This window comes from Salvelinus namaycush, chromosome 9, assembly GCF_016432855.1.
Source record: "Salvelinus namaycush isolate Seneca chromosome 9, SaNama_1.0, whole genome shotgun sequence".
In the NCBI taxonomy this organism is placed as follows: Eukaryota; Metazoa; Chordata; class Actinopteri; order Salmoniformes; family Salmonidae; genus Salvelinus; species Salvelinus namaycush.
In genome coordinates, this window is record NC_052315.1 from 21073066 (window position 1) to 21190034 (window position 116969).

General features: G+C 42.5%; 1 protein-coding gene across 4 annotated transcripts; it reads right to left on the minus strand.

The window, feature by feature from the left end:
• Window positions 1-717: 717 nt before the first annotated feature.
• LOC120053813 (kelch-like protein 25) lies at window positions 718-55064 on the minus strand. 4 transcript variants are annotated; one of them, XR_005477546.1, is made up of 4 exons: window positions 54958-55064; window positions 49060-50911; window positions 14635-14713; window positions 718-2205 (listed from the first exon to the last, which is right to left on the minus strand). XR_005477546.1 is itself a non-coding variant. In XM_039001073.1 (3 exons), the coding sequence occupies exon 2, from the start codon at window positions 50865-50867 to the stop codon at window positions 49098-49100; it is 1770 nt and encodes a 589-aa protein (XP_038857001.1). In that variant the 5' UTR covers window positions 50868-50911; window positions 54958-55064; the 3' UTR covers window positions 718-2205; window positions 49060-49097. The 4 variants fall into 4 exon arrangements, 1 of the variants encoding a protein (XP_038857001.1); XR_005477547.1 differs by lacking the exon at window positions 718-2205 and adding an exon at window positions 14138-14283 and having other exon boundaries at window positions 54962-55064; XR_005477545.1 differs by lacking the exon at window positions 718-2205 and adding an exon at window positions 14138-14283.
• Between the last annotated feature and the right edge of the window lie 61905 nt (window positions 55065-116969).

Genomic DNA, 116969 nt, shown 5'->3' on the forward strand with positions numbered 1-116969 from the left:
TTCCAAACCTGTCACTCCCAGCCTAATGGGTCATGCTAATATCTTCTCGCTGTAGCAGAGCAAACGTTACAGGAAAAGACCCTTGTATCCCAGGAAAGAGAGGATTGCAAGGCAAACAGTTATAAATAAAACTCTAAATAATTGATTTAGGCAGACAACATATTCAGCAGAGCAAGGTTTATTGTTACTGTTGCCTTCACTGGGCTAGCTTTAGGGTCTTTATATTGGTGCTCATGAAGGAGCGATTCTATATACAAGTGAAAATACAGAATAGGTCATTTGATGCAGCATGCTGCAAGAGTAAGTGTTTTGAATCCTATAGCAAAATAAAAAAATATAGACCGAACTGTGCTTCCAAAAAACCTTGCATTAAATAATGAATCTTAGCTTTCAAGAGAACATATTTATTGCATTGTTGTTGCTACAGCCAGTGAAGTGGACACCTCCTTCGACTACTTCTACTACTTGGCTAGCTTAGCTGTGCCTATTACCTCTTCTATTAACGTTCTCATCAGACTAACCACATCAGAAAAAGGATGAAATTCCGGAATAAATCCCTGGTCTTAATCTAACTCTAATTACGATCATAAGATGATTTTGTCTACTTCAAAGCCCTCTGGAATGTCTGCATTAGAGGTGTGACAAATCAGGACGGCAGGCTGAGGCACTCATTTAAGCCCCCGTCCTTGTACTTATGGAACCAACCAGTAGTCAATGTGAATTAAAAAGTCATTTATTCAAACACTTTAACAGAGTGAATTTATGACAAACCTTTCTACCAGTATTAGGCACAAGGAATTCAGTTCACAAGGAGACCTTATTACAGTCCTTGAAGGCACCCCCCACATGGAAAAGTAACTGTAGTTTAAAAGTGAGTCTTTATCATAAATAAAAATAAAAAAAACTCCTCCTACGGGGCTTCTGAAGAAAAAGGTTGTTGCTTCTGGGCGGCTATCATTCCACAAATAAACTGCAGAAATAAACCAAATTCACCCCCCCAAAAATCCCAGTATCAAAGCTTAGTACCCTCATTGACATATTATCAAATGTATAGTGCCAAGTGCAAATGTTGTATAACTAAAACACACATCAACCACAATGTACCCACTGGGTACAGATGCAATTTCAACATCTAGTTTTGATTTTACATTTGGTTGAGTTGTCAACAAATGTGAATTCAACATGAAATCAACAAGAAATGTCACCATGTCCATTGGATTTAGGTTAAAAGGTGGGTGAAAAAAAGAAAATTCCCTTACGTTGATTACTTTTTGCTAATCCAATCAGTTTTCCATGTTTTCAATGTAATCACATTTAATTTTGGGGGTGAAATGACATGGAAACAATCTTGATTAAACCAGTTTTTGACCAGTGAGTAATGGGTATTGTTTCATACCTTCAAGAAATGCTTCAATGATAAGAGGTCTACAATAGCAAATTGTGCTGTGGTGTTGACAGGATTCCCAGGCTGAATTGTTTCATAGATACGAAGTAAATACAGTACAACTGCTTATACTTTAACATGTATTTCCCCTGAAAGTTAGATGATACGTGTTGTGTTTCTTTGATATACAGTATCTCATTGTTTTAAAGAGTTGACTTGCAATGTAGTGTAGGGCTGCTTGTTGGATCTGAGTGTCTGCTGAGGCTCATTAATCGTGTGTGCTGACAGCCTACAGCAAAGAGCCAACAAACAGCACCACATTTTATGATGGAAGGGATAGTGTTCCTGCTTACTGTAGTTTATTAATTGTCATTTACAAAAACCAATCACCCCTTAAGACTACATCGCCTGGGTTCAAAGCTGGAATGATCTAATTCGGGATCCCTCAAATAATAAGACATTTAAAAATGGCCTCAGTTAGAAATACTGAGCAATAATACCCACATCGGTTGTCTGTCTATAAAGGGTCTGTTTCTCACCATGGTCATGAATAAGACTGTTAGGAAGCATGGTATGGATGTCTCCTTGTGCTGTGAGGGAGAAGAGCCAGCGAATGGCATCCCTCTTGGAGGACCTTGTGTTCTGGCGTTGGACCACACACCCCTCAGATAATCTGGAACAGTCTTTACCTCCGAGGGGGTGTTTGGCGTAACAGCTATAGCTGGGCGACCCTGGCGGAACCAACCCTTCGCTTGACACATCTCGTTGGTCTACAGGCAGTCAAGCCCCAGCTAGTCACTATGGCCGGAAACATGTGACATCTGTGAACAGAGAGGCGGATGGATACACAGTGAAACCAAAGTCTCATGTCTCAGAGGCAAAACACTGAAACAGACAAAACAGCGCCAACGAGGAATACAGACTCAAGAAATTAACACAACTTATTGGTTTATTCAGATCCCCATTAGATTTTGCCGAAGCAGCAGCTATTCTTCCACAGATACACTGATAGACAAGAACGGTCACACAAATGTAAAATACAACGATATACAAACAATACAACTAAAGAATGTGTAGACTGTTAGTGTGTGCATCATTTCAGTCCCTATTGTGCCATGAGATGTTTTCTACATCTTTAATGGTAATTTTGCTTGAGTAATTAGAGATGGAAGGGAGTTCTTTGCGATCATGGCTCTGTATAATAAATACTGTGTGTTGGCATGAATTCGTTTTGGACTTGGACTGTGAGGAGACCCCTGGTGGCATGTATTGTGGGGTCTATATGGGTGTTTGAGCTGTATGTTATTTGATTATGCAGACAATCTGGAATTTTCATCACAGTAATATTTCTCATAAAAACTAGGAGAAGCAGTTAATCTCTCGTCAACCCTCGGGGCTCACTGCATCTCAGTGCAAGAGGCGTCATTACGGTCCCTGGTTTGAATCCAGGCTGAATCACATCTGGCCGTGATAGGGAGTCCCATAGGGCGGCGCACAATTGGCCCAGCGTCGTCCAGGTTTGGCCAGGGTACGCCGTCATTGTAAATAAGAATTTGTTCTTAACTGACTTGCCTAGTTAAATAAAGGTTAAATAAACCAGGAATGACTGGCATGCATGTTGTTGATGTTAGTTCTGTATGTGCAATTAAACCCCCTGTAGGTTTAAGTCCTTAGATCACAATATCTACTAAGCTAATGTATGGAATTGTTATTAGTTGGTCATAAAATGTATAATTTAGCCATTTAATTTAGAATTTTTTAGGACCTATGTAGGTATAAAAAAATATGAAAAAACATTGAATATAGCCTTTACTGCTAGAGCCCATAGAAACGCATTGAATAATTCATAAATGGCAAAACACAGTAAAAAAAATAATAAGAAGAAACAAGGTTTTGAAGTGTCTCCTAAATCAGAGAGATATAATAAAACTCAGGTTTGGTCATATTATTTTGGGCTCATTACCCCATATGCACTTTTTGCAATTTTTACAGCCAGGTCCTGGGTTACCTTCAGATGACTCCCCTGAAGCCAGGTCCTGGGTTACCTTCAGATGACTCGCCTGAAGCCAGGTCCTGGGTTACCTTCAGATGACTCCCCTGAAGCCAGGTCCTGGATTACCTTCAGATGACTCCCCTGAAGCCAGGTCCTGGGTTACCTTCAGATGACTCCCCTGAAGCCAGGTCCTGGATTACCTTCAGATGACTCCCCTGAAGCCAGGTCCTGGGTTACCTTCAGATGACTCCCCTGAAGCCAGGTCCTGGGTTACCTTCAGATGACTCCCCTGAAGCCAGGTCCTGGGTTACCTTCAGATGACTCCCCTGAAGCCAGGTCCTGGGTTACCTTCAGATGACTCCCCTGAAGCCAGGTCCTGGGTTACCTTCAGATGACTCCCCTGAAGCCAGGTCCTGGGTTACCTTCAGATGACTCCCCTGAAGCCAGGTCCTGGGTTACCTTCAGATGACTCCCCTGAAGCCAGGTCCTGGGTTACCTTCAGATGACTCCCCTGAAGCCAGGTCCTGGGTTACCTTCAGATGACTCCCCTGAAGCCAGGTCCTGAATTACCTTCAGATGACTCCCCTGAAGCCAGGTCCTGGGTTACCTTCAGATGACTCCCCTGAAGCCAGGTCCTGGGTTACCTTCAGATGACTCCCCTGAAGCCAGGTCCTGGGTTACCTTCAGATGACTCCCCTGAAGCTTGTGTGCGTCGTAGAGCAGGTCAACCGACATCTTCATTCTCATGAGAGTCTCACTTGTCGATATTTGTAGCTCACACGGTTCGGGTTTTGCAGACTATATCATGACCAATTTCTTTGCCGGATCTTCTCATGTGTAAAAGAAAGTCCACTTTCACAAGTCCAATGTTTTGGAATGGGTGCAAACTTTATAACGGCGGAAAGAGGGGATTGAGCCACTAAAGAAATGTTAAATCTCTAGCATAAACACACGGAGCTATTCAATATTCAAAATGATGTTACCGTTTGACGCTGTGGAGCTTCAATTGACTTTAGGGGGTTAAATGAAAGGCATGCTGCTCTGTTTTAGTTCTGAATTGTGTAAGTGCAAGATTATTACTGTACATTCATGTCGTGCAAAGCATTTTTTCCAAGCAGATCCGCGTCATGTGAATCCCCCCAATGATGTACACAGTATTGAAAGAGGCACATTATTTTCCTGTCAAACGGGCTCACAGTTTGTACATCTGCTGTTGCATTCTTCTGGTTTTGGCTTTGAGGCAACCTCTTTCGCTCACTCCTCCACCCACCAACCAAACCCCTTTGTCAGCATTCCACATATTGTGTAGATGCACATGGAGCATGATCAGCGCTGGAATCAGAATTAACTGCAGCCCAGAGAACAATGGGCCAGTGAGCTCCACAGAAACACAGCCACACAATGTGAGAATGGCTGCTCACATTAAACAGGTACAGAGCCTTCATAGAGTATTCACACCTCTTGACTTGTTCTACATTTTGTTGTAACAACCTGAATTCAAAATGGATTCAATATATATTTTTTCTAACCCATCTACAAACAATACTCCATAATGACAAAGTGAAAACATGCTAGTTGACATGTTTTGCAAATTTATTGAAAATGAAATACAGAAATATCTCATTTACATAAGCATTCAATACCCCTGACTCCATTCATGTTACAATTACCTTTGGCAACGATTACAGCTGTGGGTCTTTCTGGGTAAGTCTCTAAGAGCTTTGCACACCAGGATTGTACAATATTATTTTTAACATTCTTCAAGTTCTGTCAAGTTGGTTGTTTATAAATTGTTAGACAGCCATTTAAGTCTTGCCGTAGATTTTCAAGCCGATTTAAGTCAAAACTGTAATTAAGCAACTCCAGTGTACATTTGGCCTTGTGTTTTAGGTTATTGTCCTAATGAAAAGTGAATGTCTCCCAGTGTCTGTTGGAAAGCACACAACCAGGTTTTCCTCTAGGATTTTACCTGTTTACCTCGATTTATATATATTAAAAAAAGCTTGCCGATGACAAGCATACCCATAACATGATGAAGCCACCACCATGCTTGGAAATATGAAAAGTTGTACTCAGTGATTTTACCCAAACATAAGGTTTTGTATTCAGAACATAAAATGAATTGCTTTGCCACATTTTTTGCATTTTTACTTTAGTGCCCTATTGCAAACAAGATGCATGTTTTGGAATATCTTTATTCTGTACAGGCTTCCTTTTCAGGCTGTCATTTCGGTTAGTATAGTTTAGAAATTACAATGTTGTTGATCCATCATCCATTTCGTCATATCACAGCCAATTTGACTCTAACTGTTCTAAGGTCCTCATTGGCCTCATGATGAAATCCCAGAGCGGTTTCCTTCCTCTTCGGCAACTGAGTTAGGAAGGACACCTGCATCTTTGTAGTGACTGGGTGTATTGATCCACCATCCAAAGTGTAATTAATAACTTCACCATGCTCAAAAGGGATATTCAATGTCTGCATTCATTTTTTTAGCTGCCCTTTCTGAGGCATTGGAAGACCTCCCTGGTCTTGTGGTTGAATCTGTGTTTGAAACTCACTGCTCGACTGAGGAACTCTACAGTTGAAGTCGGAAGTTTACATACACTTAGGTTGGAGTCATTAAAACTCGTTTTTCAACCACTCCACAAATTTCTTGTTAACAAACTATAGTTTTGGCAAGTCGGTTAGGACATCTACTTTGTGCATGACACAAGTAATTTTTCCAAGAATTGTTAACAGACAGATTATTTCACTTACAATTCACTGTATGACAATTCCAGTGGGTCAGAAGTTTACATGCACTAACTTGACTGTGCCTTTAAAAAGCTTGGAAAATTCCAGAAAATTATGCCATGGCTTTAGAAGCTTCTGATAGACTAATTGACTTCATTTGAGTCAATTTGAGTCAATAGGAGGTGTACCTTCAAACTCAGTGCCTCTTTGCTTGACATCATGGGAAAATCAAAAGAAATCAGCCAAGACCACAGAAAAAAAATTGTAGACCTCCACAAGTCTGGTTCATCCTTGGGAGCAATTTCCAAACACCTGAAGGTACCACGTTCATCTGTACAAACAATAGTACGCAAGTATAAAGACCATGGGACCACGCAGCCATCATACCGCTCAAGAAGGAGATGCGTTCTTTTTCCTAGCGATGAACGTACTTTGGTTATGAAAGGTGCAGATCAACCCCAGAACAACAGCAAAGGACCTTGTGAAGATGCTGGAGGAAATAGGTACAAAAGTATCTATATCCACAGTAAAACGAGTCCTATATCAACATAACCTGAAAGACCGCTCAGCAAGGAAGAAGCCACTGCTCCAAAACCGCCATAAAAAAACAGACTACGGTTTGCAACTGCATATGGGGACAAAGATCGTACTTTTTGGAGAAATGTCCTCTGGTCTGATGAAACAAAAATAGAACTGTATGGCCATAATGACCATTGTTATGTTTGGAGGAAAAAGGGGGAGGCTTGCAAGCCGAAGAACACCATCCCAACCATGAAGCACGGGGGTGGCAGCATCATCATGTGGGAGTGCTTAGCTGCAGGAGGGACTGGTGCACTTCACAAAATAGATGGCATCATGAGGAAAGACAATTATGTGGATATATTGAAGCAACATCTCAAGACATCAGTCAGGAAGTTACAGCTTGGTTGCAAATGGGTCTTCCAAATGGACAATGACCCCAAGCATACTTCCAAAGTTGTGGCAAAATGGCTTAAAGACAACAAAGTCAAGGTATTGAGTGGCCATTACAAAGCCCTGACCTCAATCCTATAGAAAATTTGTGGGCAGAACTGAAAAAGCGTGTGCGAGCAAGGAGGCCTACAAACCTAGCTCAGTTACACCAGCTCTGTCAGGAGGAATGGACCAACATTCACCCAACGTATTGGGGGAAGCTTGTGGAAGGCTACCCGAAACATTTGACCCAAGGTAAACAATTTAAAGGCAATGCTACCAAATACTAATTGAGTGTATGTAAACTTCTGACCCACTGGGAATGTGATGAAAGAAATAAAAGCTGAAATAAATCATTGTCTCTACTATTATTCTGACATTTCACATTCTTAAAATGAAGTGGTGATCCTAACTGACCTAAAACAGGGAATTTTTACTTGGATTAAATGTCAGGAATTGTGAAAAACTGAGTTTAAATGTATTTTGCTAAGGTGTATGTAAACTTCCGACTTCAACTGTAGATGAGGTAATCATTCAAATATCATGTTAAACACTATTATTGTACATAGAGTGAGTCCATGCAACTTATTATGTGACTTGTTAAGCAAAGATTTACTTCTGAACTTTTTTTAGGCTTGCCATAACAAGCCACATTCCACATTATTTTGATATTTTGGGATATTGTGTGTAGGCCAGTGACACAAAATCTCAATTTAAACAATTTGGTTGCTTACCAAGATGACATTGAAATTTCCTGGGTGGCCTGGCTACAGTTTTGACTTACACTGAACAAAAATATAAACAACATGTAAAGACTTGGTCCCATGTTTCATGAGATTAAATAAAATATTTTCCATACGCACAAAAAGCTAATTTCTATCAAATGTTGTGCACAAATTTGTATACATCCCTGTTAGTGAGCATTCCTCCTTTGCCAAGATAATTTATCCACTTGACATGTGTGGCATATGAAGAAGCTGTTTAAACGGCATGATCATTACACAGGTGCACCTTGTGCTGGGGAAAATAAAAGACCAGTCTAAAATGTGCAGTTGTGTCACACAACACAATGCCACAGATGTCTCAAGTTTTGAGGGGCGTGCAGTTGGCATGCTGACTGCAGGAATGTCTACCAGAGCTGTTGCCAAATAATTTAAATGTTCATTTCTCTACCATAGGCCGCCTCCAACGTAATTTTAGATAATTTGGCAGTACGTTCAACCGGCAGGCATAAGCTACGGACAACAAACACAATAGATACCGTGACAAGATGCGGATGCCCATTGTAGTGCCATTCATCCTCTGCCATCACCTCATGTTTCAGCATAATTCATGAATCCATTTTGCAAGGATCTGTACACAATTCCGGGAAGCTGAAAATGTCCCAGTTCTTCGAGGGCCTGAATAGTTACCAGACATGTCACCCATTGAGCATGTTTGAGATGCTCTCGATCAATGTGTATGACAGCGTGATCCAGTTCCCGCCAATATCCAGCAACTTCGCCCAGCCATTGCAGAGGAGTGGGACAACATTCCACAGGCCACAATCAACAGCCTGATCAACTTTGTGTGAAGATGTATCTCGCTGTACGAGGCAAATGGTAGTCACACCAGATACTGACTGGTTTTCTTATCCACGCCCCTACCTTTTTTTAAGGTATCTGTGAACAACAGTTGCTTAACTGTGTCCCCAATCATGTGAAATCCATAGATTAGGGCCTAATGAATTTATTTCAATTGACGCAGCTTTCCGAGCTAAGCACCGTTAATTCTCTCCACGTAACCTTGACATGTTTTCACTGCACTCCAACTGAATGCTAATCATTTCCCTTTGAGAGTGCAAAGGCATTAAAAGAAAGATTCAACCATTTGGAATGTTATATCGTTTTTGGGCATATCGATTCCCAGGATAATTTCATGTTTTCATGTGTTTCACAAGCTCTTCCCGTTCACGCAGGCCGGAATAAACCTGGTATGAGGTAGCATTGTGATGAAGCCACTCCCACTACTCTGCAAGTTAATAGTATGATTACTTTAAGATCTCAAAAATATCCATTATACATGTCAGATTTCAATACAGGCCAATGTCTTTTCTATAATGAGACATTGATTATATTTGTGTGATATTCCTACCTCGAAAAATCAGTGACATGGATGCCAAAGAAAGACAGGTTCACCCAAGAAATTGACCAAGAAAAAATAAATATTTTGTCTGTTTCATAATTTTCTTTCACCTGAACGTCTCACCGGTGAAAGCATCCAAGCAAGCGAAACAGCGCCCCTCTGACTCAGTATGTGTAGGCCACCTATCTGATGCTGTCAGGTCAAAAATAGTGACATTTATTGCGCACTTAGCACTGAATGCAAGTCAAGCCAGCAAGCATTTGGCCTCTCTTGATAAAAAAAGTATAAAATAATAGCCAATCAGTGTTGAGCTAAACTGAGAGAGCTCAACTATGTATGAATGATCCTGGTACACAAAAAAAATAAAAGTGTAATGGGAAACCAGTTTGGATTTGTCTTCACACCAATCGAATCACGTCAAAATACCAAACATCATTGACAGAAAATAAACGAGAATTGTTGAATCTCGTTGTCCCCAGGTGGTTAACTAGCTATCTAAAAATGGCCCTTTTCTAAACTAGCCATGGATGGGGATAGGGATTTGGAATTGTGGTTTTACTTAATTCTCCGTACTGGCCAATGATTATAAACGCAGTTCTTATCCAACCATAAATTCATACATTGTGCCCCTGGCTTGATAGGATGGGAGTTCAATATGTAGCTAGATGTAGTAGGCTAATGTTAACTAGTTGGCTCATTGTGCCCATGAAAGGAAGTTAGGATAGCAAGCAAGCATTTTAGCCAGGTAGCCTAGGACAAAAAATATATGACAGTCATAGACCATTTCGTCAACATGTTTTTTCTATTTGCGTGCATGCACATGCATATTTATCTTATGTTGATTGGACTAAATTGTTTTTGGTATCTTTCAGTTGGCACTGTATAAGACTTAGCATAGGTGATTTGATGTTGAAATGTTGCTGAAATAGTGGAGGCAGCTCTTGCTTTTGCTACTTGCAGTAATTCCGTGGTTCTAAATCAATAATTGTTTAGTAGTCTGAAAATGTCGGAAGAATGTACTTGCTTGACCATGCTGTAGGTCATGTAACTGTTTGTTACATGCAAAATGCTTTGAAGACTCGTTTTGTGATGAAACAAAATGTGTGGTTAATTTTATTCTGCCAATGTGTGGTCTTATTGTATCGGTCTTAAGCACAACCAGTCAAAAGTTTGGACACACCTACTCATTCAAGGGTTTTCTTTATTTTTACTATTTTCTACATTGTAGAATAATACTGAAGACATTGAAACTATGAAATAACACATGGACTCATGTAGTAACCAAACAAGTGTACCACAAATCAAAATATTTTATTTGAGATTCTTCAAAAGTAGCCACCCTTTGCCTTGATGACCGCTTTGCACCGTCTTGGCATTCTCTCAACCAGCTTCATGAGGAAGTCACCTGGAATGCATTTCAATTAACAGGTGTGCCTTGTTAAATGTTAATTTGTGGAATTTCTTTCCTTCTGAATGCGTTAGAGCCAATAAATTGTGTTGTGACAAGGCAGGGGTCATGTACAGATGGCCCTATTTGGTAAAATACCAAGTCCATATTATGGCAAGAACAGCTCAAATAAGGAAAGAGAAACAACAGTCCATCATTACTTTAAGACATAAAGGTCAGTCAATGCGGAAAGTTTCTTCAAGTGCAGTTGCAAAAACCATCAAGTGCTATGAAAAACTGGCTCTCATGAGCCGCCACAGGAAAGGAAGACCCAGAGTAAGTTAGATACCAGCCTCAGAAATTGCAGCCCATCTACATGCTTCAAAGTTCAAGTAACAGACATCTCAACATCAACTGTTTAGAGGAGACTGCGGGAATCAGGCCTTCACGGTCGAATTGCTGCAAAGAAACCACTACTAAAGGACACCAATAAGAAGAAGAGACTTGCTTGAGTCAAGAAACACAAGCAATGAACATTAGACTAGTGGAAATCTGTCCTTGGTCTGATGAGTCCAAATTTGAGATAATTTTTCTTATTTTATTTTTCTTTCACCTTTATTAACCAGGTAGGCCAGTTGAGAACAAGTTCTCATTTACCACTGCGACCTGGCCAAGATAAAGCAAAGCAGTGCAACACAAACAACACAGAGTTTCACATGGGATAAACAAACGTACAGTCAATAACACAATAGAAATATATATATACAGTGTGTGCAAATGTAGTAAGATTAGGGAGGTAAGGCAATAAATGGGCCATAGTGGCGAAATAATTACAATTTAGCATTAACACTGGAGTGATAGATGAGCAGAAGATGAATGTGCAAGCAGCGATAATGGTGTGGAAATTAGCAAAAAAATAATAATAATATGGGGAGGAGGTAGTTGGGTAGTCTATTTACAGATGGGCTGTGTACAGGTGCAATGATCGGTAAGCTGCTCTGACAGCTGATGCTTAAAGTTAGTGAGAGAGATATAAGACTCCAGCTTCAGTGATTTTTGCAATTCGTTCCAGTCACTGGCAGCAGAGAACTGTAAGGAAAGGCGGCCAAAGGAGGAGTTGGCTTTGGGGATGACAAGTGAAATATACCTGCTGGTTCCAACCGCTGTCTTTGTAAGATGCAAAGTAGGTGAACGGATGATCTCCGCATGTGTGGTTCCCACCGTGAAGCAGGAGGTGTGATGGTGCTTTGCTGGTGACACTGTCTGTGATTGATTTAGAATTCAAGGCACACTTAACCAGCATGGCTACCACAGCATTCTGTAGCGATCCGCCATCCCATCTGGTTTGCGGTCAGCGGCACTATTATTTGTTTTTCAACAGGTCATTTGATGCAGCACTCCATCACTCTCCTTCTTGGTCAAATAGCCCTTACACAGCCTGGAGGTGTGTTGGGTCATTGTCCTGGCCTCCACAATCACCCAACCTCAACCCAATTGAGATGGTTTGTGATGAATTGGACCGCAGAGTGAAGGAAAAGCAACCAACAACTGCTCAGCATATGTGGGAAGTCCTTCAAGACTGTTTGAAAAGCATTCCAGGCCAAGCTGATTAAGAGAATGCCAAGAGTGTGCAAAGCTGTCAACAAGGCAAAGGGTGGCTACTTTGAAGAATTTCAAATACAAAATATATTGATTTGTTTAACACTTTTTTGGTTACTACAATGTAGAAAATAGTAAAAATAAAGAAAAACCCTTGAATGAGTAGGTGTGTCCAAACTTTAAAACTGATTAAAATGTTTTTCCCACTTCAATCTACACACAATACCCCATAGCGACAAAGCAAAAACAGGTTTAGACATTTTTGGAAATATCAGATTTACATAGGTATTCAGACCCTTTACTCAGTACTTTGTTGAAGGACCTTTGGCAGCGATTACAGCCTAGAGTCTTCTTGGGTATGACACTATAAGCTTGGCACACCTGTATTTGGGGAGTTTCTCCCATTCTCCTCTGCAGATAAAGAAGCGCTGTCAGGTTGGATGGGGAGCGTTGCGGCACAGCTATTTTCAGGTCTCTTCAGAGATTTTCGATCAGGTTCAAGTCCGGGCTCTGGCTGGGCCACTCAAGGACATTCAGACTTGTCTCAAAGCCACTCCTGCATTGTCTTGGCTGTGTACTTAGGGTCGTTGTCCTGTTGGAAGGTGAACCTTCACCCAAGTCTGAGTGCTCTGGAGCAGGTTTTCATCAAGGATCTCTCTGTACTTTGCTCCGTTCATCTTTGCCTCGATCCTGACTAGTCTCCCAGTCCCAGGCCTCTGAACGCAAGGCACTACAGACTGTAGTGCGTACAGCCCAGTACATCACCGGGGCCAAGCTTCCTGCCACCCAGGACCTCTAGACCAGGCGGTGTCAGAGGAAGGCCCTAAAAATTGTCAAAGACTCCAGCCACCCTAGTCATAGACTGTTCTCTCTGCTACCGCACAGCTAGGTCTAGGTTCAAGGGCTTCTAAACAACTTCTACCCCCATGCCATTAGACTCCTGAACATCTAATAAAATGGCTACACAGACTTTTTGCATTGCCCCCCCCTCCTTCTACGCTGCTGCTACTCTGTTATTATCTATGCATAGTCACTTTAATAACTCTACCTACATGTACATATTACCTCAACTAACCGCACATTGACTCTGTACCGGTACCCCCTGTATATAGCCTCGCTATTGTTATTTTACTGCTGCTCTTTAAATATTTACCTTTTTTAAGGTATATTCTTCACTGCATTGTTGGCTAAGGGCTTGTACATAAGCATTTCACTGTAAGGTCTACATCTGTTGTATTCAGCACGTGACAAATAAAATTTGATTTGAAAACATCCCCACAGCATGATGCTGCCACCACCATGCTTCACCGTAGGGATGGTGCCATGTTTCTTCCAGACGTGTCGCTTGGCATTCAGGCCAAAGAGTTTAATCTTTGTTTCATCAGAGCAGAGAATCTTGTTTCTCGTGGTCTGAGAGTCTTTAGGTGCCTATTGGCAAACTCCAAGCGGGCTGTCGTGCCTTTTACTGAAGAGTGGCTTCCGTCTGGCCACTCTACCATAAAGGCCTGATTTTGGTGGAGTGCTGCAGAGATGGTTGTCCTTCTGGAAGGTTCTCCCATCTCCACAGAGGATCTCTGGCGCTCTGTCAGAGTGACCATTGGGTTCTTGGTCACCTCCCTGACCAAGACCCTTCTCCCCCAACTGCTCAGTTTGGCCAGGCGGACAGCTCTAGGAAGAGTCTTGGTGGTTCCAAACTTCTTCCATTTAAGAATGATGGAGGCCACTGTGTTCTTGGGGACCTTCAATTCTGCAGGCACTTTTTGGTACCCTTCCCCAGATCTGTGCCTCGACACAATCCTGTCTGAGCTCTAAGGACAATTCCTTCAACCTCATGGCTTGGTTTTTGCGCTGACATGCACTGTCAACTGTGGGACCTTACATACAGGTGTGTGCCTTTCCAAATCATGTCCAATCAATTCAATTAATCACAGGTGGACTCCAAGTTGTAGAAACATCAAGGACGATCAATAGAAACAGGATGCACCTGAGCTCAATTTCGAGTGTCATAGCAACGGGTCTGAATACTTTGTAAATACGGTATTGTCCTGGTGGCTGGGGGGTTCTCAAGTTCTTTACATCTGGCCAGGTGTCAGGGTGGGATCTCCTTCAACCTGGAGCAAGCACAGATAAGAGGGGAGAAATTAACCTCACTGCTCAAATTTCAGTGCTGGTTCAAGTTGCTGAAGCCACAACAACCTCTTAATGTGCAATTGTTTTGTTAAGTTTTGCATATTTATAGACTTGTTGTTTACATTAAGAGTAGTAAAATAACTTATCCTCTAATTTTAACTAGTAAAGCCAAACCCAATGGTACAACACAATATCGTAAGAGAAAGTCAGCAAACGTTAGGTAAACAGACTCAACAGAATGCACAAATAACTTGGCTGGCAAGCAAGCCTAGATTGAACAGAACACAACTGGCTGGATTTACATTTTTCAATCAGACGTTGAAATGTCTTACCTCCAAACGAGTCAAGCATGACTGTTTCCTCCTGCTAAGCCAAATGCGTGAAATGCCAATCAGGTGCCCTCTTTAGTCCCTGAAAACAAATGGGAAAACTAATTTGCCACATGTCTTTAGCTGGCTAGCAAATTAGCCAATTTATGATAGAAAATAATAATAATAACGTCTGGGTCTTCACAATTAACACTACGGAATCTACGATTAGTGTTCATTTCCGGTCACAACTTGTAGACTTGTTTACGTGCTGCTGTGCGGTTTGTTGCTCACCTTACTTTTCTACCTGCCAACTTCACAGTTAAATTTTTTTAATTACCGTTTATATTTTTATTTTATCCCCTTGCTCAACTTTTTTCATTCAATTTTTTTCACCCTTTTTCACTCAGGACCTCCACTAGCCGAAGCTAAATAGTAACATTAACATGATGCTTTCTTATTGCAGTCGCTGTACTCATAATATACAGGAGAACGATCACCTTATGGCGAGGAAAGATGTGCTGCAAGCCCAGCTTCAGATGCAATCGTTAGGCAAGGGTAATTTAAGTGTAGGAAAGGATGAAACAGCGTATACAGTATAAATCCCCTCGCACAGTCCCCACAGCCAGACAATGTTCTCATGGCTTCTGGAAGGAAATGCTGTAGGAATGCTCAACCGGTGTCGCTCATTCAGCCGACAGAAACTTTCAACGGGTCTCCCCATTAAGCAGCGGGTCGGAGTTAGAGGCCGAACCTTCTCTGGTCTCTGACTCCTCCCATTACGGGGTCTGAGACGCCGAAGCCTCCCACCATTAGCTCTGACAAATTGAAAACCCTAGTCATTGGCGACTCCATTACCCGCAGTATTAGACTTAAAACGAATCATCCAGCGATCATACACTGTTTACCAGGGGGCAGGGCTGCCGACGTTAAGGCTAATCTGAAGATGGTGCTGGCTAAAGCTAAAACTGGCGAGTGTAGAGTGTATAGGGATATTGTTATCCAAGTCGGCACCAACGATGTTAGGATGAAACCGTCAGAGGTCACCAAGCGCAACATAGTTTCAGCGTGTAAATCAGCTAGAAAGATGTGTCGGCATCGAGTAATTGTCTCTGGCCCCCTCCCAGTTAGGGGGAGTGACGAGCTCTACAGCAGAGTTTCACAACTCAATCGCTGGTTGAAAACTGTTTTCTGCCCCTCCCAAAAGATAGAATTTGTAGATAATTGGCCCTCGTTCTGGGACTCACCCACAAACAGGACCAAGCCTGACCTGCTGAGGAGTGACGGACTCCATCCTAGCTGGAGGGGTGTTTTCATCTTATCTACGAACATAGACAGGGCTCTAACTCCCCTAGCTCTACAATGAGATAGGGTGCAGGCCAGGCAGCAGGCTGTTAGCCAGCCTGCCAGCTTAGTGGAGTCTGCCACTAGCACAGTCAGTGTAGTCAGCTCAGCTATCCCCATTGAGAATATCTGTGCTTCGACCTAGGTTGGGCAAAACTAAACATGGCGGTGTTCGCCTTAGCAATCTCACTGGAATAAAGACCTTCTCCATTCCTGCCATTATTGAAAGAGATTGTGATACCTCACATCTCAAAATAGGGTTACTTAATGTTACATCCCTCACTTCCAAGGCAGTTATAGTCAATGAACTAAAGGCTGATCATAATCTTGATGTGATTGGCCTGACTGAAACATGGCTTAAGCCTGATGAATATACAGTGTTAAATGAGGCCTCACCTCCTGGTTACACTAGTGACCATATAGCCCACGCATCCCGGAAAGTCAGAGGTGTTGCTAACATTTACGATAGCAAATTTCAATTTACAAAAAACCCCTGATGTTTTCGTCTTTTGAGCTTCTAGTCATGAAATCTATGCAGCCTACTCAATCACTTTTTATAGCTACTGTTTACAGGCCTCCTGGGCCATATACAGCGTTCCTCACTGAGTTCCCTGAATTCCTACCGGACCTTGTAGTCATAGCAGATAATATTCACATTTTTGGTGACTTTAATATTCACATGGAAAAGTCCACAGACCCACTCCAAGGTTTTCGGGAGCCATCATTGACTCAGTGGGTTTTGTCCAACATGTCTCTGGACGTACTCACTGCCACAGTCATACTTTGGACCTAGTTTTGTCGCATGGAATAAATGTTTTGGATCTTAATGTTTTTTCTCATAATCCTGGACTATCGGACCACCATTTTATTATGTTTGTAATCGCAACAAATAATCTGCTCAGATCCCAACCAAGGATCATCAAAAGTCGTACTATAAATTCTCGGACAACCCAAAGATTCCTAGATGCCCTACCAGACCCCCGCCACCCACCCAAGGACGTCAAAGTACAAAAATCAGTTAACCACCTAACTGAGGAACTCAATTTCACCTTGCGCAATACCCTAGATGGAGTCGCACCCCTAAAAACATTTGTCATAAGAAACTAGCTTCCTGATATACAGAAAATACCCAAGCTCTGAAGCAAGCTTCCAGAAAATTGGAACGGAAATGGCTCTACACCAAATTGGAAGTCTTCCGACTAGCTTGGAAAGACAGTACCGTGCAGTACCAACTTAATTGAGGAAAATAAGAACAATCCAAAATGTATTTTTGATACTGTCGCAAAGCTAACTAAAAAGCAGCATTCCCCAAGAGGATGGCTTTCACTTCAACAGTGATAAATTCATGAACTTCTTTGATGAAAAGATCATGATCATTAGAAAGCAAATTACGGACTCCTCTTTAAATCTGGGTATGCATCCAAAGCTCAGTTGTCCTGAGTCTGCACAACTCTGCCAGGATCTAGGATCAAGGGAGACACTCAAGTTTTTATGTACTATATATCTTGACACATTGATGAAAATAATCATGGCCTCTAAACCTTCAAGCTGCATACTGGACCCTATTCCAACTAAACTACTGAAAGAACTGCTTCCTGTGCTTGGCCCTCCTATGTTGAACATAATAAATGGCTCTCTATCCACCGGATGTGTACCAAACTCACTAAAAGTGGCAGTAATAAAGCCTCTCTTGAAAAAGCCAAACCGTGACCCAGAAAATATAAAAAACTATTGGCCTATATCAAATCTCCCATTCCTCTCAAAACATTTTGAAAAAGCTGTTGCGCAGCAACTGACTGCCTTCCTGAAGACTAACAATGTATACGAAACGCTTCAGTCTGGTTTTAGACCCCATCATAGCACTGAGACGGCACTTCTGAAGGTGGTAAATTAGCTTTTAATGGTATCAGACCGAGGCTCTGCATCTGTCCTCGTGCTCCTAGACCTTAGTGCTGCTTTTGATACCATCGATCACCACATTCTTTTGGAGAGATTGGAAACCCAAATTGGTCTACACGGACAAGTTCTGGCCTGGTTTAGATCTTATCTGTTGGAAAGGTATCAGTTTGTCTCTGTGGATGGTTTGTCCTCTGACAAATCAACTGTACATTTCGGTGTTCCTCAAGGCTCCGTTTTAGGACCACTATTGTTTTCACTATATATTTTACCTATTGGTGATGTCATTTGGAAACATAATCTTAACTTTCACTGCTATGCGGATGACACACAGCTGTACATTTCAATGAAACATGGTGAAGCCCCAAAATTGCCCTCCCTGGAAACCTGTGTTTCAGACATAAGGAAGTGGATGGCGGAAAATGTTCTACTTTTAAACTCAGACAAAGCAGAGATGCTTGTTCTAGGTCCCAAGAAATACAGAGATCTTCTGTTGAATCTGACAATTAATCTTGATGGTTGTACAGTCGTCTCAAATAAAACTGTGAAGGACCTCGGCATTACTCTGAACCCTGATCTCTCTTTTGACGAACATATCAAGACTGTTTCAAGGACAGCTTTTTTCCATCTACGTAACATTGCAAAGAATCTGAAACTTTCTGTCCAAAAATGACGAGGAAAAACTTATCCATTCTTTTGTCACTTCTAGGTTAGACTCCTGAAATGCTCTACTCTCCGGCTACCCGGAAAAAGCACTAAATAAACTTCAGTTAGTGCTAAACATGGCTGCTAGAATCTTGACTAGAACCAAAAAATTTGATCATATTACTCCAGTGCTAGGCTCTCTACACCGGCTTCCTGTTAAGGCAAGGGCTGAGTTCAAGGTTTTACTGCTAACCTACAAAGCATTACATGGGCTTGCTCCTACCTATCTTTCTGATTTGGTCCTGCCGTACATACCTACACGTACGCTACGGTCACAAGACACAGGCCCCCTTACTGTCCCTAGAATTTCTAAGCAAACAGCTGGAGGCAGGGCTTTCTCCTATAGAGCTCCATTTTTATGTTATGGTCTGCCTACATATGGGAGAGACGCAGACTCGGTCTCAACCTTTAAGTCTTTATTGAAGACTCATCTCTTCAGTAGGTCCTGTGATTGAGTGTAGTCTGGCCCAGAAGTGTGAAGGTGAACGGAAAGGCACTGGAGCAAGGAAAGGCACTGGAGCAAGGAACCGCCCTTGCTGTCTCGCCTGGCCGGTCCCCCTCTCTCCACCCCTATTACAGGGGCTGAGTCACTGGCTTACTGGTGATCTTCCTGTCTGTGTTGGCGCCCCCCCCTTGGGTAGTGCCGTGGTGGAGATCTTTGTGGGCTATACTCGGCCTTGTCTCAGGATGCTAAGTTGGTGGTTGAAGATATCCCTCTAGTGCTGTGGGGGCTGTGCTTTAGCAAAGTGGGTGGGGTTATATCCTGCCTGTTTGGCCCTGTCCGGGGGTATCGTCGAACAGGGCCACAGAGTCTCCCGACCCCTCCTGTCTCAGCCTCCAGTATTTATGCTGCAGTAGTTTGTGTCGGGGGGCTAGTGTCAGTCTGTTATATCTGGAGTATTTCTCCTGTCTTAGCCAGTGTTCTGTGTGAATTTAAGTATGCTCTCTTTTTCTCTCTCGGAGGAACTGAGCCCTAGGACCATGCCTCAGGACTACCTGGCCTGATGACTCCTTGCTGTCCACAGTCCACCAGGCCGTGCTGCTGCTCCAGTTTAAACGGTTCTGCCTGCGGCTATGGAACCCTGACCAGTTCACCGGACGTGCTACCTGTCCCACACCTGCTGTTTTCAACTCTCTAGAGACAGCAGGAGCGGTAGAGATACTCTGAATGATCGGCTATGAAAAGCCAACTGACATTTACTCCTGAGGTGCTGACCTGTTGCACCCTCAACAGCCACTGTGATTATTATTATTTGTCCCTGCTGGTCATCTATGAACATTTGAACATCTTGGCCATGTTCTGTTATAATCTCCACCCAGCACAGCCAGAAGAGAACTGGCCACCCCTCATAGCCTGGTTCCTCTCTAGGTTTCTTCCTAGCCACCGTGCTTCTACACCTGCATTGCTTCTACATTGCTTGCTGTTTGGGGTTTTTGGCTGGGTTTCTGTACAGCACTTTGTGACATCAGCTGATGTAAGAAGGGCTTTATAAATACATTTGATTAAATTTGATTGATTAGTTAGTTTAGTTGTTCATCATAGCTTTCACGTCTGACACGTCCGAGATTCTTTTTAACGTGTAAATTCAGATGGCCACACTTGCTTCGCCCTCATGTTGGTGCTAGCAAGCAGGCTAGGTATAAGCCAATCCAGTAGAGTCTGGAAACTATATTGAGCTTCGATTGGTCAACAGCAAAAGGATGTCGGAGTATTTGCATAAATGTCAGCTTTCCCCCAACTATGGTCCCACACTGTTTATGTCCCTCTCCTATTTTCGCCGCTTGCGTCGCCCAACAGTCCCATCGCTCCAGTCATTAAAAATGGGCTTCTGTTATTTCATCGTCCCCAACGTGGATCTTGTGTTAGCTAGCTTGGCAACAGGCTGATAAACACCAGTGACTCAACATTGGAATTAATATGAAATAATTTGAACATTAACATAATTTGGTGAATAAATGTTTTAGTTAGAAGTGTTATTACTTATTCTTTTGGATTTCTCTCTCCCACAAGGGGACTTATGTCCGCCAGCACGCAGGAGGATGAATACAAACTCGACAATCCAACCATCAAATATACACGCCCTTATTAAGATAGAAGGGGTGAGGGTAGTCACTAGTTACCACAGGCACAAAGTAATAGTTTCAGCTAAACCCCACCTAGTTCTACAATAACTTTAGCTTTTCAATGCACTCACTGTTCCAAAATGTGACTGACCAGTTCAAATCGGTCTTATGTAGCAAAATTTGAATTTGAATAAAAGTAGAGGCTCAGAGCTACAAAATGGTATATCATACACTGCAATTAGGAACAATGGGAAAGTAATTCTGCTTTGAAAGTTGAACAAATTGTAAACTCACTTTTGAGAAAAGGACCAACTGGGAGCTCTCGCTTGTCTACACCCATTCAGCATTGTTCACACCCTCTTAAACCAGCCCCACCCATCTCTTTAAGGATTCACATGAGGTCATGTGCTAAACAGTGAGTAGTGTTTAGACAAAGACTAAAAAGGTAAAAGTAGTAGCCTACAATAAAGGAACAAATCCAGGTAAACAGTGTCCAGATAAATGTTATAGACACTTACCCAGACACACTTGTATAAATTGATGGGTTATGTGAAATAAATGCTATAACCCCCAGCCACATTCAGTGGTGGAAAAATATACTAAACTGTCAAGGAAATTGAAGTGACTTATGATTTTTATATTAAACCAGACGGCACAATTTATTGGAGTGTGCCCCTGGCTCTCGTCACCACTCAGACATAATTGACAAACAAAGCATTTGTGTTTAGTGAGTTGGCCAGAACAGAGGCAGTAGGGATGTTCTCTTGATAAGTGTGTGTGAATTGGACAATTTCTATCAAAATGTAACAAGTACTTTTAGGTGTCAAGGAAAATGTATTGAGTAAAAATAATTTTCTTTACAAATGTGAAGTAAAAGTAGCCCCCCAAAAATATAGAAAAAAGTAAAGTAGTGTACAGATACCAAACAAAATACTTCACACTACTGCCCAAATGCTTTCACACCAGTACATTCACATACTTTATAAACTGTTACACATGCACTTATCACAGTATTCCATAGATAAGTTAAGGCCATGCAACCTGAGTGAGGTACACATGTACAGTACATAAACAGATGCATACGCCAAATATTTCTGTAAATGACACTTGATACAGTCACACGATATTGTTGTGGTATGTTACAACCACACATACCAATATTTTGCTAAGTGAGTGGTCTCTACAGAATGTGTAAACGGTACAGCCAAATGGTTACTTGCATAGTAGCAATATCAGAAATAGATTTTTATATTAACACTAACTATCAGTGATTGATGAGGTAGTTATATGTTTACAATCAGGGGTAAAGTGGGTGAGCAGCAGGATACAAACATTTAATATTAGCAGCAACGTATGGTGTGTGTGTTAGTAGAGTCATGTGAATAGAGGCACTGCAGATAGAGCTGATGACTGGTCCGTCCAAACCACGCACGAACAAGGGAATCTATATTTTGGAGAGCCTGCTTCTGTCTTGCCCTTGGTGCAGGGCATGTGATTTTCATAGCTTCTTCGCAAAACTCCCTGACCGTGTCAAAAATATACATTTGTCTAGCTGTGTCCAGTCCAGGTGGTGATTTTACAGGCAGACTATCTATGGGAGGAAGGATGCGCAGAAGCTGAAACATGGTCCCGACATTCCGAAAGCTCCTTGGCGACAACACCAGGCACCAGAGCATCGAAGCTGTAAAACAGGGAATAACAAAATTCAGAAGACATTACAACCCTGCACAACATCAATTCACCTCCCAAGTATAGATAAGAATAACCTCAATGAAAATAATTTACCTGATGTGCTGGAACTGCTTGCTCTGTGGCAGCAGCTTGAAGTACAGAGTCAGGTGTTGTTGCCAGCCATAGCTTTCCACCAGCACCGTACCTTCCTCCAGTCCAACCAGCTGTGAGATGTTGACCTTTCACAGTGCTGTCCTTCACAACACTAGCAATCTCAGACAAAGTGTTCACTCTGGTCTTTCTGAAGCGCCGCTTGATGAGGCCGAAGCACCAGTCGGGGGCAAACTTGGTGAGTTTTGATAACTATTTCATTTTTTTTGGTGACTGACTGTGGATTAGAGTCAGGCGTATTCTACTGATTGAGGCTGGAAGACAAATTCCAGATAAATATTTTTGCCTTATTATATAATAGATGCGAAATGGCATTCTGAGGTATCACTACACAGTTCATACAGGGAATGTTAGCTACTGTAGCTAGCCAGCCATCTAACGTCAGCTGGCTAGCTAACAGCAAGCTTTAACTAGCAATACAAACCGATTGTCATAGCTAGCTAAAGTTATCCAATAGGTTCAATGTTAGCTAGCTAACATTTGGCTATAACTAGCAATGCGGAATGGCATTCTGAGAACTACACCAACGTTACACACACACGTTAATGTTAGCTAGCAAACAGCAAGCTTTAACTTCTTGAGAATACAGGGGGTGCTGTTTTCACATTAGCATAATTTCCTCTACAGATTAAACTGCCTCTTATTATATGCATATAATTAAATACCATTGGATAGAAAACAATCTATAGTTTCTAAAACCGTTTCAATTTTGTCTCTGAGTGAAACAGAAGTCATTTGACAGCACTTTCCCTGACCAAGAAGAAGAATGCAAGATGTGTATGCTCGCTTCAACGCTCTGCCTATATATGGTCACGCCACCTATGACCCGAAACACACTTCATTCGTCTTCCTCTGGGTGTCAAGAGGACGTCAGAGGAGAAATTTTTTGTTTATCTTGTACTGACGTGAAATAAGACCTATTTCTTTGGCGTGACCGACAACTTCCGGTTCTCTGAATCGCGCGATTTGTAGGTGCGATTGTCTACAGTTTTGCTGCCGTTACGGATGAAAACTATCTCCGTCTCGAAGTTTGTTTGATACATTTGACCATTTCATCTTAATATATATTTTTTCAATATAGTTTAATCATATTATTTGAATTTTTTCGGGAGTTTTGCCGTGTTCCGTTCTGTGACTTTTTTTTACTTTGGCCAGTCGACCAGTACGTATGCTAAATGAAGAGGGAAAGTTGCCATTATGAATGGATTGAACGACTCATCAGGACTAAGGACACCTTGATCAACATTCTGATGAAAGATCAGCAATAGTAAGACCCAATTTACGATGTTATTTCATATATCTGTCGTGCATGTGAACTGGTCGGGGGCGCCCAGCTGGTTCTGGCTGGCGTGGCTATGCTAATTTAGCGCTACATTTTGTTTTCGCTATAAAACATTTAATAAATCTGAAATATTGTTTGGATTCACCAGATGTTGGGCTTTCAATATCTGTACGCTGTGTATTTTTCTGAAATGTTTTAAGATAAGTAATTAGTTATATGACGTTGGTCTCTGTAATTGTTCTGGCTGCGTCGGCACTATTTCAGATTGCAGCTGCAATGTAGAACTGTGATTTATACCTGAAAAATGCACATTTTTCAAAAAAAAACTATGCTATACCATAAATATGTTATCAGACTGTCATCTTATGAAGTTGTTTCTTGGTTAGTGGCTATATATATTTTTATTTAGTCGAATTAGTGATAGCTACTGACGCAGGAAAAAACTGTTGGAGTAAAAAAATTGTGTCTTATGCTAACGTGGTTAGCTAATAGATTTACATATTGTGTCTTCCCTGTAAAACATTTTAAAAATCTGAAATGGTGGCTTTATTCACAAGATCTGTATCTTTCATCTGGTGTCTTGGACTTGTGATTTAATGATATTTAGATGCTACAATTTACTTGTGACGCTATGCTAGCTATGCTACTCAGTGGGGGGGGAGTGGGGGGTGATCCCGGATCCGGGTTGGTGACTCGTTAAAGGTTAACTTGGGGCATTTTGTTTAGACGTCACATTAAGTAGCTAAAATATGAAATATAATCCCAATCCATAGAGTAACGTTACCAGCAATACAAACCAATTGTCATAGCAAGCGAAGGTTCTTTTAACTTAACGTTATTTGGTTAGCAAGCCAGCCATCGAACTCCAGCTGGCTAGCTAACAGCAAGCTTTAGCTTGCAATTAAAATGTTAACAAAATTAGAAATGTATAATGTCTGAATCTGTAGCTAGATTCTTACCTGTATACATGGATGAAAGCTTCATGGCAGACTACAACCCCTGTGTTTCCGTTTAGTTCGCACAGCTTGTTTGGCCGGTTGTGTTCCACCGATTTCAAAACGTGTTATTTTCAGAGAGTTGCATGGCACGATCGTCATCCAGAAATTTGTCCATCACAACTTTTTCCCACTGACATTTGTCGATAGCATCTGATAAATTCAGGGCAGCAATGTTATTGAGAGCAGTAGCAACATATTTGCAGTTCTCCATAGTTAAAGTTATATCTTTCGAAAACTGCATTACGAGCAGCTCATTATATAGAAAAGATGCAACACTGCAGACCAATCCACACTCACATGTATGTCCAGCCCACTCGTTATCTCAGCCAATCATGGCTAGCGGGAAGGTTGCTGTCTTTCTGTGGCTAAACCAAATAGGCTCGTAATTCAACAATTTTATTCGTATTTAGAGGACAAAAAAGTTTGATATTAAAAAAGGCACATGAAAGTTCACATTCCAGGAGGCATTTTATGGCTGCTCTCACATTGCCTTTGTTTTCCTTAGAAATAATAACTTTGGACATGTCTGTTCCTATCAAAGTACATGCCTTATTTTCTGTATATCGTGTTGTTTCTACTGTAGCATAACCAAATGTATGCATGTATGGAGCATAATATATTTCGTTTTAAGTACTGGTGAAAAATCATGCGTTCCAATTCTTGCATAGATTGTAATGGACGTGTGTAAAATACTTGACAGTTGTACTAACCCTAAGCTGTTCGCCAGCTACGTGTGGCACCATGTTTGTTGACATTATACCATGCATTCTGGGTGTCACAAACATCTCAGACAGAAGATTGTTATCAAATTCATGTGAAGGGATGGTTCACTCATATTTGAATGAAGTGAAGTGAATGATTGTAGACACACCCCCTTCAACATGCATACTGCAAACAGACGAAACTCATGTCTCATCTTTAGTTGACACGGGAAAAAAACACCGTGAAATTTCAAATTTTTTGATCAATGGTGAGCTCACCCGTGATGTGATTAATTGTAAATAGTAATTGCTATTAGCCTATTCATATTATGGTTTGTCAGCCGAAAGTTAACACAAGCGGTCATATTTGGGTAAGTCAATCTTTCCTCAGATAACGCTAAGAATAATGTAGCATACATTTTCCGGTTTGGATGATTGTGTTATGCGGACACGGCTTGTGTAGATGTCTGAACATTGCATCCAAAAATAAACTGGTCACATTTAGGACATTACGTTTCGAAACAATGTTCTAAATAAGCGTTCTAATCACACCAGTTTGAGCGTATGCTGCAGGGACCACTGTATAATGAACACACTCGTGTTGGTACATTAGCGACATTGCTAACCTTAAATTAACCCCAAAAAGCAAATTGTTTTATGAATGTTTACGATATAGCCAATTTTGACTGTGGCAACCAGGGGTGAGAGAGCTGAATGTTGCGAGGCTTTCTGGTAAATGTAGGAAACTGCAGAGGAAGCTTGTGGAGAGGATTGCACAATCTTGGAGGGTAAGGGAAAATGCTGTTTTATAAAATAAACAGTAAGATATGTGATTTAGCGGGTGTATTTAGTGTATTGTCACTACAGTACATGTAACGATGCTCGTAATGTATATAAAAATAAAAAAAAATCTTATAAATATCAGCAATCAAACAATTTCAGAGCACACCGGTGTACTGGCTATCCAGGTATCTAGAGGAAGGATAAATCTACATGCTGTGCTTACACACCTTTGATAAATACTACAGACAAAGTATAGAGGGCTTATCACAGCCTATTATTTTCATGTCATTCAAATCTGTTCACACAGACTCAAGAATAAAGCAATAAGGTTTCCCTCATGTTGGCATATTTATTGGAAAACAGCAGCATGTTATGGATCTGACTTTTCTGCTGCAATTCTCATTACCGCAACGCGTCCAGCTCTGTCTGAACGTATGTTATGTTGTAATTTAAACAGAGCCAAATTAAATTAAAATATCCTGAAATAAATGTATGGATGTTCTAATAGATGTTTTCAAATGACAAATTATTAACTGAATATTCATGTCTAATAATGAAAAAAAGTGGAAAAATTAAGTGTCCATGACTGATGTTCTCATCCGCCGCAAAATTTGAAGGACTGTTTACACAGAGAATTAATAAAGTTTGATTTTGAATGAAGCAACACATCTGCCAGTACCTTCAAGATGGCTACCAGGTAAGGAGATCTTTATACACTGCTCAAAAAAATAAAGGGAACACTTAAACAACACAATGTAACTCCAAGTCAATCACACTTCTGTGAAATCAAACTGTCCACTTAGGAAGCAACACTGATTGACAATAAATTTCACATGCTGTTGTGCAAATGGAATAGACAAAAGGTGGAAATTATAGGCAATTAGCAAGACACCCCCAAAAAAGGAGTGATTCTGCAGGTGGTGATCACAGACCACTTCTCAGTTCCTATGCTTCCTGGCTGATGTTTTGGTCACTTTTGAATGCTGGCGGTGCTCTCACTCTAGTGGTAGCATGAGACGGAGTCTACAACCCACACAAGTGGCTCAGGTAGTGCAGTTCATCCAGGATGGCACATCAATGCGAGCTGTGGCAAAAAGGTTTGCTGTGTCTGTCAGCGTAGTGTCCAGAGCATGGAGGCGCTACCAGGAGACAGGCCAGTACATCAGGAGACGTGGAGGAGGCCCTAGGAAGGCAACAACCCAGCAGCAGGACCGCTACCTCCACCTTTGAGCAAGGAGGAGCAGGAGGAGCACTGCCAGAGCCCTGCAAAATGACCTCCAGCAGGCCACAAATGTGCATGTGTCTGCTCAAACGGTCAGAAACAGACTCCATGAGGGTGGTATGAGGGCCCGACGTCCACAGGTGGGGGTTGTGCTTACAGCCCAACACCGTGCAGGACGTTTGGCATTTGCCAGAGAACACCAAGATTGGCAAATTCGCCACTGGCGCCCTGTGCTCTTCACAGATGAAAGCAGGTTCACACTGAGCACATGAGCACATGTGACAGACGTGACAGAGTCTGGAGACGCCGTGGAGAATGTTCTGCTGCCTGCAACATCCTCCAGCATGACCGGTTTGGCGATGGGTCAGTCATGGTGTGGGGTGGCATTTCTTTGTGGGGCCGCACAGCCCTCCATGTGCTCGCCAGAGGTAGCCTGACTGCCATTATGTATCGAGATGAGATCCTCAGACCCCTTGTGAGACCATATGCTGACACATGCACATGTGGCCTGCTGGAGGTCATTTTGCAGGGCTCTGGCATTGCACCTCCTTGCACAAAGGCAGAGGTCCTGCTGCTGGGTTGTTGCCCTCCTACGGCCTCCTCCACGTCTCCTGATGTACTGGCCTGTCTCCTGGTAGCGCCTCCATGCTCTGGACACTACGCTGACAGACACAGCAAACCTTTTTGCCACAGCTCGCATTGATGTGCCATCCTGGATGAACTGCACTACCTGAGCCACTTGTGTGGGTTGTCGACTCCGTCTCATGCTACCACTAGAGTGAGAGCACCGCCAGCATTCAAAAGTGACCAAAACATCAGCCAGGAAGCATAGGAACTGAGAAGTGGTCTGTGGTCACCACCTGCAGAATCACTCCTTTTTTGGGGGTGTCTTGCTAATTGCCTATAATTTCCACCTTTTGTCTATTCCATTTGCACAACAGCACGTGAAATTTATTGTCAATCAGTGTTGCTTCCTAAGTGGACAGTTTGATTTCACAGAAGTGTGATTGACTTGGAGTTACATTGTGTTGTTTAAGTGTTCCCTTTATTTTTTTGAGCAGTGTATTTCTCCAGTTAAAAGTTAAACAATCTCGTCAGACTGCGTACACGACAGTATTGATTATCATTACCGATACAGGTAGTTTTCCAGATTTAGAAAAATGTTAAGTTTTTAAATCTATGAAAATATAAATTCATTGTCTAATTATGTACATTGAGGTAAAAAAAAAAAAAAAAAAAAAGTGCTTAGTCATCATGTCTTCTCCATTGTTAGCAAAACATGCTAAGGTTTCTCATCTCCGCAAAACCATTCTCACTGCAATTTAAGGCCAGTTGCGGTTGAGAGAACTTCTGTTTCGTTAATGAGAATTTAATCATACAGACTATTTAATATATATAATGAACTATTAATTTAAATATTATTTACTAACTGTTGATATTTTGCTTTATGTCCTGTTTAATTGCAGACAGTCAAGTCAGCAAGTGACAAAAAGAAAGCTTTAGCGAAGGCTGACAATTCCGAGAAAGTTTACACCAACCCAGAACTGCTGGAAGAGTACAGAAGGAAGGCAAGAGAGGTTAGGGGTTGGAGAAGTTACAACAAGAATAATTAGCATATATATGGTCTATAGGAAGCCGATGCCCTCATACATGCCCTATAAGAAGTCAAAACCCTACAGTGTTTAGAAGTCTACACAAGCGTGCGCACATCCACCAGGCACACTCACACACAGAATCAGTAAGCCATTTAGATTATACTATAGGATGTCCACAGTCTGTAAGCCATTCAGTCACTACTATAGGATGTACACACACACACACGTCAGTAAGCCATTCAGTCTTTACTATAAGATGACGTGTCCATAACAGTAAGATTTTTCCCATGTTTTGAGACATGCTCATTTCATGTCATGCTTCCTTTCCATTTCTAGATATCAAAAACCAAAATTTTAAAATCAAGAAAACTCAAGATGACAAAGCAACATGAAAAGAAAGCACAGTGGCGGGAAAACTCAAAAGGTATTACAGAAAAAATAAACATCTAAAAGCTGTATTGGACATAATACCATCAAGCGAGGAAGACGATACACTTCAACATGTTCAAGAAGCAAAATTAAGAAGTTATTCAAAATCTTCAAGAAGACACAGCCTCAAGAGAACAGCCATTCTCACCTCAGCAGGTATATGTCCCTGCCATCAACTCAACTCCTAAAAGAAGAGACACCAGGACCAATGAAGACATCTACCCCAAAGGACTCACCCAGAAAGAGGAACCGAAGAAAGAAAACAAATCAAAATTGAGGTCAAAGTTGCACTACACAGAAAAGCTGCTGGAGAAGACCAAAGAGATTGTCAACCTAAAGAAAAGACTCGAGATGATGGCCAAGAGGAAGCAGGTAATTGACAACATGGAAGACAGATAGGTCCAAAAGAAAACTACAAAGAGAGGTCATCAGAGAACATTATCCAGTAACAGCCAGAGAAGACTAACGTGCAAACTCATTAGCCACTTCCTTCATCAAGATGAAGTCTCCACTGTAATAAATGGTAAATCGGGAGAAATTCAGAAAAAGAGCCAGACATTCCATAAGAGAGCCCGGACGGACACTATGGAAGATTTGTCTGAGAATTCAAGGCACAACCTTTCAAAAGGCTCTACTTGCACATCATCATCTGCACATCCATCACTCCAGTGTTAATGCTAAATTGTAATTATTTCACCTCTATGGCCTATTTATTGCCTTACCTCCCTAATCTTCTACATTTGCACACACTGTACATAGATTTTTCTATTGTGTTATTGACTGTACGTTTGTTTGTGTAACTCTTGTTGTCTCACTGCTTTGCTTTATCTTGGCCAGGTTGCAGTTGTAAATGAGAACTTGTTCTCAACTGGCCTACCTGGTTAAATGAAGGTGCAATAAAAACATCTTTAAACTTAAGCCACTTTGGATTGGCCAGAAAAGAGTCAGACAGAAACATGTGCTTGCAAAACGCATGAAAACTTTGGCTGAAAGATAAAGCTGCACCAGAGCTTGGGGTCATAGACACATCATCAAGGGACACTGTACAGGCCAGTGTGTGTGTAGTGACAATCACATGTGCTCTAATGTTTTTGTATGCGTTTTGTTTTTAGCCTGTTTGTTATGTACTTTTGAAGCACTGCAAAATGTAATTGATTTAACTTAAATCCATGGTTGTGCCAATATGATCTCATTTTCTACATTAAAATGTCATGTTTTTAACCATACCTCAGTCTTAGTATCATTACCAAAATCAACCTCATTTCCTAACCTGTGTTCATTTAATGTTAATGAATGGAAAATAGTTTGCTTTTAAATGCATATGCAGAATCTAAAAGTTACATTCTTTCAGGCTTGCCACATTTTGAAAATATGTCAGGTTTCAATGAAATATCAAAAATATTAGGTTGAAGATGTTGCGGTAATGAGAGAAGTCAGTCAAAATCCAATAATTTTTAAATATATATTATTTCAGAGTTTCAAGTAACTTAAATCTATTGTTATTTATTTTTTAATGTGAAAATGTATTAGCTTTCCTAATGGTCTTGACGTTTTCAGACCGTTGCGGTAATGAGATTAAGGACTTGTTTTGGAAAATATGTTCAAAAAGGTGTTAAATTGCCAGTAAATGTTTTAAATTAATGCTCAAACACTTCAGACCTTGTTATTAATGCCTAAAAAGGAAATGTGTTGATGCATGTCTTTAAAGATTATGTTTGAAATCAAGATTGTGAGAATCACCCTAGCATACTCATTTAGCCTACTTAATTCTGTAATTATAATAAAATGTTGCATTGCTTACAAATCTTCCACGTTGCTTGCTCAAAATGGAGCCTCTGACAGAGCTGCTTTGACTAAGTGACAATTAGAGGTCGATCGATTAAATCGGCTTGGCCGATTAATTAGGGCCGATTTCAAGTTCTCTTAAACGGAAATCAGCATTTTTGGACGCCGATTACATTGCAATCCACGAGGAGACTGCGTGGCAGGCTGACCACCTGTTACGCGAGTGCAGCAAGGAGAAAAGGTAAGTTGCTAGCCAGCATTAAACTTATAAAAAACAATCTTAACATAATCACTAGTTAACTACACATGGTTGATGATATTACTAGTTTAACTAGCTTGTCCTGCATTGCAAATAATCAATGCGGTGCCTGTTAATTTAATCATCGAATCACAGCCTACTTCAACTTCACAAAAGCGCATTCGCGAAAAAAATCACAATCATTGCACCAATGTATCTAACCATAAACATCAATGCCTTTCTTAAAATCAATACACAAGTATATATTTTTTACACCTGCATATTTAGTAAAAGAAATGCATGTTAGCAGGCAATATTAACTAGGGAAATTGTGTCACTTCTCTTGCGTTCAGTGTAAGCAGAGTCAGGATATATGCAGCAGTTTGGGACAGAATGTTACATAATTATGACATAACACTGAAGGTTGTGCAATGTAACAGCAATATTTATACTTCTGGATGCCACCCGTTCGATAAAATACAGAACGGTTCCGTATTTCACTGAAAGAATAAACGTTTTGTTTTCTAAATGAGTTTCCGGATTTGACCATATTAATGACCTAAGGCTCGTATTTCTGTGTGTTTATTATATTATAATTAAGTCTATGATTTGACTGAGCGGTGGTAGGCAGCAGCAGGCTTGTAAGCTTTCATTCAAACAGCACTTTCCTGCGTTTCCCAGCATCTATTTGCAATGCTTGAAGCACAGCGCTGTTTATGACTTCAAGCCGATCAACTCCTGAGATTAGGCTGGCAATACTATAGTGCCTATAAGAACATCCAATAGTCAAAGGTATATGAAATACAAATGGTATAGAGAAAGTCCTATAATAACTATAACATAAAACTTCTTAACTGGGAATATTGAAGACTCATGTTAAAAGTAAATCAGCTTTCATATGTTCTCATGTTCTGAGCAAGGAACTTAAACTTTAGCTTATTTACATGGCACATATTGCACTTTTAATTTCTCCTCCAACACTGTTTTTGCATTATTTAAACCAAATTGAACATGATTCATTATTTATTTGAGACTATAGATTTTATTCAAGTATTAAAATAAGTGTTCATTCAGTATTGTTGTAATTGTCATTATACATTTATTTTATTTTTTAAAGTCTGATTAAATCGGAACCGTCTTTTTTTGGTTCTCCAATAATTCGGTATCGGTGTTAAAATCATAATCGGTCGACCTCTAGTGACAATAACAAGCTATTTAGAAACGCATAGTCCTTCCTTGTATGTAGCAATGTCACAGAATTTAATACAATTTTAGACAAAGCCTTTTAATTAAAATAGGCATTTATGTTCTCAAATTAGTCTCGCAAGTAAATCGAATACTAACGCCCATTTGGATATGCGAATAACTGTGCCCATCCCTACTTAAACAGCATCGAACAAGAAATTATACGATGAGTTTTGCTTTTTCTGTTGATGAAATGGGTTAAAGCACTTTAGAGGATAATATTTATGAATAATCCTGGAGATTTAACCTTCAAAGTTAGACTGTCAGAAGCTGGACTGCATTCCTTTACTATCAAAAGGAGTAAAAGGCAGAAGACAGTCAATTACCTTTTAACTTGTTCTGTATCAACCTACTATTGTGTATGGCTCTCAGACAATATGGAACATGCCCTGGAAGTTGAGACCAAGAAGGTTTCATTAACAAGTCTATCAATGCTTTGTATTTTTAACATCTCTGCACATCCTGCTTTCACACCCCACACAGAGTGTGGAAGAAAGGCAATTTTCTTTAAAGAAGAAACAATAGCGGATTTGGCATATCACCGGTTCATGGTAATTGTATGATGAAGGATCTCAGCCTCCTATTACAGTGTGCTGTGTAACGGCTCATGATATCCTTATCTGGACACCGGTCTAGACTGGAGCAGAATGAACATAGCTCTGCTACATAATGCGATAAGGTTTGAAATTTCAGGGCGGATAGGGATAGTAACGAGCCAGTGGATTCCAGGAAAGGGAAGTTCAGTGCAATGCCATGTCAGCCTGTTCAGATTACTGTCAATTTACATAGGGCAGGCTGAACAAGCAACGCCTAGATCCTCCTATTCTGGGGAGAGGAAGCTGTGTTTAATGTATGTAGACAGGGTTTGTGAGGGAGAGTCTAGTATGCTCTCTGTTCCCTGTGTCTAGCTACCAGCTGCATGGCGTTACAGTTGGAGCACCAGTACATTGGGCCAAAACACCATGTTTCCTGCGACAGTAACATGTGCCACAGAGAGATCAGATTAATATCCACAAAATATGATGTAGTGCCTCTGCAACAGCCACACAATTAGCTGGTTTAGTCTTTCTGGAAGCAGGGGGTACTGGTTGGCATGGTGTCACTACTGCTTGTTCTGGCAAATGAACTGGATTACTGATCTAGGCACAGTCACAATGCAGCTACCCAATACAACCCCTCTGGACTGGAGGTAAAAGAAGCAGTAACATAAGTGTACCATGCTTTCAAACAATGTCACGTGGTGGGACTGGGACACACATGGAGCTGCAATTTTGTTTTAAAAGCTGCAATATGCAACTTTTTGGGTGTCCCGACCAAATTCACATAGAAGTATGTGTTATAGATCTTTAATTCTCATTGAAAGCAACATAAGTACAATATCTATTGCCATTTCTATGCTTCCATTAAGTCTAGTTTGAGTCTTAACCTGGTTTAAAAAACTGAAAGTAAAAACAGCTGGAAAATATATTTCACAGCGGTTTACATGGTGCAATGACGCCACACCAGGGGTGTCCAACCCTGTTCCTGGAGAACTACCTTCCTGTTGGTTTTTGATCCAACCACAGTTGTAACTAACCAGGTTCAGCTTATCAACCAGCTAATTATTAGAGTCGGGTGTGCTAGACTCAGGTTGGAGTGAAAACCTACAGGAACGTAGCTCTCCAGGAACCGGCTCTACACTATACTTACTTTTTTAGTCAAACTGAAATTAGGTGAACTATTAGAATTTTAGCAACCAGGAAATGGCAGAGCAATTTCTGCATAGTGCATCTAACTAGCAAAGCTCCGCCAGTGCCATGTAAAGTGTTGGTCCCATGTTTTATGAACTGAAATAAACAATCCCAGAAATGTTCCATATGCCCAAAAATGTTATTCCTCTCAAATTTTGTGCACATTTGTCAAGATAATCCATCCCCATGACAGGTGTGGCATATCAAGAAGCTGATTAAACGGCATGATCATTACACAGGTGCCCATTGTGCTGGGGACCAGAGGCCACTTTAAAAATGTGCAGTTGTAACACAATGCCACAGATGTCAAGATGAGGGAGCGTGTAATTGGCATGCTGACAGCAGCAAAGTCCACCAGAAATGTTGCCAAAATTTCCCTACCATAAGCCTCCTCCAATGTCATTTTAGAAAATTAGGCAGTATGTCCAACCGGCCTCACAACCACATGTAACCACACCAGCTCAGGACCTCCACATCCAGCTTCTTGATCTGCGGGATCTTCTGAGTCCAGCCACCTGGACAGCTGATGAAACTGAAGAATGTTTGTCTGTAATAAAGCCCTTGTGTGGGCAAAGAAAAATAATTGATTGGCTGGGCTTGCTCCCCAGTGCGTAAGCCAGTCTCCCAATTGAAATGGACTGATATCCTTGCGATCAGCCATAACACACAAAGCTGAAAGTAATACCTTTCAAAAAAATAGCAACAACACTTTATTACGGATGGCTATGAGAACTGTCACAGTATGGTCAGACTTTACTGACCAAATGATTGATACTTGCAAAAACAGAGATTATACAGCTTTTAAAAAAGGAGAACTCACCCCAGTCATCATTCACTTAGTCAGTTTGTCAAAACCTTTCCACTTGGAAAAGTAGCATCCTATAATGGTGCCACATTGAGCTCTTCAGTACGGGCCATTCTACTTCCAATGTTTGTCTACGGAGAGTGGAAGGGCGTGTGCTCAATTTTATACACAGGTCAGCAACAGCTGGGGCTGAAATAGCTAAATCCACTAATTTGAAGGGGTGTTCACAATTTTGGCCATGCATCTCAGTGCTAGAGGCGTCACAATAGACCGGCTGTGATGCAGCCTGCATTCAAACCATGGACTGCAGTGACGCCTCTTGCACTGCAATGCAGTGCCTTAGACCGCTGCGCCACTCGGGAGCCCAAAATATATAAATCTATTGAGCTCACAAGCAACGAATGAATCGATTGTGGTGAGATATGGTTAAGCACCTCAATGGATCGTAAAGGAAATCACTCATGCACTTATGGAGATCACAAATATCATGGATACATTAGAACTAGTGGATATATGGAGGCTGAAAAACCCTGACCTTGTGAGATATACATGGGAGGCTTAACTTCTCTAGGATAGGGGGCAGCATTTAGAATGAAAAGCGTGCCCAAATTACACTGTCTGCTACTCATGCCCAGAAGCTAAGATATGCATATTATTAGATTTGGATAGAAAACACTGAAGTTTCTAAAAAAGTTTGAATCATGTCTGACTACCAGAACTTATTTGGCAGGCGAAACCCCGAAAACAAACCATTCAGATTTTTTTTTTTTTTTTTTGAGGTTACTCTTTTCAATGGGAATACAGATTTCTAAGGGACCATCTTGCAGTTCCTACCACTTCCACTGGATGTCAACAATTGGTTGAGGTTTTTCCTTTAAGAAATGAAGTAACACTGTTCAGAACGAGAGTAGAGGGAAGTGTACTCTGTTAGAGGCGCGTGACCTGAAAGCTAGCTACACTTTGTTTTCCTCCGGTATTGAACACAGTATATCCCGTCTTATATTTCATAGATTATTTACGTTAAGAAATACCTAAAGTTGTATTACAAAAGTAGTTTGAACTGTTTGGACAAAGCTTACAGGTCATTTTGTAGTCATGTTGGAACCGGTGTTTTTCTGGATCAAACGCGCCAAATAAATTGACATTTTGGATATACAGTGGGGAGAACAAGTATTTGATACACTGCCGATTTTGCAGGTTTTCCTACTTACAAAGCATGTAGAGGTCTGTAATTTTTAATCATAGGTACACTTCAACTGTGAGAGACGGAATCTAAAACAAAAATCCAGCAAATCACATTGTATGATTAAGTAATTCATTTATTCTATTGCATGACAAGTATTTGATCACCTACCAACCAGTAAGAATTCCGGCTCTCAGACCTGTTAGTTTTTATTTAATCAGCCCTCCTGTTCTCCACTCATTACCTGTATTAACTGCACCTGTTTGAACTCGTTACCTGTATAAAAGATACCTGTCCACACAATCAAACAGACTCCAACCTCTCCACAATGGCCAAGACCAGAGAGCTGTGTAAGGACATCAGGGTTACAATTGTAGACCTGCACAAGGCTGGGATGGGCTACAGGACAATAGGCAAGCAGCTTGGTGAGAAGGCAACAACTGTTGGCGCAATTATTAGAAAATGGAAGAAGTTCAAGATGACGGTCAATCACCCTCGGTCTGGGGCTCCATGCAAGATCTCACCTCGTGGGGCATCAATGATCATGAGGAAGGTGAGGGATCAGCCCAGAACTACACGGCAGGACCTGGTCAATGACCTGAAGAGAGCTGGGACCACAGTCTCAAAGAAATCCATTAGTAACACACTACGCCGTCACGGATTAAAATCCTGCAGCGCACGCAAGGTCCCCCTGCTCAAGCCAACGCATGTCCAGGCCCGTCTGAAGTTTGCCAATGACCATCTGGATGATCCAGAGGAGGAATGGGAGAAGGTCATGTGGTCTGATGACAAAAATAGAGCTTTTTGGTCTAAACTCCACTCGCCGTGTTTGGAGGAAGAAGAAGGATGAGTACAACCCCAAGAACACCATCCCAACCGTGAAGCATGGAGGTGGAAACATCATTCTTTGGGGATGCTTTTCTGCAAAGGGGACAGGACGACTGCACCGTATTGAGGGGAGCATGGATGGGGCCATGTATCGCGAGATCTTGGCCAACAACCTCCTTCCCTCAGTAAGAGCATTGAAGATGGGTCGTGGCTGGGTCTTCCAGCATGACAACGACCCGAAACACACAGCCAGGGCAACTAAGGAGTGGCTCCGTAAGAAGCATCTCAAGGTCCTGGAGTGGCCTAGCCAGTCTCCAGACCTGAACCCAATAGAAAATCTTTGGAGGGAGCTGAAAGTCCGTATTGCCCAGCGACAGCCCCGAAACCTGAAGGATCTGGAGAAGGTCTGTATGGAGGAGTGGGCCAAAATCCCTGCTGCAGTGTGTGCAAACCTGGTCAAGAACTACAGGAAACGTATGATCTCTGTAATTGCAAACAAAGGTTTCTGTACTAAATATTAAGTTCTGCTTTTCTGATGTATCAAATACTTATGTCATGCAATAAAATGCTAATTAATTACTTAAAAATCATACAATGCGATTTTCTGGATTTTTGTTTTAGATTCCGTCTCTCACAGTTGAAGTGTACCTATGATAAATTACAGACCTCTACATGCTTTGTAAGTAGGAAAACCTGCAAAAACGGCAGTGTATCAAATACTTGTTCTCCCCACTGTATATCGACGGAATTAATCGAACAAAAAAGGACAATTTGTGATGTTTATGGGACATAGTGCCAACAGAAGCTCGTCAAAGGTAAGGCATTAATTATATTTATATTTATGCACTTTGTGTCGCGCCTGCAGGGTTGAAATATGCTTTTCTCTCTTTGTTTACCATTGTGCTATCCTCAGATATTAGCATTGTTTGCTTTCGCCGAAAAGCCTATTTGAATTCTGAAATGTTGGCTGGATTCACAACCAGTGTAACTTTAAATTTGGTAACTTTCATGTGTGATCTCATGAAAGTTTGATTTTTACAGTAATTAATTTGAATTTGGTGCTCTGCATTTTCTCTGGCTTTTCGCCAAGTGAGACAGTAGCGTCCTGCCTAAACTCAGATTTTTTAATATAAATATGAACTTTACCTAACAAAACATACATGTATTGTGAAACATGAAGTCCTATGAGTGTCATCTGATGAAGATCAAAGGTTAGTGATTCATTTTCTCTATTTCTGCTTTTTGTTACTCCCCTCTTTGGCTGGAAAAATGTGTTTTCTGTGGCTATCTACTGACCCAACAAACGTTTGGTGTGCTGTTGCCGTAAATCCTTTTTGAAATCAGACATGTTGGCTGGATTCACAACAAGGGTAGCTTTAAAATGTGATTTCATGAAAGTTTGATTTTTATAGTAATATATTTGAATTGGGATCTCTGCATTTTTACTGGCTTTTTGGCCAAGTGGGACGGTAGCGTCCCACATATCCTAGAGAAGTTAAGGTACATGAAAGTTTACATGTTCTATAAGGCATTTCTGCCAAAAAACGCATTTTGATTTAAAAAAAGTTTACATTCAAACGGCTCTCCTGTGAAGTGGTGACCGGCAACATACGCCTAGTTTCCTGGAACGGGTCACAAATGTGGAAAAATTCAAGGGGTCTGAATACTTTCCGAAGGCACTGTATTATGCGACACTTGTCATGAGGTTTTAGTCCAGAGAGGCTAGAAAAGTGAGCAAGATATCCAAAGACTGTGCAGAATCACAGAATGCAGACTTAAGAGCTTTTGTTTTTAACCTTGGATTTCTAACACCTTGATGTTCTTGTTGCACTTAATTTTAATAGCTAGCATTTTGATGGCCATAATAGATATGGAGACAACTGACAGCCTTGTTTTACTCCTCTTAAAATACTTTGACAATTTACTATTTTACACCTGGGGTTGCTGTACATACAGTTGGTTAAAGTTATGAGAGTCACTGAAATTAAAGTAATCCAGGCATTTTTTAAATATAAATTCAGTCGTACTTTATCAAACGCCTTTTCGAAATCTTTCATAATGTTCCATTATTTCAAGTAATTGTCGTATATCTCGAATATGTCATCCATGTAAAACAAACCTGTCTACCAGATTGTTCATCTTGATCAATCTTTCTTTATTCTGTGCTATGCATTTTGCAGGATTTTCACATCACAACATTTTTATTTAATAAAATGGACTGGATTTTTACTTACCACCTGCATCCTGTTTCAGTAGTAATGAAATCAGACCTTCTTGAATACCTGAAAGGTCTACCATTTTCATAAGAGTAATAAAACATGTTAATAATAGATCTTTGAGTACATCAAAGGTCTGCTATACCGCTACTGGTATACCCTCAAGCCCTGGTTTTTCCCAGACTGAAAATATTTAATTGCCTCAAGTTCCTCCTGTAAGTTGGCCTTCACACAGGTCTTTCTGTAAATGGTGTTAATTTGACGTTTATTATTTTGAAAGAAATCCTTAGTTAACGAAGCTAAGTGGCTAAGGAGACTGAAAAGGAAACATGCTTCAAATATTTTGCTTCCTCTTTCAAAATATAATTTGTTGAATCATGGATGACTTATTTGTATCGATTCTGTAAATTATTTTTGGTAGCATTTCTATGTTGAAGATTAAAGAGATTGGTAAAATGCATATTTTCCATCCAATTTGCTTTATATTTTGTATTAAACTCAGCAATAAAAGAAACTTCCCTTTTTCAGGACCCTGTCTTTCAAAGACAATTCGTAAAAATCCAAATAAATTCACAGATCTCATTGTAAAGGGTTTAAACACCGTATACCATGCTTGTTCAACGAACCATAAACAATGAATGAACATGCACCTATGGAACGGTTGTTAAGACATGACACGCTTACAGACAATAGGCAATTAAGGTCAGTTATGAAAACTTAGGATAGTAAAGAGGCCTTTTTACTGACTCTGAAAAACAACCAAAAGAAAGATGCCCAGGGTCCCTGCTCATCTGCGTTAACGTGCCTTAGGCATACTGCATAGAGGCATGAGGACTGCAGATGTGGACAGGGCAATAAATTGCAATGTCCGTACTGTGAGACGCTAAAGACAGCGCTACAGGGAGACAGGACGGACAGCTGATCGTCCTCACAGTGGCAGACCACGGATTACAACAGCTGCACAGGATCGGTACCTCCGAACATCAAACCTGCGGGACAAGTACAGGATGGCAACAGCAGCTGCCTGAGTTACACCAGGAACACACAATTCCTCCATCAGTGCTCAGACTGTACGTAATAGGCTGAGAGGCTGGACTGAGGGCTTGTAGGCCTGTTGTAAGGCAGGTCCTCACCAGACATCACCGGAAACAACGTTGCCTATGGGCACAAACCCACCGTCGCTGGACCAGACAGGACCGGCAAAAAGTGCTCTTCACCGATGAGTCGCGGTTGTGTCTCACCAGGGGTGATGGTCAGATCCCCGTTTATCGTCGAAGGAATGAGCGTTACACCGGGGCCTGTACTCTGGAGCGGGATTGATTTGGAGGTGGAGGGTCCGTCATGGTCTGGGGCGGTGTATCACAGCATCATCAGACTGCCTGCAATGACAAGCTCAGTCTCAACACTGTGCGTTACAGGGAAGACATCCTCCTCCCTCATGTGGTACCCTTCCTGCAGGCTCATCCTGACATGACCCTCCAGCATGACAATGCCACCAGCCATACTGCTCGTTCTGTGCGTGATTTCCTGCAAGACAGGAATGTCAGTGTTCTGCCATGGCCAGCGAAGAGCTCGGATCTCAATCCCATTGAGCACGCCTGGGACCTGTTGGATCTAAGGGTGAGGGCTAAGGCCATTTCCCCAGAAATGTCTGGAAACTTGCAGGTGCCTTGGTGGAAGAGTGGGGAAACGTCTCACAGCAAGAACTGGCAAATCTGGTGCAGTCCATGAGGAGATGCACTGCAGTACTTAATGCAGCTGGTGGCCACACCAGCTACTGACTTACTTTTGATTTCAACCCCCCCTTTGTTCAGGGACACATTCCATTTGTTAGTCACATGTTTGTGGAACTTGTTCAGTTTGTGTCTCAGTTGTTGAATCTTATGTTCATACAAATATTTACACATGTTAAGTTTGCTGATAGATCTATTTATGCCATACATCAATCTCAGCTCTGTAGACTTTGCTGAGAAGAGACAAGCACTAGATAATTTATTCTGATATTGACCCTACGTAGCATGTTTCTGGTCACAGGTTCAGGACTGGTAAAAAAAACAAAAACGCAGGCCTACTCAGATGTGGCGGTAATTAATGCCCATGCAGTGTTCAATGTAGAATTGTTACTCAATTTAGAAAATTCCAAGGAATGGGCATAAACTAAATTGAATGTGTGTATATCGAAAAGAGATTTTGGTTTGTAACCCTCAACTTGCCAAATTAAGCCCAGTTTCAAATAATAACTGAGACGTGAATCACGTCGCACCATTCTGTTACGACATGTTTTTTTTTTACTATAAAATAGGAGTCTTGACCATAAGAGCCCAGGAAACAAGTGTTTTGTCTACCAAATTAATAAAACAAGCACCACACTGCTGAGGTTACTACCTTTTTGAAGATTGTGTGCCATGACATACCCAGTTGATATTACGGTTTCAATAATTTTATCTTAAAATGGCATACACAAATGCATGTATTTTTCTTCACCCTTCCCAGAGTACTTGGGGGGGGGGGGGGGGGGGTACTCGAACAGTCAAAAGGTCAAATGCCTATCCCGAGCAGACAGAAAATCCAGAGATGAGATGATTTGGGATTAAATAATGAAGTCATGAAACAAATGTAATATACACAATTCCTTTTTTGTAAAGTAATGTGAATTAATTATGGTTAATTGATACGCGGTCACTACCATCATGGGACTATTAATTGTTTTATTCTGTGTTACACTATTCAGCCCACAAGAGCACATGTAACTTTTTACATTTATCTTGAAACCAAAGTGTTATAAAATATAGAACAGAAACCGAACCGATATCAAAAAGCACTAACAGTAAAACTAAAGCAGGTAAATGGTCATGTGTTTAACATTGCCCATTTAGTATTCTCTACAGTGTGGATGCTTGGGGTGGAACGTTCTGGTGAAAGAACAGGTAGACTGTAGCCTGAGGTGTGTAGCAGCATGGCAGACTCCCTCTGAGGACCATTAACTGTAGTGGAGCTCAGATGTCTGTGATATGACTGACTGGGTGCTGGGCATCTGTCCAACATCTCTGCAACTTTGTCAAATTGCCCAGGGTATTGGTGGTAAACTCAGATTGGTTCATTAAAACCTCCTTAGGCTAGGGGGCACTATTTTTATGTTTGGAAAAATAACATTCCCAAGGTAAACAGACTATTTCTCAGGCCCAGATGCTAGAAAATGCATATAATTGACAGATTAGGATAGAACATTCTAAAGTTTCCAAAACTGTGAAAATATTGTCTTTGAGTATAACAGAACTGATTTTGCCTTTTATTTGGAAAAATCCCTTTTCCATTGCCTGCCCCTCCATGCCCCTCCGAGAGTTGTAGCTCGACATTTTCTTTCTCTGTAGTATTGAATAGTTTACCGTCCGGTTGAAATATTATCGATTATGTATGTTAAAAACAACCTGAGGATTGATTATAAAAAACATTTGACATGTTTCTACGAACATTACGGATACTTTTTGGAATTTTCGTCTGCCCTTCAGGACCGGAACGAGGTTGTGGTTTTCTGAACATAACGCACAAACCAAATGGCGGTTTTGGTTATAAAACTAATCTTTATCGAACAAAAATAACATTTATTGAGTAACTGGGAGTCTCGTGAGTGCAAACATCCGAAGATTATCAAAGGTAAGCGATTCATTTTATTGCTTTTCTGACTTTTGTGACCAAGCTAATTTGCGGCTAGCTGTTCTTACTGTTTTGTCTAGTGATTGATACACACAGACGCTTGGATTGCTTTCGCTGTAAAGCATATTTTCAAAATCTGACACAATAGGTGGATTGTGTTTTGGTATATTTCACTTGTGATTTCATGATTATAAATATTTTTTCGAATTTGGCGCTCTGCAATTCAGCGGTTGTTTACGAAAATGATCCCGCTAAAGGGATCCGTGCGTCAAGAGGTTAAAAGACACCATTACTGCATTTCTGTTCAGAATTATGGTCAACCATCATTATATAGTTGCCTCTGGGTCTGAGGTTCATAAAAAAAACATGCTTTAAAATATAATAGCATTGGGTGGGAGCAGAAGACCTTTAGTGCAGTGCCTTGATTCATACAGTAATATTTTTATAATTTAACCAGGCAAGTCAGTTAATGACAAATTCTTATTTACAATGACGGCCTACACCGGCCAAACCCAGACGACGCTGGGCCAATTGTGTGCCGCCCTATGGGACTCCCAATCACCGCCGGTTGTGATACAACCTGGATTCGAACCAGGGTGTCTGTAGCGACACCTCAAGCACTGAGATGCAGGGCCTTAGACCGCTGTGCCACTCGGGAGTACTGTAACTAGGTTACTTTAGTTTGCTGAGCGTGAAAGCGATCACGATGTTATAGTATCCCCTTATTTTCTGCTCAGGCGTAATTCAATTAAATCTGAACTCACTGTGTAGCCTAACCACTGAGCTGGAAAACCCCCATCTCCAAGCCAGACAGAGACACCTCATAGCTTTGACACTTTTTTCCTCTTCCTCCCACAACCAACCACTATCACGTTGTACAGGAAGGAGTCAGCTGTAAGACACACTCAAGCCAATAAATACAATCAGCTCAAGGCCCTGTGGGTGACTGTTTCACAAACATCAGGAATGAGAAGAGGATACAGGCCTTTGTACAGTCACCATGTTGGACTGACGAGAATTCACCCCTGGGACACAGCTAAGCCGAGAGAGGCATCATCCCTGTGCCAAGAGAGCATTCTAATAGGTCTACACCTCCCTATAGACATTCATTAGATTAAAAACGAAGCGCTTTGGGAGGGCAAAGCCTGTGAGACCAGCACTTTACAGCATTCTTCAGACACACTGGCAGGCCAAATTAAGCCCATCAGTACTCCAGATACATTTTCCATAGTGTTTCTACCATGTTGGTATTGAAAAGGGTTTACCTAGGGGTCATGATAGGGGCTGTACCAAATGTTTGATGTATTATATTAATTGATTATACTTGTTTTATTAATAGAAGGGGAGGGGTTATAAGACCCCACCCTCCTTACATTTATAGGGTCCTAGACTACAGATTAACAATATATACTCATTCTAGAGGTTTAGTATTGTTCCAGTTGTTTTCTAGGCTCTCTGCTTCTTATGAAGCATTTCTGAGAAATAAATCAACTTGGACATTTACTGCTAAGCTTTTATATAGCTATATAAACAAGAGTTTTAGTGTTGAGTAGGCATGGTTTTGGTCTCAGAAGTAGAAGATAATGACGTAGGCAGTGATATCCCTAGGGCTGGACATCGGGTTTAATAAAATAATTTGGGACCTTTTAAATTTAGCAGAACTTACTCAGAAACATACGCTATGTTTCTGTTGTCAACTTCTGTCTGCAAACGCATTAAAGTTTAATATTATTTAATTAAATATAGTCATAATGCTAATTTCACCAATATTGACAAGGAAACAAACCAACAGTAAAGGCTTTTAATATTATAACAAATTTCCTAAATTATATTTCATAGAATCATTCCTCATATTGGATTGGATTAATAAGCATGACTATTCGACCACCCGAAACCATCCAGTGTAACCCTAGTCCTCACAGGCTGGCTTCTAGTCAGGGGGACAAACAAGGTTAGATAAAGTAATTGCTAAGTCCCCATTAAAATGTTAGAGTTTCAAGCCCTGAGATCTCATTAAGTGTAAGAGGGTACCAAAATGTCTGACAAGAGGCTCCAGTTGAATCTAAAATGATTAGGATACGCACTTCTGGCATAAAATGTGCCTACTGAGTACTGACATGCTCGTCTATTCACTGGTTTGGTCCAACACTATGGCTCAACCATGTTGCTGGGGAGTCAAGACTGTCTTAAAGTTCAGGGGCAGTACCAGAGAGATACTTGAAAAGCAGGTGGAGTGTGGCTAGATGCAGGCAGGTAGTCTACTCTCCCTCCTCCCCTTTAGCCTTCTGCAGTTGTAAAAAAAAAAAAAAAAAAAAGTAAATAAACAGGATTCACAGGCCTACTCACAGACCAAAGCATGTGGGTGTCTGTACTGTGACTACCTCACCGACTCCTTTACAGGGGAAGTCGGTTGCAGTCATTCAAAAAATTGTGTTTAGGGAGAAATGGATGTGTGGAGAGGGTGAGGATTAAACAGCAGCTGTAAGCTCAAATCAAAATCAAATTGTATTTGTCACATACACATGGTTAGCAGATGTTAATGCGAGTGTAGTGAAACGCGTGTGCTTCAAGTTTCAACCATGCAGTAATATCTAACCTAACAATTTCACAACAACCAGAGAGTCACCCAGCTACTGTCTCCCAGGCAGCCCAGCCGCCACATTCAGTCAGGGAGAGAGGAAGGGCAGCCACCCTGGGGATCCAGCCTCTGTAGCCTGGCCCCCAGGGGCTAATTATGAAGCTGGGCCATCTGCTCCTTTGAAATGCAGCCCTGTGATGTTGGCTGTAAAGTGAGTGTTAATGATTACACAGGAGACTAAACCTCAGCTCACAGCACAGGGGTAATGTGAACTAAGTTAGTTGTTTCTGTTCTCACCAGCCTGGTAGATGACTGGACATGGACTTGAGCCTCCCTGTAGCAACATCATCCATTAAGACTACAGGGGTGATTGGGTTTGAAGGTCTTTTCAGCAATACCCCAATAGTAGCTCAGCACCAGCAAACACACTCACCTACCTCTCAGATAAGAACCATAGCATTGCACAATTCAGGCACATGCATAACCGTAAATAACTGCGATGGTCTCATTTATTCATGATAAAAACAGGACATCATTTAAGAAACTACAGGGCTGTACTTTAGACTATTTAATTGGGTTATGGTACATTTGGGAGCTACTGGCTTTCACAAGTGAACAGCACCCGCCCCCATTAGAGTTGCTCTCTGGTCACTCCATGTAAAACCGATTGAGCCCCAGCGTGTTCTCCAATAGGCGAATAGCCAATTGACTGGAAAACCTCTAATGCAGCTCACAAATAAATGTCTGAGTGGCTTACTGCTCTGCTGATCCTGAGAGGCACAGCGATTTCCCCCTGATAAACCTTCTAGCCTTTACTGCTACTATAGTACTAGCAACCACTCCCAAAAGCCATAATCCAGGTACTGCAGAGTTTGTACTTTTCCTTAAAACATTCTAAAGATTGATTCAATACATCGTTTGACATGTTTCTACTGACTGTTACGGAACTTTGACATTTCATCTGCTTTTAGTGAACGCGCTTCCTGACTTTGGATTTGCTTACCAAACACGCTAACAAAAATAGCTATTTGGACATAAATGATGGACATTACCAAACAAAACGAACATTTCTTATGGAAGTGGGAGTCCTGGGAGTGCATTCCGACGAAGATCAGCAAAGTGAAGATTTATAATGCTTATTATGAGTTATGTTGACTGCACAATTTGGCGGGTAACTATGGCTTCCTTTTGTGGCGGAACGCTGTTCTCAGATTATTGAATATTGTGCTTTTGCCGTAAAGCTTTTTTGAAATCTGACAGCGGTTGCATTAAGAACAAGTGTATATTTAATTATATGTAAAACATGCATCTTTCATCAAAGTTTATGATGAGTATTTATGTTATTTGACGTGGCTCTCTGCAATTTCTCCGGATATTTGAGGCATTTCTGGACATGGCGCCAATGTAAACTGAGGTTTTTGGATATAAGTATGAGCTTTATCGAACAAAACATATGTATTGTGTAACATGAAGTCCTATGAGTGTCATCTGATGAAGATCATAGGTTAGTGATTCATTTTATATGTATTTCTGCTTTGTGACTCCTGTCTGGCTGGGAAAATGACTTTTTCTGTGATTTTACAGTGACCTAACATAATCGTTTGTGGTGCTTTCACTGTAAAGCTTATTTGAAATCGGACACTGGTGGGATTAACAACAAGATTACCTTTAAAATGGTATAAGATACATGTATGTGTGAGGAATTTTAACTATGGGATTTGTTTGAATTTGGCACCCTGCACTTTCACTGGCTGTTGTCATATCATACAGTTTACGGGATTGCAGCCATAAGAAGTTAATGGTGGTCGGACCCAGCAATGTGAAGCTAGCCACATTAAGGACTAGCCACAATAGTGGACGCTGTTAGCCTTCAAAATAAATGGCATAATTCTACTATTTGTATTCATTTGCAACACTGTCAATGACACTTACAAATTCCACTTGTGCCTAATCCTTATTGTGGCTAGATTATGAACAATTTTATTTATCTAGGCATGTAAGTTAAACACAAATTCTTATTTACAATGATGGCCTAGGAACACTGGGTTAAATGCCTGGTTCAGGGGAAGAACGACAGATTTTTTACCTTGTCAGCTCAGGGAGTCGATCTAGCAACCTTTCGGTTACTGCTCTAACCACTAGGCTACCTGCCGCCTCACATAACCGGGTGCGGTCGAGCCTCACTAGCCAGATTAAGCTAGCTGCTTATAAAGTTCTTTGGGCAACAGGGTTAAGTTGCTGACTGAAGTTCAATAGCTGAACAACAAGTGGCAACCTAGCTAATACTTACAAAGATTCCAAAATCATTGCTAAGAATAATGAAAATGAGTGCAGGTTGTACTGGTAATTGTTTTCAGGCTGGTTGTATTGGTGCCAGCTAGGTACCAAGCTAAAGCTATCTACCCCAGAAGTTGTGGTCGAACAAATAATGCTTCATTACCAACACGGTATTGTAAACACATCGTTCGTGGCCGGTGTTTGCAGACTTTTCTATACAGCTTTGACAGTGCTCCTGTATCTTTTTTGACACGCAAAGACAAACGGTGTTCTATAGTATGTTTGCCGTGAAGCTAATATCAGTGACGTCATTACTGTGTAACTCCGGTAGCGCAACATCTGAAAAATAGCGCACCTGGTAGTGTGTACCAGTGCGCAACAAGTCGGCGAAAGCCAACATCACCCACAACAGAGAACGGTTGGTTGTCAAGGGCAATGAATTCCATCATCTTGGCTTTAACGGATTTTGCCTTTGAGTGGGCACGCTGAAATTTTGTTACTCTTTCAAATGACTGCTCAATCCACACAGCAGACATTGTGGGCTAGTTTAGGACTACTGTGTTGCACTTAGAGCGCAAATTTTTACGTGGCATCATTACGTCATGTACCTACGTTATATAGGTATGCATGGCAGCTTTGACATTGGTTTTGCATATTATCTAAAAACGTTAACATTGGTATCGGCCGATTCCGATATGTTCACCGATATATCGTGCATCCCTACCCCTTTCCTTGAGTAGCCACACCTCTCCTCAGCACACACAAAATACAATATGGATTCCCCTAATGACTTTAAACAGCAGAACTTAGACAATCTTAGCAGTCTGGCATTCATTATCCTGAGATCAGTCTGCCGAGTGTGTACATGTCAGCAGCTAGCAGACTTGAGGCGCTTTCACTTGAAAGCCTTTAAATTAGAAAATACATGCAGCATTTGGGGAAATATAGTACACACCTTATGGAAAGTGCTCCATGAATATGTTCAAAGGATTTACACAGTGCACATAGTTTTTTTTTTACTATTACAAAACAATATGCATATGGCTTACCCAGTTCTGGAGACCACTCCTTGTTCATGTCAAGGCTGCTAGGCAGGTAGATGTTTCCAGGTGCTTACGAACGCAGTGGGAATTAGTGAGTAAGGCACTGTGGTTATACTGTTCCAGCTATCAGACGTGGGGTCATAACAGTCTAGAGTCTTGCAGCGCTGCGTCCCAAAGTAGCCCCCCACCACGTACAGTTTGTTCCCAGAGGCCACCGCATGGCAGCTCATTCTTTTAGAAGTCATGTCCCCAACACGAGACCACTGGTTGGTCTCACAGTCAAAGCGGTAGGCGGAGGCGGCGGTGAACTCCGTGTCTCCGCCCATTATGAAGATCTGGCTGCCCAGAACAGCAGCGGCTGTATATCTCCACGGTTGTGGACATTCTGCTGCGATGGCCCAGCGGTTCTCTAGAGGGTTGTAGCACTGCACCTTGGAGGCCTTGTCTCTGTGTATGGTGGTGCCACCAAATACAAACAGCTTTAGCTTGGCGCTGACCACAGCTGCATTGCTAACACCATCTCTGAGCGGCGCCATCATGGTCCATTTGTTGGTGAGTGGGTCATACCGCTCTACCTGTTTGAGGGAGACTGAGGGGGAGGCAGGGAAGATGCCTGCTATGGCAGTGTGGCCACCCACCACATACAGCCAGTTCTCCAGTTCAGCCGAACCATGGCCAAACCGTGCTATCAACATGGGAGCTCCTTTAGACCACTCCTCGTGGACCGTGTCATAGATCCAAACATCCTTGGACACCCCGTTCTCAGAACCCCTCCCCCCAGTCACGTAGACCTTACAGCCAATTGCACAGGCGCTGAACTCCTTCCTGGGACTGGGCAAGTCCGACTTAGGAATGATCTCCTTGGCTTTGTGGTCCACCTGGTAGATCTTATCACACATGAAGGTCTGTCCTCCCAAGATGAGCAGTGTGTGGCCTGCCTTGCGGGGCCGGGCACAGGGGCTGGTGACCACCCCATCGTTTTGCAGGATCTTCTTCTTGCACTGCATGGCCTCCTCCACTATCTGCCGGCTCCTCTTGTCTGACATCACCAGCTCCTCGCAGGCCACCGCCTCGATCAGACACTCAGAGGGCAGCAGGGCCAGGCGGATTCCACCCAGCAGCTCAGGGAGGTAGTCTCTGCGGCCGTCCAGGTCGTAGCGTACCCAGCGCATCACAGAGTTGAACACGATATGCTCGTCCTCGATCTCCAGCTCGTCGCTGAGAATCAGGTCCAGCAGCTTGTCTTTGTTGAGGCCGTAGAAGTCCTCTGTGTCCCGCAACGCCTCAAAGTGCACCAGGCACATCCTCCAGGAGAGCTCATACAGCTGTTTGCACTGGTGGGCATCAGACAGTAGCATCATACCCAGGCAGTTGGACAAGTGCAGGTTCTTCTCCAGGAACGCCGCAGCAGCGTCTCTGATGTCGTGGAACTGCAGCATGTCTCCCGCCTCCAGCAACGACTCTGCGTTCTCCTCGTTGATGATGACACGTGACGAGTAGGCAAAGTCCAGCAGCAGCTCCAACACCTCTGGATGCACACTGTCTCTGAAGTTCACCTCGTTGTCCAGGCTCTCACGGAGCCCGCCGCTGAACATCGCCTCAAAGTAGCGGCTGCATGCGGCCAGTACCGCCCGATGGCAGGGGAAGGAGCGGTCCCCCGCCCACAGCGTCACGTCAGTGAACATGCACTGCTTGCGGAGGGTGTTGAGGTGGGTGAGCACGCTGTCTGGATGCGAGGGCTTATGGAACAGAGAGATGTTCATGGAGCCCGTGCTGGTCCGGGACTTACGGTTTTCGTGGACGCTGACTGACATGATTTCAGAGCCCTCCAGGGAGTCGCTTGTCCTAATTTCTCCAACTACGGATAAACAAAAACAGAAAATGAGATTCAAAACAAACTGGTGGATGTTTTTCCCAACATACAATTTACTTCTAAAGTTGATCTCAATGGGGATTTATTGTTAAATCAAATAAACAGATTCTTTACTCATTGGCCCAAAGTTGAGGGCGGACTTAAAATATCAATTTAATTTTTTTATTTATCCAACTGATCATAGACAACCAAATGGGGGAAATGTATTCAATTACTAGGCAACATCTAGATCATGTGATAACGTGCTGCTTATTTGAATGCAATTCCTACATTGGAATAATGCCTATTACAACACCTCTAAGCCTAATTGCAGAAAATGGATCATCCTAAAGTGCATATGCCTATTTAAATCAAAGTTAGGCCTATGATTTGGGTTAGGCTATCTATTGAAATCAATCCAATTAGTGCATTTAAAAAAAAATCTTCAGCAAAGTCTAATTTAAATTAACAGTGCTTAGTAGGTACAACATGATATTTATCACCTGATGTCTGAAATTATTCAGCAGTCTCAGCATTTTTTTATTAGAGCTCACACACTGCAGAGAAGGCCCACAGAGTAATGTGGGCAGAATGCACTCCTCAGCTATATTGCACATTCAAGCCACTTAATGAATCTCCTGAGTAAAGCATAGCCTAATTGTTAAGAGTTTGTGGAAAAGCCTTTCAAAACCAACCTTCCTTCAAAGTAACCAAAGCCTATTTATTAAATTGTAGTAGATACAGTTCCTAGCCTATGTAATGTCTTAGATGGCCTACATGCATATTAAATCATTAAGCAGACTCCCTGGCACGTTTCATAGCAGATCAGCAAATATACAGTTGAGACGGTTTATTAATAGTCAGTCAACACAGGGCATCCCTTTTTAAAACGGTTTCTCCCACTTGACATCAAAGTCCACAAAGCAATATAACAGCAATTCATATAAACCGCTTCAGAGCTTTCAAACCATTATTATACCACAGAGCATTCGATTAGTGAAGTCATTCCAATCTGAGACAAGCAGACATTGCACTCAATATTCATTAGAATGCTTTTCTTTTCATCCTAACAGAGGGGAAATATTGTGGGGTGCACACTGCTGCTCAATCACTGTTAGTACTTCTACCGCATAGCAACACTCCGAACCCAAAAGGATCAAGTCTTCTTTTAACTACATGGGATGGAAACAGACATCTAAGAGAGTATATAAAAGCACTGTTTCAGCAACTTAATTTTATAGTAGCAGCTCAAGTATGTGTGTGTGTGCTGACATGCAGTTTGGGGTCCATAGCGGACAGGGGTTTGGGTTCAGTTGTGGCAGATTGGAGGGCACAGGCAGGCATACACACATCAGCAGGGCATTTAAAATGTCAATGTCAGGTTGACAGGGAACACAATGCAGCGGGTCAGTCACAAAAAAGATGGGGCACACAGCAAACCATGAAATTGAGTAAATGCAAAGCAGTGCGATTGTCCTGTACCAATTACAACAGCAAATACAGCTGATCCAGGCACAGACTGAAGAGGGTTGGGGGGGGGGGGGGGGGGGGGGGGGGGGCACCATCAAATCCCCAAAAATGTTCCCTCTAGACTCCGGTCTGATATAAATTAGGGCTGGGTGATATTTCATGCAGTCAACAAAGTGTTTTAAGTCAGGAAAATTGCTATGCAGCTTGTGAGCTCGTACATTACTTAGGCCGGGGAACCACAAAATGGCCAAAGGAGTTCTGGTGGTGGTTTATGTTATTCAAATAAGTTTATTGGTCGGGCACACAGTTTTGATGATGTTATCGCAGGTGCAGCAAAACACTTGGGTTTCTAGCTCCTATAGTGCAGTAATGAAGCAATACAATAAACAAAAGTAAAACTTAAAATAAAAAATTAAGACATATCAGAACAAGCAATATCAGAGTCCGGAATATAAATATGGGAATGGTGTGTGTGTGTGTGTATATAGACAGTATATGACTAGAAAAGGTGTGTACAGCAGTAGTCATATAGGATGAGCAATGACTAGAATACAGTAAATGTGGGTAAAACAGCACGTAAACATTTAAGTGAGCAGTGTTGACTATGTACAAAGGACAGCAGTCTAAGGTGCAGGGTAGAGTACCGGGTGGTAGCCGGTTAGTGACAGTGTAAGGTTCAGGCCAAGGTACTGGACGGAGGCCAGCTAATGATGACTGTTCAGCCTGGAGATAGAACCTGTTAATCAGCTATTACTGCCAATAATAACTGCCAGTCATGCCCAGCGTGATCAGGACGATGCTGAATCATTCTCTGTGAGACTAAATACCAAACTTCCAGGACATTCACACATGAATGGGACCTCTTAATTAGATTTGGCAATAGGCAACTCAGAAACAAAGGTCCCTATTTTCCCATCTTGTTTCTTCCCTCCACAAACATCTCTGCCCTTCTGACTAAAAGCCTTTCCAGGATCTTTTCACATAGTGTTTGTATTCCAGCGCTACTCCCTTAGACACAGGGAGGATGGAGAACCAGGGGGGGGGGGCTTTTCAGGAGTCTGAAGCAGGGAACTTCTCTGCATTTGTGATGCTGAATGGATCACCAGCTGGTTTGCAGTCCTAATAACCAAGAGCTTCTATCAATCCGTAGGGACTCTACATGGCCCATTGGGAAATGGCTGGTGTCTGTGCAACTGAGGGCATGTGGGTTCAATCCCTCACGCTACTTTAACAAGCCAGTGAGTGAGTCTAATGAAAAAGTGTTTGAAAGAACAGCCAGGGAGTCATGGACATTCAAGCCAGGAGCTTTCAAAGATGAGAATTCTTCTCTTAGTAGAATAGTTAATCCTTTATGGCTGAGAAACAATTGTTTGAGGCCACTTTGCCATCCTGTTCCAGATGGAACGGAGAGAAAAGCCAAAGAGATAGTTACATTTTGGACTGAATCTGCCATCTAAAGTGGGATGAATTTATTAATGCGTCTGGTGTGACTTGGAAAAGGAAGATTTTAATTGTAAAAGTTGTCATTGTAAATGAACCTATTTTCCACAACTAAGTCTAATAAAGCTATTTTGTTTTACTGCAGCACTAACTTTATCATTATTGGAGTCACCAAGGTCCCAGTTTGCTCCTAGCCTATTATGCTATAGCCCTGGAATTATTCATTTTGCTTTCAACGTCTCAGTAGGGTGCCAAATAAAATGTATTTATGAATGGAAATCAACCCTGTTTAGTGTGTTATGATTATTATTAAACAGAGACATCAAAATACACCCCTATGTGCCAGCCAGCAAGCTGTAACTACGCTAATAAATCATATTGAAACCCTGGGTGGTGGGCGGCTGGACACTTCCAAACAAATAACTGAAATAAATTATCACGTTTACGAAGTATCACCTAGGCTACAACAGCTGTTGAGTGAATCAATTTCAATTTTAAAACTCCTATAAAAGTACAAAAAGTTGAATTCAATACATCAAAAAGGTGGTGTGGTTAGATAGCTTCGATTTCCTTCAGACAATTTAACACAAGCCACATGTGGCGTCATGACATCAAAGCTGGCATTCCAATAAATGTTGCACTGTAGGCTAGCTAATGAAGTCCGATTATGACGATTGCGAAATTAATTGAAACGCTCACATTGTTAAGGCAAGCTAACCTGACTGCTGACAATCTTATCCCCCAAAAATATCTTCAGAATGATCTGGTCAGGCCTTGCACGTTAGCGCTAGCTAATTATCGATGGTTTCGCCAAAGGACTATCTAACCAGTTAGCTAACTAGCTAGCTCGTTAACGTTACATGAGTTAGTTTTTTTCTATTTCTAGAGTACCACAAATTGATATCAAAGAAACCTGTTTAACCCTATGTTCTGTCAAGCTAACTAGCTAGTTATATCTATGCAAATAAGTTTAACAGCTAATTTACCTAGCCAGTCAGCTAACTAACTAGCAAACAAACTTTAGCTGAAGAAACTACGTCCACCTAGCTACCCCTTCTGTCAAGACTTCAGATGACAAGCTAGCAAACATTATCCAGATAAACATTTGCAAAGTAGCCTATAACACTTGACTGTATACTCACATACATATGGTTGTTAAACGGGAATCCAAGAAGTGTATAGTTTCTGGTTGATTGATTAAACCATGATTTTACTATGAGTAGTTGAGGTCCTTTCAAGCCACTTTGTCTGCAACTGGGTTCGGTCTGAGGTGGGAAATCAGGAAAAAATGCATATCCAGTGGTGTGTTTCTTGCAAGTGATTGGTGTCTCTTTACCCAATTCCGGCAACCTATTTTATGCAAATCAGCACCACAACCAATAAAAGTAGATCTTTGGGTGCGATGTTGACAACTAATAGACCAATCGGATTAAACGACAGAGTGGGATCCGCCCTCTTCCTCTTGGTGGTAACAGCAAAACAATAGCATGCCCACTGACAATTAATGAATTACAGTACAGAGATCATTTGTTAGGGAAAGTGGATATCTAGTCAGTTGCACAATAAATGTGTCTAATGCATTTAACCAAATCCCTCTCGCCTCAACCTCTTCCAATTTTTTTTGTCTTAAATTATTGTTTTTCTCAAGTCTTCCCACAAAGATTAGGGCACTCCCTCTCTCCCTAGCAATGATATTACTCTAAAGACCAGTCTTGTAAAATATTCCAGATAAACTCAACAATGAAAATGAACATGAAGTTCAACCATTGAACAAGGAAAAATACATGTTACTCAATCGTTCATGTTTTGCACTAGATTGACTTAAAAAAAAAAACTTGGTGTGGCTTCATGTCTATAATTTTGTCTTTGTCTAGTGTAGAGTTCCCTCTAGTGGAAGTAGGCCTACAACTGTACACCACTGCAGATACTGTGGCTATAGCCTAAAGTAAATAAAACTTCTCTGTTCACAGAAAAGCCATCTTCAAGGGAATGAATAAGGCACTTCAGAGGGAGGTAAGCATGCAAGGTGCATTATGCAATCCAATACTCCAATATAGAGTATAGAACTGCAATGATATCCCTTGAATGACAGAGCGCAGCAGAGAAACATCTCTAATACTGGCACTTGCTAATTAGGGACACTTGAGATCAAGTAATCAATGTAAGCTGTTGTTTTGAAGGTAACATTTTAACCACAGGATTATGTCATTATGGTTACCAATTTTTCAACACAAACAAACTTTGTATAAATTATGTTTAATTTTGACCTTTGAAACAAGGTCAGATCTTTAATGTTATATCCACTATCAGAAAAAAAGAGAATAAGATGAGCAGCACCTCCTACTGGATAGTTAATCTATATACAGCTATCCATTTGGTGTCCCATCCAGGGTTTTAACTAAGGCCAGCTCTACTTAGCTTTGATATTTGTCACTGACTACTACCTATGTACTATCATGAGAATGATTATTGAGAGATCCCTTAATAACTAAATAGATTCACTGCTATCGAAGTCATTTCATAGGGTAGGTTTAACAGAGCAAATGAAATGTAACTTTACTTTATAAGTCATATAACATGAATTATAAACTGAATTGTTCGAGCTCTGAATGCTGATTGGCTGAAAACTGTGTCATAGGGGACCATATACCACGGGTATAACAAAACACTTATTTTACATTAGTAACCACTTTATAAAATCAATAAGGCACCTCGGGAGTTTGTGGTATATGGACAATATACCACGGCTAAGGTCTGTTTCCAGGTACTCTGAGTTGTGCATAAGAACAGCCCCTAGCCGTGGTAAATTGGCCATATACCCCCCCCCCCCCCTCGTGCCTTATAGTTTAATGATGCTAGGCCTATATATCATTTGCGTAGTCATTAACAGCTATTGTTTCAATTAAACCCAAAGTTCAACTAAAAATAGACAATACATATAGGCCTAGGGTTTCAAGATTTGGTTGATTTGAAATGTAATATTTACATTAATAATGAATATGTTGGATTTATGTCTCCATCTCAACCAAAAATCTAAGTTAAAGAATAAGATTAACTTTATTTAAAGTGCCTTTAAAGTTAGATTGTATTCTATCCTTTAACTTAGATTTTTGGTTGAGATAGAGATAGGAATCCAACATATCAATAATTAATTTGTAAACAAACTGGATATTGAATTGTGTTTGGTTGTCAGTGCAACCAAATGTCAACATTTGAAGGAGATGTATCTACAGTGTGTTTGGAAAGTATTCAGATCCCTTGACATTTTGTTTCATTAGTCTTTTTTCCCATCAATCTACACACAATATACCATAATTTTTAAGCAAAAACAGGTTTAGAATGTATTAAAAATAAAAAACTGAAATATCACATTTACATTAGTATTCAAACCCTTTACTCAATACTTTGTTGAAGCACCTTTGGCAGTGATTACAGCCTCAAGTCTTCATGCGTATGACACTACAAGCTTAGTACACCTGTATTTGGGGAGTTTCTCACATTCTTCTCTGCAGATCCTCTCAAGCTCTGTCAGGTTGGATGGGGAGCATCGCTGCACAGTTATTTTTAGGTCTCTCCAGAGATGTTCGATCGGGTTCAAGTCCGGGCTCTGGCTGGGCCACTCAAGGACATTCAGAGACTTGTCCTGAAGCCACTCCTGCGTTGTTTTGGCTGTGTGCTTAGGGTCGTTGTCCTGTTGGAAGGTGAACATTCGCCAGTTTGAGGTCCTGAGCGCTCTGCAGCAGGTTTTCATCAAGGATCTCTCTGTACTTTGCTCTGTTCATCTTTGCCTCGATCCTGACCAGTCTCCCAATCCCTGCCACTGAAAAACATCCCCACAACATGATGCTGCCACCACCATGCTTCACCGTAGGGATGGTGCCAGGTTTCCTCCAGATGTGAGTTGGCATTCTGGCCAAAGAGTTCAATATTGGTTTCATCAGACCAGAGAATCTTGTTTCTCATGGTCTGAGAGTCTTTAGGTGCCTTTTGGCAAACTCCAAGCGGGCTGTCATGTGCCTTTTAATGATGAGGCTTCCGTCTGGCCACTCTACCATGAATGCCTGATTGGTGGAGTGCTCCAGAGATGGTTGTCCTTCTGGAAGCTTGTCAATTCTCAGAGGAACTCTGGTGCTCTGTCAGAGTGACCATCGGGTTCTTGGTCACCTCCCTGACCAAAGCCCTACTCCCCCGATTGCTCAGTTTGGCCGGGCGGACAGCTCTAGAAAGAGTTTGCGTGGTTCAAAACTTCTTCCATTTAAGAATGATGGAGGACACTGTTTTCTTGGGGACCTTCAATGCTGCAGACATTTTTTGGTACCCTTTCCCCAGATCTGTGCCTTGATACAATCCTGTCTCGGAGCTCTACGGACAATTCCTTCGACCTCATGGCTTGGTTTTTGCTCTGACATGCACTGTCAACTGTGGGACCCTATATAGACAGGTGTGTGCCTTGCCAAATCATGTCCAATCAATTGAATTTACCACAGGTGGACTCCAATCAAGTTGTAGAAACATCTCAAGGATGATCAATGGAAACAGGATGCGCCTGAGCTCAATTTCGAGTCTCGTAAATAAGGTATTTCTGTTTTTAGTTGTAACAAATTTGCAAACATTTCTAAAAACCTGTTTTCACTTTGTCATTATGGGATATTGTGTGTAGATTGATGAGGATTGACATAGTGCGTTGTATTGGGGTAGTGCCGCAGAGTATTATGGTGGGGGGGTTGTTGAACTCCTTTCATTCTCTGGGGTACAGGAAAAGGTTAATTAAAACGAGAGTCAACATCTGCCTGATAACAGTTTCATGAAGAAAGATGAAAAGGTGAGGGTCGTTAATCAATCCGCCTGTTTTGCTGGCCTTGCCTGCTTTTTGGAAAGTCTGAGCCTTGGGCGAAAGAGGGGTACAGTGACTTGAAGAACATCGATCGTTCAGCTAAATGGCAAAAGCAGGGAGCATATACGATTCAAGCTTCTGGGGATAAAGCCGCATCGATCATGACGAAGGTTTGCGTATTCAAAATGCGCAACACAACGAGGAAGTAAGAAGAAACAGGGATGTTCTCAAGCAGTTTATCAACACCACTGAGTTTTTGGGCATGTAATAATTGGCTTTAAGAGGACACGACGAAGGAAAGTTCCGCTAACAAGTGCAACCACAAGGATCTTGTAGCGGTAATTGCACGTTACTTTACTTGCTGAACATATGGAACTTTCTACTGTTTTTTCTGGGATGTCGAAATCAATTCAGAATGATTTGATAGTTTCCATCGCATCATCCATTAAAAGTTAAATTAAAGAGAGATGTTGACGCAGCGCATGTTTTTTTCATGCGCGCTCTAGTATGCTTTCCACTTTCCTCCAGTATTTATTTAGCAAAGATGATAACACATAATCACTCCAGACAGACACAAGCAAAAACTCATTAAATAAATGTTGCAGTAACCTAGCCTACACCTAAACATTTGAGTTTTGACTCGCCATATGGGATGAAAGCGAGACAATTTTTTAGTCTGATCAACTGTAGGCTACTAATAAGAGCAGATGCATCCATTTGCTGTCCATTTGTTCAGGGTAACTAATTGGTAATGTTATGTATTTATAGTCAATGTGTGTGTCAGGAGAAAATGTGAATGTGATCAAATTTGGTTAATATTCAAAATTGGGCTGGCTAGGCTGCCTATACGTTTTAAATCCAAAATTATTAACTGGGATGAATCAATCAACATAATAGTGATGAGGCCTACAGTTGCATAGGCCTGCATGATGCAATCATGCATAAAGCAAGCTCAGGCCCATGAGTTCTATTGTCTATCAGTTGTTGTTTCTGTGTCTGGGTAGAGGAAATCCCCCACCTTATCTAGTCCAAATATAAGGTGCTTGAAAGAAAAAATTGCCCCCAACTCTGGGACCTATGGTGCCACCAGTCTGCTTGCTGTTGTCAGTTATCGTCAGGTATGTGAATGATCAGGGCTTTATTCAGGAACGTTTCTTAGCTACTTTGATGTGTCAGGTGGGCGAGATGCGCTGTCTTTGTTTAACTTCATGGACAAACTTGTTGTTCAAACCTACAGTGGCGCAACTGTAATGGAATGTATCTGCTATTTGTATTTCCAGCTAAGTCCCCTCCTGTTCCCTGATTTAAGAAGTGATGACCATTCAAATCCACTACCATTGTCAACTCTCTCCTGACATGAACTGAAGCCACGTCTCATGTACCCGCTCATCCACTGTTACATTTAATGTTTCCTCTTTAAGCACTGTGAGTACCCCTATCAATTTTCTCTCATTACTGTATGTAGTCAATCACATACACAATCACATTATTACACATCAATGATTTTACTCCTTGCTCGAACTAACTCATTCTTAGCTCTTTTGTTTAACTGTGTAGTGTGTTGTGTTATTGTTTTTTTGTCTTCCCAGTCAAGTCCTGTACTGCACTGAAGTCAAGCCTCTGAACACCTCAACTCATTCCTCATACCCTCATTCAATCACTGCTGTGATCCCTTCTTAAAATGGTACAAGTTGCCCTCTCATTCCCATTCCCCATAATATTGTACTATAAATGTCTTTATTAAATGCTTTATGTTAAAATAATTACTCTTTTGCAAATAAATTAATTAAAAATCCTACAATGTGATTTTCTGGATTTTTTTTTTCATTTTGTCTGTCATAGTTAGTGTACCTATGATGAAAATTACAGGCCTCTCTCATCTTTTTAAGTGGGAGAACTTGCACAATTGGTGGCTGACTAAATACTTTTTTGCCCCACTGTATTTGGCCTGGCAAATCGGTTTTATTTGTTGACTGAATTTAAGCTGATAATTATTTATTTTTTTACTCATCAGGTCTCAGGAAGAAATTACAAGTCCTCACTCTCCGAGATTGAGTCAAGAACGAGTACAAATGTGTCAGTCAAGACCGAAACACTCTGTGGTCTTGAGACTGGACTCAAGACCGAGACTGGTCTTGAGTACTACAACACTGGTATTAACAATCGCGAATTGTAATAAAAAATAAATAAATATACCCCTCAAATCAAGGAAGGTCCCGCTCCCGGCTCAAGGTTGGGAAAACATGGACTAGAGCACAGGTGTCAAACTCATTCCACGGGGGGCCGAGTGTCTGCGGGTTTTCGCTCCTCCCTTATACTTGATTGATGAATTAACATCACTAATTAGTTAGGAACTCCCCACACCTGGTTGTCTAGGGCTTTATTGAAAGGAAAAACCAAAAACCTGCAGACACTAGGCCCTCCGTGGAATGAGTTTGACACCCCTGGACTAGAGGGTATTTATCCCAGGGACGTTCCATTTGATTCAGCAGACTAGAGGGTAGTTATCCCAGAAAACATTCTCATCTTGAATAAAATATATATTGTGCAGTAATATGTAAATGTGACTATATGTTTGAAGTGTAAAAACAGATATCTAATTTTAGCATTTTATTCTCCCAAGTTATTTCAGATAAGGCTTTATGATCAGCTGAAGTTTACCTGAAATTCACTTGAAACGAGTGGTTGATAACAACCGAATTACATTAGTTTGACCTATGAAATAAAAAGTGTGGTAAAAGTAATCTATTCAAAGGCGGAGCATCTGCTGTTAGATTACCGTACATAAACAATGTTCCCCGGTAGGCCGTCATTGTAAATAAGAATTTGATCTTAACTGACTTGCCTAGTTAAATAAAGGTTAAATATTTATTTTTTTAAACGTGTTTAGTCCTGAAAAGTAGTAAAAATGAGGAGCGTGGCCTTTGGGAGGTTTTAAACATGTCGCTGGAGCATTGAAATAGAAATTAAGACTGGTGGTTTCTGTATCCTGCCATCTGGTGCTGTTTGTGTTGCGCTGTCCCCTAAGGAAAGCAGAGAGAGGCTTGGGTGAAATATGTGAGGTATTGAGACAGTGATTTATTGGGAGTTACTATGAAAATGTGAAGAATCATCATAGATGACCACCCAAAAATGACTTTTTTCTAAGTACATCCTTTCCTGAAAATGTTCCCCCTTTGGACCACGGTTGAACCTTTGCTTTGGGCAGTGATGGGGACACTGTAATGGAAGAAAGGTGTATGAGACATCCTGATTATGACCCCAAAAAAGGGGTACTTCCAATATAACAGCTTATATATTTTTATTTTGCATATGTTCTAATTTCAAGCTGTCAGCTGTAAGCATAATATCTTCCAACATATTGTGAATTTTTTTAATTATTTAAATTTTACTCCCTTTTCTCCCCAATTCCGTGGTATCCAATTGTTAGTAATTACTATCTTGTCTCATCGCTACAACTCCCGTACGGGCTCGGGAGAGACGAAGGTCGAAAGCCATGCGTCCTCCGAAACACAACCCAACCAAGCCGCACTGCTTCTTAACACAGCGCGCCTCCAACCCGGAAGCTAGCCGCACCAATGTGTCGGAGGAAACACCGTGCACCTGGCTACCTTGGTTAGCGCGCACTGGAGTCACTGGTGCGCGATGAGACAAGGATATCCCTACCAGCCAAACCCACCCTAACCCGGACGACGCTAGGCCAATTGTGCATCGCCCCACGGACCTCCCGGTCACGGCCGGCTGCCACAGAGCCTGGGCGCGAACCCAGAGTCTCTCGTGGCACAGCTAGCGCTGCAATGCAGTGCCCTAGACCACTGCGCCACCCGGGAGGCCGCATATTGTTAATTTTGTATTCAGAATGAAATATCTACACTATTAAAAACAAAAAACGATGATTTAAGTGAGAATAGGCAGTGGTGACCTGTCATTCAGGGCAGGTGAGGGAAGATCCCCACCTATTTTAAGCCCCACCTTTATAGCAAAAAAACAACATATAATACATATGTGTATGTATATACAGTTGAAGTCAGAAGTTTACATACACCTTAGCCAAATACATTTAAACTCAGTTTCTCACAATTCCTGACATTTAATCCTAGTAAAAAGTCCCTGTTTTAGTTCAGTTGGGATCACCACTTTATTTTAAGAATGTGAAATGTCAGAATAATAGTAGAGAATTATTTATTTCAGCTTTTATTTCTATCATCACATTCCCAGTGGGTCAGAAGTTTACATACGCTCAGTTACTATTTGGTAGCATTGCCTTTAAATTGTTTAACTTGGGTCAAACGTTTTGGGTAGCCTTCCACAAGCTTCCCACAATAAGTTGGGTGAATGTTAGCTCATTCCTCCTGACAGAGCTGATGTAACTGAGTCAGGCTTGTAGGCCTCCTTGCTTGCACATGCGTTTTCAGTTCTGCCCACACATTTTCTATAGGATTGAGGTCAGGGCTTTGCGATGGCCACTCCAATACCTTGACTTTGTTGTCCTTTTGCCACAACTTTGGAAGTATGCTTGGGGTTATTGTCCATTTGGAAGACCCATTTGCGACCAACCTTTAACTTCCTGACTGATGTCTTGAGATGTTGCTTCAGTATATCCATATAATTTTCCAGTCTCATGATGCCATCTATTTTGTGAAGTGCACCAGTCCCTCCTGCAGCAAAGCACCCCCACAACATGATGCTGCCTCCCCTGTGCTTCACAGTTGGGAGGGTGTTCTTCGGCTTGCAAGCCTCCCCCTTTTTCCTCCAAACATAACGATGGCCATTATGGCCAAACAGTTCTATTTTTGTTTCATTAGACCAGAATTCTTTTTTTCAAAAAGTACGATCTTTGTCCCCATGTGCAGTTGCAAACTGTAGTCTGGCTTTTTTTTAATGGCGGTTTTGGAGCAGTGGCTTCTTCCTTCCTGAGCCGCCTTTCAGGTTATGTTGATATGACTCGTTTTACTGTGGATATTGTCACGCCCTGGCCTTAGTATTCTTTGTTTTCTTAATTATTTTAGTTAGGTCAGGGTGTGACATGGGGAATGTATGTGTTTTTGTAGTGTCTAGGGTGGTTGTAAGGTTTAGGGGGTTTATTAGAGTAGTTGGGTTTATGTTTAGTATAGAAGTCTAGCTGTGTCTATGGTTGAGTGTAGGTATCTAGGAAAGTCTATGGTTGCCTGAATTGGGTCTCAATTAGAGACAGCTGGTTATTGTTGTCTCTGATTGGGAGCCATATTTAAGGCAACCATAGGCTTTAGCTGTTTGTGGGGAATTGTCTATGTCGAAGTGTTTTGTGTCAGCACTTATGTTTGTATAGCTTCACGGTCGTCTGTTTTGTTGGTTTGTTTTGTTTTTTCCTTCTTTAAATAAAAAGAAGATGTACTTTCCACGCGCTGCGCCTTGGTCCTCTCTCAGTCCCTTTGACGATCGTGACAGAATTCCCCACCAATGCGGGATCAAGCAGCGTGAAAAGCGGCAACAGGAGCAGCGCAAGGAGGAATGGAAATGGGAGAGTAATATGGACTACACTACGTGGGAGGAGATCGACAGGTGGGCGATCGACCCAGGGCGAGTGCCGGAGCCAGCCTGGGATTCTCTGGCACAGTGTGAGGAGGGATACCGGCGAATGGAGGCAGCACGACGACGCGGTAGGAAGCCTGTGAGTCAGCCCAAAAAATTTCTTGGGGGGGGGCTTAGAGGTAGTGGGCCGAGGGCAGGTAGGAGACCTGCGCCCACTTCACAGGCTAACCGTGGAGAGCGGGAGTACGGGCGAACACCGTGTTACGCAGTAGAGCGCACGGTGTCTCCTGTACGTGTTCATAGCCCGGTGCGGGTTATTCCACCTCCCCGCACTGGTAGGGCTAGATTGGGCATTGAGCCAGGTGCCATGATGCCGGCTCAACGCGTCTGGTCTCCAGTGCGTCTCCTCGGGCCGGCATACATGGCACCAGCCTTACGCATGGTGTCCCCGGTTCGCCTACATAGCCCGGTGCGGGTTATTCCACCTCCCCGCACTGGTCGGGCGACGGGGAGCATTCAACCAGGTAAGGTTGGGCAGGCTCGGTGTTCAAGGGAACCAGTACGCCTGCACGGTCCGGTATTTCCGGCACCACCTCCCCGCCCCAGTCCAGTTCCACCAGTGCCTACACCACGTAACAGGCTTCCAGTGTGTCTCCAGAGCCCTGTTCCTCCTCCACGCACTCGTCCTATGGTGCGTGTCTCCAGCCCGGTACCACCAATTCCGGCACCACGCACTAAGCCTCCTGTGCGTCTCCAGAGTCCTGTGCATCCTGTTGCTGCTCCCCGCACTAGCCCTGAGATGCGTGTCCCCAGTCCGGTACCACCAGTTCCGGCACCACGCACTAGGCCTAATGTGCGCTCCCAGGGTCCAGTATGCCCTGTTCCTTCTCCCCGCACTAGCCTGAAGGTGCGTGTCCTTAGCCCGGTGCCTCCAGTTCCGGCACCACGCACCAGGCCTACAGTGCGCCTCATCCGGCCAGAGCCATCCGTCTGCCCAGTGCCATCTGAGCCATCCGTCTGCCCAGCGCCATCTGAGCCATCCGTCTCCCCAGCGCCGTCTGAGCCATCCGTCTCCCCAGCGCCGTCTGAGCCATCCGTCTCCCCAGCGCCGTCTGAGCCGCCCGTCTGTCCCGAGCCGTCAGAGCCGTTAGTCAGTCAGGAGCCGCTAGAGCCATTCGTCAGTCAGGATCTGCCAGAGCCGCCAACCAGACAGGATCTGCCAGAGCCGCCAACCAGACAGGATCTGCCAGAGCCGCCAACCAGACAGGATCTGCCAGAGCCGCCAACCAGACAGGATCTGCCAGAGCCGCCAACCAGACAGGATCTGCGAGAGCCGCCAACCAGACAGGATCTGCCAGAGCCGCCAGCCAGCCATGAGCGTCCAGATCCGTCAGCCAGCCATGAGCAGCCAGATCCGTCAGCCAGCCATGAGCAGCCAGATCCGTCAGCCAGCCATGAGCAGCCAGATCCGTCAGCCAGCCATGAGCAGCCAGATCCGTCAGCCAGCCATGAGCAGCCAGATCCGTCAGCCAGCCATGAGCAGCCAGATCCGTCAGCCAGCCATGAGCAGCCAGATCCGTCAGCCAGCCATGAGCAGCCAGATCCGTCAGCCAGCCATGAGCCGTCCAGCCAGGATCCGCCAGAGCCGTCCAGCCAGGATCCGCCAGAGCCGTCATTCAGTCCGGAGCTGCCGTCCCTCAGTCCGGAGCTGCCCCTTATCCCGGTGCTGCCCCTTATCCCGGTGCTGCCCCTTATCCCGGTGCTGCCCCTTATCCCGGTGCTGCCCCTTATCCCGGTGCTGCCCCTTAGTCCGGTGCTGCCCCTTAGTCCGGTGCTGCCCCTTAGTCCGGTGCTGCCACTTAATCCAGTGGGGTTAATGTGGAGGGTGGCCATTTGGAGGAGGCTACGGAGGCGGGTAGTGACTGTGGTGGGGTGGGGACCACGACCAGTGCCGGAGCCGCCGCCGTGGACGGACGCCCACCCAGACCCTACCCTAGACTATGTGCTGGTGCGCCCGGAGTTCGCACCTTAAGGGGGGGGTTATGTCACGCCCTGGCCTTAGTATTCTTTGTTTTCTTAATTATTTTAGTTAGGTCAGGGTGTGACATGGGGAATGTATGTGTTTTTTGTAGTGTCTAGGGTGGTTGTAAGGTTTAGGGGGTTTATTAGAGTAGTTGGGTTTATGTTTAGTATAGAAGTCTAGCTGTGTCTATGGTTGAGTGTAGGTATCTAGGAAAGTCTATGGTTGCCTGAATTGGGTCTCAATTAGAGACAGCTGGTTATTGTTGTCTCTGATTGGGAGCCATATTTAAGGCAACCATAGGCTTTAGCTGTTTGTGGGGAATTGTCTATGTCGAAGTGTTTTGTGTCAGCACTTATGTTTGTATAGCTTCACGGTCGTCTGTTTTGTTGGTTTGTTTTGTTTTTTCCTTCTTTAAATAAAAAGAAGATGTACTTTCCACGCGCTGCGCCTTGGTCCTCTCTCAGTCCCTTTGACGATCGTGACAGATATAGATACTTTTGTACCTATTTCCTCCAGCATCTTCACAAGGTCCTTTGCTGTTGTTCTGGGATTGATTTGCACTTTTCGCACCAAAGTACGTTCATCTCTAGGAGACACAACGCGTCTCCTTCCTGAGCGGTATGACGGCTGCGTGGTCCCGTAGTGTTTATACTTGCGTACTATCGTTTGTACAGATGAACATGGTACCTTCAGGTGTTTGGAAATTGCTCCCATGGATGAACCAGACTTCTGGAGGTCTACAATGATTGTGGAGGTCTTGGCTGATTTCTTTTGATTTCCCCATGATGTCAAGCAAAGAGGCACTGAGTTTGAAGGCAGGCCATGAAATACATCCACAGGTGCACCTCCAATTGACTCAAATTAAGTCAATTAGCCTATCAGAAGCTTCTAAAGCATGACATTTTCTGGAATTGTCCAAGCTGTTTAAAGGCACAGTCAACTTAGTGTATGTAAACTTCTGACCCACTAGAATTATGACACAGTGAATTATAAGTGAAATAATCTGTCTGTAAACAATTGTTGGAGAAATGACTTGTCATGCACAAAGTAGATATCCTAACCGACTTGCCAAAACTATAGTTTGTAAGTGGTTGAAAAACTAGTTTTAATGACTCCAACCTAAGTGTATGTAAACCTCCGACTTCAACTGTGTGTGTGTGTATATATATATATATTTCTCTCAACAAGGTAGTCACCTGAAATGCATTTAATTTAACAGGTGTGCCTTGTTAAAAGCTAATTTGTGGAATTTCTTTCCTTCTTAATGCGTTTGAGTCAATCTGTTGTGTTGTGACAAGATAGGGGTGGTATACAGAAGATAGCCCTATTTGGTAAAAGACCTAGTCCATATTATGTCAAGAACAGCTCAAATAAGCAAAGAGAAACGACAGTCCATCATTACTCTAAGACATGAAGGTCAGTCAATACGGAACATTTCAAGATCTTTGAAAGTTTCTTCAAGTGCAGTTTCAAAAACCATCAAGTGCTATGAAGAAACTGGCTCTCATGGGGACCGCCACAGGAAAGGAAGACCCAGAGTTACCTCTACCTCACATTTCAACATCAACTGTTCAGAAGAGACTACGTGAAATCAGGCCTTCATGGCTGAATTGCTGCAAAGAAACCACTACCAAAGGACACCAATAATAAGAAGAGATTTGCTTGGGCAAAGAAACACGAGCAATGGACATTAGACCATAAGAAATCTGTCCTTTGGTCTGATAAGTCCAAATTTGAGATTTTTTGTTCCAAACGCCATGTCTTTGTAAGATACAGAGTAGGTGAACAGATGATCTCCTCATTGTGTGGTTCCCACTGTGAAGCATGGAGAACATGGTGTGGGTGTGCTTTGCTGGTGACACTGTCTGGGATTATTTTCGAATTCAAGGCACACTTAACCAGCATGGCTACCACTGCATTCTGTAGTGATACTCCATCCCATCTGATTTGCGCTTAGTGGGGCTATCATTTGTTTTTCAACAGGACAATGACCCAAAACACACCTCCAGGCGGTGTAATTGTTTTATTTAATTCTTATTTAACTAGGCAAGTCAGATAAGATCTTATTTACAATGACGTCCTACCCCGGCCAATCCCTAAACCGGATGACGCTGGGCCAATTGTGATCGTTCCTATGGGACTCCCAATCACTGCCGGTTTTGATACAGCCTGGAATCGAACCAGGGTCTGTAGTGATGCCTCTAGCACTGAGATCCAGTGCCTTAGCCCAAATAGAAGTGCAGCGGTCTATTTGACCAAGAAGGAGAGTGATGGAGTGCTGCATCAGATGACCTGGCCTCCACAATCACCCAACCTCAAACCATATGAGATGGTTTGGGATGAGATGGACCACCGAGTGAAGGAAAAGCAGCCAACAAGTGCTCAGAATATGTGGGAACTCCTTCAAGACTGTTGGAAAAGCATTCCTCATGAAGCTGGTTGAGAGCATGCCAAGAGTGTGCAATGCTATCATCTAGGAAAAGGGTGGTTACTTTGAAGAATCTCAGAATGAACACTTTTTTTGGTTACTTCATGATTCAATGTGTTATTTCATAGTTTTGATGTCTTCACTATTATTCTACAATGTAGAAAATAGTAAAAATAAAGAAAAACTAAAAAATGAGTAGGTGTGTCCAAACTTTTGACTGGTACTGTATATAAGTTCATCAGTCAGGACTGAGCTCCAGCAGATTTGTCCCCCAGTGGGAGAGATGTTCTTATTGGATCTAATTAGGAACTGAGTTGATCAAGTCTGATTGTATTGGAATATAATGGTCATTCATTAAAAAAAATGTTGTGATGCATGTTTTGCATGCTACTTTGGCATTAATACGTGTCCCATATCAGTTTGCAAACATTGTAAAAAGTGTGTTTTAAAATGTTTTCATTAATAAAGCCGCATACAAACTTGGTGCCCTTTTTGCTTTCTTGAGTAAGGCAGCTCCAATATGCAGGTGTTTCAGCCTAGCTCAGTGCTTTCTGTGATGGTGGGGCAGCAAGTGAAAAATACAAACCGTAGGGGTTGGTAATGTTCTCTAGTTGTGCCATGATTGGCTCAGTGTTACTGATCACTCATAGGGATACTACATCACCGCCAAATCTAAGTGTAGAGCTCGAAAATTCAATCCCTTGGGGTGCTACCATAGAGTTACATTAGAAGTGCCCATCTAAAAAGGCTCACGTTTCATTGGCCACAGATACAATTACATCAAATCACATTATATCTACAGCAGCTTTGATTGGACTGATCATGTCAACATCATACTTTCAAAATCTTAGCTAGCAAGCTAGCAGTCATCATGAATCAAGTCGACAATTTACTGGCAAATCCTTTTGAATTATTGTCATATGAAGAGAAATAATGAAGAGAAATTATAGATAAAACGTATCGGTGGTCATCGGCCATTGGACATAAATATTACAGAACAAGTTGGAAATTCAAAAATGAGTGCTTTGGAAGGAATCAGTGATTAACTGCAAGCATTGCAAAGCAATCAATAGCGTGCTATTCAGTGGAGTAGGTGTGTGGTCCGAAGTCTGGGTTTAAGGGTCTCTTTTCCAAGCTTAAAAGGATAAACATTCAACATTGGCCATGGTGTCAATCTAGCATGACCTGCCACGCTCAAAACAACTGGGAACTGGGAACTTGGAACTGGGAAATCAGATTTCAGTGAGTTCAAGACAACTGGAAACTCGAGAGAGAGAAACTAGCTCCGACTGGGAAAATACATTTTGAACGGTCATCCAACTCAGAATTGCAGGTCGGGAACTCGGGCCTCTTTATAGAGTTCCGACCTCAAGATCACTGACGTCATCATGATTTGACCTTGTTTCTATCAGAGTTCAACGTTGTCTTGAAAGCACCATAAATCCAGAGAATACCAGACTTTGATGACAAAGTTTGATAACATTTGCCCACGAAGGACCGCCGTGCCACTTTCCTATTCAAGTGAGCATAGCACAACAAGGTGAGTCAGAGAGATTAAAGTAGATGTCACGCGTCAAAATTTTGATTGATGACCCTATGTGAACCTATGTGACCGCTATGTGAACCCTATGTCCTGATGACGTGTGCATGTCCCAAGGGCTGCCGGTCAGGCAAGCCTGGTGGTTAGGTGGGGGCTGGTTGGGTGAGTAAGGGTCCAGTTGTCAGGTCAACCGGTAATGATTTATGACCCAAGCCTGATTTATGACCCTATGTAATGATTTATGACCCTATGTCATGTAGAAGGGTGCATGCCAATATTTGGGTTTCAGGTCAGGACAACGTGGTGGTTAGGGGGGTAGGGTTGGGGGTAAGTAAGTGACCAGGTGTCAGGTCAACCTGTTTCTCACGGTTTGGGGTGGTTAATGCCCCTTATAAAGCGCCTGAACAATACCTGTTTAAGACTGTACATGATAACCCCCCTGAATATTAAACAAAAATGACACCTATGCCAATTTTAGGGATGTTATGCTCGGCTTGTCATGAACCCAGTGACCAAAGCCTTGAAAAAGTTCTGTGTGAAGCTCCAGAATGTTTTAAAGGATTTTTGGGTACGAGTGAGGGCCACATGTCTTACATATTCCACCCGGAGGATTCTACGGTAAAGATATTCACAGACAGTGGACCCAAACCCCTTTATCCGGCAAAACCTGGGAGTTTTCCCCCGGCTCTGGGGATGAGAGAATGGCTAAACATCAGGCTGGCGCTTTGTAAAATTGAACAGGTCCTGAGTGGTACAAATGTGCCAGGATATGCGTTGGAAGAACAGGTCTGCGGCCGCAGTGATCTCAAGGCTCTAAGAATTGCTTCAATGGACTATAGCCCTGACAACAAAGTGACAATTTTAGCCTGTGACCTTTATGATAAGTCTAATGCTACAAAGTCTGTCAATTCTCCTGTAGCTTCCAGAGCACGCAAACATGTAAACTTTTTTATTCCTGTGTTTAGTTTTAAATGGGTGGATTATCCAATTTTCATAACCCTTATGAATAAGCTGGACATTCTCTTCCAAAATGGTGAACAGTTACAGCGCTGGGCGAGGCTTTCCTTGAGACAGAGTCAAGACCAAAAGGCCCGACGTCGGATCTACCCCTGGAGTGAAAACTTACCAAGTGTTGATGAACCTTGCAAGAGATCCCGGCATTTTGATGGCCAACTGGACACTGATAATGGGGGATGGTTGCATCAGATCCCTGGATCTGTAAGAAAGGCCGCGTAAAAGACCTTAATAATGTAAGGCTATAAAATGTATGTACTAAATATTTTGAATGAAATAAATGGTTTTAAAAGCAGAATCTCACCACGTCATGAACTCGTTAGTTTGTTCACTCTTAGCGCATTCTGTCCCTGAGAAAAAAACTTGAGGAAAAAAGCCATGTGCGCGCGTATGTGCGTGAGGGAGTTTTCTGTAGTGGCTGTGTGTGTGTGTGTGTGTTTCAAAAACAGAAAAAGGGGGCGGGGTGTTTGTTAAAAAAATACCCTTGCATCTGCGCTCAAGGCTCTCTCTCTCTCTCTCTCTCTATGCCTGGTGGGTCGTTTGAAACCAAGGTTTACACTATCATGCAAAACAGATGCCTACCCCCTCAACAATAATATTGTGTCTTAAGCCTCCTAAACACAAAGTCCTTTCAAAAACTATTTTTTAGGTGGGCTAAAAAATCATTCATCCCAGCGATGTCGAGACCACCCCACCCCTGCATCTAGGTGCTAGCACCCCGGAGATTTTAGAATATCCAAAAGGATCCTAATGTTTAGACACCCCCAATACCATGTGTTTGAAATGTGTCAAATATATCTTGGGAGGGGTATAGCCCGAAAAAACGACAAACCCCAAATGCTCTGTAAAAAAGCATTCAATGCTTTCTCTAGGTCGTGGGGTACAAAAGCTAGGCAAAACAGGTCCCCTGTTAGACCCGTTTTAGCGCCGCTACAAATTTACCCTACAGCATCCCCCAGGAACAGTTAACGGACTGAAGCGTTAAAAAGATAATCTGGGAAAACAGTCTAATGGATCTATCGGAAGGTGAGTTCTTGAAATAAATATATATTTATATTAGATTTGGTTGTTGTGGGGAATTGTTTGAAAAGCGTGGTATGTTATAGAAATATTAAACAATCATTAGGACCAGTATGCTTACCGTAGAACAAGGCAATATTAGCTAAAGTGATTATAGCTTTAATATTGTCGAATGTTTTATAGATTCTGAAGCATTCACGCAGATACTCCGAGGTATAACTGAGCTCGAACCATCCATAGGGTCTCCGGAACAAATTGCAGACATCCAAACGCCGACCCTGAATTGTAAACGTAAGTAAGCTCCAAGAATTCCGTAAAAATATTTATACCTTAAAAACAAAAAGTGTCGGCATCTTATATTAAAAGTTATTTTATGTGTTTACAGCGGACATACAGCCTAGAAGGTTAAACGAGGCCCTATGGAGCCTGAACGGTTTCTGCGAAGCATATGACTACGAGACAATTCTGCCCTACTCCCAGGATGTATTTACACACAAGCCGCAAACAGAGACTTTAAACGGCAGGTCAACTCCCCTGGGCCAGGACCCCGGTGCGCCCCATATTTCTAAACACCAACGGACAATCAGTGCCCAGATCCACAGTTCCGCTTCACCCGAACAATACTACGGGGCGGGTATTCACGAGACAGCGTTCCAAGGACAAGGTATGAATCAATTATATATTATTATTTATATATATTATTATTTTAATATTTATATTTTTTATTTTTATGCCTGAATATGTTAAAACAAGGCCTAATGCTGTTTTTTTTTCAGGCTCACCATCTACCGAACCTGCAGATGCTGTAATACAGGTTGACCAAAGACATGTTCCCGAGTTCTCAGAGCTTCTTCAGAACAGCCCTCGTCAAAAAAGCCGAGGTATTTAATTAATGTATTGTTAATATATAGGCTTATATCTGAAATGTATTTTACATTTTTATCAAACATATTTTAGGGTTAATAACCTATTTTTGTATGTATTATTTTTATTTCAGACTCCTCCCCGGTGTATACAGACATCCAAGAAGCTACACATCTAGACCCCGAGGAGGCGCCAAAGACACCAGTCAAGAAAACAGGGAAACCTGATGATTTCAAAGATTTAAATGAAATTTCTGAGGTAGACGATTTGATGTTCTGTGAAGCTGCCAACCTTCTTGAATCGGCCAATTCTGTGGGGGCAACAGCCGATTCTGAAATAGACCAAGCCCTTTTTTTCAAAGCTTTTACCCTGGGTTTAAAATCACGAAAGGCTCTACTGCAGAGGCGCATGTGTATTCTACTAGAGCATCAATACAATCAGGATGTGTCATTCTGGCGTAGCGAGCTACCCCGTATGTTAAAAAACATTAGGGTTAAAACAAGCAAATACCGCCGTTAAAAAACACACATGTAAACACCCACACATCCTTAATTAGACAAATGGCGCCCCCTATAGACCTAAGCGAGACAATTGAAAGCCTCTTAGCCCTGATCCCTACAGAGCTCCAAGATATAATTAACCATATGAATGATTCGGGGGTAATTGACATAATGACTATAGATGAAAATCTATTATCACAGATTCCCGCCGAACTCATAGACCTTATTAACCGTATGAATGAGTCTGGGCCTTCCGATGAAAACATGTTATCACAGATTCCCGAAACAATCATATCTCTAATTACCCAGCTGAACGCGAACCCTAGGTTTAATTCGGCCCCACAGACACCTCTAAGACAGCCTTTAACACCCTTGTCCGAAGAGTCTGAAACCCAATACGATGTTTTTGAACAGTTGGACAAATGTCTAGCAAATCTGGAGGGGGAAGGTCTTGAGCGCAGTGTACAGAACGAGAGCCCTAGGTTTAATTCGGCACCCCAGACACCTATAAACCATCCTTTAACACCCTTGTCCGAAGAGTCTGAAACCCAATACGATGTTTTTGAACAGTTGGACAATTGTCTAGCAAATCTGGAGGGGGAAGGTCTTGATCCAAGTGTACATGTTTTGCGCTGAAATAAATTCCACAATATTGAGGTTCGACAGTTTTTCAATTTCGCATGGGGGGGTCAGATTCGGGAATATGCTGTGTTTTACGTAATGCTTATGGACACTTTGAATGAACTGTTAGATAGGGTTAGAGATTATAGCGAACCTAGGGATCTCTTACAGTTGGAAATTTGTGGAGACAGTCTGCAGAGCCGTGTATCGCTTATTTTACAGAATGGTGAAGCAGATCTTGAACAATTTGTTAAACTGCTAGAACGCCTTGTTCAGTCAAATTTAAACGTGCTAGCAGATAGGACCCTCGAACTTGTAGTACAATTAGTACGTCAACCACAAGGGGGCGGTGGTCAGAGAAGGAAGCTCGATAGCCTAATGCAGTCAGAAATCATAAGCAATAAAAGGGCCTACCTCATAATCGTTCCCAATCCTGGTAATAAGCTATGCTTTGCCCTAGGGCTGGCCCACTTACTCAGCCCAGGATGTACAGATCTAGCCGCGTTACAAAAAGCTCGAGAGCTACAAACTGCTGTGGGTCTCGGTATACAGGATGCTGTGGCTTTCTCAGACATAGTCAAATTTGAAAACTTTCTGAACATCAAGATTGTGGTTTTGTACCACAGTAGGGCTAATGACGCTCTCTTAAAGTTCCAAAATATACACGAACCACACCCTAAGACTATGTATTTTTATGTGCAAAATGAGCATTACTATGCCGTAACTAACATCACAGCCTTTTTAGGCGCCCCATATGTCTGTCCAGCCTGTCATACCGGCTACACACGCATGGGGGGGCACTCGTGCCGTTATAACTGTTCAGTATGTCTGGATAAACATTGCCCTATGCAAATGCTAAACTTGACACCCTGTGAGGATTGTCACCGCACATGTCGTTCGGCCTACTGTTACGAAAAACACAAAACTGAAACATGGCACCCCAAGGCCTGTAAATCTGTAAGCAGTTGTGACATTAACAAGAAATGTCCAAAATGTCATTGCAATTACAACCTTAAAATAGACAGCCCTAAACCCCATGTTTGTGGAATTCTACATTGCCCAATCTGTAAAGGGCCTTTGAAAAGCAGAGACGCAGAAGTGCTTCAAGAAGTACCACATGAGTGTTACATTCAGCCCTTGGCTGAAGATGAACATACAGAGAAATATGTTTTTTATGATTTTGAGACAAATCAGCAATCAGGGGTTCACTTGCCTATTTTTGTATCCACCATGACTTTCAAGGGTGAAAAGTGGTCGGCCGAGGGGCCCAATTGTGCCCGGCTCTTTCTAAAACATTTTAGAAAGGCCCAGTACAGAAACTTCACGTTTATAGCTCACAATGCTAGAGCCTATGACTCCTATCTGCTTCTGAACCCTTTGATACAGCAAGGCGTTGCGCCAAGTGTTATTGCTCAAGGGAGTAAAATCTTATGTTTTGTTGACCCAGCCTTCAAACAGAGATACATTGACAGCTTAAGCTTCTTACCCATGAGATTGGCTCAAATGCCAGAGGCCTTGGGTTTTGAAAACTCTGTCAAAGGTTATTTCCCCCACTTCTTCACATCTGAGGAGAATCTACATTATATAGGATCTTATCCATCCCCCGAAATGTACGGGTGTGATCAAATGTCTCCCAAAGAGCGTGAGAGATTCATGACATGGTACGAGACCGTAAGACATGGCACTTTTGATTTCCATAAAGAGATGGAATCATACTGTGACAATGACGTTGTTATACTTCGTGAAGGATGCCTCAGATTCAGAGAAGAGGTAATCAAAGATGCGGGCATTGACCCCTGGAGCTGTACAACTATTGCATCAGCGTGCATGAAAACCTATCGTACACACTATCTAACTCCTGCATCTATAGCTATCCCATCGCCAGACAACTACCGACGCCAATTCAAGGCCTACTCTAGTGGTTCCATTCAATGGTTGGAGTACTTGGCCCAGGATAAAGATATTTTTATCCAACATGCTTTGAATAGGGGGGAGAAGGCGTTTGGGCCTTACCATGTAGATGGATACACACAGCTTGACGGGGTTGAGACAGTGTATGAGTACAACGGTTGTTTCTTCCACGGTTGTAAATTATGCTTTGTCCCCCAGGCCATGTGTGTCCTAACCCAAAAGACTTTTGGGGAAATGTACCAAGAGTTTCAAGACAAACTGAATTCTTTAAAGGCTACTTACGGGTTAAAAGTTGTGGTTTTGTGGGAGCACGAATGGACAGCCCTCAAAAAGGCGGATCCTAGTGTTCAGGCCTTCCTTACCCATTATGACCCTCCAGAGCCCCTGGAACCGAGACAGGCCTTGTTTGGAGGCCGGACCAATGCTTTGACATTGCGTTATGTAGCTCAACCCGACGAGACCATAGGCTATGTAGATTTTACATCCCTATATCCTCATGTAATGAGTTCCTCATTCTATCCTATAGGGCATCCTGAAATTATTCACAGCGACTTTGACATACCTCAAAATTATTTTGGTTTAATCAAAGCGACTGTCTACCCTCCTAGGGGGCTGTTTATACCTGTGTTGCCGTACAAGGGTCCTAAAGGAAAACTTTTCTTCCCCCTTTGTCGCACATGCTGTGAAAACAACAACCAGGAAAACCCATGTGATCACTCAGATCAACAAAGAGCCCTGACCGGTGTATGGGTCACCGTAGAATTCTCTAAGGCTTTAGAGAAGGGGTATCGTGTGGCCAAAATCTTTGAAGTGTGGAACTTTTCCAGGAAATCAGACACACTTTTTAAAGAGTACATCAAGACCTTCTTGAGATGCAAGCAGATGGCTTCAGGCTATCCTGCATCGGTCACAGATCAAGAAAGTAAAGACAAATACATTCAAGACTACCATGACAGAGAAGGCATACTTCTTGACCCTGACAGAATAGAGGTCAACAAAACCAAAAGAAATGTTTCGAAATTGTACTTGAACTCCCTTTGGGGGAAATTAGCGCAGAGATGCAATATGCTAACAACTTCGATCATTAAAGACCCCGAAGAATTTTTGGAATTTGTTTTTTCGGACCAATACGAAATTTCACATTTTTCCTTCTTGAGTCAAGACATTGCCTTGGTGCAATGGCGGCGCAACCAAAAGTGGGTTCTACCCCCTGGTAATGTAAATGTGTTTCTTGCAGCATTTACCACAGCCTATGGCCGACTTGAACTGTACACCCTCATGGAACAGCTTCAGAGGCGGGTTCTTTACCACGACACAGACTCTGTGGTCTATGTAAGCAAACCGGGGGATTGGAACCCCCCACTTAGCAACTATCTTGGGGGTTTAACTAGTGAACTCGAAGAGGGTGACCATATTACAGAATGGTCCTCATGTGGTCCAAAAAGCTATGCTTTTAGGACTAAAGCCAATCACGTGGTGTTGAAAGCCAAAGGCGTGACTCAAAACTACGAAAATGCCCCGCGTGTAAACTTGGAATCAATCACGCGCTTGGTCGAGGGGTTCGTAAAGGACAGGAATAGTGACTTGGAGATTTTGAGCTCCTACAACAAAATAGTGAGGGATAAAAAGGGGTTCCATCTAAGAAACGCACCACTCACTAAAAGATTCAGGGTAGTCTATGACAAGAGACAGCTATTGCCTGACGGTACCACATTGCCCTTTGGCTACTGACTTATGCTACAAGCCCCCAGTGTGTCTTAAAGCTTAAGATATTATGACTGCTGTCGAGGGTTTTGACCCCCGTCTACAATTGCCTTTTTCAGCATTAATTGCAGGCCCTTCAAACAGTGGTAAAACTTTTTTTGTAAAAAGTATTTTAGAGAATTCTGAACATGTGTTATCTCAAAAGCCTGACAATATTGTATGGTGTTATTCATGTTACCAACCTCTGTATGATGAATTATTGAAGACAATAAAAATCAAGTTTGTTGAAGGAATACCCGAATCTCTGTCTGATGATGAGCTTCTCCCCCCACATAAATATAATCTGCTGGTTTTGGACGATATGCTATTTGCTGGTAGCGAACACCCCGAAATTTCACGAGCTTTTACCCAATATACTCATCATAGAAACCTGTCCGTGCTTTACTTGGTCCAGAATGTGTTTCACCAAGGTAAAAATAGTCGGACCATTAGCTTGAATGCCAACTACATGGTATTGTTTAAAAATCCTAGAGACAAACTGCAAATTAGCACTCTAGCTCAGCAGATGTACCCTGGACGGAAATCATACTTTATGGAGAGCTATGAGGACGCTACCAAAGAGCCATTTTCTTATTTAATCGTGGATTTAAAAGCAAATACTCCAGAACACCTTAGGCTACGTACAGGGCTGTTTCCGGGGGAGAGGCCTGCTGCATACCTTCCTAAAAAGTAAACGCTATGTCTCTGCGTTTAAAAAGAAACCTGCCCCTCTTGAGAAGGCTATTTGGGTCTACAGCTAAAGAACGGAAGGCCATCTTGGGTCGCTGTTCTTCAGATCTCATATTAGCCCTATGTGAGATTGCTTTGAATCTTCTCAAAGGACGCATTCCACTCACCCTGAACCAATTGAAAAAATTAAAGAGACAAAAGACAGCGATCAAACTCTTTGCCAATAAAAGGGCCAGTCTTCAAAAGAAAAGACATAGTATACAACAGTCTGGGGGTTTTCTTCTACCTTTACTCAGTATAGCCTTGCCCTTCATCACCAGCCTTATTGCGGCCAGACGTGGGGGTTGAACACGTGGTGTGATGGCCACTAAAATGTACTTGGTGCCTCAACAAGAGTTGGATAGACTTAAAAAACAAATGCAGGGTCCTGAAGATATCAGACAAACAGCGGAAAATGATTTGGATACGGCCATGAAGGATGTTTTGAACCGAAAAGGATTGAACCCCTATGATAAGATTCAAAAATACACAAACCTAATGCAAAGGTATTTGACTCGGGTAAAGCAAGGGGAGAGAGAGACTAACCATTTAACCCTTTCCCTACCGGACCCTTTAACAGATGTCGAACCTAACGATAGCCATGCCCCTGTAAGGCCTGTACCGGCGATCTTACCTAGTGGAGATAATATGTCGGGTGAAGCTCAAATGCCATTTGAAGATAAAGTTATGCATGACCTACTGACACATGTGCCTTTACGTAACAGGAAGAATGTTAAATACATTATGAACAAGATAAAAGACTCCAAGGGGATAGCTGCTTGGAACGACTCTGGAGAGTTTATCCTTCAGGGCTCTGTGGTCAGGGGGTCACATATGCTGGACTTGCTTAAAAGTACCACAGCTGCCCACAAGGTTGCTGATGACCGAAGGCCTCCAGGCTGGCGTCAGTTTCTTAAGGCCCTGGCAATCCTCAACATCCCCCTCTCCGGTGTACCCAACCATAAGCTTCGTCAACAGATTCAAGCTTTAAAACAAAAGCCTTCAACGAGATACAGCACCCCTAAAGATGCCCCAACGACACCGTCCCCCTATGAAAGCGATGATGCTAACTCATTTACTCCCATGAACGTCTCAGGACCTTTTCCTAATCCCGATCTCTCGGGGTGGTTAGACTTTTGAAAATGACTTTTGAATGACTATGATTAAATTCAATAAATTTTTTATTTGAAAAATAAGCAAGTTAACATTTGTGGCATTCTTGAAACATATGACGTGAGCATACGCCTTGATTACGCGTTCTTAAAGGACACACATTTGAACACTTTTGATATTTTCTAACAAAACAAGATACAAGGTTATCATTACTTCTTAAATCATCCTTATAAAGAGACATAACATCTTCAAAAGAAACTCCCCGGGCTCTTTGGCACAGGTAAAATACACAGTGGTGACCGCATGTAGTGGAAAGGTTATCTTGCACTTGTTTGATGCTGTAGTAGATCTTTGTACCGTTTAGGGTCAAAAAATCTTTAATAGATTTAGGGAAATGTGAAAAACCGGGGGGAAAGCCATAGGAATCAAAAAAAGTTGAGATTTTTCGTCCACCTTCCTGTTCTAATGTCATAGCTAGCCAATGTTCACCAGGCATGTGTTTAGGATGGGTATTGACAATAAACATTGCAGGCCTCTCAGGCCATATCTCAATAGGTAATTCATCACAAGCCAACACTCCACAAAATTGTTTTCCAATCAAGCGGCTCATGAGCCCGTCCAACTCTTGGGTATTCATGTCTTTGCTCAAAGGTTCTTAATAATAATCCACTAAGACCTGTCTTCGGGCATTCACTTCCAAGATTGAATCAGAGCATGCGTAAACAATCATGCTAACTGTACAGGCTAAAGGTGTACGGAAACGCATTTCCAGCCTGAGGTTACCTTGGGACACCACAGACAGATTTCCTGAGGTGTCATCATCAGGGGATAAATTGAAAGCATACAACGTGTAACCCTCTGCAAAATCATTTCTGTCAATAGGTAAAGAGAGATCTTTTAGATGTCGCCCTGTAGCCAGGAATAGATTGTAAAATTCTCGCACAGATATGTTGTTATTAAATTGGGGTTGGAAAGCCTTCGCCGGAACCTGACGTCCGTCCTGACAGAGAGCTACATACTCTGCATTGAAGTGTTGAAAATTAAAGTTTTTTTTATCTAAACTCCCCGTATTAGAGGCGTGATCAACCAGACCTATAACCACATATCTAGGTAAAGGGCCTAGAAATAGGTTTTCTTGACTGCAGATTCTACTGCCCACAGGTATGCTAAAGGTTTTCATGGTAATTCTTTGGAGAGGGTAAAGGGCATTTCCTTTCATCAAAGCATGTGAGTGACCCAGGCGTACGGCCGGAGATACAGACACTTTTTTAATAAAAAGGGTGGCCCCCAACACTTTCAAACTAAAATCCCCGTCTTGGGGAGACATCAGGCAAAAATCATCCTTGGCCCTGGTTAATTTTAATCTTAAATCAACCGAATTTAAGAGTAACCGTTCTTGAAAGAAAATGTCCGAGTGTATAGGGCCTAGCAAATGAAACTCTCGAGATTCGGCGCAGTAGCGAGCTCGTGCCGCTAGTCCTTTGTTTGCACCGGTGGAAGGGTCTGTCGATTCCATAGAGGCTCCTGCAGTATCCTTGCTAAACAGCCCGGCGCTAAATTGTGTTTTGAGAGTGTCTTCGGAGTAGTTTAGTAAACACTCCATGATGGCTCTATATGGGTATGTGGCGCTGCTTTGACTGATCAGGCGTTCACCCAAAGTCACATCAACTTGGGAGAAAATGGTGGCCAAGGGGTAATTAATGAGACTCACTTTGGCATCGCCTGCAATATTAGACCCATCTCTTTTGGTCACTTTTAGACGTAAATGCACCAAGGTGTTGTTGAGGTCCAGATAGTTGTCACCGTGGCCTGGTATGAAAAATTCGATAGGCCCGTTATCGGTAATAGCAGAGAGAGGGGCTATCTCCACATAACTGGATCTATCTATTGAATGCTGCGTTAACGGGGCCGTGAAAAGATCGAGTTCTGTCTTTATAGCTTCAGAGGACATTCGATGTAAAAGAGCCATGTCACTTATTCTTTTAGAAAATACTTCCTAGTATTCTTTTAGCCTGTTTTGGTTCAGACCTCCTCACTTTACCACGTCTTTGACTTACTGAGGTTCTTTTAACAGTTAACCGCCGCTTTTTAGGTGCCGGCCTGCGTCTTAAACCTGGGGGTCTCTTTTTTGGTCTTCGAGACAATATCATAAGCCCCGAGCCTTCTTGATGCTCCACATCTGGTGACGCCCTTCGGGTCATAGCATTGGCTACAACCTCACTTACTATATTTTTAGCCGCGGATTTTAAATGTGGTTTGGCTATGCTGAAGCCCCTCTTCATAAACGGTAAAACCATCCTAAAGAGGTTACGGAATATACCGCCTATCCCCGCACCATACATTGTCGGTGCTCCATGATATCCTGGTAGTCCATTACCAACTTGATCCACATAGTATGAAACATAACGGTTAGGGTCGAGCTGATGGTGCTCCATAACTCTTTTATTTGTATTATGTTTATAAATATAATACAGATATTATATATGTAGAGAGATTTTGGTGGGTCTAAAGTGGAGTTTTACAATCGTTTTACCATAAGTAAATTCAATGTTTTCGTTCTGATCCGTTTTAAGCTCAACCAGAATGTTTTCAATATAGTTCTTGCTGACATGTACGTAGTGCGGCTTGTCATAATTGACAGTGACGATGTCCCCATCCTTTCCGTCTATATGAACTGTTCGCAGGAGGGGCACACAGGTGTCTCCGACCCTTTGATAGGTTATGATGTCGGTATACACAAATATGTTGTAAAATCCTGCATGTATATCCGCAGGGAATGGGAATAATTTATCGTTCACATACGTCCATTTATTGGGCCCCATCCCCAACATGTAGGCTAAATTACCGCTGGTCTTTATACCTCCGTTAGCAGGCCCTGAGATTTGTATCCTTTTATGGATTGGATTGTAGAATAGGAATATTTCCATCTTGTTCAGGGTTAGGTGTTCATTCAACTCTGAGACGATCCTGTCGACGGTTCTATAGAAACCTTTTTTAAGCTTAATAAGTTTTGCAGGTTCCGATAACCTTTTGCAATAAAAATCACGGTCCTTAGCTTTGATATTATACCAACTATGGGGGTATGTAATCTCGCTGAGACCTACTTCCCAAGCCTCTGATAACTCTATAGGCTTTGGAAAATTGGTTGTATAATTCGAACTCTGATTATTACGATATATCTGTGCCGACGCATTACTGGGGAGAGTCAGGTAGAAGCCGCTGTGTTCCATGATGCCCAACTGTGTACACGCGACTGATGCGCTAGTTATCATGACTAGGGGTTTAAATTAATCCCCGTTGCCTCCACCACATCATGCTCCAATACCCAACTGTTGAACTTTTGAGGCCAGTTTTTCCAGCGGACCAGCAACCATTTTTTACCCTTTTCTCTCTTCTGATCTAGAATCTCCTCCACGTGAAAGACTTTGTCTTTACCCAACTGGACCTTCTGTAATTCCTTTTCATAAAAAGATCCCTCTATAAGATCCCCGTCATAATCTTTTAATTTGTAGACCGGGGGAATGCGTGGCAGACATTCTGTAACGGTAAACAACTCCGAGCTAAAGCCTTGTTCGTATTTTTTGTCGAAAACACCCCTCAACTTTGATATACGCACCAAGTCACCCACTAGGAATTTAAAAGTCATTTTTTTCTTACGGCGAAGTGGGAACAAACCATACATATTTTTAAAGACTTGAAAAGAGTTTTCCGAAGAGACCTCAGAGGGCTTCATACGTATACTCTTATGGAAGCTGTGGTTGTACCCGTTTACTAAATCCTGAACTATGTCTGTATATCTGTGGGTGTTGTGAGCTGTAAAATATCGCCACATCCGCTCTTTCAAAGTCCTATTAAAGCGTTCCACAACCGAAGCTTTCAAATCAGAGCCTGTAGCAAAATGTACTATATTATACTTATTCATTAGCTTCTGAAATGTTTTATTAAAAAATTCTTTTCCGCCATCCGTCTGCACTTTCTTGGGTGCGCCTCCTGCCTTCAAGATCGATTCAAAGGCCCTGGTCACCTCTGCCCCGCTCTTATTTTTTAACACCCTTACATAGGCTAATTTAGAGAAAATATCTATAACCGTTAGCATGTAGCGCTTTCCATCATTTTTATCGGCCAGGGACTGCATGTCACATAGATCCGCCTGAAATTGGGATAAGGGGTGCGTAGAAAAAAACTCTATTTCTTGGAAATTGTTTTCTTACAGGTTTATGTAGAGTGTAGGCATCTTGCTCGGATAACCATTCATTCACTTTAGCATCGCTTAACAGACTACCTGTTTCTTCGACTATAGCTCTCTGTAAACGCTCTTTACCCCCATAAGACCCGGGGTTAGCGGGATTATAATATATGTTTTTCAACAGCTGCTCAGCCATCCTTCTTGCCTCTCTGAGGTACAATAACGTTAATGAGCCACTTTCATATAACGACAACATTTCAGTTTGTGAATTTTTATTTTAAGAATGCAACAAGTATTACGTATACAGACAATTCAGGATTTGTTGCAAGATACAAGTCCCAGTTTTCTCAACAATCACAGCATGCAACACCCTGTATATATGGTTTAGATTTACAGTTTTGTGTCGCTGAATTTTTAAAACACACACGTCTGATATATAAGTATATAAACAACAAATATGATACACATTCACATTAAAGGCTGGTTCAAACAAATAATGTAAAATCTTAGCCAAAGTTATTTCTAGTTCTTCAGAATCCTCAACAAGCCTTGATACCATATGTGTCCATTGTAAACTCTCGCCCGTATGTCGGACCTGTTTCATGATTTGCTCCATTTTCAGCAAACGCTCTACATTAGCCCAGGTATTGTGTGTCGTGTAGAACGATCCCTTGTTCACTTTATTTTCAATAATCTGATGCATAACATATGTAAGGTCTCTCAAAAGAAAAAAGGTATTTATTCGCTCAAACATCGTAGACACATAGTTACCCATAGCTCTAAATAACAAAATGTCACTCGGTCTCTTGGGATTTATTGAGCCAGAAAAGCATCACATCAGCCACCACAGCTTCCCGGTATTTGTTGTCGTCCACCAGGGTGTGTCGGATTTCTTTGAGTTTCTCGTGGATGAAGATGGCCTCCTTCAGTTCATGTAGGAAGGCTTCGGTTACCCCGTAAACTCTAGGGATAGACGGCACAATACCCATAGACTCCAGGGCGATGACCAGCGCTGGTATAAAACGGCAGGACCACAGTCTTTTCACCAGCTCCTCAAAATGATTGAAAAAGTAGTATCTAGGAGGGTCGTAGAGGCAAGGATGACGACGCTGGCTGGGATGATTGATCTCACAGCCGATGCATTTTTCTCGTATATATTCGCCAATCACCACGTCTAAAAGTGTAGCTACAGAGGCCTTGATGGTATCCACAAAAATAGTACTGGCCACCCCATCAAACACATCCTCAGGCTGGGTAAATGTCGGGGGTGTCACGGGTCTTGCCAGGGGTGCGTAGAGTGTAGGGCTTCGTGGCATAGAGTCTTTAGTGTCGGGCCCCCATGACGTAGTGGCTTCCTCGTAGATGGTCTGGAGATCCATGGTGTATGCTGAAATGAAGAACTGGCTGCTTTTTTCTTTTTATTGTAGAACAAGGCCATTGGGTATCTGGGGGGGCGGGGTTAAAGCATCCGCTTACTTAGTTTTCTTCTGACGCTGTATCTTCTTGAGGCTCTTTTGCATCGTAATCTTTACGATTCGTATATATTATGCACTTCTTTAAATGAACAAGGCTCTGACGCTGTTGGCTCTGTACAAAGAGAGCATCCAACGGTTGCAACATTTTCAATTCCATTACATCCCAACTCTTAAAAGGAATAAGCAGACGCAGTCGGGTATCCCCAGTCAGGCCACCACCCCTAATGTTGTGGTTTCGGATTGCCTCGTTGCCGATATAGAACTCCACGCAGCCGCACTGACGGCCATTCTGTCTTTGTATTTTCACCCTGTGAAATATTTGTCCTGAGGAGTCAGGGGTACCTTCCCAACGGGTCTCGTGGCCCGTGAACACACTATACCCCTTGGTGATAAGGCTCAGTTCAGGACACACAACCTTGCGAAAAACCGACCAGTCTTCAACACCATATTCCAAGCCTACAGTCTGGTCTGTATATTCTTCTCCTTCAGCGACCGTATAGAGGGTCACTCTACAGGCCAGGTAATCAAACCGATACCCCCACTGCTGACCATTAGACATCAACACTTGATCTGTCAGAGCATTTGCTGGAGGTATTTGGGTTCTATACACATTTAAAAAACGTTTTTTTGGCGCATCATATATTGCGGGTTGATACTTTGCCCTTGCTCTATGGGCAACCCGAGGGCCTGCTTCAGTTGTTACAGTCATCACTTCTTTGTCACCAATCCCAAAATTATCATGTAGTCTTAAACAGGTATTGTTCAGGCGCTTTATAAGGGGCATTAACCACCCCAAACCGTGAGAAACAGGTTGACCTGACACCTGGTCACTTACTTACCCCCAACCCTACCCCCCTAACCACCACGTTGTCCTGACCTGAAACCCAAATATTGGCATGCACCCTTCTACATGACATAGGGTCATAAATCATTACATAGGGTCATAAATCAGGCTTGGGTCATAAATCATTACCGGTTGACCTGACAACTGGACCCTTACTCACCCAACCAGCCCCCACCTAACCACCAGGCTTGCCTGACCGGCAGCCCTTGGGACATGCACACGTCATCAGGACATAGGGTTCACATAGCGGTCACATAGGTTCACATAGGGTCATCAATCAAAATTTTGACGCGTGACATCTACTTTAATCTCTCTTGAGTCCAAAAAGGAATTGTATGCTGCTGCATAAATGATGTAACATACCAGGGAGTTATGTATTTTATTTTATTTCACCTTTATTTAACTAGGTAGGCCAGTTGAGAACAAGTTTTCATTTACAACCTGGTCAAGATAAAGCAAAGCAGTGCGACACAAACAACAACACAGAGTTACACATGGAATAACAAAACGTACAGTCAAAAACACAATAGAAAAAGTCTATATACAGTGTGTGCAAATGGCGTAAGGAGGTAAGGCAATAAATATGCCATAGTACGAATTAATTACAATTTAGCAAATTAACAATGGAGTGATAGATGTGCAGATGATGATGTGCAAGTAGAAATACTGGTGTGCAAAAGAGCAAAAAAGTAAATAAAAACAATATGGGGGATGAGGTAGGTAGTTGGACGGGCTATTTACAGATGGGCTGTGTACAGCTGCAGTGATCAGTAAGCTGCTCAGTTAGCTGATGCTTAAAGTTAGTGAGGGAGATAAGTCTCCAACTTCAGCGATTTTTGCAATTCGTTCCAGTCATTGGCAGCAGAGAACTGGAAGGAAAGGCGGCCAAAAGAGGTGTTGGCTTTGGGGATGACCAAAAAGATATACCTGCTGGAGTGCTTGCTACGGGTGGGTGTTGTTATGGTGACCAGTGAGCTGAGATAAGGCAGAGCTTTGCCTAGCAAAGACTTATAGATGACCTGGAGCCATTCTAGATTTTATTTTGGATTGGAGATGTTTAATATGAGTCTGGAAGGAGAGTTTACAGTCTAGCCAGAAACCTAGGTATTTGTAGTTGTCCACATATCAGCGATCGGTTGAAGAGCATGCATTTAGTTTTACTAGCATTTAAAAGCAGTTGGAGGCCACGGAAGGAGTGTTATATGGTATTGAAGCTCGTTTGGAGGTTTGTTAACACAGTGTCCAAAGAAGGGCCAGATGTATACAGAAGGGTGTTGTCTGCGTAGAGGTGGATCAAGGAATCACCCGCAGCAAGAGCGACATCGTTGATATATACAGAGAAAAGAGTCGGCCAAAGAATTTAACCCTGTGGTACCCCCATAGAGTCTGCCAGAGGACAACAGGCCCTCCGATTTGACACACTGAACTCTATCTGAGAAGTAGTTGGTGAACCAGACGAGGCAATAATTTGAGAAACCAAGGCTGTTGAGACTGCCGATAAGAATGCGGTGATTGACAGAGTCGAAAGCCTTGGCCAGGTCAATGAAGACGGCTGCACAGTACTGTCTTTTATCGATGGCGGTTATGATATTGTTTAGTACCTTGAGCGTGGCTGAGGTGCACCCGTGACCAGCTCGGAAACCGGATTGCACAGCGGAGAAGGCACTGTGGGATTCGAAATGGTCGGTGATCTGTTTGTTAACTTGGCTTTCGAAGACTTTAGAAAGTCGGAGCGGTTGGCTGGGGTTGGGGTAGCCAGAAGGAAAGCATGGCCAACCGTAGAGAAATGCTTCTTGAAATTCTCAATTTTTGTGGATTTATCAGTGGTGACAGTGTTTCCTAGCCTCAGTGCAGTGGGCAGCTGGGAGGAGGTGGTGTCACGACTTCCGCCGAAGTCGGCCCTTCTCGGGTGGTTCGGGTGGTGTTCGGCGGTCGACGTCACCGGCTTTCTAGTCACCACCGATCCATGTTTCAGTTTCGTTTTGTTTTGTCTGTATTACAGACACCTGGTTTCAATTCCCCTATTATGTTCCCTATTTAACCCTCTGGCATACATTTCTGTTCTGTCCGTGATTGTTTGTGTCGTTAGTGGTTGTTGTATGTGCTAGTGTGTTTGTTATTATTCCTATGTGGTATTTTGCTTGTATTTTGAGTAAACTCCGTTGTGTTGCTCAACACCTGTGTCCTGCGCCTGACTCCGCTACATATCTGCACACAATCGCTGACAGAATCACGGACCCTTTCAAATGGAGTCAGCAGGTGCAGCCAGCCCTTCTCTCCCAGTAGAGGAGCGCGTCCAACAGCACGCGACCATGTTACACAGTCTAGGGACAGCCATGGATCGCGTGCTGCAAACAATGGACAGATGGGAGAGAGGAGGTCTTCCTGTCAATCCTACCCCATCACCTCCGCCCGCACCTCAACCTACACCGATGTCCACCCTTCCATCGTCAGGACCCAGTGGGATTCGGCTCTCGCTCCCAGGAGCGTATGACGGAACAGCTGCCGGGTGCCAGGGGTTCCTACTGCAGCTGGAGCTCTACCTGGTGGATGTTCAGCCGTCCCCTTCGGGACGCGAGAAAGTGGGCGCCCTCATCTCCTGCCTGACTGGTAAAGCCCTGGAGTGGGCCAACGCCATCTGGGGAAGGGACGGCCCGACTCTGGATGACTATGAGGACTTCTCTCGCCGCTTCCGGGCAGTTTTTGATCATCCACCTGAAGGGAGAGCGGCGGGAGAGCGATTGTTCCATCTTAGACAGGGGATGAGGAGCGCTCAAGAGTTCGCACTGGACTTCAGAACTCTGGCAGCTGGTGCGGGATGGAATGAGCGGGCCCTGATCGATCACTACAGGTGTAGTTTACGAGAGGACGTTCATAGGGAGCTAGCCTGCAGGGACACCACTCTCAACCTGGACCAGCTGGTGGACTTGTCTATCCGGCTGGATAACCTGTTGGCCTCCCGCGGATGTCTAGATCGGGGTCCGCCCGTTCCATTACCCAGCACCTTGGATCCAACTCCGATGGAGTTGGGAGGGGCTGCTATGAGGGGGACCGGAGGGGGGACCATTCCCTGCACCAACTGTGGCCGCAGAGGGCACACTGCTGGTCGGTGCTGGGGTGTTTCTCAAGGAAGTCGAGGTAGCAGGCGGAGCACTGGTGGGTCATCCCAGGTGAGTAGGCACACAACAACTCACCCAGAGCCCCCTGTTGCACACATGTGGTTACCTATAGAATTTCCTGAGTTTTCCCCGCATCCCCAGCATAAGGCGCTAGTAGATTCAGGCGCAGCTGGGAACTTTATTGACCGCTCCTTGGCACATAGATTAGGGATCCCTATTGTTCCTGTTGATGTTCCCTTCCCTGTACATGCCTTAGATAGTCGTCCTTTGGGGTCGGGGCTGATTGGGGATGTCACAGCGCCCATTGCTATGAGAACGCAGGGGGATCACGAGGAGAGAATTAGTCTCTTCCTGATCGACTCTCCTGCGTTTCCTGTTGTGTTGGGTCTTCCCTGGTTGGCCTCTCATGATCCGATTATTTCGTGGCAACAGAGGGCTCTCAAGGGATGGTCCTGTCAGTGTTCAGGGAGGTGTGTAGGTGTTTCCTTAGGTGCCACTACGGTGGAAAGTCCAAACCAGGTTTCTACCATGCACATTCCCCCCGAATATGCCGATTTGGCACTCGCCTTCTGTAAAAAGAAGGCGACTCAATTACCACCCCATCGACCGGGGGATTGTGCGATAGATCTCTTGGTAGAAGCTGCACTTCCCAGGAGTCACGTGTATCCTCTGTCACAGGAGGAGACGGTGGCTATGGAGACATATGTCACCGAATCTCTGGGACAGGGATACATTCAGCCTTCCATCTCACCTGTTTCCTCAAGTTTTTTTTTTGTGAAGAAGGATGGAGGTTTGCGCCCGTGTATTGATTATCGAGGTTTAAATAAGATCACGGTAAAATACAGTTACCCGCTACCACTCATAGCCAGTATGACCGAGTCATTACACGGGGCGCGGTTCTTCACAAAATTGGACCTCAGGAGCGCTTACAACCTGGTGCGTATCAAGGCGGGAGATGAGTGGAAGACAGCATTTAGCACCACTTCTGGGCATTATGAGTACCTCGTCATGCCGTACGGGTTAATGAATGCTCCATCAGTCTTCCAATCCTTTGTAGATGAGATTTTCAGGGACCTGCACGGGCAGGGTGTAGTGGTGTATATAGATTACATTCTAATATACTCCGCTACACGCGCCGAGCATGTGTCCCTAGTACGCAGGGTGCTTGGTCGACTGTTGGAACATGACCTGTACGTCAAGGCTGAGAAATGTCTGTTCTTCCAACAGTCCATCTCCTTCCTAGGGTACCGCTTTTCAGTGTCAGGGGTAGAGATGGAGAATGACCGCATTTCAGCCGTGCGTAATTGGCCGACTCCAACCACGGTAAAGGAGGTGCAGCGGTTTTTAGGGTTTGCCAACTACTACCGGAGATTTATCCGGGGTTTTGGTCAGGTAGCGGCTCCCATTACCTCAATGCTGAAGGGGGGACCGGTGCGACTGCAGTGGACAGCTGGGGCGGACAGGGCTTTTGGTCACCTGAAGGCTCTGTTTACCTCGGCTCCCGTGCTGGCTCATCCTGATCCCTCCTTAGCGTTCATAGTTGAGGTGGACGCGTCCGAGGCAGGGATAGGGGCTGTGCTGTCTCCGCGCTCGGGTACGCCACTAAAGCTCCGCCCCTGTGCACTCTTTTCGAAGAAGCTCAGCCCGGCGGAGCGAAACTATGATGTGGGGGACCGGGAGTTGTTGGCTGTTGTCATGGCTCTGAAAGCGTGGAGACATTGGCTTGAGGGGGCTAGACACCCTTTTCTCATTTGGACTGACCACCGCAATCTGGAGTACATCCGGGCGGCGAGGAGAATGAACCCTCGCCAGGCAAGGTGGGCCATGTTTTTCACCCGTTTTGTTTTCACCCTTTCCTACAAACCAGGTTCCCAGAACGTTAAGGCAGACGCACTGTCCCGGCTGTATGATACAGAGGAGCGGTCCACAGATCCCACTCCCATAATTCCAGCCTCTCGCCTGGTGGCACCGGTGGTGTGGGAGGTGGACGCGGACATCGAGCGGGCGTCACGTGCAGAGCCCACTCCACCTGAGTGTCCAGCTGGGCGTCTGTACGTTCCGTTTGATGTCGGCGATCGTTTGATCTGTTGGGCTCACACGTCACCCTCCTCTGGTCATCCTGGCATCGGTCGGACGGTGCGCTGCCTTGCTGGGAAGTACTGGTGGCCCACTTTAGCTAAGGACGTGAGGGTTTATGTTTCCTCCTGTTCAGTATGCGCACAGTGCAAGGCACCTAGACATCTGCCCAGAGGGAAATTACAACCCCTTCCCGTTCCACAGCGACCGTGGTCACACCTATCGGTGGATTTCGTGACGGATCTTCCCCCGTCGTGGGGTAACACCACGATCCTGGTCGTTGTGGATCGGTTTTCTAAGTCCTGCCGTCTCCTTCCTTTGCCCGGTCTCCCTACGGCTCTACAAACTGCGGAGGCCCTGTTCACCCACGTATTCCGGCACTACGGGGTGCCTGAGGATATAGTTTCTGATTGGGGTTTTATGGAACGCCTGGGGGTCTCGGTCAGCCTTACCTCAGGTTTCCACCCCGAGAGTAACGGGCAGGTGGAAAGAGTCAACCAGGATGTGGGTAGGTTTCTGAGGTCCTATTGCCAGGACCGGCCAGGGGAGTGGGCGGTTTACATCCCCTGGGCGGAGATGGCACAAAACTCCCTCCGCCACTCCTCTACCAACCTATCACCTTTTCAGTGTGTGCTGGGTTATCAGCCGGTCCTGGCACCATGGCATCAGAGCCAGATTGAGGCTCCTGCGGTGGATAAATGGTTTCGGCACTCAGAGGAGACATGGAACGCTGCCCATGTGCGGCTACAACGGGCCATCAGGAGGCAAAAGGCGAGTTTTCTCGACCCGAAACCTGCCCCTTCACCTGCCCTGCCGGAAGCTGGGTCCGCGGTTTGTGGGGCCATTCAAAGTCCTGAGGAGACTGAACGAGGTTTGTTATAGGTTACAACTCCCCCTGATTATCACATTAACCCCTCGTTCCATGTGTCTCTCCTCAGGCCGGTGGTGGCTGGTCCGCTCCAGCAGTCTGAGGTGCGGGAGGTTCCTCCGCCCCCTCTCGACATCGAGGGGGTCCCGGCGTATACCGTACGAGCCATCATGGACTCAAGGCGTCGGGCGAGGGGCCTTCAGTACCTCGTGGAGTGGGAGGGGTACGGCCCGGAGGAGAGATGCTGGGTTCCGGTGGAGGACATTCTAGATCCTTCAATGTTACAGGAGTTTCAACGTCTCCACCCGGATCGCCCTGCACCTCGCCCTCCGGGTCGTCCCCGAGGCCGGTGTCGGCGCGCTGCTGGAGCCGCGCGTCAAGGGGGGGTACTGTCACGACTTCCGCCGAAGTCGGCCCTTCTCCTTGTTCGGGTGGTGTTCGGCGGTCGACGTCACCGGCTTTCTAGTCACCACCGATCCATGTTTCAGTTTCGTTTTGTTTTGTCTGTATTACACACACCTGGTTTCAATTCCCCTATTATGTTCCCTATTTAACCCTCTGGCATACATTTCTGTTCTGTCCGTGATTGTTTGTGTCGTTAGTGGTTGTTGTATGTGCTAGTGTGTTTGTTATTATTCCTATGTGGTATTTTGCTTGTATTTTGAGTAAACTCCGTTGTGTTGCTCAACACCTGTTTCCTGCGCCTGACTCCGCTACATATCTGCACACAATCGCTGACAGGTGCTCTTATTCTCCATGGACTTTAGTGACCAAGGGCTATATCTGTTCTTAGTTCTACATTTTTTGAAAGGGGCATGCTTATTTAAGATGGTGAGGAAATTACTTTTAAAGAACGACCAAGCATCCTCTACTGACGGGATGAGATCAATATCCTTCCAGGATACCTGGGCCAGATCGATTAGAAAGGCCTGCTCGCAGAAGTGTTTTAGGGAGCGTTTGACAGTGATGAGGGGTGGTCTTTTGACCGCGGACCCATAGCGGATACAGGCAATAAGGCAGTGATCGCATAGATCCTGATTGAAAACAGCAGAGATGTATTTGGAGGGCAAGTTGGTCAGGATAATATCTATGAGGGTGCTCATGTTTACGGATTTAGGGTTGTACCTGGTGGGTTCCTTGATTATTTGTGTGAGATTGAGCGCATCTAGCTTAGATTGTACGACTGCCGGGGTGTTAAGCATATCCCAGTTTAGGCCACCTAACAGAACAAACTCTGAATAAAGATGGGGGGCAATCAATTCACATATGGTGTCCAGGGCACAGCTGGGAGCTGAGGGGGGTCTATAACAGGTGGCAACAGTGAGAGACTTATTTCTGGAGAGATTAATTTTTTTAATTAGATGCTTGAACTGTTTGGGCATAGACCTGGAAAGTATGACAGAACTTTGCAGGCTATCTCTGCAGTAGATTGCAACTCCTCCCCCTTTGGCAGTTCTATCTTGACGGAAAATGTTGTAGTTGGGGATGGAAATCTCAGAATTTTTGGTGGCCTTCCTAAGCCAGGATTCAGACACAGCAGGGACCTCAGGGTTGGCGGAGTGTGCTAAAGCAGTGAGTAAAATAAACTTAGTGAGGCTTCTGATGTTAACATGCATGAAACCAAGGCTTTTACGATTACAGAAGTCAACACATGAGAGTGCCTGGGGACACACAGGGCCTGGGTTAACCTCTACATCACCCGAGGAACAGAGAAGGAGTAGGATGAGGGTACGGCTAAAGGCTATCAAAACTGGTCGTCTAGTGCGTTGGGGACAGAGAATAAAAGGAGTAGATTTCTGGGCATGGTAGGATAGATTCCAGACATAATGTACAGACGGGTATGGTAGGGTGCGGGTACAGTGGAGGTAAACCTAGGCATTGAGTGACGATGAGAGAGGTTGCATCTCTGGACACACTAGTTGTGCTGGGTGAGGTCACCGCATGTGTGGGAGATGGGACAAAAGAGGTATCTCAGGCATGTTGAGTGGGACTAGGGGCTCTGCAGTAAACGCAGTATACTGTAGCTAAGAAAGGAATTCTAAGTGTATGTTGTGTAGTAAGCTGTTAGTAGCCCATGTGCCTCACCCTAATAATTTGGTCCCGTTTCCCCGCCTAATCTTTTGTTCTGTTCTGACTTGGTGGTGCACATGTAGCCTATAACCTGTTTTAGAGAAATGTAATCATCGAATATTGTAAGAGCTTTCATTGTCTGCTTATAAGCCCCCTTTTTTATCCTATGGTTCTGACTTGGTGTACAGGTAGAATACTGTAAGAACGGCCCATGTTCTGAATTCTGTTGGTGGACATTTAAAAAGTGCTGAACAAATAGTTATTTTGACTACGTCCATCCTAGCTCGTTCATTGTCTTTATCGAAATTACGGATTGCCTCTTATCCGCTCAGCGTCTCCTTATGCCATAGTTTCTACATCTCAATTGTCATTAGAAACCACATTTGTTTAAGCAAGTCAGCCATATCAGCTATGTTTTTTTAAAGGCAGTAAATAAGGCTGAATTAACTGTTTCGCTGCCAGACAAGGCTGAGCTGATAGTCAGGTGTAGCAGTGGTAAGATGTTGGGACTATGCTGTTGGGACAGCTTTATGTAGGCCCTAACAGTGTGTGGGAACCGTTTGTCACCATTATAGTGCAATTAATGTATTGTTTACTGTTGTGTAGTGGGCTTGCTGACATGCATCTGAATTGTTTATTTTTTGGTTGGCCCCACCAAGATGTACATGCTAAAATTACATCTGAGAATAGGCATTGGTATGAAGCTGAAAAAGGAAATTCACATGAGCAACATTATAATACAACAGGTGTGTCCAATCCTGAATGCTGATTTGTTAAAACCGCATTCCAGCCGGGGTCTATTCCACAAGTTACCACCGGCTAAATCTATGATGTTAAAATGCCCATTTACTTTGTTCCATCTGACTGTGCAGTCCACTGTCTCATCAGCCCAGCCAGGCACTTTATAAACTTGATCTCCACTATACATTTATTTTAGACTAACAATTAGTTTTCAACAACCAAGATTTGTATAATCCTTGCTGTGTGTATCTCTGACATTTGCAATATTGTTTTAATATTCAAGCTGTCCCATAGTGTCACGTTCCTGACCTTATTTCCTTTGTTTAGCCTTGTTTAGTTGGTCAGGACGTGAGCTGGGTGGGCATTCTATGTTATGTGTTTCTATGTTTGGTTTAGGGTTGTCAACTAGCCTGATATGGTTCTCAATCAGGGGCAGGTGTTTTACGTTTCCTCTGATTGAGAACCATATTAAGGTAGGCTGTTCTCACTGTTTGTTGGTGGGTGATTGTTGCTGTGTCTGTGTTTGTTTCACCACACGGTACTGTTTCGTTTCGTTCGTTTGTTCCTACCTGTTTGTGCGTTCATGTTTTATGTTCAGGTCTGTTCACGTCGTTTTGTTATTTTGTATTTTGTCAGTGTTCTGTTTTGTTGGATATCATTAAAATTCATGAACATTCACCACGCTGCGCCTTGGTCCTCCTCTCTTCCACCTAAAGACGAGCGTTACACATAGTAATGAACGTGTCGGGAGTCGGGACGAGACAGACAGGCAGGCAGCGTTTCTCAGCCAGTCGAAATCATGAATCAGATGGCATCATTTTTATGGATATATACAGTGGCAAGAAATAGTATGTGAACCCTTTGGAAATACCTGGATTTCTGCATAAATTGGTCTTAAAATTAGATCTGAACTTCATCTAGGTCACATCAATAGACAAACACAGTCTGCTTAAACTAACACACAAACAATTATACATTTTCATGTCTTTATTGAACACACCATTAAACATTCACAGTGCAGGGTGGGAAAAGTATGTGGATTTAATAACTGATTGACTCTCCTTTGGCAGAAATAACCTCAACCAAGTAGCTGCGGATCAGACCTGCACAACGGTCAGGAGGAATTTTGGACCATTCCCCTTTACAAAACTGTTTCAGTTCAGCAATATTCTTGGGATGTCTGGTGTGAACTGCTCTCGAGGTCATGCCACAGCATCTCAATCGGGTTAAGGTCAGGCGTATTTTCTTCTGTTGAAGCCATTCTGTTTTGGTTTACTTCTGTTTTGAGTCGTTGTCCTGTTGCATCACCCAACTTCTGTTGAGCTTCAATTGGCAGACAGCCTAGAATTCTCCTGCAAAATGTCTTGATAAACTTGGGAATTCATTTTTCCGTTGATGATAGCAAGCTGTCCAGGCCCTGAGGCAGCCCCAAACCATGATGCTCCCTCCATCATACTTTATAGTTGGGATGAGGTTTTGATGATGGTGTGCTGTGCCTTTTTTTCTCCACACATAGTGATGTGTGTTCCTTCCAAATAACTCGACTGTAGTTTCATCTGTCCACAGAATATTTTGCGCTGTGGAACATCCAGGTGCACTTTTGCAAACTTCAGATGTGCAGCAATGGTTTTTTGACAGCAGTGGCTTCTTCCGTGGTGTTCTCCCATGAACACCATTCTTGTTTAGTGTTTTACGTATTGTAGACTCATAAACAGAGATGTTAGCATGTTCCAGAGATTTCTGTAAGTCTTTAGCTGACACTCTAGGATTCTTCTTAACTTCATTGATCATTCTACGCTGTGATCTTGCAGTCATCTTTGCAGGTCTTTTGAGATCTCTTTTGTTCGAGGCATGATTCACATCAGGCAATGCTACTTGTGAATAGCAAACTCTTATTTTGTGAGTGTTTTTTATAGGGCAAGGCAGCTCTAACCAACATCTCCAATCTCATCTCATTGATTGGACTCCAAGTTAGCTGACTCTTGACTCCAATTAGCTTTGGAGAAGTCATTAGCCTAGGGGTTCACATACTTTTTCCCAACCTACACTGTGAATGTTTAAATTATGTATTCAATATAGACAAGAAAAATACAATAATTTGTGTGTTATTAGTTTTAGGGCACTGTTAGTCTATTGTTGTGACTTAGATGAAGACAGATCAAATTTGATGACCAAGAATTATACTTGGTCATCAAGTACTTTTTCTTGCCACTGTACAAAGAAATGTAAATTGAAAAAATTTAAAACTAAACGAAGTGCAGCTAGTTTGCTTTCTTTCTAGCTTAAGTTTAATGTAATTGTGTTAGCGGCTAGCTCCTCTGAACAACAGTGTCCTGACAAATAAGCACATTTTCCATGCCAGGCGAAATCGCGCCTCATTAGCTCATTGTTATAAATGTATCCAAATAAATGTCACTAGAAAACAGCTTAAACAAATGCAGCTACTTTGCTGTTATTCTGACTGTAAATTAGCTGTAGTTGGCTAGCTAGCAAGCAAGGTATAACAATGTTACCAGCCAGTATGGCAATGGAATATTTAGAACGAACGACTGGGTCGCGTCCATAGATACTGTCACGACTCCGACCGAGGCAGGCTCTCCTTCCCGTTCGGGTGGCGCTCTGCGGTCGTCATCACCGGCCTATTAGCTGCCACTGATCCTTTTCTCCCCCTCCTTATGTGTTCATTGGTTACACCTGTTTTGTGTTTGTTCTTAATTAGTTGGGCTTTATCAGTCAACCGGCCCACCCGTTTCTTTGTGCGGGATTGTTTATTGTAAGCTTGGTGTTTGTTAGTCTGACGTTACGTGTTTGTGTTGGAGTACATTTTCTGAACTGTTTTCGTTCCCCGTGTCTGGGGCAGTTTATTGTGAGCACCCAGTGTCAAGTGGGGTGGCCGTTGTTTATCCGTGGTTCATTAAATGAACGTTATCATTGAATCCTCTGTCTTCCTGCGCCTGACTTCGCACTCCGACACCCAGGCCTTACAGATACAGAACAAAAAGACTGAACGACTGGGTCGTGTCTCTAGCAACCGAACCGATAGAACGAATGACCAGCCGGCTTGGGTAGCAACCCTAGATTTGTGTCGGGACTATATCTCGTGGAAGGATGAAATCGTATGAATAAATTAATCAAAATAAAGTTAATAAAAATATGTCAATCTTTATTTGATTGGTAACCCGTAAATGTGATAAGGCCCTCGAAGCCGGTGTTTGGAGGATATTGGCACGGTTTGCCAGCCCTCAACTTAATCTCGGGCCTAGCAACACCTGTGCCAATGTCATGACGTTGGCCTGGGGGTAGGTTTATGACAGTCATAAATACCTCTTTCCCCCTTTTTCCCTCTCCCTACTATAACTGATGTGACATAAGAAAACCCATTGGTTAACATAGAGATTCTGGGAACATCAGAAGTTGGGGGGAAATGAACTATATTCTGGTAATCCGACCAACTGAACATATGCGGTGGTACTTAAGGTATATTATGTCAGTTGCCCTCTGACACATTCTCATCAATGATAGAATGACATAAACTCTACTGTGGAAAGTCTAAACGTCAGAGGTATCGGATTCACATGAAATTGTTGTTTAATTCAAATGTTTGAATATGAAATTATTTGTGAAGAGATGAAATGTAATTTTAGCTTCCAAATGAGAGATTTGGGTTTTCATAAGTTTGGCTTCTGCTCAACCAGGGGCCCGCCCCTGTGAAGAGACATGGGTTATAAACTTTTCAGACACACCCCTCTCCCTCCACTATAAAAGCCATTGACAAAAATATAACTTCCTGTTCCGGGGACATTAGGATGACGGTCCGATGTCAGAATGGTTCAGGTAATAACTACAGAACTAAGCCAACATCAGCATGGACTTTGGTTGTGAATGGTATGAACTTTGAACTCGTATTCACTACAGAAGTGATACCTCCTAGCCGTTGAGTTAGCAACAGTTGCTACAAACGCAGGTTAGGAAGGACAGTCAGAGTATCCCGTCTAGTACACATCGACGTTACTCCAACGTATCCAGTGACCACCAGAGACATTCTTCAAAGGACAGAGGACTCGGTTTGGCAAGACGGTCTTCCATCTACCACCAACCTACTGAAGCGCAGCTCAGAGTAAATATTTATTGCATTTTCCTTTTCTAAATTTAGAATGCATAAGATACTGTATTTACGATGGTACAGCTTCGCCTATGTTCCAGTCTCCCGCTCTTTCACTAAAATCCCGCCCCTTTTCTTTGTGTAACAAGCTGTCATATCTATTCTGCCCGCTAGGGACATTTTCCTTTATGACGGCACTTTGTAATCAAGTTATGATTTAATTGTGTATGTGTGATTCTGTGTGATTAGTTAGGTATTTAGTAAATAAATAATTAAACCCAATTTTGTATTGCTGATTCAACTTGTTAGCCAGGATTCTTGCAGATAACCAAGGATTTACCACTTTCAGATGAGACTGAATAAAATGACGATTAATGTGACTGCTATGGATGTAAAATATTACTAAATCTTTAAGAGTTTATTCGGAAGATAACAGCTCTATAAATATTATTTCGTGGTGTCCCTCTCTAGTTAATTACATTTACATGATTAGTTCAATCAGGTAATTTTAATTACGGAGAAATTATTTTATAGAATAGCATGTCATAGCAATTAATCTGGCATAGCCAAAGACACGACACCAATATATCCTCCAAACATCGGCATCAAGGGCATTATCACTTGAACATAACACAACAATACAAGTCAAATAAAAGTAAATAGTAATGACAAATGGCAACAGAAATAATGTAGTTAGTGTTTATTTTATATTAACAGCTGATTTCCCAAAAAAAAAGGAAAAACAGTAACCCATTTAAGCCAATGGAGACACTGGTCTTGATGAACAGCCGAGTAGTAGAATCAGGTGTGGTAGCACTGGGCTTGAACAGAAATGCCTGCTTAATGCTATGGATCATCAAGTCATTTTGATAACTTCTGATATAAACACTGCAACAAATGACCAACTGCTGAGAAACACCTGGAAAATACAGTTATTAGACAAGTACTGTCACGTTCTGACCATAGTTCTTGTGTGTTTTGCTTGTTTTAGTGTTGGTCAGGACGTGAGCTGGGTGGGCATTCTATGTTGTGTGTCTAGTTTGTCTGTTTCTATGTTTGGCCTAATATGGTTCTCAATCAGAGGCAGGTGTTTTGTGTTGTCTCTGATTGGGAATCATATATAGGTGGCTTGTTTTGTGTTGGGGTTTGTGGGTGGTTGTTTCCTGTCTTTGTGTTTTCTCTGCACCAGATAGGGCTGTATGGGTTTGCCACATTTGTTATTTTTGTATTCGTTGTAAGTGTTCACTGTTTATCGTTTTATTAAACATGTTGAGCACTGGCTACGCTGCGTGTTGGTCCGATCCCTGTTACACCCTCTTCTCGTGAAGAGGAGGAAGGCTGCCGTTACAAGTACAAAAAAATTATCATATTTACAAATCTAAAATTGGATAGGTGCTCTATATACTTGAATACAAAACATATCCTCATTTATAAATGGCAGTATAAATATGAAAAAAGTTGGAGTACTCAGATTTAGAACAGAACATACATTTTAGTGTTGATAGTATGCAAATTACCATGTGTACTGATTGCATTTGAGTTGGTATAAGTTGTTTTGTCAGTTCCACATGGACCAGCTTGCATTTTTCTGTGACAAGCGCATGCACACATCGTCTGTGGAGGTAAGCAAATTGAAGTGGGTCTAGGGAGACAGGTAAGGTAGAGGTGATATGATCCTGCACATTCCTCTCCAAATGCAGGATGGTTGCCAGCACGCTGTCCATGGCGCTGCCGAGTCTGGAGAGACAGTCCTCGTAATGCCAGCTCTGCCTTTCCCGCTGTCTCCATTTTGCGGGTCGTGTCATGTTGTATACAAATCGGAGACAGTTGCAGCAATACATAATAGGGGGTTTCATTACTCCACCCAAAATACAACATTTCATGAAAAAGGCACAGGGACGACACCCAAAACAAACACGTATATAAAATACACAAGAATGTAACCCAAACAAAAGAACGAGGTCTAAACCTCTAAAGATTACACGGGACGAGACCCGTAATAACACTACACGGGACGAGACCAGAAGTAACAAGTGCACAATACACGTAGCACGAAAGCCGAAACAACAACGCACAGGTACTCACAAGACCAACGGACATGGGAACAATAACCGACAAGGACAATGTGGAACAGAGGGCACATATATAACATACTAATCAGGGGGAATGGGAACCAGGTGTGCGTAATGAGACAAGACAGTCCAGGGTTGGTGGTAATGAATCCAGTTCAGTGAAGCCTAGAAAGCCAGTGACGTAGACCTCCGGAGCTGGTGCACGGAATGAGCAGCAGTACCAGGGAATCCGTGACATCAACATACTGCTCACTGAGATTTTTCATTATTGGCTCATGCTGTATGTTTTTTGGGAAACATGGATCAAGTGACACATGGATTAAATGCATACGCACTTAGTAATAGATAATATAGTACATGTGATGTCTGAAAACAATGGCTAACACTAACTGATTCAATTCATCTAAATATTGCAACTAATATTATGACATCTATTTTAATATTTCTATTTAGCCTATTTGAAATCCTAAAGGAATCCTGAGTACTAAGAGTATAGATTTACGCTTTTAAATTAAACAAATTAGTTCAATTAACTCCTTTTCAAAATGGTATCCAATTATTTAAAGCGGTGTAACCAATCCCTACAAACAATAATTAGTTTTTTGGATGTCCATGGGACGTCTCGAAATGGTCTCCTAGAGACTTCAGGACATTGTGTCATGGTCCCCTCAAGGTTTTGTCTAGGTCCCGATTGGTCCCAGGGACGTCCCAGAGGAAATATTGGGATGTTGTATCATGGTCTCCTGCAGGTTTTTTCTAGTTCCTGTTTTTTCCTCAGGATATTTTTAGGACTTTCTTGGGACATTGTATCATGGTCTCCTTGATGTTTTGTCTAGTTTGCGGTTTGTCCCAGGGACGTCCCCGAGGAGGTTTTTAAGGACATTCTTGGCACGTTGTGTCATGGTCCCTTGGAGGTTTTGTTTAGTTCACGGTTTGTCCCAGGAATGTCCCAGAGGATGTTTTAAGGATGTTGTGTCATGGTCCTCTGGAGATTTTTGTCTGGTACCCGGATTGTCCAGCGGACGTCACTTGATGGTCTGAAATACTCGTTTTACGCTTTGCACTTCAAAGTAAATCTCAGCTCTGTTAAAAATACACTCAATAATATGCCCCACCAACATTAGACAATATTAATAAAAACCAAACTCAAACTGCTGAAATAAGTAAATGATGGATGTAGTTTTTTTATTTTTAATTATACAGGGCTGTTCATTTTTATCTATTCAAACAGACCCCATTTCAAAGGAAACAAGCACTCATTAAGATAAGGTGTGGCCAACACACCTAAACACATTTAACAAGAGAGTTTTGTTGATGCTGAGAAGAACGGAATGAATATGTTTTTAGATAACGTTCTTTCAACTTTACTAAAGTTTTATTGTGGTTTTTAGGAAAGTTCTTAACTTTCTGAGAACAGAATGTATGTTTTTAAATAACATTCTTAGAACGTACTCTGAACGTTAGGAAAGTTTTCTTAACATTTTCGGAACAATTTTAGAACATGACTTTAAAGGTGCTACACCAAGAATTTGTCCTGTATGTGGAAGATAGGTGAATTGCAACAGCAATAGGCTGCATTCAAAACAAAATCAAGCCCCTCCCTCGCGTTCCATTTCCCCGTAACATGGCGGAAACTCGCACTTGAGCCTTCTACTTTCGGTTTTGGTCCACCAACTTGAAATAGCTGTAAAAACACTAATTTTTGTTATTGAAAAATACATTTTACAGCGATTTGGATGGTACAATGATTCCCTACACTATTGTTTTCTCACATAAACTGAAATTTAGCAAATAGTGTAGAATTTCAGCAACCAGGAAATGACAGTCATTGGCCACTGCCACTTGACCCGATTTCCACTATATAAAACACAGCCACAAAGTCAAAACAGCTTTCCCATTTTGACAACAAATGCCGCTCCGGCGGGAGAAATCAATAGATTTATACTGTAGCACTAAGCCAGTGTGCCCTAGGAGGAAGTCCACTGTGAGCAGCTCACCCTGCACTAACATAAAGAACATCTACTGCTGCTAAGCCTCCCAGTCAAGCAATGAAAGCAAGTAAGCATCCCAGAAGAAAAGTGCTCAAAATATCCCACGTTAATATATGTAGCTTAAGAAACAAGGTTCATGAAATCAATAATTTGCTAGTAATAGATAACATTCATATTCTGACTATCTCTGAAACTCACTTTGATAATACCTTTGACGATACAGTGGTAGCAATATAAGGTTATAACATTTATAGAAAATATAGAAATGCCAATGGTGGAGGTGTTGCTGTTTATATTCAGAACCACATTCCTGTAAAGATTAGAGACGATCTCTTGTCAAATACTGTTGAAGTAATATGGCTACAGGTTCATCTGCCTCACCTAAAGCCCAATCTGGTAGGAAGCTGCTGTAGACTACCAAGTGCTAACAGTCAGTATCTGGATAACATGTGTGAAGTGCTTGATAATATATGTGATATCAAAAGAGGTGTATATTCTGGGTGATTTAAATATTGACTGGCTTTCATCAAGCTGCCCACTCAAGAAAAAGCTTCAAACTGTAACCAGTGCCTGCTACCTGGTTCAGGTTATGAGTCAACCTACCAGGGTAGTTACAAACAGCACAGGAATGAAATCATCAACATGCATTGATCACATCTTTGCTAATGCTGCAGAAATTATCTTGAAAGCAGTATCCAGATCCATTGGATGTAGTGATCACAATATAAGTAGCCATATCTAGGAAAACCAAAGTTCGAAAGGCGGGGCCTAATATAGTGTATAAGAGGTCATACAATACATTTTGTAGTGATTCCTGTTATTGAGGTAAAGAATATGTTGGTCCGTGGTGTGTAATTAGGAGCAAACAGACACTGCACTTGACACATTTATGAAATTGCTTATTCCAGTTGCTAATAAGCATGCACCCATTAAGAAAATGACTGTAACAACTGTTAAATCCCTGTGGATTGATGAGGAATTGAAAAATTGTATGGTTGAGAGGGATGAAGCTGTAACGGTTGTCTTCCTGGGATGAAGGAGAGGACCAAAACGCAGCGCGGCTAGTGTTCAACATGATTTAATAAAGAATATATTAGAACACTACAAACAACAAAACAAGAAATGTGAAAACCGAAACAGTCCTATCTGGTGCAGAACACAGACAGAAGACAACCACCCACAATCCCCAACACAAAACAAGCCACCTATATATGATTCTCAATCAGGGACAACGATTGACAGCTGCCTCTGATTGAGAACCATATTAGGCTGAACACAGAAACAGACAAACTAGACACACAACATAGAATGCCCACCCAGCTCACGTCCTGACCAACACTAAAACAAGCAAAACACATAAGCACTATGGTCAGGACGTGACAGAGGCAAAAGGAATGACAAATAAGTCTGGCTGCACAACCCATTGGCAAACTAATTCCAAATTGAGAAATCGTGACTGAACTGAATAAAAAGAAGAAGAAACTACACTATGAAGCCAAGATTAATGAAATAAAGAATGATAGTAAAGTGTTTGGAGCACCTTAAACTTCTTGTCAATAGGGGGTGCTGTTAGCACTTTGTAATAATTACGTTCCCAAATTAAACTGCCTCGTACTCAATTCTTGCTCGTACAATATGCATATTATTATTACTATTGGATAGAAAACACTCTCTAGTTTCTAAAACCGTTTGAATTATATCTGTGAGTGAAACAGAACTGGACTTAGAGCAATTTTCCTATGTGGATGTGAGAATGCAGAATTCTGCAAGCTGCTCTGAGATCTGTTTATAAATCTGCCTGTCTTCTATTGGTTGAGATGCACTGCATACGCCTTCCCCTGGATGTTAGCGAATAGTGAGACTTGAAATGGAGTCTCTACGCAGATCTGAAAGGTTATAAATAGCTTGGCAAGGAAGTGTCTGGTCTTTTCCCTCTTCGCTCTGACGCACGGAGGACCTTGGCATATCGTACTAGAACCTTCGGTTATAGCTCTTAGAAATATCCGGCTGTGTTTTTATTCGATATAGGCGTTAAAGACATCATAATGTTGTTATTTTAAACCGAATTATATCAGTTTATGTCAGTATATTGCGATTTTCGGGTATTTATTTTTGTGGCGTTCTAGAGAGTTGGGTATCTCTGGCTCACATGCTAATGTTTACTGCTAATTGCAACGTTGAAGACGACATTCTACAACCGAGCAACGATTCTTTTGGACAAAGGACACCTTTCCCAAGATTCTGATGGGAGTTCATCAAAAAGTAAGAACTATTTATGCTGTTAATTCGTTGTTCTGTTGAAAAATGTAAAATGCATAAGCCGCCATTAATTTCAGTGCAGCCTCGCTTTAACGCACGCTGTATGTTGTAGTAACGTTAATTTTAAAAATGTAACACAGCGATTGCATTAAGAACTAATTTATCTTTCATTTGCTGTCCAACCTGTATTTTTTAGTCAAGTTTATGATTATTTATCGATTAGAATAGGTGCCTCTCCCAAGATTTCTCCCGACATTTTCTTGGCAGCTTGGCTACTTTTCTCATTGTATAACCACGATTTGTACCGCTAAATATGCACATTTTCGAACAAACTCTATATGCATTGTGTAATATGATGTTATAGGACTGTCATCTGAAGAATTCTGAGCAGGTCAGTGAAAAAATTAATATATTTTGGTGGTTTATACGTTATCGCTATTTTTGGCTTGAATCAATGCTGTTGTGTGTTTGCTATTGTGGTAAGCTAATATAACGCTATATTGTGTTTTCGCTGTAAAACACTTAGAAAATCTGAAATATTGGCTGGATTCACAAGATCTGTGTCTTTCATTTGCTGTACGCTGTGTATTTTTCATAAATGTTTTATGACGAGTATTTAGGTAATACACGATGGTCTCTGTAGTTATTCTAGTTGCTTTGGTGAGAGTTGTGATGGTGGCTGCAATGGTAAACTATGATTTATACCTGAAATATGCACATTTTCCAACAAAACATATGCTATACAATAAATATGTTATCAGACTGTCATCTGATGAAGTTGTTTCTTGGTTAGTGGCTATTTATATCTTTATTTGGTCGAATTTGTGATAGCTACTGATGCAGTAAAAAAATGGTGGAGTTAAAAAAGTGGTGTCTTTTGCTAACGTGGTTAGCTAATAGATTTACATATTGTGTCTTCCCTGTAAAACATTTTAAAAATCAGAAATGATGGCTGGATTCACAAGATGTGTATCTTTCATCTGGTGTCTTGGACTTGTGATTTAATGATATTTAGATGCTAGTATTTACTTGTGACGCTATGCTAGGCTATGCTAGTCAGCTTTTTTACTGATGGGGGTGCTCCCGGATCCGGGTTTGGGAGGAATTAGAGGTTAAATTAAATTCTGGGGAAAAAAATCAAACTCAGCTCATCATTCATTGAAACAGATGGCTCATTCATCACAAAACCAACTGATATTGCCAACTACTTTAATGATTTTTTCAGTGGCAAGATTAGCAAACTTAGGCATAACATGCCAGCAACAAATACTGACACTACACATCCAAGTATATCTGACCAAATTATGAAAGACAAGCATTGTATTTTTAAATTCATAAAGTTAGTGTGGAAGAAGTGAAAAAAATAGTTGTCTATCAACAATGACAAGCTACCGGGGTCTGACAACTTGGATGGAAAATTACTTAGGATAATAGTGGACGATATTGCCACTCCTATTTGCCACATCTTCAATTTAAGACGACTAGAAAGTGTGTGCCCTCAGGCTTGGAGGGAAGCAAACGTCATTCCACTACCTAAGAATAGTAAAGCCCCCTTTAATGGCTCAAATAGCCTACCAATCAGCCTGTTACTAACCCTTAGTAAACTTTTGGAAGAAAATGTTTGACCAGATACAATGCTATTTTACAGTAAACAAACTGACAACAAATTGAGCATGCTTATAGAGAAGGACATTCAACAAGCACAGCACTTACTCAAATGACTGATGATTAGCTGAGAGAAATTGATGATAAAAAGATTGTGGGGGCTGTTTTGTTAGACTTCAGTGCAGCCTTTGTCATTATCGATCATAGTCTGCTGCTGGAAAAATGTATGTGTTATGGCTTTACACCCCCTGCTATTTTGTGGATAAAGAGTTACCTGTCTAACAGAACACAGAGGGTGTTCTTTAATGGAAGCCTCTCCAACATATTCCAGGTAGAATCAGGAATTCCCCAAGGCAGTTGTCTAGGCCCATTATTTTTTCAATCTTTCCTAATGAATTTCCACTGGCTTTGAGGAAAACCAGAGTGTCTATGTATGCGGACTCAACACTAAACATGTCAGCTACTACAGCGACTGAAATGACTGTAACACTTAACAGAGTTGCAGTTCGTTTCAGAGTGGGTGGCAAGGAACAAGTTAGTCCTAAATATTTCTAAAACTAAAAGCATTGCATTTGGGACAAATCATTCACTAAACCCTAAACCTCAACTAAATCTTGTAATAAATAATGTGGAAATTGAGCAAGTTGAGGTGACTAAACTGCTTGGAGTTACCCTGGATTGTAAACTGTCATGGTCAAAACATATTGATACAATAGTAGCTAAGCTGGGGAGAAGTATGTATATGATAAGGCGCTGCTCTACCTTCTTGACAGCACTGTCAACAAGGCAGGTCCTTAGAAAATTGCAATTGGTTCAGAACAGGGCAGCACGGCTGGCCCTTGGATGTACACAGAGAGCTAATATTAATAATATGCATGTCAATCTCTCCTGGCTCAAAGTGGAGGAGAGATTGACTTCATCACTGCTTGTATTTATGAGAAGTATTGACATGTTGTATGCACCGAGCTGTCTGTTTGAACTACTGGCACACAGCTCGGACACCCATGCATAACCCACAAGACATGCCACAAAAGGCCTCTTCACAGTCCCCAAGTCCAGAACAGACTATGGAAGGCGCACAGTACTAAATAGAGCCATGACTACATGGAACTCTATTCCACATCAAGTAACACATGCAAGCAGTAAAATTTTATTAAAAAACACCTTATGGAACAGCGGGGACTGTGAATCAACACAAACATAGGCGCATTATACACACAATAGCATATACGCTATATACACACATACACATGGATTTTGTACTGTATATATGTGGTAGTGGTGGTGTAGGGGCCTGAGGGCACACAGTCTGAATGTATTGTGATGTTTTTAAAATTGTATAAACTGCCTTAATTTTGCTGGACCCCAGGAAGAGTAGCTGCTGGGGATCCATAATAAATACAAATACAAATAGGCGAATATCACCGGCAATCATTACACTGGTGGGTAAGTAATACTGTGAAACACAATGGACATTTTCTGAAAAAAAGAGATTCCTGAAACCTGTAGGAAATGTTACGCTGAAGTACTGTAATTCCCACAGAAGAATGTCAAACCATTTGGAGAACATTACCAAAATTGAAATGACATTTACTGGATGACAGTTTTTTTTGTTGCTCTGGTTCCTGGCACCTAGTCTGACAGTAATGAAGGTTTGTGGTGTGGCAGTGAGTTATGTCTGTTTAGTTACTGAGGCAGCACTGCTTTAAACATTGTTCATTCGTACTGAGGGTTTGTATCCTAGATATGTTCTGAATGGAACAGGCCCATGGTTTTCCTCGATCGCCCTGGAAAGTTTAGGTTGAATAGTTTGGCACATTAGGTTCATGTTTGTTTTGATTGTTGCCATATCTCTTGCAAGCTGCCACAATTCACTGCAAAGGTACAGTGAAACAACTGCATATGCGTTGCTTTGGAATTATCTTACATAATTATGATGATTGATTACAAAAGTTTTCGTTCAAAGGATAAATGTGTTGCCTGTCTGCATACTGTATACTGTATATCTCATGCAATTTTGATCTATTTCCATTCCACTATTTGTGTTGTGAGGAAGGCACAGGAATTGCAAGCATGTTGAGTTTTGGAATCTTGCCAAAGATAGATTAACACACACACACACACACACACACACACACACACACACACACACACACACACACACACACACACACACACACACACACACTGAGGCTCTGTAACAGAGTGTGCTAAAACCTGGAGCCCACAAGCTGATCTTGATGACAAGGGAGTGTGCTGGGGTGATTTACTCCCCCTACACTCTAGAGTTCACTTATCCGTGTCACTGTTTGACATTTGGGCTGTGGTTCAATGGTAGAGTTAACGCACAAGGGCATTTTAAACACAGCCAGGTGTGTTCTTCCAGTCATAGCTCAATGGGTGGGCTGCCCCTGACACACACACACACACACACACACACACACACACACACAGTAGTAAGAGGAAGTGGAACTGACTGAGGCCCCATTTTACATGTGTCCTTTATTCCCCTTCAGGGTTAGAAACAGCACAAGCCATGCACAGCTACAGCAAATGCAGTAATTTTACCTGGAATGGAACCCTAAGAGAGATGGGTAACTACTCCTGCAGTGTTAAGCAGGATGTGCATCCTTAAAACAGTATGCATCCTTGATACAGTATGTCTTGTGCAATAACATTTCATGCTGTTACGTACACCTCTTGGAGGAGGGAACGCAACACCCTGATACATCTCAACTCCCTGTGGAGTGAAAAAGTATGTGATCGTAGGTGCGGGGAAGGACGACAGAGGCAGATTAAATACTGTTTACAGGGAATTTATTATTCCTTAACACGGTAATGTGGGGAAAAGGGGCTGGACAGAACCAAAGCAAAGAAAGTAAAAATAAAAAAGTGCCTCCTCCTACCTTACCTGCCTTCCCACTTCTTACCTAATCTTTAGCACCACCTGGCGCGCTAACCAAAATACAGGGGGTGGTCCGCCCAGGTCCTAGTGTGCATAGACAGATTAAATAAACTCAGCAAAAAAAGAAACGTCCTCTCACTGTCACCTGCGTTTATTTTCAGCAAACTTAACATGTGTAAATATTTGTATGAACATAAGATTCAACAACTGAGACAAACTGAACAAGTTCCATAGACATGTGACTAACAGAATTAATTAATTGAATAATGTGTCCCTGAACAAAGGGGGGGTCAAAATGAAAAGTAACAGTCAGTATCTGGTGTGGCCACCAGCTGCATTAAGTACTGCAGTGCATCTCCTCCTCATGAACTGCCCCAGATTTGTCAGTTCTTGCTGTGAGATGTTACCCCACTCTTCCACCAAAGCACCTGCAAGTTCCCGGACATTTCTGGGGGGAATGGCCCTAGCCCTCACCCTCCGATCCAACAGGTCCCAGATGTACTCAATTGGATTGAGATCCGGGCTCTTCGCTGGCCATGGCAGAACACTGACATTCCTGTTTTGCAGGAAATCACGCACAGAACGAGCAGTATGGCTGGTGGCATTGTCATGCTGGGGGTCATGTCAAGATGAGCCTGCAGGAAGGGTACCACATGAGGGAGGAGGATGTCTTCCCTGTAACGCATAGCGTTGAGATTGCCTGCAAAGACAACTAGCTCAGTCCGATGACGCTGTGACACACCGCCCCAGACCATGACGGACCCTCCACCTCCAAATCGATCCCGCTCCAGAGTACAGGCCTCGGTGTAACGCTAATTCCTTCGACCATAAACGCGAATCCGACCATCACCCCTTGTGAGACAAAACCACGACTCGTCAGTGAAGAGTACTTTTTGCCAGTCCTGTCTGGTCCAGCAATGGTGGGTTTGTGCCCATAGGCAACGTTGTTTCCGGTGATGTCTGGTGAGGACCTGCCTTACATCAGGCCTACAAGCCCTCAGTCCAGCCTCTCTCAGCCTATTGCGGACAGTCTGAGCACTGATGGAGGAATTGTGCATTCCTGGTGAAACTCGGGCAGTTGTTGTTGCCATCCTGTACCTGTCCCGCAGGTGTGATGTTCGGATGTACCGATCCTGTGCAGGTGTTGTTACAGATGGTCTGCCACTGCGAGGACGATCAGTTGTCCATCCTGTCTTCCTGTAGCGCTGTCTTAGGCGTCTCACAGTACGGACATTGCCTCATGCCTCCTTGCAGCATGCCTAAGGCACGTTCACGCAGATGAGCAGGGACCCTGGGCATCTTTTTTTTGGTGTTTTTCAGAGTCAGTAGAAAGGCCTCCCTTAGTGTCCTACGTTTTCATAACTGTGACCTTAATTGCCTACCTTCTGTAAGCTGTTAGTGTCTTAACGACCGTTCCACAGGTGCATGTTAATTAATTGTTTATGGTCCATTGAACAAGCATGGGAAACAGCTTTTAAACCTTTTCGAATGAAGATCTGTGAAGTCATTTGGATTTTTATGAATTATCTTTGAAAGGGTTATGTATGCCCGCAGGCCTCTTGCTTAACCCCTCCCCGGGAACAGATGAAACAGAATAATTTATCAATAATTTACGTGAACACTTTCAATTAACCAAAAACACAACGTCCTATTGGCGTACACATACCTCTGAAGGAGTGGCTACAAAATAATATCAACAAAACTTTCACTGACCATCAACCAACATAGGACATAAAAATAAGCTCTCCTCCCTGACGAAGGAACACTGGCTTTTATCAAGCTGGAGAAGGCGTTGGTAATTGAAGAGCCAGCTGTTTCCCCTGACAAGAGGGAGGGGTCAGATCTCCAATCAGCGATGGGGCCGACCAATCAGCTGCTTTAGGATTCCAGAAAGCCATTTCCTGAAATACACACCCATACAAACCCACAACAACACAGAAACTAGGGAACGTAACACATGCATATAATTGTTTTATGTCACAGACATGATTATTTTTGTATCAGTGCACACATGGATCCCAGCATAGATTTGAATTTCACAATGTTAGCCTACATGCTACTTAGATATGTGATTCTAATTCATTGATGGGTTCAGTTTAGTTAGTCTGCATGCCATTGCCTCTCCCAACTTCTGTCTCCACAATAAACTCTGCAACCACCACTGCGCTTGCAAGATTTTTAGCTTACTGATATCTAGCCTAGTAGTTTCAATGTAAATCTTCCCAATTACAGTTGATTTCTTATTTAATGAGGTGTGTAGGAAAGCTCGTATTTTCTATAAAAAGCAGTTGTTATTCAATGTCCTACATACTCTAAAGTATGTATACAGTATGGTGTCAGCTATTATGCCTACTTGGCAATATTTACAGTAACATCTGGGCTCCCGAGTGGAACAGCGGTCTAAGGGACTGCATCTCAGTGTACGTCTTTGCTAGTAAAGCTCCGCCTTATCTCAGCTCACTGGTCACGATAACAACACCCACCCGTAGCACGCGCTCCAGCAGGTATATCTCACTGGTCATCCCCAAAGCCAACACCTCTTTTGGCCGCCTTTCCTTCCAGTTCTCTGCTGCCAATGACTGGAACAAATTGCAAAAAAGTTGGAGATTTATATTTCCCTCACTAACTTTAAACATCAGCTATTGAGCAGCTAACCGATCACTGCAGCTGTACACAGCCCATCTGTAAATAGCCCATCCAATCTACCTACCTCATCCCCATATTGTTTTTATTTCCTTTTTGCACACCAGTATTTCTACTTACACACTCATCATCTGCACATCTATCACTCCAGTGTTAATTTGCAGAAATTGTAATTACTTCGCTACTATGGCCAATTTATTGCCTTACCTCCTCACGCCATTTACACACACTGTATATAGACTTTTTTCTATTGTGGTATTGACTGTACGTTTATTTTTTCCATGTGTAACTCTGTGTTGTTGTTTGTCACACTGCTTTGCTTTATCTTGGCCAGGTTGCAGGTGTAAGTGAGAACTTGTTCTCAACTGGCCTACCTAGTTAAATAAAGGTGAAATTAAAAAATATATTAAAAAAAGAGGCGTCACTACAGTCCCTGGTTCAAATCCAGGCTGAATCACATCCGACCGTGATTGGGAGTCCCATAGTGCGGCGCACAATGGCCCAGTGTCGTCCGGGTTTGGCCGGGTAGGCCGTCCATTGTAAATAAGTATTTGATCTTAACTGACTTGCCTGGTTAAATACAATTTAAAAAAGATCTGCTACTTAATTAACTTCCTGTTGGAACCCAAGATGTTGCACAACAGCAGTATAATTTATTTGGAGATTCACTTGGGACTATATACAGAATGTCCCTCTAGCACCTTCAAGTATAATGGATATGTATAGAAATGTGTATAATCTTGTCCGGTATCTTTACAGGCCCATGCATTATAAGAAATATCCACAAAAAAACTATTTTGGTCTCAAAATGTTTTGCATGTCAGAAGTAACATTTTCAAGATATTGGATTTCCAATAAGCACTTGCTACAGTTTTCCTTTCAGGAAGCTTCTATGAACTAATTTAACTGGGAACTCAGTTCTCAGATGCACCTCACTAGCAAGCTATCGTGTCAGGCTTTACAATACAAATGCCCTTACTTCTCCTCTTCACCCAGTTACTTCTATGGCACTATCCCTGTGATCTGTTTCCATATTGTAAAGTCACAATAGGTTATACTGTATGAGTCAAGTGTTTAACACAGTGTTGTGACTTTACTTTCATTAATCTGATGACTTATTTATCTAGTCAACTAACTATGTTTAATTGTTACCCGATTTAAATGAATCATGTAACAATTAACTCATTAGGAATTGGGGCACCACGATAGCGTTTTTTAAAGTGTTACCATCTCCCAAATTAATCTCTAAAGGTCTTTACCTATCACATCCATAAACAGTCAACGTATTAATCATGACGTCATATCATTCTGAACAGTCGTAACCGCCTGCATCTGAAAAAACCACAGCCTTATGATTCAGTACTACACACACACTGGTTTCATTATTTATTTACTAGCTAACTAAATGGTAACACAGGATAAACATACACACTTAATACATTAGAACTAGCGGACTGACACAATATGGCGTCTTGTTACAAAAGAGATGGAGGGGGAGGGGGCAGAGACATAATACTTTGGTACATTTAGAAACTACTCTCACAGTAATCATATACTCTGCACCCGAACCACCGCCCGTTTGGAGTAAGAAATCATGAATGTATTTATGTGTAAATGCCTTGGTTTGCCGTATTATCTCTGTTGGAACAGGTCTTCTTGGAAAGATTGTTGGGCATTTCCGCGGCATGCTTGTAAGGTTCTGATTGTCCAAAAGGGGTCCCCACCCGGCTCCTACGCCTGCATCCGGCGACCAGTTGTGTAGTCCTGAACAGAACTACAGAGCTCACTCTCCTTCCACTTGCTCTGGAAGATAATTCTTTGAAGATAGGCTAGCCAGCCGTGTCGATGGTTCACAGTGGGTTGATGAGAGTAGCATATTATGGTGAGAATGGACCCACTTAAATTCGCTTTTCTAGATAATTTACTTAGGACAGCTAATCAGCCGTACCAGTGATTGTCCGGGAGGTTACATTATCATCTCTACCATGTGTTGAGATTTCAGAGTTCAAACCACTTTGGACGTGAGCTGCAGCTAAAAGCCTCTCTGGTTGGATATGTTAATTCTTAACCCACCGTTTTATACAGTTCATTCAAAAGGGGTGGTTTGTGAGGCTAACCCGCTCTCTGACCTCACTCAAGGGGCGGTGACTACTCACTTGTACAAAGTTATAGAAAGAATTTCCACTAATAGTTTCTAAGATCACATCCCTCTCTTAAAACACTAATTTTTCATACAACGTTGAGGATGGAGACTTCTTAGATGTAGTGTATATACTTTTGAACTTACTGTATTTCCTTTATAACATTTTTAAATGACATCACAAAATAACAATCAAAATGCCATTTTATTCTTTAGATCACCTCTGACCATTCCACATGTTCTATGTGAGAAATATTCTTACAGTATTCACTTTAGAACATGTTAGACTTTTGGTGGGAAAACGTCTGAAACAAAGGCATATTCCTGTGTGAATTTGGAGAGGGAGATTCTAATCCTTGATTTACAACAGGGTGTGAACTGTCAACGGGTGAGAGGGGGTGTGGCCCAAGTCATCCACTGCAAAGCTGATCCGACCCATCTGGATCCTCACAGGACAGTCATGACAACAGTGTCTAGGAGCAGAAAGAGAGCGCAACAGGTGTAGGTCATAACTCACAGACCATGTGTGGATTAGGAAGGGAAATTAGTTATGTTGTGACAGGCAGTCAGTCACCTAGCTTCATTTGCTGGGCTGTAGGGATGAGAGTTCTATGAAATGGTAGCAACTCCTCCTTAAGAAGAAGTAATTGGGTTGTGTGTGTCTGTCATTAAAAACCTTGAACTTAACACTGACTTGTGTGTCACCAACACTAGACACCTGTGCCGGGGTAATTCAACTCTAGGGTCAGATTGTTTCTCATTAATACCAACTTATTCGAAGGCCAAAAGTTCTGTGTCGTTCGAGAGGAATCAGTTTGATGAAAGATGGCTCCCATCATATCCCACTGCTAACGAGCCGGTTAAGTCCTGGTTTAGCCTTTAATGTGCTAATTAGCTAGGATTTAAGTTACCTGTTGTACATGCACCAACCAGATGAATGATAGGGCATCATGAAATAACTGGTCATGTTGCATAGTTTAGTATTTTTTCATGTTGAGAGCTCTAAATCCAGCAGAGAATATCACAGCGAGATGAATCCACAACGGTTGAATTCGCTAGACTGGTTGCGCTGTCATTCAGAGAAAGAGCAAATCGATTATTTGTCTGGATAGGCCAGAAAATGTGACACGTCACTCTTTATGCAAATGTGGGGTCTGAAACCTGACATTTCAAGTCAGCTCCGCTGAGAGAGTGGAAGCAGAGAGCAGACAGATGGGACTTTCTAGCACTATAAGAAACGGGACCCTACGGTGTTCAGAGAGCTTTTTACACCAAAATGTCTGTCGGAAACCTGGCCATAACCACTCAAATTCTCCCATATACAGTTGAAGTCGGAAGTTTACATACACCTTAGCCAAATACATTTAAACTCAGTTTCACAATTCCTGACATTTAATCAAAGTAAAAATTCCCTGTTTTAGGTCAGTTAGGATCACCACTTTATTTTAAGAATATGAAATGTCAGAATAATAGTAGAGAATTATTTCTTTCAGCTTTTATTTCTTTCATCACATTCCCAGTGGGTCAGAAGTTTACATACCCTCAATTAGTATTTGGTAGCATTGCCTTTAAATTGTTTAACTTGGGTCAAACGTTGTGGGTAGCCTTCCACAAGCTTCCCACAATAGGTTGGGTGAATTTTTGCCCATTCCTCCTGACAGAGCTGGTGTAAGTCAGGTTTGTAGGCCTCCTTTCTCACACATGCTTTTTCAGTAATGCCCACAAATTATTCTGTAGGGTTGAGGTCAGAGCTTTGTGATGGCCACTCCAATACCTTGACTTTGTTGTCCTTAAGCCATTTTGCCACAACTTTGGAAGTATGCTTGGGGTCATTGTCCTTTTGGAAGACCCATTTGCGACCAAGCTTTAACTTCCTGACTGATGTCTTGAGATGTTGCTTCAATATATCCACATTTTTTCCTCCCTATTTTGTGAAGAGCACCAGTCCCTTCTGCAGCAAAGCACCCCCACAACATGATGCTGCCACCCCTGTGCTTCACGGTTGGGATGGTGTTCTTCGGCTTGCAAGCCTCCCCCTTTTTCCGCTAAATATAACAATGGTCAATAAGTTCTATTTTTGTTTAATCAGACCAGAGGACATTTCTCCAAAAAGTATGATCTTTGTCCCCACCTGCAGTTGCAAACCGTAGTCTGGCTTTTTTTTAAATGGTGGTTTTGGAGCAGTGGCTTCTTCCTTGCTGAGCCGC

Coding starts and splice junctions, on each gene's coding strand:
- LOC120053813 (XM_039001073.1), bottom strand. CDS start 50,867: ATGTCAGTCAGCGTCCACGAAAACCGTAAGTCCCGGACCAGCACGGGC.